We start from the raw sequence: 124,307 nt of genomic DNA on the forward strand, positions 1-124,307 counted from the left end.
CGCTTGCTGCTGTACTAAAGCAGTAGCTTTTGTTAGAAGGTTGGTGTTGGTCAGGGTGCCGGTGGCACCTGCGGCAGGTGGAGAGAGGGCCGGGCCGCCGCGGTACCGGTGTCCCAAGGTAGTGGCAGCAGCCAGTGCGCGGGAAGGGCAGGGCGGGGCTGCTTGCGCTGAAAGAGCGACGGGTGCGAACAGAGGGGGCAGAACCTCAGGCAGTCCCGTTCTGCCGGGAGCCTGCCCGGTGCCTGTTCGTCCCCCGGCTTCCCAGAGCCCTGCCTGCGCAGTGTGGGGCCTGGCGCATGGTGTGGGGCGCCGGCCGTTCCCTTAACTTGGTGTTCGGCCCTTTCTGCCTGTAGGCCGCTGGCTTCTCTCTTCCCAAGGCCTTTGCCCCAAGTGTTTAGCGGCTGGGTGCAGGCTAACCCTTTTCAAAGGCTTACGAGTTTGGCCCAAATTTGGTAGATTTGCCTAAGAACCACAGCAAGAACATCCCTCTTTCACCTTCTCCTCCCCTAAGCTGTGTTAGTCCCCAAAGTATACCTCACTGCTTTGAACACAAGGGATGCAGATTTTACTTCACCAAAGGAAAAAACCTGTTTCTCGTTAGCCTTGTTCTTGGAAATGTCTGGATTACTTCAGCTAAAATTTAGATGGAAAGACATCTGGCAGGAATAGTTTCAGTTTATGTCTTTAAAGTTACACAGGGCTATAAACAACCAAACCCGGGGTCTTAAATAGGAAATAGTGGGCAACCTTACTAAAAGGGTGTGGTACCCAGCCTGTCAGTAATTATACAGATGTGTTCGATACGTGCTCTCTAGGTGTGTCATTTAACTGCTGTTCTTGTATGTGCCTTGTGATGGGAGTTACAAGTGGATGTGAAGTCTAATCCAAGCCCTACAGATGCCAAACAGGAGTCTTTGTTTGACTTTGTAGACTCGGAAACATGCCCAGAAGAATGATTGAAGCCTTATTGCCTAGACATGTAGGATAAAGTCAATAAAATGCTGGAAAATAGGTATTGTTGTCGTTGCTCAGATCTGTCATGTGAATCATAACTAAATGTTGTCAGTGGTAATTTGAATATTTTTCCTTACATTCTATATATTACATCAAAGACAAAATGGAAATGTTTGTAAATTCTTAGAGGCCAGTCATTGAGCAAAGTATTTTAATAAAGAGTCTGAAGGAAAGCGAGAAGTTTCGTCAAAGAAAGAAAAAGTAGGCTGTGATGTGGTAGCATTCTGAAGGCACAGGAAATTTTGTCTTCCCTGCGGTTTTTAGCATGTCTTCAGGAATAAGGCAATTGGGGGAGGGAAGTAGTGAAACATCAGTCTCGAGAGGAAGTATTTAATATCTCATATGAGAAAGGCAAAAAATGTCATAAACAACATTTTGAGAAGCTATTAGGAGGCCAAGGAAGCAGTTTTATCAGATAACAGGAAATTATTCAGGGCATGTTTTGAAGGCTGCCTGAACATAAAAAAAGCAGCTAAGAAAACTGTACATAGAATCTCTTGGGTCAGATTATAAAACTTTTTTAGGTAATTTGTAAAAGATAATGATGCAACAAGCATTTGTCATCTATAAGTCTCAAAAACTATAGTCAACTAAGAAGGGCTATAAGGGCAACAAAAGACTTGATTTGTTGTAAAGGAGGATGGTTCAGGGTATTTCAATGCAGAATACTGACATACCGTTTCAAAGAATTTTTTATTAAGTTAATGTTTAATAATTAATACTAAATATATTTTATTTTAAATCTATTTTTAAAGGTTTTGATAATAAAACCAAATTATTAGTAATTATTAAGAAATGTTAATACAATTACTTTATTTTTGTCTTTCCTTTTTTTTTTATACGTAGGACTGGAGTTTGGCCCTAAAGGACCTTGGGGACCTCAACATAAGGTGTGGAAATGCTCTTACATAGTTTTCTGATAGTTCATTGTGTTATTTCATACACAATCTAATTTTGTTGCTAAATGGTACACATTTAGGGGCAAGAAAGAATACATTCTGGTAATGCCAGGAATTTACTGCACATCTGGCACAGGGCACAGAGCTGTGTTGGCGCAGTCAGCTGTTCAGCCAGGGTCTCTGTCTATTTCCCATAATCTTTTTTTCCTTTCACTGAGGACCTACCCATTCATTCTCCCTGCTGTGGGAATTTGTGGCAAGTTACTCAAGTAGCCAAAGTGGTGGCTTCCACAGTGTCTGAGAAGGACTGGCAAACTAACTCCTCCAACAGCCAAGAGACTGAAACTGATCAAGCAATCTCAAAAATATCGTGATTGGTAAACAACTCTGTGCTGAATCAGGGAAAAATCAAAACAAAGACTCCCCTTGGTAGCAATTGCCCAACACTTCTTTTTTTTTTTTTCATTAGCTGTTGTCAGAGGCAGGTCCTTGATGCTTTCTGTCTTGGCGGTTGCTGGAAGGGATTATAGCAGGCGTTGTGTGTTCTAATTTCTAGTCTTTTTGGAGGGGAGGCAGGAATCTGTAGACAGTTGCTTAGTATGACAGGGATCTCATAAACATTGTCTTACGTCTCTGTATGTTGACGAAGAGAGGACAGAGTTTTCCTGCTCCACTTCAGTGCAACTGCCTGGACAAGAGCCTCTCTGGTGTAGATCAAACAGTACAGCAAGTAAAGAGTATCTCATATTCATGGAATGATTGAGGTTGAGAAAGAGAATAGGGAGTTAAGGAGAATTTACTCTGGCCAGACCATGAACCTGTAGTCTTAAATTCCGTTCTGCAATATTAGTCAGTTTTCCCTGTAATACACAGTGTCATTTTTATAATACTATGCAAAATTAGTATTTTTAGCAAAACCAAACTTTTGCTGTCTAAGAAAAAACAACATTTGTTATTCTTACTAATTATGAAAGAAGAACATTAAGGATTTGGGAGATTTAAGATCGAGCATGAATGGAATTAACAAGAGAACAAAGGAGTCAGCATTTCCTTGCAGATATTAAGCTGTTACTGCAGTGTTCAGTTTGTATACTTTAAAATGTTAACTGGTTTTCCAGGTGAAGTCACAAATTACTTCTATTAAATTGTGTTTTTTAAAGTGGAAGCAGGCCAGATTGAATTACCTTTTTCTTTTAAGTACATACTAGTTATTTGATGATTATTACTTCTAAAATCTCTTTATTTCAAGCCTGCATTAATCCTGTATAATGTTATAAATAACATTACAAATAACAAATAAAACAACTACTGAAAAGTAAAAGCAGATGAATATTCTACTAAAACAGAGGATCGAGCCAATAATTTACATTAATAGCAAATAATTACTAATGGGCATGTAAATCATAGAATCATAGAATAGTTTAGCTTGGAAGGGACCTTTAAAGGTCATCTAGTCCAACCCCCAGTGAATATATATAAATGGATAAATGAATATGCCATGCAATAAATAACATAACAATTTATATTAATGTCTTTATAGACAATTACATATTAGTAAGTTCAATATTTCATAAAAAAAATAAATGTCTCATAAAATAGTGATGATTTGGAATACTTTTTCAGTTTTTAAGTTGTAAGAGACTTTTAGGTAAGATGGTGATTTTTACATGTCCCTTAGGTGTTAACTTACTAGGATAGAATTTATTATTTAAATGAAAGAGAAGAGCTGTTAAAATAGCTGGTAACATTATCATTTAGCATTCAGCTCAAAACTGCAACACAGAAAAATGAAGTATTGAACAGTTGAACATGCCTACCCTAACCCATGTTTGTTTGTTTGTCTTTCCTCTTAAGCAAATTAGCCAATCTCAGATATTTAAAACACAGAGACATCTGAATTGGAGCATGCTCTTTCTGGCAGGCCTGGGTTCTTGGTAAGTTTTTTGAAGCCTTTATGGTTAGGTTGTCAATTTTGCTTTGACAAAATAAAAGTGGCTTTGCTTATCTTTTTCGTTATTGGATTTTGACTTCTAATGCTTCTGTGTAGTGATGTGTTTTTATATGGTTTGTCCCATTGTCAGACCTTTTTTTGCTTAACAGAGGAAGGGATGATAAGTATTTTCATGTTGTTCACAGAAGATCAGAAATGAGTTTTTGAACATCATGTTTGAATAGTAGATGAAATAGGTACACAGTAATAAGTCTGGGACCCAAGCCACACAGTCACCGAGGACTTGCAGTGGAAGTAAGGTACAGTTATGAGAGCATTTTTCTATTTTGAGTGAAATTTCTGAAAAATGGGTTAGTTTCTCAGTGAAATATGTCCTGGTATCACGGAATGTCTGAGGTTGGAAGGCACGTCTGGAGGTTATCTAGTCCAACTTCTCTGCACAAGACAGGGTCAGCTAGAGCAGGTTGCTCAAGGTTTTGCCCAGCGGGTTTTTTATTATCTCCAAGAATGGAGACTCCACATCGTCTCTGGGCAACCTGTTCTGGTGTTTGATCACACAGTAATAAAGTTCTCCCCTTATTTATAAATTACCTGAAAAAATAAAAGTTATTTCCTTGGTCCTGTGTGATTAGGATTTCAGAACTTGCTTTTCTGCAAGCCATGGAGATGTGCATCTTTACCTTTTCTCCTGTATTTGTTATTAACTCTCTTTAAAAATGTCTGAAATAGAAATTATAAGCTGAGGTACTAAGTGGACGATTTCAGGTTCTCTGAATGAGTTCCCTTTTCAGATGGGAAACTTCAAAGGCTGATGGTTGGGCTGGAAATATTTAAATGTCACATTTTTAATGGTTTGTTTGTTATTGTAGAGTCAGGATCTTAGTTCCTTATTTTAGCTGCCTTGTATTTCATTCTTTTCTTAGAAAACAAAGTCTTTGGCTTCCTTATTAAATATTTTCCTACTTCCTCTTTTGAATTACATGAAATAATTCTGAATGGTCTTTCCAATGTTTTTATAGCTTTGCATAACTTTTTAAAGAAAACATGTGATAAACCATTGTTCTTCCATCCTTCTAATAATCTCCCTGTATTCAATGCCTTTAGTTTAAAAACATGTGGATGGACTGGCTTTTTCCATCACTTGTGTTAGTGTTTGTTGGCTGTTTTTTCGTGTCTCTAAACATACTGGAGAATTTGTATTGTCCAAGAAACTATATTCCATGTGTTACTTATTCACAGGGTTCATTAAGCCACAAATGTGGTCTAACGGTACAACAATTAGTTGGCTTAGATTTTTCTAATATTCCTTCCATTTCAAAAGCATTTATCCTTATAAAACCAGCAGGTTTTTTTCCTTAATAATAATAAACTTTAGAAACTCAGCAGTTGTTTTGATATATTCAAATATATCAATACAAAAAAATACAGTAGACCAGCATGTGTGGGAAAATGATGAGTAATTCGAATAGTCTATCATATATCAAAGGTGAAATTGATAGCTGATATTTTCATGCTTATCTGTTTCATTTTTCATCATTCTACTTCCTCTGCTCCTGTTAAGTGGGACATGGTGACTTTCTCACATCTGTTTCCAATAATCACCTACTGGTTCTTTTTGTGGCAAAGTGAACTTCAGTTTGTGTGTTCCCAACATTTTTCCATAGGAAAGTATGGGACGTGACTTTAGTTTAATGCTTGCAATAATCACATCATCTAACTTTGATTTTAAGAGGAAGTTCGTTAGGTATTAAGGAATCAGCAGCTTAAATATTTGACATCTTACTCATTTATTGAGTCCTAGTGATTGTCCAAATACATTACCCACATACACACAAACTACAGAAAAGGCATTTTCTGTGTCTCTGGCACAAGAGAGATTCAGAGAAATTTAAAAATGAAAAATTGTAAATTTTGACCCAGTAAATGTTACTCTAACAACAGGTACCATGCAAGTTTAATGGAAACACAAGAGCTGTTCGGTGTTTAAGAATGCCAAAGAATTTCACCTTCTCAGAGACCACTGTGTCACGGTTACTAGATGACGTGAATTGTTGGGACATACATGGTTTATAGCTGATCATTCTACCCTACTCAGACATTTCCTATGTTAATCTCAAAATAAATGCTGGAACAGTATTTGGTTAGTGACTCTGAATTTCTCAAAAGTTTCTGAGCCTTTTAAACTGTCAAGATCTTTGCTTCTGTTTTCCACACTGATTTCCCACTTTTAGTTTTCCTGTAGCTATCTCTACATTTGCACCTTTGTCCATTAGCAGCATCTTTATTTATAAGTAATGCAGAATATTTTTTTGTTTTGAGAGTGTACCTAGATGATTAATAATCTCTTCATCACCACTGCATGATATCTGCTTTTTATATTTCCCTGTCTCTTGTAATTGATATGGCTAAATAAACTTACACATTAAAAAATGAAATCATTAAGAATCTAATTCAGCTTGACTTTTGGCAAGTCTCATTTTAATCATACATTTTCTGACACCTCAGACATTGCTTACACTTCTGATCAGTCTCTTTTATATTCCTTGTAAGATCTGCTAAATTCTAATACCATATGTGAGAATTGCTTTAATGCAGTTGTATCTCAAACTATTTTCAGCAATTTCTCCTCATGGATGAGGTATAAATTTACATTTTTTGTAACTCTGACTGCAGAGGATTCCACATTTGCTCTATGTACAAGTCTAAAATCTATTTTAATTACATAGGAATTTTGTACAGTGGAAGATCCATTTTGAGCTCCTTTTCTTCTTCAAAGATTTCTTAAAATTCATAAGAGATCCAGGTATACTGAGGTTTGTTAGTGGGTTTTGAGATATTAATTGGAAACAGTTTTTTCCCCTGTGACTTTAACGCTTTTCCATATATAATGCCTGGGAGGCTGGCTTTTCTTTCAGTTTATGTCCATCTCCAAGATTTATTGTGTTTATGTCATGCTACTAGCCAAAGTAGCCAAATCCTTTCAGGAATATGGAAGCAGAACACCTAAATAGTACCGGAGTTTTGCAGTGGTTTTGACTTTTTAAAGACATGGCAACTTCTAATTTAGTTATGTAAGACTACTGCTTCTCTTCCCTTTATAGAAAAGGAAAAAAATATGTATTGTGACAGTGCTGTCATTCACATTACTTCTGTTTTAGATTATGATTACTTAAACTTGCAAAAGTTGTTGCTTGATGGAGCCTAAGCAGACTGTTTTAGATGTGCTGTTGTAGTCCTGCATGCCATGATGCATACCCGATAGTACTGGTTTACCTGATTTTTGGTAAGAGAAAGTGTTAGTTACATACAGAGTTTGAAGCTGGAGTTCAAACTTCTCTCAGTCTGTAAAATGTATGTACTTCTAAAAATATGCCAAATTACATGGATTCAGCAGTGTGATTGCAAAAGTTGTAGGTACAGGTCACAAGACTATTATTTCCCCTAGGTTTTAGTATTTCTACTGAAAATTCTTTTGTTTGTACATATCATACTTTTGTTCTTTGTATATATTGTAATTATCACTTAATTTTGTACAATTTCATAACAAAATCCTAATGCAAGCTAATGTATTCAAATGCCATGTATTTTCAGGTTGAAGAAGGTTCTGAGGGTCCAGTAGGTCTTGTTGGTCCACTGGGTCTTTCACCGTGGACATTCATTAACTGAGGCATTCAAATTAATAAGCCCTATGAGTAAAGAAGGTGACTGTTTTTAGACAGCAGAGCATCCCATGCCACTGCATAGGGTTGGGTAGGAGTGAAAGAACCTCTCAATTTCAGTTATTCCATTCGTATCAGTTGTTGCTGTCATTGTTATTCACTGACATGCATAGAAATGTGTGAGGAATTGAGATAAAGACAGAAAGACTTTCACAGACACATTTATTTCCTTTTGAAGGTAATTACTTCATTTTGTTAATTGAAAAACTTATTATGAAAGTTTTAAAATTCATATCTTACCTTATCTTTTTAGGGTATCTGGGGTCCTGAAGGAATACCTGGACCAAGAGAATCCCAAGGTTTGGGTGCTAAAGGTCCACAGGTAACCTGTGAACAAAAAGCATGATTTTTAAAGGATGGAGCAAGAGATAGATGTGACTGAGGACAAGCCTTTTTACACGTTCAGAGCTCCTGTTCTTCTGTTCTTCTAGGGCAACTCGTGAAAGAGAAGGTAACTCTTAAGTTTGGATCACTGTCAGTAGCTGACTGTTAGAACTCCTCTTGAACTGTACCTTATGTTATGATAAACAACCCTGGTCACCGTGCTTAAAAAAATAAATTGAAGTGTGGAGGCTTTACAAAGAGTTATTTGAAGATGAAATACGCTGTGTTCTAACCAGGTTCCTCCTGAGCCTGACCAAAGCACTTTTTCGAAAGCTTTGGCCATCTTTGCTTTAAGCTGGCGGTGAAGTCAAACATTTTACAAAAACTATTCTAAATTCAGGTTCAAGCTGAGTCTAGTCCAAAAGAGCATTGTGGAATTTCAGGAGCCAAACTACCAGGAAGTAAAGTAAGTACTGTTTTAATCCTTGCTCTGTTTTCTTACAATTGTAAGTAATAATTTACCTTAAGACTAATGCGGAACACTTATAAGGCCAGTATTACATGTGTTCCTAAGTGGCACGGCAAGACTGTCATTTGAATTCTCTGACAACCCATAACTGTACTTATTTCAGTAGATCATAATATCTTGCTGATACATTTTGTGAACACTCCCAGCTTTCATTGACTTTGTAGTGCTTGGAAGATCCATGTGTCAGTATTGGCACTCCCAATCTGGGTATCTAAAAGAGACGTATGTGTGAAATGAGTGTTTAGTTTCTCAGGATCAGATAGGAACTAAGGAGTAAAACCAGTTCTTCCAGCACATGTCCTCCTTCCTTGAAGCATTGTATCTGTCTTTTAGTATCTTAGTCTTTAGCTTCCACCTTTTATTACAAGGGGACAAATGTTTTGCCCTGACAGTAGCCTCATTTCTAGCTGTGTCCTGATCAAACGCTGAGTGAGTCACCCCATATGAAATACTATCGTTATGCATTATCATGTAGATACACCAGAGGGCAGGATTTAGATAGGATAGATGTCTTTATAGCTTCCGTAAATTCAATTTCAGCAACTAAGTGATCCTTCTGATACATTTATTGCAATCTGATTTTAAAAAGGCATATAATCATGGTTTTACTTACATAGCGTATAAATAACAATGGCACTGAGTTAAGATATATCTAGTATTAGGAACAGGGGTTTTTAAAAACTGGTTAAAATATTTAAGTAACATCCATTAGCTATGTTTCCTAACCAGAAAAAAGTCTACCATTCTTTCATGGCAACTATTGTTGTTCTTATTGAGTGAAGAGCATACAAGGAGAGGGGGGATGGGGGGGAAGTAAATTTAGGGCAGCTGACTTTGGTTAATATCGTCAACCAAACTGATCACAGTGTAAGTCCTTTGACATACTACATTCATGTACTATAGAATATTCACCTTCTTTCATACTTCTAGAGGTCTGTATCACATTTGCATTTGGTTGTGGCTTTCCAAGGTACAGAACTATAATTTACTTTGTCTGTCTTCATACAGAAGCTATCTCTTATCTTCATCCACTCTGTTTCTTTTTATTTCTTCTTTACATTTTTGAGTTGCAGTAATGAGAATAGCAGGAATTATTCAAGGAGAATAGGTATTGTACCAGGAAAGAAAGCTGATAATATAATTTTTTTCCAGTAGAAGTGACTTAGCATGAATGCAGGCACTAAAGGCTTTTTAACGTGAAATTCAATAGCAACATGAGTTTTACAGATAAAACTTCATACTGCAGACCAGAGCTTTGGTAAGGTCATGTAATGAGTGCATTTAGATAGATTCAATAGTCCTGAGATATAGATGTACTGAGCATCTGGTTCAGAGCACGTGGTTCAGATTAGCCATTGAAACACTGTTGTACTAAACAGCTTAGCAAGAAGTATTAGTAGTGTTAAAAACAATGCCATAAATCTGGAGGTGTTATTTCCATCATATTTGATTTCTAAGTGAATATAAAACTATGAAACTATATACTGGCAAGACTAATGAAAAAATAAAGCTCTGAATTTTAAATCTGCAATCTTACAAGAGAACTGTCAAGATCCTTATTGTACTTCCAAAACACGGTAGGTGGTGAAGAAGAGCTTAGGCTGTTTCCAGAAAACAATTACACACAACACTTAACAGATCTACAGATTTTCTAGCCAGAGAAATACAACCAAACTTGACCCCATTGCTATCTGAATACTGGATGTTTGTGAGAACTACCAGATTATATGTATATTTGACCAGTCAAATTGTTATGTCTAAAAATCATAAATGTTAACATTTTCTGATCTCTGCCAGGTTAGAGTCATGTTTGCAGGTCCAAAAAAAAGTGAGAAATCTTTGAGCACAGCTGGAAATCCATTCACTCAATTCTGGTTTGGCACATAGTGCAGATAAACCTTGATGACTGCTGGAAAAAGCATTCTTCTATAGCTGATGATCTGTTTCTGGATGGATAGGCTGTTTACAAGTCTTAACCTAAGCATGCATAAGGATAAGAATAGGTATGTAAACAGTATGAGGGATCCATGTGACTGGTGTGTTACTAATGAAATGCTTAATCATCACCGTTGTGTCTGATCCAACAGATGCTGGATGCTGCCAGTAATTATCATTTATATATAGCATTAACAGATATTTCTTGTAAAAGATTGTACTCCATTGAAACTCTTTAGTCTGTTTGTCTAACAAAGACATTTATTTAATGAAGACAATTAACCTCAAAGGAGGTGTCACATGTTCATGTGTCCTCTGACAGGAGATGGTGTAGAGGTTTCTAGGAAGGGGGCCTTTTGGGAGCAGGCTGCAGCTGCTGGGACAGTTAGTCCTTCCTTGGTTGCACTGGGGAAAGAGGGTGAGCAGTGGTAGCATGTATGATTTCTTTTTTTTTTTTCTGGTAGCAGCATGTTCCTCCGGTACCTTTCATGTTAACTGAGTGTGCACAGACTGATGATTCTGTGTAGGAATGGTACTATGTACGGTCATACAGCAGATGTACAGCTCTTCCATACAACCTGTCATGGTTTGACCCCAGCTAGCAACTAAGCACCACAGAGCTACTTACTCACTCCCCCTGCCAGCAGGATGGGGGAAAGTGAATTAGAAGGGTAAAAGTGAGAAAACTTGTGGGTTGAGATAAGAACAGCTTAATAAAGGAAATATAATAATAATAGTGATGAAAAGGAAAATAACAGAGAGAAATAAAACCCAAGAAAGGCAGGTGATGCAAATGAAAACAGTTGCTCACCATCACCACCAACCAAGCAATACCAAGCACCCCGAAGCAGCAGCCCCCTGGCCAACCTTGCCCCCAGCTTTATATGCTGAGCATGACATCATATGGTATAGGATATCCCTTTGGTCAGCTGGGGGCTGTCCCCCCTCTAAACCCTTGTGCACCCCTAGTGTGCTTGTTGGTGGGGTGGGGTGAGGAGCAGAGAAGCCCCTGGCTCTGTGTGAGCGCTGCTCAGTGATAACTAAAACATCCCTGAATTATCAACACTATCTTCAGCACAAATCAAAGCCAGCCTCATGCTAGCCACAATAAAGAACATTAACCCAGCCAAAACCAGCACACAATCACATTCACATTATTGCCATCTTTGATAAGAGCTAAGACCTCACTGAGTTCCTTAGTATGTGTTGTCTCACCCTTTAAATAAGTTAAATTTACATACGCTGTCATGCTAGCAGGGCACAGCACACATGAATAGATTATGAGTGTTTGCAAAGGTGTGATTTCTAGCAGAGTATATTTTTAAAATGGGATCTACCCTTGGAGAAGCAGGAAGTGGGTACTTCAGGTAAGCGTTTGGTCTAGCAACAGAGGAGACCTTGCTCCCAGGCTAGGTGAAGGGTGCTTCTAAACTGAATGAAGGCAGAGGGTTTTTTATGCCCACTGGTCAGAGATGCACTATTCTTTTTCCCCCTGTTCTTTCCCTGTCACTAACATTTTAATGAAGTGAGCAGGAAATGTACTGTGCTTACTTAAAAGCTCTTAGCATATTCCATTGCTGTTACTTAAACACCAAATGAAAAGCAAAGCAGGTGCAGTTTCTGTACAGTTTTCTACAAGGATACTGAAAAAAGACAGGAAAGTGTGATTATCTACACAGTTTTGTAATGGTAATGGTTTGTGAAACACCACTTGCTTCAGTGTGTGTGGCCACGGAGATCAAACACTGCAGTAACTGTCTGATTTAGGGGAAACCCTATCCTATAAGATATTCAACTAACGTCACTTAGGGTCTGTAACTGTACCAAAAATAAAAAATGAGGAATTGATTAGTGAAGTTTGAATATCTAATACTTTTTCCTTGTATTTTTTTATACTACAGAATTCAAAGGAAATCTGAATTTTACGGTGTTACTTTCCTCAGTGGATTGCTTCTTTCCCTCCCTGCTCATAAATGTTTTGACTTCCTTCAAGAAGAATATAACATTTGTATCCAGATTTATGAAATGTGCCTTCCAGTACAGCAAGTAATTTGATAAGCAATGAAACTAATTCATGTTTTCTTTGGGTCCTACATCCCCTACATTCCCAGCCATACTACAGTAGCCTCAGATTTCTTAATATTTCTGCTTATTGTAATGCATCCACGTGCATTACAGTCCTCTTTTGCAGTATTTTTGCTCGCTTCCCATATTACTTGTTCCTCGTTTTCATTCCCCTTCCCTGTCCTCGCTGCTCCCACCACCCCCTACCAACCACCCATGTCTTTTCATCTGTTCTGGTTAGGGTGTCAGGTTTGCAGCCTTGGGCTCTGATTGCCAAGTTCATGAGTTCATCTGGATGGAGCAGCCGGTGTGTGTAAGGTAACTCAGGTAAGGGCTGAGCTGCTCTGCCTTGTGTGTGTCAGGGGGTGGGGGTGGTTGTAGGGTTAAATGCAGGAGAATGGCAAGGAGATGGGCGATAGAGGTCAGTACAGCTGTAACCCAGATTCCTTATAATGAAGCCCTCTGTGCTTTGTTAAGGCAGTAGCGGTCGTTATTCTGTATTTTAATGTATAGTTACTTATGTTGTCCTTGATTAAGTCTTCCCAAACATGTTAATGTATCAGGCACTCTCCCATAGCTAGCCATGCTCTTTTCCTGTGATCACTTGCAAGGATGCTTAGGTAATTATAACACTTAATGCTTAAGTGCAAACTCACATAAAGCTTCTAAAACTCCCACCCACTGTTCTACACCATGGAACATCGCATGGTGGTGCCAGGAATCTCCCCACTTACTGCTTACTTTGCTTGGGAAACTACTGGGGAACCTCTGCTGGGACATCAAGGTAATAAATGCCTTCTGACCATCTTTGTGTGTATTGCGCTTGTGTATCTGACCCTGCCCGAGTCCGGATCGGCATCACTGCTGACAGAGGCCAGTCTGGTTCCACCACCTGGACCAAACAGTGGTAAATGCCACCAAATGCTGCATTCACTACACAGCTCCTGTTTCTTGTTAAAAGTGCACAAACTTAGCATCTCTTGTATAAATCCAGGATAAAATAGACAAAGAACTCAAAGGCTGACTGCAGGAAATTCGCTTAGGTTAGAACAGAAGCCCTCAGGATTCTACAGGAGGGAAAAAAAAGTTCTTCCCCCCCCTTGTGTCTGCCATAGGGAAAATATCCCCCATTAATTTTAACAGATTCGTTTTTATATGGACGTAGTAGATAGGCTGCTGCAGGTGTAGTTCAGTGGATTTATAATCACAGAAGGCTGGTGTTTGCTACTTGTGTACTTACGGAAGCCCTTCTTGTTGCCTTAGGCTTATGGAATCACTAAATGGTTTTAGTATTTTACATTTTGCATTTTTAATTTATCATATGAAACAACATTGATGTTAATCTTTAGATTTATAATTATTATTTATTCTTTCTGTTTCTCTGTTTTCCCCATAATACAGTCTGGATCATAGCAAATCATCAGCCTTGGCAATGAAGTTTCTTGGTCAGGAGACTGGGAACTCTCCGAGAGCAAGTATTTGCAGTCTACCATGTTGTGCTCTAACAGCTCTTTCACAGCATGCCCTTTGGAAAGCTATGCTTGATGCAGAATAAACAGATGTGCTTTAGCATTCATCTTTCTTCAAGAAAGACATATCAATGGCAATTGATAAGCACAGTATTCACTCTTATTTCTACTAAACAACTTGATTAAATCTGCAATATCAAAATTAAAGTTTAGAAAATCTGTGTTCTTTCTTTGCCTTTTTCTTTTCATCTTTCAGATGCACTCTTCCTACAAAATTAAAAAAGCAGAAATTACTTACAGAGGATGCAAAGCTTCAACTTTTGTGGTTTTTTGTTAAGACAATTTCTAAGATTTGCCCGCTACTTGCCATGCTGGAAGTGTCTTCTGGGTAGTAAGAGGTATTCATTTCACAGGGAAGCTTCCACCAGGTGCTGGAACAAAAAAAAGGCACACACAGTCTTTGGGTTTATCAACATTAAAAAGCAATGAATAGGTAACATTACTGTCCTGTAAAATTAGATACTGAATCTATTTTTGGTGTATATATTTAGGAGTAGTGTCCCAGATATAAGCTACCAGGGTCACTTCAAGTCTAGAAAATCTGTCTTGAAGAAAAACTAAAGGGTATGACTTGCATGACATTTAGGTAGATTTTTTGTAAAGCCTAATCGGTACAGTTGGGTCATTGATAGGCAAATGTTTATGCATTTTCGATCCTGCATTTTTGACAAAAGCTTGAACCTCTGCCAAAAAAATCTGCTTTGGTCAAAACCATCTTTTTACAATGTGTTTTGAAATGCCCAAATTACTCATAATTTTTTTTTATGTATAACTGAAACATTTCAGTGCTTAATCACATGACAGTCCAGGGACCCGATTCATCCCAGTGATGAAGCGTAAATCCTCCCTTCTGCAGCACCAAGTGAAGGAGGAGCTCTCCATTCTGTCCCACCACCAAGGGACTGAGAGGTGCCTGCCTGTTAGGCAATGCCTGCCCAGAGGCTGGGCACTGACCTTTTGCTGGCCATCTGCACAAAACTCCCTTGAGGCATGCCATGATTCCTTGAGACTTACAATCCCAATACTTCCTCTCACCTGGATTTTTTACTTGACACTGCAACAATACAATTTTACTCTGAAGCCTGCCGTTAGATAGAGCAAATACAATTTGCACGCAGCACAGTGAGAGCTACCTAACCAGCCCCCTTTTAGATACCCTCTCTGTGTCTGACCCCTCAGAGGATATAAAGAGCAGAAAGAATTTCTGAGGAAAACACTCAGGAAGAATTGTTAGAGTTTTTTTTAAAGTTGTCTTTTATTATTGTAGTTGCTAATGCAGTTACTACCTTTGAGACAGGCTCAAGGTCCTGGCGGACACAAACCATTGGGTCAGAATTCGGTTCTAGCCTACAAGTGGTAATGTACTAATTTCACATCTCTCATCTAACCAGTGCTGCAATGTTAACATGGACAAGCTGAAGAGGTGTGGCTGGCAAAGTGATGGCTGGAGAGGCAGGTTGTCTAGAAGTGAGTTTTGTAATGTAAAAGGTCAGTTATTTAAAATGGGAAAGCGCTGCTCCCAGACTGACACTGTCCCTTTAATAAAATGGCTCGGTCTCCCACTCAGCCCTGGCTAAGTGCCTGACTGTCTTCATTTAAACTTTGGCCAACTGAACAGCCCAATAATGGACCATAAAGGATCTAGATGCAAGGTAGAGCCATTCACAAGTGGATAGACTATTTATTTACAGATTGATTTATTCTTGTAAACAAAATGTATTTTCCTCTGTGACCTACTGGACATGTTTTCTATGCTGACAGCTTATCCAATCCACAGTTTGCTTTTTGAGTGCCTTTGAAGGTAAGACATAGTTAGTTCCTTTTGATTTTTAGAGGACTGCACTTATGGTTTCTGTATATGTAACTGATGGACTTGAAAAGAGGGTTTAGGAAAGATATTTAAATTTAATATATTGACTTTTTTATTAATGGTATTTAAAATTTAATTATGGCAAATTACAGGCATTTTTTGTAAATCAGATTTAATGGAGTTCAGTTTTCTTTAGAAATATGTTGAATCACTGAATTAAATGTTGTAATGTTAATTTTATTAGTGTATATTGTCATTGTAATAGAATATTGTCTTTATGGAATATTTTCTTTATAGAAGATACTACATACACTCTGTTACAGCCATGCAACATGAATATTACATTCGTGTATTTAATTTCTTTACTAAGCCATTGTTTCTTAGAAGAATAAGTTGTTCATATTGATGCTGTAGACCTAGGTAATGTATCTGCATCTGAAAAAAACCAGATCTTTGTTCATTCCTAACAATTAGGAATTTCTAGAAACAAACTGTATTCAATTTATATAATATTTCTGCTAATTTAATGTAGTTAGTTTAATAGCAAAGTATGTTAATAGCAACATGCATTAGTAACAATTTCTTTTTATCCTTCTTTGTTAGATATTCAAATGAAAGCTAAAGGTAGCACTAGCTATTTTCAAGAAAGGATCGGGAGCACTGTGTTTGTTCTGCCCATATTTCTTCTCTGATAAAACAGGCTCTAATATGCATGTGAGCTACAGCTGGGATTGTACTGGCTGCTATGCTTAAATCACTTACCCAGTGACTTTTTACAATTGTTTTTTACATGTTATCTCTAGAACTGTGCTGCGCACAAATGTGTATTCTGTATGTAAAGTATCTGTATTTATTTCCTTGTTCTATTAATGAAGTATTCACAGGTGGTTTTTTACTTTTAACAGGAAGGAAAAGTCATCTAATTTGGGATCAAAGTCACTATGTGGAAAAAACATTTTTTCGTTTGTTTTTTACTTCTGGCTGTGACAACAAACCAGACATATGAGCAAAACAGAAAGAAAGGAAAGAATTCTTATTCTTTTGTGCAAAAAGATGAAGGTAAAATAATTTTCTTAAAATTTCTGATTGACCATGTATGTGTCTGCATATTTTGGGATAAGTAGCTAGTGATTGACCACTTATGTATGCATTTAAAATGTGATTTATTTTGATTATTAGGCCTGGAAAATACTGTGCTAACATTTACTTAGTCACGTACTCCAATTTGATCTATGATTTTCATTGTCACTCATATATCTTTTAAGATAAATGCTAAGCCTAATTTTTAGTTTGAAATTGCATGTGAAAATGCCAGAACAGTCCCATCAAGATGCTAATTTGGAAGTTTTTGTTTGTAGACTGTATTTAATAATACTGGTATGAATTGAAGTAACTTAGATTCAATTGCCTCAGTATAATTTCTTGGCATTTACAGTGAAATTTATCCTTAAACTGTTATTGGAAAGAGGAATCCTTGGGGAAATGATTTGAGGATTGGGATTATTGCAGAGAATTATCTGAAAACTCTTGTGCAGGTGTGCCCATCATTCATAAATGTAACTTTCTTGTTCCATTACAGGTGATACGTGTCTTGTCGATATAGTCTTTATCTTGGACAGTTCAGAAAGTGCCAAAAATCAGCTGTTTGATTTACAGAAGGATTTTGTTCAAAATTTAACTGACAGCATTTTCCAGATGAAGCCCGTTAAGTCTCAGAAGTATAATGTCAAACTAGCAAGTATGCAGTTCAGCAGCACAGTCAGCATTGATAATCCCTTTACAGCCTGGAAAAATGTGCAGCATTTTAAAGAGAAAATCAAGTCTCTCGGCTTTATTGGCCACGGCACCTACTCCTATTATGCAATTTCCAATGCCACTCAGCTCTTTAAAACTGAAGGTCGTAAGCGAAGTACAAAAGTAGCTTTTTTGATGACTGATGGTGTGGATCATCCAAACAGCCCTGATGTCCAGGCTATAGCCACAGCAGCTAGGAGTCTTGGAATACATTTTTTTACCATTGGCCTTTCTAAGAAAAAAGTCCAAGAAGACAAATTGCGTATGATATCTGGTGATTCATCCTCTAAACGTGTTTTATGCCTGGATGATGAGAACCTGAGAGTTGATGTAGCATTGGAACTGGTAAGTAATGCTGATATTAATCTTGCCACAGCATCTCTCCATGGCAGATTTCATTTGACTTTGACAGGTAAGTTCTTAAGACAGTACGAAGGTTTTGGTGATGCATGTCTCTGCTACATCAGGAGTCAGGACAGAGGGCGAGCTTCCTCCTCCCAGCTGCTCTGCAAGGAGTTGTGCACCTATACAATAACAGCTCAGCTGCACTGATCACTGGTGGAGGGACAGGGTATTCCTCCACACACAGAGTGTGTCTCTGAGCATATGATAATACTTTAGAAGGTAACTTGTTCTCGTGCATAAGGCTGATAAACTCACTGAGTCCTTCCCCTATATGTTATGTTAGTAGGGCCTTTCATTAGGAAGTTTTTTCATATTCCCCATGTTAGCATTGTTCCTTAATATTACCTGTTTAGCTGTCCCATTAAATCTCATTTGTTTTCTGATCATTATGGGTCACATGAAGTAATCCCCTGTTCCTACTGGGGAACCCTTTCTCATGCGTGTAGTTCCACAGACTGGTTCTTACCGCTGTGAGGAAGGGATGAAGGCTGAAGGTATTCACAGTCTTTACCATTCACCTTTGAAATTCTGTAAACCAGAGAGGAAAAATGGTTAAATTAGTACTCTGTTAAATTAAATCTGTAAGTAATATTTTTCTTTTCTTTTCAGGAAGCCTTGCTTCAGAAGCAGGTAGGTTTTTTGACTTTTGTGTGTTTTGGTTACTCTTACTCATAATAGATCACCTGATGTCTGCTGCTTCTTTAATGCAATGATACTCCAGGATTAATCAACCTTCCTTCCCAGAGTAAAGTTTCTGACCATGGTCACTTTTATTTTAACCTTCATCCATTTCTTTGATTCCTTCTCCTGAGAAATCTACAACTTCTGATCATTAGTGACTAGTATCAACAGTCAGACATGAAGAACTCTTCTTACCAGAGTGGAATAGGACTAGTGCAACACATGCAAGTTCATTTGTAGTCTCATTAGAAAATAGCAATGTCAAAATGGTTGAAAAATTATGTAGGGTTTCACAGTACTATATACTGTGTATGTGCTACCTTAAACATTTGTAGTTAGAATAGTAACAGATTTCTTTGTTTTTGTTAGAAAGAAATCAAGCAACTGATTTTGATTGGGCTATACAGAAGTGTGATGTTGATTATATAAGAAATTATATATATATATTAGAAGATTATTTATTTCCTGTTACTGCACTTTTATGTTCGCTAGTCGGTGGCTGGGCAAAACCAGAGTTTTTGCTTTAAAAATTTGGAATAATGCATTTGGAAAATGTTCTCCCTAATGTTTCTGTTAACCTTGTAGTGTGTGCGGAAGAACTGTGGATGTGAAAAGGGAGTAAAAGGAGACAAAGGTGATTCTGTAAGTATGCATTCATTTGAAAAGCCTCCAGAATTTGAATTTTAATCATAGAGATCAATGTTTCACAGTATTTTCATTGATTACTCTGTCTGTAAAAAGCAAGACATTAGCTGTGTATGTACTGCAAAAAGAAGTGATGTATCATAGCATTTCACTGTGAAAGGCCACTGTTATAAGAGCTCAGGAAAAAAAAAAAACTGTCCATAATCACATACTATCTTGGAAATATATTTATAGTATTGGGTAATAAAGCACTGTGTATAAATAGGTATGTGATTTTGAAGCCCAAATCAAAATATTATTCTTGAATCCTACAACAGGAAGGGAAAAGTCCATTAGACAAAGGATTACTTCCACCAGCAGCTTCTATTTGTGTAAGGGATAAAGGTTCAGAAGATTGAGGGTGATGGCATGTATGAGGAAAGGTCCAAAACTCTGCTTCCAACACTCTCTCGTGGCACTTCAACACATAACTTTCTTGGCTCTGGTAAAGAAGAGACTAAGTGGGAGTTTAGATAGTGTGTATCTCTCTGATCCCTTTTGTATCTTTAATAGCTCCCCCAGAGACAACCAAGGTACGTACAGAGGTTTTTGCCTGTCTCCCTAGATGGTAAGCAACTGGTCAACCATATGTGTAGCTGGTTATGACAGCAGGACCTGTCATCCAATCCCTTGTCTGTAGATAATGTGCACCTGGAACTAAAACCCCTGTTTCCAATTTAAAACTGCAGATCTGAAAATTTGAAGCTATTTTATCCAAAATTATTAGATGCAACCGATTATATATATATTTTTTTATATGTACACCAAGCTTTAGTCCCCACCTTCATGATCCTTCAAACAGAAATAATGGTGTAATAGTTGTTTATTTTGGGACTGCTGAATATTGGCACTAAGCTGTTCTGTGAACAGGGTTTTTTTAAGCAGATAAGATCAGATTTCCCTCGGAAAAATGGGGAGGAGGAATTGTGTATGTTTTCTGTGACACCTTCCTGGTTAGATTTTCAAACACACTCTAGAAAATGTATTTATCACTGAATATTGATTTTAAAAAATCACAGATACCTTATAATACCAGAATTTTTTTTAGCTAAGTGAAAGTAGTGTCACACATACCATATCTGAATCACCGTGGGTTTCTACCTAAGCTTGTTCCAGAATGACTTTGTCCTGCCCCCAAGATACAGTCTTAAAGAAAGTGGAGAATTTTATCCTCACAATGGTAATAACATTTTCCTGCTTTTTTCAGGGCAGTGCTGGTAACAGAGGAGAAAAAGGTGAGCCAGGACCAAAAGGAAACAAGGTAAAGTGAATTTAAAAATATAAAGCAAATTTATGTCTAGTTTTATTCAAACCATATAAGTTAATATAGCAAAGGAAAAGTATGTTAAAGACATGATTTAAAAGATTGACCTTTGCTATGAGAAGTTTATAGTTAGCTGCTTTAGAAGTGAGAGAGAAAAATTTGAAACTAAACTGCTACCAAGTCAACACTGCTTATCATTCCAGTTTTTCTCTGACAGCAGAGGTGTCTGAAGCTAGCTGAAGGCTCTCTAAGCTCCACAGAGCATTCTAACAGTACACAAATCTCTTGAGCAGAGTGGCTTGTTCTGGTGACTAAGATTTCAGTCATCTAATAAACAGTAGTTTTCTATGTTAAAGTTCAGGAATCTTGTGTCCTTAATTCTGGGAGGAAGTGTGGATGTTGATAAATAGGAAAAGCAACCTCTGCTCCTTGAACAGTGTTCTTGGTTTTAGTGTAGTAGTGGTAATTAGAAGAGCAATACATATTTCAGTTGTATTCCTTTGCTTCCAATAGGGTGATGCTCAAAAAGGAGATCGTGGAGAAAAAGGTGGAGAGGTATGTCACTACTACAGTGCTCACTCATACCTGGTCTTTTCAGATTATCTTCAAGATCCTGATTCACGATTTATTCACAGTTTAGTTCCACTGAACTGAAAATGTATTTTCCATTTTTCACACATCTGTTTTATTCGGTTATTTACAGCAACTAAACTAACTTCTGGTTTAGAGAAGCATTTATACTGAAAGAAACAGTCTAACCATATACTTAAGTATAGAGACAGGCTGCTACTGACAAAAGGAACTTCTGAAATTATGTGATTTTGTATTGACTTGCATTAGACTCATCCCAAAGATAGAATTGGAAATGTCATCACTAAAAACATCTAGATAGCTCTCCGGTGGCTTCTGACATTTGATGTTTCTTAGCTTGGATTCTTGCTGATTCACAGTAGAAAGATTAACAGTACTCCACGCATAAGATTAATTCACCTTAAAAGTCCCATTTAAATGGTAGCATATATCTGCTAAGAGGCTGGTAAACTGAGTGACATATTTACAGCTAATGTTATGAGCAAAAAATACACATCTAAATTTGCAGGAATGTTAAATGATTCCAGAGAGATATTTTACTGTTGTGAATAGTTAAACTTCTGAAAGATAATTCTTTACTGTGGGTTTTTTTTCCTACTTAAGTAGCAGTATGCTATACCTTTGCTTTCTTTTTTATGATTTCCACACACACACCCCCCTTTTTTTTTTTTAATTTTCCACTAGGGACCTCCTGGGTACAAGGGAGACAAGGTAAGATTTTTATAGAATAGAAGTAGTCTGAAAATGGATAGTCACTTGCTGATGGTATATGTGAAAGAATAGAAAGAACAGCCAGTCTTGTCTTCTTGTCATGAGAGCTCCTAATGCAGTTCGTAGAAGTAAATTCATCAGTTATGTAAATGCTTGCAGAGTGGCTTGTTGAAATAAAAAACCACAAACAAACAAACAAACAAAAACTCCAGAAAATGTAATCTAATTATAAAAAGAAAAATGTCAAGACCACACATAAAGCTTCTTTAGAAAGTTGAGGGTTGAATAAGAGGTTAAGTGAAATTGTTTACTACAAATACAAATAGATGTGGCAATTAGCTTTTAAAAAACCTACCAAAGGGAAGTTTACTTTTAAACTAATTATAACTTGCAAGGGATAATGCTTGATTAAAAAAAAAATCTCAAGACAGGCTCTCCAAGAAGCTAAAACAATTATAGTCTTCAATGACTTACAGGAATCTAGAGCTGAAATTTACATTGCAAACTGGACTGTCATAAGCAGAACAGAAACAGAGATAAACCCATTTTGAGTTTGATTAGTTTGGACCTCCCCATTGTTAATAAAAACAATGCCACTCTGAATCTTGTATTAATTAGAAAAATGCTTCAGTCAATTTGTTGGAAACATTATATGGAAATGGGAAATGTAGACTCATATGTCTGTTGATATGTTAAATCATTGGTGGAACACATTCGTAATTCTCTTTCTTCATTCCATTTGTACAATCTCACAACTGTTATTCAGGAGAATTTCAGACATCACAGTAATGAAACCAGAATGTAGAGAGGATCTCTGGAGGCCGTGCAGTGAGGTAGAAAAATACAGCAAAACTTATTAGATATTATATTATCGTCTTACTATGTAGGTTGGAAATTTTGTAGACATTCCCAGAGAGAAGTATCTGTCTTGAGTAGACCATATCTTCTACAGATCGTATCTAATGATACCACTCTCAGGTCATCAGAATCTACTAAACCCTTTGTGCTACTAAACTGCTTGCATAGTCTTTAATGCATGTGGTGTAATCAAAACATCTTGTTTAGCTCTTAACCTTTTCATTTCTTATGAAGGGTGAACGAGGAGAATGTGGATCCCCAGGCATAAAAGGTGAAAGAGTAAGTGTAATTCTTATTTGAACTGTTTCATGTTGATGAAGATACTAGTAAATCATGTGACACATTCATAAACATAACTTGTAAAGAATATTGTAAATTTGGATCATCTTATAATTCCCTGGTAGTAGAGATACATTCATAATAGAAATACGATTAGTAGAAAATGAACCCACAGTTCACCATATTATTTTTTTTCCATTTTGCAGAAGAAATGTGGTCACTTACCTAAAACAAAAGCTGTCCTGACCAATGCCAAGCCCTGCTTACAAAGGACTGTGAGCGTGTTACAGAGTTCACCAGATTTTTTTTTCCTTAAAATGTTTATCTTAATTCAAGTATATAAAGTTATATTACAATAGAAGCGGGTTCTTACACAACCTGAACATCTTTCAGGTCACCAGCCCATCTGTGCTGATACACATTCACACTTCTGCCTGGTCCTCCTTTCCTTTTAACCTGAAGTGCAGAAGTAATACAAATGAATGTAGATTTTTTTCCTGGTTTTTCTACTACAGACTTATGAAGTTAGTAGGTACTACCAACTAGATTGTAATTTATCATTCTATTAAAGCATGTTTCTTCAGTTTTAACATCCATATTATGCTTACCTTTGTAAAAGACCAACTTGAAAAGTTTGTGGTTCCTAGAAACTGTTATTTGATGATGGGTTTCAGGTAGGAATTAGGAAATATTCAAAGCAGCAGTATTTTTCATAAAGAAAAAAGGGCATTATACTATAATAAGAATCTAAAGGCTGAGAATATCCTGTGAGATGTGGGGGTTCAAAATGAGACTCACTGAGCAAGTGAGTCAGAAAAGGCTGGAATATCTATGAAAAGGAGAAAGAGCTGCATCTCTCAGAGAAATAGAGAAAGATCATAACATTTGTATCCAGGCAATAAGTGAGAAATAGCATGAGGTTATGTGAAATGTCTACTAAGATAAAAGGAAGCTGTTGAGGAGCTGGCAAAGAACATAATCAAAGCAGCCAAGAAATCTGGATGTAGAAAACACATGCCAGGGCTGCTGGAAATTTTCTTGTTTCATTTCTCTTGAGGACAGTGATGAAAAAAAAAGTTTGGCATCTGCAGAGAATCCAAGTTATAATGGATTCTGGAATTCAAGAATTTAGCAAAAAAATGAAAATTACAGTCACTTCTGCAATTCTCAGCTTCACATTTATAAATGCAGAAGATAGAACAAAATGATATTTTTTTTTAAAGTAGTCCATGCTGAACAAAATCATCAGAAACAGAATGTAATGGCCAGATATATGAGAAGTAAATTCAGTATTCCAAGGTGGATCTTTAACTGCAGTGATGGATATTAGTGTCGTCTGATTTGGAAATGTTGCATTTTCCTCCTGCCACTTTACAGTCTCACTAATAAGACTGAGTCCAGCAGAGGTTTTGATGCTCTGAATCTGAGTTTTTTTCAAAAGCTGTTCAGGCTTGAAATTCAGACAGTTTATGCTCAGCTTTGAAATCAAAACTGATTCCAGTCACATGTGTGTATTCTACCAAAAGTAGCTATTATTGCATCTGCATATTGTTGTTTGTGCCATCCATTGCTTATTTAGTTTTTTAAGTGGGCTAGAACTGAGTGGGGTTATCGGGATTGCTGGTGGTTGATGTGAGAAGTGGGGGTTCAAAATGAGACTCACTGAGCAAGTGAGTCAGGAAAGGCTGAAATATCTATGAAAAGGAGAAAGAGCTTCATCTCTCAGAGGAATAGAGAAACCTGCCTTGGAGCAAATGCCAGGGAGTAGAGAACTGTTTAAAAATCCCAATCTGATTCTGTAGGGGAAGACAGTTGCTGGGATGTGGCTCTGTCGGTATCGCTGCTGTCTCTATTGATCAAGGCTGTTAGAAGTTCAAAATGTGACATGCCTTGAAAAATGCAACGGTCTGCTGGTGCCTCTGTGTGTGGAGGTGTTGCTAATTAAAAGAGAAGAGAAAGAAAAGACCAGTAAATTATTTGCTGAAAGCGCTTCTGCTTTAGAAATAAATTATAACTTGAGTATTGAGTCAACTGGAAGTGAAATCCCATAGAATATGCATTCTGGTGACTGAAGAAAAAATAGTGCAGCAGAAAGATTTGTGAGCAATCTGCAGTGGCAGTAATTGGGAAGAACCCATTCAATGGATAAATGACAGCTAATGGAGTAGAGGAATACGGCATTTTACTTTTATTTGGATGCATTTTTTTAATGGGTTTTGCAAACTATTAATGTGATTCTGCCATGCTACTGATCAGCAGTTTGAGTTAGTGAGACAAAGTTACCTGAAGTTTCTCTGGTATAAGCACTGCAGCATTTTTTTAAGAATTCTGTATCTAATGTACTTCTAGAAATTTATTTTAAAGACCTGTAGCAAAGAGCAACTAGATGTTAAGTAGCCATTCACAATGCTTGTTTTCAACCAGATACTGAGGATGGAATGTAACAGGCAATTACTGAATACAGAATGAGAACAGCAGTACTCTGGAGAGAGAATAAACTCCCTAGAAAATGCTTGAACAGAGATATGAGTCATGATATGTACACTGCAGTTTTTAATACTTTAAAGCAGATAATAGCTGTTAATCTGATAACTGAATCTTATTTTTCCTCAGGGTTTGGAAGGCCCTTTTGGCCCTAGGGGACCTCGGGGACCTCAGGTAAGGGAACTAAAAGCTACCAAATAAAAAGAAAACACATTATATTCTCTAAGTTTCTTCTACATACAACCTGTCAGCTCTGGGGAGAGCAACATATTTGGTGCACGAGGCACCAAGACAGCAGAGTCTGGCATATCTTTGTCTTCTGTAATTAATTTTCAAAGAAAAAATCTTGGCTGCTGCTGGTGCTTAAAGCTATTCAGAGGTGTGTGGCCCACTTGGGCTCTCCAATGGCAGAGTTCTCCTCTTACCCTGAAGAGTATAATCATGACCTGTTATACCCCTACATGCTAAATTCCTCTTATATTACATGGCAGCATCCACCTTATCTTGGAAGTCTGTACACAGTCCTCCTGAAATATAAGGCAGCCAGAGAGACTGAAATTTATTGGAGAGACTAAAATCTGCAGTAATTATTTAAAAACCTGAGAAATGAGTCAGAGAAAGCCTCAATGTTATTAGGAGCAGAGATTGTTACCACTCTCAGATCAGTGGTCATTTATTTGTTATCTGTGCAAAAGTCCAGCTTGTCCTCTTCTCTCTTTGCAGTTGCAGAAAAGGGTTATTGCTGTCTTTGTGTTTCTTAAAACCTTTGCAATTTCCATTAAAAAATTGGTACCAGACATATAAAAATCGCTGCTGTGTGGAGTAGAGATCTCAAGAAGTTTTACCAATCTCCTAGTAGATCCATAGGCGATGTGGAATGATGACAGCCAGTGCTTGCCCACTCCACTATTGAGCCTGTTTCTGGGTTATATGAAAGAAAACATAATGGGGGCATGATAGGGTAACAGAAATTTGTTGCGTGGTATTAAGGTGTGAACATTTAGTCCTAAATGCCATTTTCAATGTTTTTAAATTATATTTTTCTGCTTTCCTTTTGCTTGGCAATGGACATGCAATAATGCTACAAATGTATTAATCTATTGTTTTATGCTTTAGTAGTTCTGTCTTGTAAGCAATTGGTAAAGATTTGATCTATGCCCCAAAAGATGATGTTTATTCTTGTTTATTAAAAAATGGAAACATATGGAGTCTTAGAGATTTTTGGCCAATTTTTACAGGAATTAACGAGGCAAATCAGATCACCAGCATTTCCCTACATAAATTCAACTCACCATGCAATATATGTTCAGTTTTGCACACTCTGCAAAACAGCAACTGCTGTTGCAAGGCAAGCCATCTCTGAATTGTCGTGCAATGACATAACCTGGTTCTTTTAAGGCAAAATTAACTTCTTTTTTTTTCATATAAAGCATCACTGCAATTACTCCTACATTGTTCCAGTTTTGAGCTTAATGTAACATATTGTTATATATTACAATGGTCTACATTCAGTTTACGTTTGAAAGATTGATTACAAAAAAAAAAACAACCCTAACTGCTGGAAAACAGAAACAGATGAATGTACCACTATACCAGAGAACTAATCAATGGTTACAAGGATTTACTGTAGTTCTGAGCTATGAGAACAAAGTAATTACCATGGGAACCACAACCCACTTAATGACTAAAAGGAAGATAGTATGCAATGAGCTTGAGAATGATTTATCTTATGTATTTATATTAACAGAATATATTATGTATTTCTATTAGCACACCCTGCTTCAACCACATTACCATTTTACTGCTGGGACATTTGTCCATCTCACATCAAAATTATAATTTTTTCCTCAGGAAAAATAGCTTATAAAGTTATAATAAACTGTAATTTTGTGGTATTATTTTTTTGATAGCTCATGATTATTTTTTTCTCCAGTCTTTTAAAAAACTTTATGAAACTTCCACTTCATTTTGATTATCAGCTCTGTTAGTGGCTGTTGCAACATTGATCAGTCTGACGCAACTGGGGAGCCCAGCAGATGCCAGTGGGATGTTCACTAACTCACAAGGCAGTGAACTGGAGGGTTCCAGTAAGAGCTAACATTTTAATGCCAGACTTGGGTGTAATCTATTAATCCTGTGATCTTACTGCTCTTCATAACTAATCAGACCTACCTTTTTCTGGTTTCTGTACCAGCCACTGTATTGGGGAAGGAATCTCCTCAAACTTTATAACTCCAGACAGAGTACCTTACCTACTCTGTCTCTTCCAAAGAGCCATTAATTATTTCCTTGTGTGAAGGGACACAATGGTTGTAGTAATGCCAGGGGAATTAAAATTAACCTCAGCTCATCATCAGAGAGAGACACAGGGGAAGTGATTTTTTCCAAATGGAGGTAAATAGGACAGGACAGCTTGGATTTTTTCACTTGGGAAGAAGAAAGAATATGAAAATGTGGCAAAGTGAGGAATAGGAGGAGAAAGAAACAGAAAGTTTCAGGTAAAACAGTTAAAATTCACATGGAGTAGTAAGATATCCTGTCTGCCAGCACTGGTTATTGGATATTAACAATATTTAATGTGTTGGGCACTTTCACAAGATATGATGCAGAAAATTCTTGTCCTTTAGAGCTTATCATTGTGCTATGTTTTACTGTAGCCCGTTCAGGCCAAATTTAAAAGAAACTTTACATGCATCTTCAAAGGCAACTCATTCTATACTTTGACTTTTGTGTAGGGTATCAGTGGACCTCCAGGTGATCCAGGCCCAAAAGGTATTCAAGGAAGCAAGGTAAGATGTAGTTGTATATGTGTAGATGCTATTTATATAGGGAGAGAGGATGTAGAAACTCTGTGTAGAATCTTTATACTCTACTATACTTTTTCCTCAGTAGATTTTTGTTGGTGGCGTCCTCTGCATGATGATAATGTACACCACTTGCTTGGTACACTATAGTGTCATCATACTACAAAGGCTTGGTATCATTGGCACATATAGCCGATTCTCCCATCTGAGCATCCAAGAGCATTTTGTAGGGCCACAATCGGGTGCTGCCAAGGACCTGTCTGGAGCCACAGCACTTAGGTGGGAATTTAAATCACCTTGAATATGTGTTTTGGCTTCTGCCATCACTTGGGAAGTTTTTTTCTAGAATATTTTTGACTAAAATGTCTTGTCTTTAAAGATTTTAAGTAATTCTACATGGTGGTTAAAATCCTTAGATTGAGTATTTAAAGTAGTTTTTAATTGCTTGTGTACTGTAAAAACTCAAGACAATTTGAAATCAGTAGAGGTGTAAGATTTGGTAAGGTATTTACCAATATAATACCAATTTATAAATAAAGGTATTTATATTTAAAATAGATCATTTAGAGTTAATGAACTACAATTGGTCAAGCAAAATCAGCTGGATAAAGTATCTGATTAATTTAGGCAGTCATCTGGTTTGCAAAACTTTGGGAAATTGTTTCATGTGAATACAGTTGTCTTGCCCATGGGACAGTTATTAACATCATTGTTAGGTACAAAGAGCTCTTTCATGTATCAGTTTGAAAATGTAGGGTCTAATGACAAAGACTTTGTACCACAGGATTACTGATAGCCTGGTTAATACACTGCCATATCTAAGTTATACAGGGCAACTAAATTCACACAGAGCAGTTTGCCAAAGATGCAATATTTAAACACTTATGTTTGGTTTCTTAGGCAACAATTTCATTTGAAGATTCACAGAAATAGATTTAGATAATAGGAAATGTTTATGGTAAAAAGTTTGGAATACTGGCGCCCATCATGATTTTCCTTTTCCTGGCAAAGGCTTTTTCATACTTTTTATTTCTTCAGCTTCTCAACAAAATGCCTGATGGGGAAAGCTGCTACAGAATATTTCAGAAGTGGGGGAAGAAAGAGGGTGGTGGGTCTGAAAGAAGCTATTCATACATGTGGTGGAAAAGTCATGCCTCTCTTTAATTTCCGCACAGCTCATGACAGTAATTTTTTTATCTCTCATTTCACACTGATGAGTCTAAGATAGTAGTACCAGATATTTTTATTATACACTAAACCATATTTGTTGCGTGTTGTTTGTCCTCCTGTCAGTCTCTTCACACACTTTCATGTCTGTAAAATACATGCAGCTCTCTCTAGAATTCATCTATGTTTATATAATATTTATGGTGTCTTGTTATACTTCAGCTGCAGATTTTCAGTATCAGTGAGAAAGTTAGTTCCCTCTTTTGTCAAGCTTCCAACTCTGCAACCTGCTGTTTAAAGTCTATACTCAAGGTTTTCCCAGGCTCAGGCATCTCTCGTAATAAGAATATTGCCAGACATATTTAACTAAATACACTTACATAACTACACTTGTAGAATATAGCAGAAACATATGTCTGTTTAGAGGTTATCTCTTGTCCATACCTAACGCCATGGCTAACCTTTGGCATTTTGGAGCTTATTTGAGATAAGTGCAAAATTTTGTAATGATCAGTACAGATAATCAATGGTTGTTTACAGCTTAATAAACACCCGTTCAGCTAGTAAAGGTCAAGGCCTTTTTTGGTTCAGACACATAGCAGTCTTTCCAATATCTTTTGTCCTTACAGAAGAATTATTCAATTGCTCTTTTAAAATTAGTTTTCATGGCACATAATACAATATCTCTGAAAAGTGGCAGTTATTTATAACTGCCTTGGATAAAATAAATGTCTATTCTTAGTGCAGTTTCTTTGCTAATGTGGCCTTTCCATGCTAATACTTTCTGCTTTTTGACCTAACTAGTGACTTCACCCTGGTATAGCAGAGCTAAAGGCAGTTACATGGCATTAGTATAAATGTGACATAACACAGAACACCACCACTGAATCCTTTTATTCATTGTTTTTGGGCCATGTTGAGGTTTGAAAGAGGAGATTCAGTTTCTCAAAATGTAAACTCCAGATCAAGCTCAGCCTACAGCTGTTTTGGGTCTCATTTGTGAAGTCTACAGTTCACCCATATATCTGGCCAGCTCAGTCCATCTCACACCTCTGTAAGGCAGTGCCATACCCATTCTCTGTCTTTGCAGTCGTAGGCAGCAGACACAGCTCGGGACAGTGTCATCTGTGTGCTGTCTGGCTGCACTGGCTCTGGCAGCCACCAGCAGGAGAGGGTTGGTGGCATTGCAGCTTCAATTAATTTAGTTTGACTTGTCTGAAGCAAGGTAGCATGGAGTCCAGGAACATTGCCCAAAAAATTACTCAAATTTTCATACCTTCTCTCTTAAGCTGCTGGCTGGTCTGTCAGTGTGAAGTCTTACTGGCTGCACAGTACTCTGCTTCCATCCTTTTTCATAATACTGCCTTATCATATTGCCAATAATGAGCTGAATCTCTCGGTCCCACTGTCTGCACTACCAGTCTTTCCACTGACTACAACAGGAACTCAGCCACCCTGTTCCCATGTAGACACCTAAGTTTAGGAGTGATCATACGGAGCTGAATCACATCCTTAAGTTCTTAAAGCCTTTCTGATGCACGTCACAGTCAGTCCTTTAATAACTAACTTAATAACCTCTTTAATATAAAAGCAAACTTTGTCCCTTTGCTTTCACCTTCTTTTCAAATCACATATGAGTATGTCGAACAGCCTGTATCCTGCACAGAATGCAGTTCAGTGTGGCATTAACTAAAACTAGCTTTTGCTACTAAGCAAACTTTAGAAAAAGTTTTCTCTATTTGCATTTCTGCAAAGTTATAACATCTCAAACATATCTAAATAATTTGATTGCCTTACATACAAATCTTCTCCGTAAAGAGGCTGAGGCATTTAAAATGGCAAATTTGAACTCCACTTCTATATAAAAAGAGTACATTAACTCATCTTATATTATTACTAATTTACCTGATTAAGTATATTTCCATTTAACCAAATGCTGAACTTGCATGTTAACAGTAAACCTACAACACAGTATAAAACACAGTAAGTTTAAGAGAAAAACAGTAGAGTTTAACAGGACATTTCACTCAGACACAGTTAGGAGTTGGGAACTGGCTATTTCACTGTGTATCTCCTGTCTTCTGAAGCAGTCATCTTGGTCCTGTTCCCCAAGCATGTCACGAGCAAAGGACCGGGATTATTCTGTTGGTTTTCTGTCCTACTGACTTTCTATTGCCTATTGGCAGTGTTTCAATAGAAAGATGATAATTTTAAAAAAGAAAAATTATGTTTTTAAAGCCAAATTCTACATTATTTTCTCTGCCTCACTAACTTAAAATACCAGGAAAAAATATCATTCATAGCTGTGCTTTATTTCTTAGACATTTGCTTCACTTTAAGTCATTCTTCAGCTTCATCAGCCATGACATATTATTTGCATTGTAACATAAAGCAAAAACTTGAATCAAAGTGTACCATAAACCTCATTCAGCTTTAAAACATGTAAAGAAAATTACAAAAATGCCATAGGAAAAATTTTGTAATTCTTTTATCACACAGAATTAATTAACTGAACTTGCAGAACAGCAATTTATAACCCTGGGTCTAAGGTACAGACGCTCAACTTTTGTCAAACTGCAGCTTATAGGAGCAAGGAACTCAGATGTGTTCCTTATCTCACTAAGAATGCAAGGGTGGCCCACAGTACAATTTTTCTGGCTGATACAACCATTTCCAAAAACGCAGAGGACACTATCTCACTAAGAGAAGGACTAGAAGTGCCAGAAACAGAAAGTTGGCAAAGAGAGGAACCATGACACTCTTGGTTCTGCTCTAGTAATATCCTTTATTCCTGCCTAGGTGGCCAGGGACTGGCTAGATGGCTTGTTAATAGGTGATTTGGGGATTAAATCAGTTTTGGTTGCTTTTGCTTGGTTTGCTTCTCAAAGACCGTGCTGAAGTTACTACAGGAAGCCACGGGCTTTCAAAAGGGGATACAGGATGTAAAGCTAGTATGCTTTATTAATAGAAAGAAAATATTTACTTGCTCTGTAAATGTGATACATTCTGTTGTAAGTAGTAGTGTCCAGAAACATTATCCTGTGAGAATTCCATCTCTTTTCCAGCATTCCTAGTAACCCGTTTCCTGCCATTTTCATACTTATGTTCTTCATATCTCTTGACTGCATTGGTTAATACAGTAAAATAACATCCAAACTGGCTACTGCATATACTTTTGTTGGGTTTATTTATTATTACATATATTATGTGGTTATATTCTCTTCAGAAGACAGCTTTGCCCTTCAACAGTAATAAAAAACAGGAAAAATGCAAATATTCTAACACAAAAGGACTTCATGCATCTTGGTTTCCTCTCTAAAAATGAAACAGAATCGCCATGATTTCTCTGGAAAACAGAGTTCTAAGAGGGAATATAATGCCCTTTATTTTGATCAAGCATATTTCTCAGCCCTAACGTTCTGCTCCTTGCATTTTTGCAAAGTTGAAGTACTTTATTGGGTTGAACAATGTAAAATGTGCACATCCACTTTCCCCTAGTATTCTTGGTGTTAGATAAAAAAATGAATTTTCAATATGCATGTATATTGATTTATTCAAAATAGTAGGCTTTATTTTGTGTCTGTCTCCATTAATTTATTAAAAACTCTTTAACTAAAATTTATTTTTAAAAAAACGAACAATATATTCTATACAATAGCACCAGTGAGTTTCCATAAGAGTGTTTATATTCAAGAGAATTTTGAAAATGTGTTTGTTAGTGAGGGGAATAATAGTGACTATTTGCAAATTTCAGTGGACAATTTACAAAGAGGATGATACAGTTACAGATTATAAACCGGGCAATAAAATCAGGAAATAGGCATGGCCTGTGCTCCACTCATAAAGAAGTGATGAACAGGGAGCGTACTTATGGTTATAATTTCAGAAGTGTCATTGGGTTTGTTTGTTTAAACTCTTAGACCAGCTACTAGAAATGAAGTACACGTTTCTAGAAACAATGCTGTATTCCTGAAAAGACTGAAAACAACACATTCTTAAAAGCTACTGCTATAGTAAGAGCCTCTCTGGAAAAATTCATATGCATATTAAGATTCTGAATTCGAGTTTAAAGTTGTATGAACAGATGTGTATTCAGACTTTTAAGGAAATAGTTAAGTTTGAATGTGTGTATTCAAAACAGTTATTCCCATAAAGATATCTTGGGATAATTCTGTGAAAAATCCATCACTGCATATTTTCCTGAAAATGTGTCCCAGAATGAACTGCTAAGGGGTGCTCCTTCTTCTCTGATGACTTATAAATTCTTTCCTTACTTATGTGGCAAGTTACATCTTTCCCAGGAGACTGAAAAATCCAATTTCCCTGTAAAGAAGTGTAGTTCCTAGTATCTCAGCTAGCTTAGAAATACAAAATACCAATAATATCTATTAAAATATATCTACTTGCATTGTTGCTGCCAATGTTTACTTTAAAGATAAAATAATTATATTTGAAAGATTGTTTTTATTATAGCTTAATCATTATCACATTACAGACTGAAATACAGTGTCTTAGTGTTCCTCACAATATGTATGTGCTCTCTTAAAAGTAAAATTATTTATATTGGCACTAACTGATACTCACCATAACATGGCAAACTATTGTTGGGGTGGGTGGGGCGGGGTGAGCAGAGTGTTAAATGTGTTCCAAGCTTAAAATGGTACAGTTTTAATATATAAAAATATTAAGCTCAGATCAAGTGTAATTTTCCTTCCCATTGATCTAACTGATATTAGATGCCAACTGAAGGAAAATTCCAATAAGGAGAGAAAAAAAAGAATTTGAGCAGTGTGTTAGACAAAGAAGCTACATTGAAAAGCAGAGTTTTCCTCCTGTGTATCGAGATAATAATATTATTGCCAGCACTTTATGGTTTCAATAAATTCTGCATTATCTGTAACACCAAAACCATAAAAGATAAAAGCCAGGCTTACTAATAGCCATATGAAGTTTGAAATATACAATCTTTAAAATAGATTGAACAGTTTGAGTTTCCAAGTTTTGCATGTTGTGTGGTAGAAGGTGGGATTTTTTTCTCCATTAATATTCAAGCATCCTCTGCTATCATTGAGAAAGCATTCAACAGAACAAAATTTTCATACTACCCTACGTGTTTTTTAACATAGGGGCTGTTTGAGCTGCCTACACCAGTACTTACTACCGCAGCTGCTGCGAGGCTAATTACATGACACCAGTCACTGGGAAGAAAACTATGTAATGTTTTTATCATGGTTAAAAAAAGGAGCTTTCGGGAAAACATGAACTTCAGTAGAACTCCCATCTGTATTCAAAGCCGTGCATATGTTAGTACAGCTCTATCATGTGGGTGAACTTGCGAAGGATCGAATGATTTGCAATAGGAAGTGTCCCTCAGAGTTACTGTCCTTGGGAAGTTCTTTCAGGGGCTGTCAGAAATAGATATGAAACAGAATGTCCATTTGGATGACAGGACAACAAATTTGGAAGATGCTTTCCAAACACAACAAAGTGGTTTGGTTTATTGTTTCAGCTGAGAGATGATACTGTATTTATCAAAGATTGTTTTTCAGAATGAAACAAGTTCCTACACCATTTCAGAGGTTTAGTTTTGACAAATGGAGACAACATGCTTAGTGGTGTTTGCTGTGCCCAGAGTAGCCTACTTATACATACTGGTGCTGCACGCTGCTGAATTATTATTATTTTTTATCTGATTTTTTAAAAATATATTTTCCACTTTGCGTATCTTTTGCATTCCTACTGTGGGGCATGCTAATACCTTATGGCATAACAAGAGATCCCAGGCTGCCTTCTCCATAAAAGAAATGAGGACTGTGAATTTGAACAGCTAATATTTAGCATACTGCCTGGCCCCTTGGCAGCTTGTGCCTATTTCTTTCTCACTGAGGCACATCTTCCTCGAAGTGGGGAAGTCCATCTCTAACTAGACTGGTCTCCAGGCCCTGAAGCTGTATGGAGTTGTATCTGTTAACGTTGCTTGTGAAGTGGAGAGCTGTTGAAGTAAGAGTCAGTGGTGAGGTAAAAGGAGCCTGTAGGCTGAAAGGCAAAGCTTCCTGGCCACCAGGTTGGTGTGCTTGGCCTAACGTTCTTCCAAAACCCATGCTTTGTGCATCCTGACCAGCTTTGCAAGAAGCACAACTGTGGGTAAAAAGTGGCAGAAGGATCTGTCCTTGAGTGTCTATGCAGAGAAATTTGCTTGCAAAATTTTCTTCTGAAACCTTAATACCATTTTTTAACTTGTATAGCTGCCATGGGGATGATTTTGCCCTGGAAGCAGAGCACACCATGGGGCTGGGTGTGTGTAACTGCAGCACCGTGGCTTTGCTGATACCATTCTGCCAGTGTAATTCTACATACAGTTGTACAGTCAGAAGCCAAATTGATGCTTAGATGTTTGTGACCTGTTGGCATGAATGAAATTCAGTAGGCTGAATTACTACTGTTGGAAATGAAATGGAGGCTTCTAAGTTACTAAAACCCTTCCGAAAATGTTGCTTTTTGTATATATTATTTTCTAAAGAAATAGTATGAAACAATTCCTTACATATTTCTGCAACTTGTCTAAACAGAATCAGCCCCAAAAGCCCTGAAATTCAGCTAACTTAAAAACAGAGTTTGGAAGGAGAGTTAAAGAGGAGATAAGTGCAAGCTTCGACTGTATTATTCTTGGCCTTCCCTAAATTTCCTGCTGGTGGGAAACAATTAATAACGATAATTTTTGATCAGCTGATTTTAAAAGGACAGTTTGTTCAATGCCAAATTAATCCCATGAAGGAACTGGAAGTCTAGAAGATGGACCATTTGAGGAATTTTTGTTGTTGTTTGATCAGTTTCAAAACAAACACAGGAGGAAAACACCTAGGAACAAAAAGGGTCATTTCTAATTGGCTTTATTGTGACTCTGGTCCAAAGGCTTCATGAAAATATTATTAGGAAACCCAGGTCTGCCTAGGAATACAGTAAACTACTTTGCTATATTCTGTATTTTGGCAACAGCTACTCACACAAAGAATCCACATTAAAGCAATGTCAGTGCTGCTAGTACCCCATCAGTGTGCTATGTGGAGATACTTGTACTATTCTGCTAAGTTTTACCAGGTTTCTCTGATCCTTCTCTGCCTTTTAAGACTTATTTCCTATTGATGCTGTATTAATTTATTAGATTATGAAGGCGTGCTATAAAATCTTCTATTTTGAATAAGCATTGAATTTCATAGCTGCTCTTCAGATCATCATGTTGTCCTGTAATGGAATGAATTTAAGACTGGGCATCAAGTTCCACTTTATTCTAGGTTTAAAGATGCAGTAGCAGCACTCCAAGTGTGTAGTTATCAGAAATTAAGCTTCAAGGATAATCTGTTCATTTACTTTCACTCTATATTCCCATTCTTGAAATTCATGCTTTGGCATATTACAAACAGGAAGATTTCTGGAGAAATACCTGTCTTGGAAGTAATTTTTTACACTTCCATTGACCTCTCAAGTGCATAAATCTTCATTGAAAAGTTTCAGAACTCAGCATTATAGGATTTCTTGGTATATACAAAATGTCAACCCCCAAAATACAAATACCTCCCCAGAAAATAAACACATTTTTGTAAAAAGCCTGTTTAATAATTGTGTGACTGTGTTGACTTTGTTAGAAACATAAATATTGGATGTTTGGATCTAGCTTTGAGCAACCTGGTCTAGTGGCAGGTGTCTTTCCTGATGCATATAAAGAAATTGCTTTAGAATGTTATTATCTGTCCCAGCAACTTGTATGGCCAGGATATTAACTCTGCTCCTAATGTAAACATTTATCTTTAAAACAGGTTTTGGGGTTTTTTTAATTTGTTTGTTTGGTTTTACTTTAGAAACATATTTCTATAGCCCTAAATGATGCTGTGGAAAGACAGTGACAGAATTTGTTTAAGATTCTATTTGCATTAATAGTTTCTTTCCATTTTTTTTTTCCTTTAGGGAGAGCAAGGCCCTTTAGGTCCCTATGGTCCTCCAGGACTCCCTGGTGTTGGAGAGCCAGGACCCAAGGTACTCTCAGTAATATGTCTGTTAAAGTGCCAGCTATGGGCAGTCATGTTTTGAGTGAAACTTCTCACCTGCTGTTTTATAAAGTCAAACTCTTATCATCTAAATGTAAAACTGATACAGTATTGAGAGGGTTTTGTATTTGCATAGGATGGAGATAACAGACATGCCTTTCCAGCAACTCTTAATTTTTTGTTACGATCCCATTAATATAATAGAAGTCAGAAATAATGCCATTTAAATGGGGATTAAATATATGAGATCATTTTCAAGCACTAGCAAATACTTGCACTACTGAGTAAACCATACTTCAAGGCATAGAAATACATCTCAGTTACTATGATACACAATCAAGTGACAGATTTGCCTTGTTATTTCTAGGGAACAGATATTCTTATAGGTTATAAAATTCTCTCTCTCATGCAGCAATCTTACCTTTTATTGCAAAAGACTAGAAGGTGGAATCCTGTCTTACTAATTTGGGAAAGTCATGTTGGCCTATGCTGGCCAGCCAGATCTCCTTTTGGAAAACTGCAAAAGGTCCACATAGGAAATATAACTACTTGGTTTATAAGAATTTTGTCAGAGACCTACAGCTCAGACTCAAAGAAATCTGAACTGGGCAGAACTAGATCTCACTCTAGTTCTTCTGGCTGCTAAGTCTTTGGTGTTGCTTTATGCCATTTTTCCCCCTATTTTTTGGAGCTAAGTGCCAGTGTCTAAAATACCTGTGCTTTTTTGCTTTTACCACTCTAATTTGTATATTCCTTGAACTCCTGCATATTTTCTGTGCAGTGGGGCAGACCCTGGAACATAGAGAGGGATTATATAGCTCAGAAACTAGTAATTTGCCATGTAAAAGGAGCAACATTTGGGTCATTCCAAAAGGGAAAATAGTTTATGGGGAAGGAATGTCACTCCCAGTGTCTGTACTACTCTGAGGAGAGAGAAACATCTTCTGTGCTCTTATCCTTGAAGCACATAGTCCTCAGTAAAATGGAGGAATTGTGAGATTGTGATACCTTGTGAAAAAGAAGTTACAGAAACTATGAAGTTCCTGGAGTTCCCATGCAATCCCATATTCCAGTGAAGCAGGCTTCAATTCAAGGGCCTAAATAGAGGCTGTGGTGAGGTTTCTTTAAGCCTGAGCATTCCTGCTTCATGGTTGTGTTGTACTGCAACCAGTTTAGCCTGACTTCACTCCCTCATCCTCGTCATCTTCTCAGGTCCCGCACTTTTAAGCAGTTACCCCAAAACAAAGCGTTAACACCCCTTTGCTATTTGCATGAGGGTTGGAATGTAATCTAGTCCTCCAAGTATTAATCAAAAGATACTTTCAAATGTTTCTGAATTGTTATTTATGCTTTTTTTTTACATCAGGAGATATCATACATTTGATTTCAGCCCTTTCTGGTGAATTCATTGTCATCTATATGTAAATGTTACACTTTTCAAAAGCATTGAGTTGAATTAGGATTGAATTTTCTAATATTCTTTTTCACAAGGGTGCTCCAGGTCCAGAAGGCAGAATTGGATTGACAGGACCTCCTGGAATTGGTGAGCCAGGATTACCTGTAAGTCAGTGATATTGGAAGTCAGATGTATTGGAAGTAGAAATATAATAAAATAAGTCTTAATGAGTGTAATTGGTTGACAGCAGCTATATCGGCTACTGATTCCATAAACCACTTCGTACATGGTCTGGAGCAGCAGAACTGTGTTCAGCTATGCCAGCTCAATATTGTGACAGTAATTCCATGTGGCTTGCCCAAGTAGGATAGTAAAGCCATGCCTAAACAAGTTTGGGGGAAATAAAAAATTGCTTTGTCTATGTGAGCAGGACTGCAGTATCCAGTTTTCTGAAATACGTGGAATTGTATATAAATAGCTGTACCCCTAGTTGTCTGAGTTTAGGATAACCTTTTAAAATTGCCTAAAATCAGCTTTTAAGGAGATAAAAATTCAAGAGCTGAGACATTCCTCGTGGCCTTTGTGTAATTTGGATTGCGTGAAAACCAAAGACCCATATCATATGCTTTTAATTATATCTTTATTTTCTGAATTACAGAACTTCACCAGGCTTTTTGTAACAATGAGTTAGTGCTCACTGGCTGCTTTTTCTTCCTAAAATGTATGGTTTTCTTGTGTATTTCATTAAAAATCTCTTTGAGTTTTTGGGGGTTTTTGAGAAGCCAAAAACGTGGATGGGTAGTAGATTCATTCTGATAGTATTTTTGAAAGTCACTTTGTGGTTCTAAAAGACTATTTTTTCTCCAAAAAAAATGTAGAAACATTTTGCTTAATTAAGATCATCCCTAAAAACTCTTTATTAGTTTTAAATAATGAAAGCTGAATCAGAAGGTATTACAAAGATAATTATTTCTATACTTATTTAAAACAAAATTGGCATTCTCTTATTATGTGTGTTTAACTTGCCATTTTGTATGAAAAACCTATGTTCAAATTAATTATTTTCATTATGAAAATCATGAAATTCTAGGGGCTAAATTTCACAATGGTAAATATATTTATTCTAAATTAATCTACAGGTTCATTTGAGTTTTAAGGGTACACTCTTTAGACATTAAGTAATTCACACTATGTCAACATTAGCTTATTCTTATCTAAATCATCCAATTAAGGATTGCTACGCTTAATTTTAATTGCCCGGGATCAGCCAGATGGTAGTTAGGGAGCATTTTTACTTACCAGTGTCATAAGAGTTGCGAGAACCTATACTAGCAAGTTAGACAAAATGTCAATAAAAAATGGAATTGCTGATACAGTCTGAATATATTTTTCTTCATCAGAAGGGTGGTCAAGCATTGGAACAGGCTGCCCAGGGAATTGGTGAAGTCACCATCCCTGGAGGTATTTAAAAGACCACTTAGGGACATGGTTTAGTGGTGGACTTGGCAGTGCTAAGTTAACAGTTGGACTTGATCTTAAAGGTCTTTTCCATCCTGAACAGTTCTACAATTCTATGACTCTGATTCTTTTCTTACAGGGACCACGTGGCCCTGATGGTCTGCCAGGTGAGATAGGTCCTCCAGGACAAGGCATTCCAGGCCAGAAGGTAGTTTTATGGAAATTACTTTTTTTAATATTGTGGGCCAAATTTGCAGTAATGTCTAAGATATTTAAGATCACTGATCATTCCACTGGTATAAAATGTCAGCTGATGGATCTTGGTCTTCTGGATCACTGTGCTCTCTGAATATCCTTCTGAGTTCAGAAACTTTATCAAGATAGTTACAAAAAAGTTATGCAGTCCCTCTTACAGTAGTAAGTTAATGGTTCTTTTATTTATGTGTTTAATAAAATACCTTATTTTGATAGCATTAATGAGCTAATTTGTCTTCTGAGAAGCTACTTACCTACTTTTGTTCTGTATTGGAAGAAAACATTCAGGAACTGTCTTCATTCTGTCTTACCATTTTGGGAAACTAAAAGATGGGTTGTATGAGTCTCTGTGGACAGTTGGCTCATTAAGGGCGCTTGCTCCATTAATATATGTGAACATTCCTTTTTTAAAAATAAGTACAAGCAAGCAAAGATTTATGATTAAATCACAACTGGCCTTCCCGTCAAAATGTATCTCTCTTTTTTAGTGGCTTCAAGATTCTCTAGAGCCTTGAACTATTAAGTAAAGATTTTTCTTCCTTTTATGGAAAAGATGTTAGTTGCGTCCTTGCATCAGGTCCTGAACTGCTTTCTCTGACTAGTGAACACATTATCATAATTTCAAAATCTAGCTTCCTTCTTCATAGTATTTCACTTTTTCCTTTTGAAGTCCTGTGTCCAACAACACAGATGAAGCATGTTATGAATTGTAACTGAATTGATTTTTTCTAATACTGATAATTCCATTGACTGTTTTTCTTGTTCGTTTGTGAAGGAATGCTTTTCTCCTCATTATCCACATTGTGATGACCGGTTTGTCTAGGGTGGTGTTCTTTATAAATTCACAAATACAGTTATAAATCTGTTACATATTTCTAGGGTGAAAAAGGCCTCGATGGTGTAGTTGGTCCTCGTGGACCACCAGGTCCAGAAATTAAAGGTGACAAGGTAAGGCACGGAGTATTTTTCTAGTTATATCTATAGTTAATTATATTTATGGTTAAATTAATGATTAATTATTCACACAATATCTCAACAGTACAAAGGTATGTTTTACCTGGAATCCGAGGAACCATGCTACAGTGTTCTGTGCAGCTCCATAGGCTGCACTCATCTATGCAAGTAGCTGAGCCTGTTAATGTTAACTGGGAGCACTAAAGACTATTCTGCACAGCTGGGAGTATGAGGGAAGAAATTGACTTTTTTTATCCTGAATTTATTTCAGAAATACTGTATTTAAAATATTTAAAGTTTTATTTAAATATTTAAATATGTAAAAACCCCTTTGAGTCATGTAATCTGACGGACCTGGAACAGGCAAAAGAACTCTAGCTTTTGAAATTTATTAGCTTTTCGGTGCCCAGTTCCCCAAAGAGGGATTCAGAACAATTTGAATTCCCTTGGCCTGATGACGTTCCAACCTGTATCTTGTGCATCCCGAGTGTGGCTGATGCAACATGCCTGAATGTCCTGTAGAGCAGAGGCAGTGATTCTGGATCTTCCTTCTCATGATTTAGTGCCATAGCCCTCCTCCTGCTCCCCATTGTTTTCCTTCCCTCCTGTCCCCACAACTCCAGCTCTCCTCATTGCCCCACACAGCTTCAGTGAGAGGAGAGGACAGCACTCCATCCACAGACGTTGACAACTTAGTGAGCAGGGAGTGCTTTGCAGATGTGGGAAGTTTTAGCTTGAACTTACTCGTATCACTGTCCAGTCAAATGGCTCTCCAAAATCTTCAGAGCAACCTGGGTGGTGTGCTGTGATATGATTTGGCCTGTCTGTGAGGGAGATGCTTGCTTAGTAGCTGCCAGACCAGTTTGCTTGAGTCCTTAGTTAAAGGAAGATTGATTGTGCAGGAATGAGTCACCTTATTCCCATATCCGTATAGGAAAAATGCAGCGATGGCCAGGACAGTAAGTGTTTGCGACCATTTCAGTAAATAAGTGTTTCTGGCATAAGTGAAACTAATTATTTTTTGTTTTCTAGGGACTGGTGTCATACATCTTTGGCACTTTCATGTGTCTGTGCCCCTTTGAATACCCACATGACCTTCCCGTGTTCCTCTATTCCCATGATCCCCTCTGCCATAATTCCTCTATTCCCTCCCCAAGTGCTGTACATACTATTACAATACCAGGCGACAAAGTCTTTTCAGAAATACTCTCTAGCTGCTCTGTTTAGACTTGCAAGTTTTTCTTCTGAGTATTTTTGCAAGAAACTGTTTATTTTGAAGAAAATCTTCAAAATTAAACTCACTATGTAAAGATAAGCTATGGATCCTTCTAAAAATAGAGTTAATGCTGTGATCAGCTAATTTTATGAATGAGATATAGTTCATAGGTAGGAAGCAGTATTATTTTTATTAGATCATTTGCCATAGGCAGCCTTTCAGGTATTCCCAACACATTTAACTCAAATAGAAGCAGCAAACTTCAAGATAATACAGCTTGGGGACTGTTGCTCTGTGTTTAATTTAAATATGTTAATCAACTAGCATGGACTATTGCAATTTGGCTCTTGGGAATACTTTTTGTACAGGGTGAACGAGGCCAAGTAGGACCACAGGGCCCAGCAGGACCACCAGGAATAGGCAATCCAGGAAGCCAGGTATGTCTACATTTTGGATGTGTAATGAGCATTTGCATGTAGTTTTCATTTTATGTTTTGTCAGACCTCTAATTTTGATGTGAAGAAGTTAAAAATCTCACAGTGATTTTTCACTTTAAAAAGTATTAAATTAGTCTTCAGGCAAAGCTTGTAAATATAAGTGATTCCAACTGATTTGACTGGTTTTAGAACCAAGCAAACAGAAAATTGGTCTAATCTGAATAACAATTTGCATAGGAGATAAATCAGGTTCATTGCTTAGATGATGACGTATTATAGATATACCTTATAGATAAGGTAAGAATCTGCCAGTTCTGCATTTTAAGCCCTTTGAAGTTCGAACACAGCCTTAAACAGTTGAATACAGAAAAACTGAAACATCCCAAAAGATCTTTTAGTGTTTCGTTTTTTGGAGAGAAGAGCTCATGCTTCCACCATACTATCCCAACAAATCAGAGCTTAGATGCAGATACTGAGACACTTCCCATTTGTTTTCTCCCTAAACAATAATTGTCATTACACCTGGATACATCAGTGGAATCCACAGGATAGTAACAAAGGAAAAATAAAATAAAGATCTCAGAACTAAGCCTGAGGACAGGCAAGCAAATTGTTTTCTTTTAAAGATAAGATAAAATCATTATTAACTGAAAGATGGACGCATGGTGAATTTCAGATGTGAAAGAGTGTAATGCGCTAACTCTTTGCTTTGTTGGGGTTTTTTTGCTTTGTAGGGTATACAGGGTCCACAAGGAATCCCTGGGGCAAAAGGATCTAAAGGTTTTGGCCTGCCAGGTCCAAAGGTAATGATTCAGACATTATTTTTTAAAAATACCACCAACAAGAAACATGTCTTCGCCTGGTTTTTGAAGAGTGTGTTTGATGAGGTGAAAATGTAACTCTTCATTGGAGATAGCAATTCACTTTTGAATCTTTGAGGGAAACCCACCTATGTTCCTCAAATGGAACATACAGCTGGCTTCTGTTTAACGTCAGCCCTTAACCGTTGTGAATGTGGATTTTAGGTTCTAAATAAACAGAAATTCATAAACAAAGTATAAATCAAACATGTTTTTATCAAATGAGTTTGGTACTACATACACATTGTGTTCAAATAAAGTATTTTACCAAACAGATGTAAACCAACAATGGTTTTGAGACTTAAGACTAGTCCCACCACGCCTTCAGCCTTCATGGTTATCATGAGAAAGAACCAAAGCCAAAGTTAGAAACACTAGGAGAGAAAAAAGAGCTTAAGTGTACTTGGTAGTTGACTCTTCACCACAGAAGGGGGGAAAGTAGGAAGAGAACAGGATAGTGGGATAAACAATTACTGCTGTCAAAGCCCAAGCCTTGAGCAATACAGTGTCAGGTGAGCACTTACAGAGGAGAAAAGGGGAATAATACTAAGGAGAGCAAGTGGAATGAACTGATGAACTCTAAAGCAGAAATGTGCTTTGTAATCACCTTGGTTCACTAAAGGAAGACATTAGTCACTGTAGCAAAAGCAGGGAGAAATACAGTCATTTTCATCTGGACATTACTTTGACATGTAAATAGCAGTCACAACAGCAATCTTTAATATTAATGTAGGGAAAAATAGGTGGCTGTGAAACATGCTCTGTACGAGGACAATTCTCCTAATGTGAAAAAGTATTTTGAAAAGCAAAATTGAAAAATTTATTTCCTACTTATTTAACTGTTTTAGAACTACTGAAAGGAAGAATTGTGGGGGTAAAACTTTCTCTTAAACAGAAGTTCTGATTTTTCCTTATTTGGACTTACTTTTCATTCAGTGACCAAAGAGTTTTTCTTATGGCGGTATGAAGTAAAAAATAGAATGTGTTAAAACAAAAAGGAGAAAGTTGGAATGATTCACTTAGGCTTTCTCCCCATTGTGAGGTTAAATAAAATAGTAGCAGTCCTACAAGTTACTGGGATTTCTAAAGAACAGAATTTTCCAGTTAAAAACTGCTTAGCTGAAAACGTGACCAATTAGGATCATAGAATTATAGAATAACTTAAGTTGGAAGGGACCCATAAAAAGCATCAAGCCACTTCTATGTGTAAAGCAATTAGTGAAATAGTACAAGTGATGAGTGAAGCTAAATTGTGTTCCTCTGTTAAACGAAAGACTTTTTTGTTACTAGGGTCAACCAGGTGAACCTGGACAAAAAGGAGAACCAGGACTTCCAGGAATTGGCTTACAAGGACTTAAAGTGAGCCCATCTTCATTTTTAACTGCTCTTTACAAGGGTCTTCTAATTCTTTCACTAGTTGCTGATAAACTAAGTAGAAGATTTTTTTATATAAATTGACTATGAACAAAATAAGACAGAATTTCAGTGATAGATATTCACTTAACCTCACAGATTTAGCTTTTAAACTCAAAATGCTGTGCTAGAGCTCCCACCCTCTCTCCTAAAATGATTACCGCAGCTATAACTGGAACAGAGTTTTCCCCCATCTTTTCTAAGCTGGTGAGGTATTTCAAGGCCTGGTAAGAGCGTTAGTACCTCTGTTCCTCTGCAATGATTTAGAAAAAAAAAAAAGTGTGTGTGACAGTAGTAGTCATAATGCCTACATGTTAGAAGAGTTGTTAAACACCTAAAGCTTTCATTTCAGCTGCCATTTTGAAGACTGCATACCATGTCCATAATGGTTTAAGTAGGGCTTCCAGAATCTTGGGTAAGATGACACAGGCATGTTGTCTTTAGTGATTTTTCCCAAGATCATGGAAGAAGTGCTTGGCAGGACTGGCTCCTATGGATAGTTTCAACTCATTGTGTCAAGTCTTGTAAGTAATGCCTAGACCAGTTTGTATAACCAGCAATGTGGTAGTTTCCAGCGAACAACTCCATTTAGGCATTTTTGGCTGACTGTTCCTGAAGTCCCAGATATTTGACTTTACTTTGAAGTAAATTTCATTTGTATCATATTGTTGTGCACGGAATAACAAACAGCATTCAGTCATGTTTTTACTCACTGAATAAGTGTGAAATTATTTAACACAAAACCAGGGTATAAGAAATGGGTTGGGAGCTTGGAAAGAAATGTAAAATATTATTTTAGATTTTATGAGTAGAAAAGTTTACTGGCTCTATAGATAATTTAACTTACAGGGACTAACAATCTTTATTTGAGCAAAAATATTGTATATCATTAATTAATATTTTAACACACTGTTAGATCCATTTTACAGAATAAAGAATATATTGAAGTATACAGATACAATTATTTATTTATTCTCCTTTAAGGGAGATCCAGGTCTAACAGGACTCCCAGGAGAGAAAGGGGTGCAAGGAGAGCCTGGGAAGTCAGGGAAAAAGGTAAGGAGATATATTTTACCACATGTAAAATGTATAGATGAAAGAAGAACTGTTATTTGCAGGTATGTAATGGCAAGTCGTTCATCCAGGGGGAGGGCATGTGCCAATACTTCTGCCAGGAAAAAGGGACTGGGCTACTTGAGATGTTGCCAACAAACTACTAACAGTGGCCACCATCTGAATCTGCAACTGATTTAGCTGCCCTGCTTTTTGTGGGCTACTGACTACTGCTAAATTTTATCATCTTCTTAGAGAACAGATGGGTTGTGTCTTTAGCCTGTTCCTTACAGCCTATTCAGATTTTTCCTGATACCAAGAAGTCATGCTCAAAATGATGTGACTTTGGGCATCTAGTGGGGTGGTGAGCTGTGTCTGAAGCCTGTCAGTCTGGTACAGAAACAGTCACAAACAGCTGAAACCAGTGCTCCTTGATTCCAAGGGACATTCTGAGATTTTTAAAAGCAACTCTGCTACACTGGGAAAAAGAAGCATAAATTCAAAATGGTGAAAAGGAATTTAGAGGGGTGCAAAGCAGAGTGCCCAAAATAGTCCGTTTAGAGTAAGTTAAATGGAGGCTTTTAATTTTACTCTTTCCAAATAGAATGAGCTGCTGAGTGAGCAGAACTCAGTGCTTTGGCTATTTTTTGAATTGCTACTGAGAGTCCAGCTGCCTCCAAACTGCCACTGTGCAGCTCATGAGGCGTAGCAGCTGGCCAATGTGTAGAATAGATGAACTGAACGTGATTCAGACTAAGCAGATCAGCATATTTTGACTGTAGGTATTTAATCAGAAAATATCTGAATAGCTGTAATAAACATGTATTAAGAATGGAGCTTCACATATTTTTTGTCTACAAGGGTAGTGCAAATACCGGTTTGAAAAGCTACAGCCTGAGGCAGTAAGCCTTCCGCTGTGGAAAAAATATGTAGCATTTCTGTTGCTGCTTAAATTATTTTTCTGAATTTTGAAATCACCCACTGTATAAGTGCTCAAAAGTGAAGGTCGCAGTGTATCGGGAGTGAAGCATCACAATTAAGAGTAAATGTTGGGTAAAAGTTACAGATGGCTTTCATATTTGGGAATGATGGGGGTTTTTTCTCTTGAATATTGCCTTTATTCTTATGATCAGATCAGCTTGGTGCTGTCACCTTCACTGTCGTAATTAGTTATAAGTGAAAATATTAGTACTGAGCAGCTACGTTGGATATCCAGGACAGTGCAAAGAACAGCTTGATGCTTGCAGTGAGGAGCACAGTGATGTTATGGCAGTTACTTCCAGGCATTAGCTGTCTTACAGAAGTGGGATTCCGGCTGATGCCTATCAACAGCAGGCTCTGTAGTGCCACTTCCATCCACAACTGAAATCAGAAATGGATTTTTAAACTTCAATTTAATGTACTTTTCACTTTCTGAATTATCTACAGGCATTCTGGTACACTAATCTGACATACATTATGCATAAATAGTTTGTAGATGATGTTCCTTAATAGAAAGTTTTATGTGGAGTATTTGTGAATGATTTGAAGTAATGCTTCTGGCAAATATTTGCAGAGTTGCCTAAAATTACTGCTTCTTAAAAGTTGTTTTTCTTAGAATTGGTCAGCCAAGACCTTTTCTGAAAACTTTGCAAGCATTTCTCTGCCTCATACAAGTATATGCATGCAATTTTTCCTACAATAGATGGATGCATTTGAAAATGGTACTATTACAAATGTCTGAAAATAAGGACTATGAAAGCAGGAGGGTGGAAGGGGTTTAAGAAAGCAGAATATTTTTTGCAGGAAAAAAATAACCGGATATTTACTGACATTTTGGTGAAAAGCATTTACGCAGACATTGTTTCTCACAAAAGTATTAGTTCAATAAAATTACCTACCTGTAAATTAATTAACCATCTACTCTCTGTTAGGGGGAAAAGGGAGATCAAGGTCCAAGAGGCCCAGAAGGACCCCCGGGCAAAGGAGATGTAGGCCAAAAGGTATGGCTTGACATGCACACTGGAGAAATACTACGAACTATTTTTATGAGTTTAGATTCTGGCCTATTTTTTCATTCGTTATATCTTAAGTAGCAACTATAATTTAACTGATGATTTTAAAGGACGTAAGAAAGAGTGATGTGTTCCTTAGCCTGACCGAGTGCAGCAAAATCAGACTGTAAGTATAGACCCTAGAGTTAATTGGGTAGTAAATACTTCCGAAAAATTCAGTACAGTGTTTTCATTAAAGTTAGGAGGAGGCAAATTGTCTCAGTATGCTGATAGGGAGCTAAGAGAAATTAGGTAACTGTTTAGATATCTTAATATGAAAGTAAAAGCCTGGAAAGATGTATTAGTTGTCAAACGGCTTTTATGCCCCACCTAGTTAAATTTAGGACATTTGGAGTAGATTCTAGAACAGAGTGGGATTTCATTTGAAGTGGAGCATCTAAATACTTTTCTAATTATGGGCATCATTATAATCGTATTTTTGTTTATTTGTGTATCTCCCAGTTGTGAATGAATCTTTGCTGTGATTGAGAAAAAAAGGTTTGTTTTTGTCAGGGTGACCCTGGAGAAAAAGGATCACAAGGACTGACTGGTTATAAAGGAGTACAAGGCCCAGCTGGACCAAAAGTAAGCTTGTTCCTCCGGGATAACCCTTCACTTTCTATCTTATAAAAGAATCTATGGAAGTTATGTAAGGTACAAATTTCTCAAGCATCGGATGCTTGGAGACTCAACAGAACAGAGGAAATGCAGAAATATTTCCATTCTCTGTCCTGAATGACACAAAAGTCCCAAGGAGAAAAAGAATAGGTAAACATATAATTACAGACCTTACAGTTATGCATGAGCATCAAGAAACTGAATTAAAGTTGTCCAAGTGATTCTAACCATGGGTATTTCACAAGCTTTACTTTGAAACATTAACTTTCTATTCCCTTATTTTGTGAGTACGTCACTCTGAATGCTAAGGAATTGAAATATTACAAGTGCTCTGGGTATTCCATTGGTTTTGTGAGCCGGACACGAAAAATTAAAGTTAAGAAATTAAATACACACTTCAACCAATAGTTATTTAAAACCTGTAACTTGGACCAGCCTTCACGGGAACAGTAAGTTAGTTGATTTATGGTTTTTCCAAACTATTGTCTATTTGATAGGCGGATCTATATAGTATATATTTTTTAGAATATAAAGTGTGGACAAAACCTTTTGCTACTTGTGCAGAAGATGAAACTATCTGTTTAAATCTAGATGATACCATTTTGTAACAGGGTGAACCAGGAGAGAGAGGGCAACCTGGTGTTGCTGGACCATCTGTTCGGGGACCTGCTGGACCAAAGGTGATTATCTGATGTGTGTTTGCTGGAGACCAGAGATTGGAAAATTTCTAGTGCACATTTCTGTCAAAATTAAAAGCATATAAGTTAAAGAAGTTAAAAATCCTTGTAGTAACAAAGATGACTGAATTTTAGAAATAATGACTGAAAAGTACTGAAAATTGACAGAGTGTTTGGGGGCCTTTTAACAGGATTCTGAGCTTAGTACGTGTTACTGGCTCCTGAAGGTATTTGTTTAAAAAAATTAAAAATCCATATTCTATTTCTGTTGTGTTTTGGCCTATCCTGTGAAATTAATAACTTTGAAGTCTTTATGGTTTTTTTCTTCAAATTTACCGTGTATTTTGTTTCTTAGACTAAAGCTTTCCAGAACGTGGCAGTAAATCCCTGCAGGAATGTGTATATGTATATAGTTCTAGGGAGTTATATGCTGAAGTAGATGTTTTTTGGAGATGAATGTTTGTATGTCACTTCCAAGTGAAGAACTGGCCTGTAGATACTATTTTAAATGAAGTGTCATATATGAGAGAGCTGGAGCTACATCCACCTCATTTTCTCTATGGGGAAAATGTACCTGCAATGAGTGGGACTTGTCCTACTGAGTAAAATAAGCACATTCAGCAACAGTAAAGCTTAACTTTGCAGGTTTTAAAAACATTTGAAAATTTCCTATCACCCCGGTTTTATTTTAAGATACAGTAGTGGCTGGTTTTATAATAGGTCAGTTAACTTCAATTTTAATTGATGCTTTTCAGCTTCGGTGATATTTTTCAGGGTAGGGGAATCACTAATGTACATCCTATCACTCTGAAGTAATTTCATCCCTGTTTTTCTTCCTTAATAACTTGGGCCCCCCCACCCCCCAGAAAACACATGTAGGTATTATGCATACAATGTATTGTAATGTACGTACATCAGCCTGGCAACAGGGCATGCCAGAGGGCTAGGATGGGGTTCGGACCTGTTTGTGCATGGAGGTGGAAGGAAGAAAGGAACACAGGAAGCTTAGGGTACACCCGAAGTAAAAATGCAGCTACAGAGGAGAAAGGAAGGAGAGGATTGTGAGGTGCTCATATCTCTTATGTTGGTTTTAAACCGTAATAATGTGCCAAACTTGATGTCAGGAAAAAATAAGTGGCACACTGTAGGCACAACTTGTATGAAGACAGGTTGCACTGCACTGGTCTCACCCTTCTTCACATTTTCCTGGTTACTGTGACACCTTTGAATAGATCAGGAAGTGGTCAGTTGTTTATTGATAAAATTCATGCTATAAAGATAAAACCATTGTAGATTTTATTGCCTTTTTCACTCGTGATTTTATTCTGTTTGGTACAGTTCATATCACTTCCACAGAAGACTGGCCACAATCCAAAATCTACTGAAGTCTGTAGGAGTTTTTCCAAACTCTTTATTACATTTTAGATCAGGGCTTTTATGTGTGTGGGCTGATGTGAGAAAACAAGTATTTTGGGTAATTACAAAATGCAAGTTGATTTTTAGAAAATATACAAAACTTTGTCTCTTGAGCTCCGTAATAATTTCTTTGTTTAAACATATACCTGCTGTGTTTCTGGCAATTGCTCAATAACGTAACAGGCTACACAGGTCTGTTCTGTTTTCCCTCTCCCCTGTGGAAAGTATAATTATTAATAGTAATTGTGTTCTTGGAACATCCTGGTACCTGCAGTAGCGAAGCCAGACATTATAAATTTATAATGTAGGGAATCTGCATGTTTTTCAGAGCTGCAAGTTACCATGGTCTTAGGTCTTTTTAGTACATCTCTAAGTATCTGATGTAGTAGTGGGTGATTGCTAGAGGTCTTGACTCCTGGACAGCCATGGTTGTGTCCATTGGAAATGTATTTATTTTAAGCTACACCCACGTTTGGCAACTAGAGTTTTATTTCCCTTGACAACCATTATGCTGTTACTAATACGGAGACAGGAACATTAGATAGCTGTTTTTTCTCATATTCCTTTTTCATGGTTACAGCTGCTTGGTGTTTTCGGTAAAACATTTGATCTGCATTCCCTAGTGAATGTTTCCTGAAATACTGCCTGTCGTTCTCGCTAGTGTTAAAAATTGCAAAAGTTTTACTGAAAATTGAAATTTTCTTTTTAAGGTCCTTAATGTAAAGTTAAACATCTGTTGCCATAGATTAAACACTAGAAGGAGCCAAATTTTATTCTGTGAAAGGATAACATGAGGAATTGAATTCTAAGCCTGATTGCTTTCCAGGAAAGCCACTGACAGAGCTAAGATAACCAAGCCGTTGGTACTGGGTAATATTTGAGGAAAACCTCAAATTTCTTCTTGGGTCTTCAGACTGTGGAGCTTGCAGTTTTGAAGTGCTACACCATTGTATCTGTAGCCTTTCAAAACATACTCTGTGTCAGCATTTATCATTGAATTTCTTTGCTGTTCTCTCTGTGCTCTGGCAGAAACTAGGTTATGCAGCCTTGCTTGTGTGGGCAAAAGCAGTCAGAAGCCGCAGGTGAATCTGGCTGCTGACACTGAATTAAGATATTCAACCTTCAGTTGAAAACTAAAGCCATCAAATTATTCATCAAAATTAATGACAAATGAAAACTAAAGCCATCAAAGAACAAACCATTTGATGCAGTTGCAGAGAAGCACAAGAGAGGTCAGAATCAGGGTAGTATAACTTCCTGTAGAAATGCTGTGAAATACTGCTTTCATATTACCTGGCTCACTAATTGTCACTATCAGAAAGGATTGAATACTTGTGCTTTTCTGTAAAACTTTGGAAATTAAAACTGAAAATAACGACTATGGTTTTGGATTTTTTTCTTTTTGGATAGGGGGATCCAGGTCCCAAGGGGCCCCCGGGCGATGATGGACTTCCTGGAAATTCAATAATGGGACCAACGGTAGGAGTTTTTAGACAAAAAATAGAAAATAGCTGCTTGGAATTACCTTTCATTTAACTAATCAGAATAATATGGTGTCATTAGGGAACAGTGCCACTCACCTTTCTACGTTATTTAGGAACAAACTGGAAAGTGCAGTATCTAGAATAGAACCCATGTCCTCTACTGCAAAAACTGGATGTATTTCCTTTTACTTTGCAGCTTTCATTTCCTCCCCTCTGATACATTCTATATCGCATTGTACTTCTGTTAGTCATGATCTGGGTTGAAACTTTCTACAAGCCTTCTGCCACTCATGATAAAGAAATATTTAGGAAGACTTACTTCAGTGTTTGGGAAAGGTACCATTCTTGTGATCTACTTTCCAGACTGAAACCAGGAACCTTCCTAGTACTAGTAAACCTCTTTTCTTTTTTTTTTCTTTTCTTTTTCACATTTACCATGTCTGCACATAAAATGTTCCACTCAATTCCACTGTTTCACTTCTTGGGAATATAGTTAATAGACCCAAATTCAGAGACCAGTTAGTTTATGTGTACCTAACACAATATATTTCAAAATAAAGCAACTTAATGCAATAACTTTTGCGTGGTAACGTTGTAGGAACACCTATAATGCTTTACTCCTGGCTTGACAGACTTCTACTAGTACACCTGCCAGAGGATGCTGGATAGCACGTTGATCCACATGCATTCAGTAGCTTGTATTTTTGAATTTTCAAACCCTCTAAATTTATTTACTTTGTCTATAATCTAGAATACTACTTCACTCTGTTAATTTTATAAAAAGAAGTGATGAACATGACTTAATTGTCCAGTTATATACTTAATCATTTAGATTTTGATTATGGCAGTTGTTGGTTTTTTTCCTCAATAGTGACCATGGACACAAGATGTATGTTTATATTATGTTGTGGGTTTGTTTTTTTTTCTTTGAAAGAGTGTAGAAAGTGTAGAAGCAACTATCTTTATATTCCTGATTTAAAAAATGACTTCAAAACCTGCCCTGTAAGGGTTGGTGAAGTAGATGAATTAATTCAGCATGCCATCTGTGACAGCAATGGCACTTGCCTTGCTGCCAGTGCACTGACTTAGAGTGAGTCACTGTGTCTTCCAGAATCCACAAAACTGTGGGAAGCAGTAATCACAGAATTTCTCCTGGGCCACCTCTTGTGTATTTTAGATGCAGCTACTAAAAAAATTAAAACTAAATAATCTGGACTAGAGAACTGTTTCTTACAGCAGAGTAGGCTGTAGATTTGATTTAGTACATTTATAGCTATGTTACTGATGGCAAAACCAGCCACTTGACAAAATCCCAATTCTTCCAGGAGAGAATGTGTTAACATGTATTTGGTGTTTACAATGGTCTGCTAAGATTAAATGAAAACATCTGTTCGGCTGTTTTTTACTGTAGGGGAATTAGAAGTAAAAGTAGAGATAACCTCATGATCCACGATTTCCTTTCTTGTTAAGAAAAAATGTTATTAAACATTCCTAAAACATTTATTATTTTATCCACAGTTTAAGAACTATGGATATTAAGAATGATGAAAAGGTAACATTGGCTTTCCATTATAAAGCTTTTCATGATCTAGAAGCACACTCATTGGTTTACTTTTCACAGAACTGGATCAGAATTCCTCCATTTAAAAATTAGGAAACATGAAGAAACGTCTTCCAGGGCTGATGCAGTTTGAATCTGGTGGTCAGGTTGTTTTTAAAGCCTTCCAGTGAAACTATCCCTTTGGACTGGAGAATGGGAGACATTCATACAGGAGTGACCCACCATGTACAGTTTCCTTTAAGCATAAGGCATGCTGCATCCCAATCCCAGATTTCATCTTAAAGTGGTTTCAGGGTTTCGTCTTAACCAGAACCTTGAGTCTGCTTTGTCTTTCTTTGTTCACTTACCTCCTAAGCTAAACCTGTGATGTATATCTTTAGGAAAGCCAAAGTAGCTCTTTCATTTTTCCTTGACAGGGCTAAATTGCTTAAGATCCGATTGCTTGTGTCTACGGTAGAGACATCCATGGGACAGGGAATTTGGACTCAAAGTCTCGTTTAGTTGGATATCTAGCTAGAATATGAGATGGTTTGTTTTCCAGTCATAGGCACTGTATTCAGACAGACCAGCCGCTGAGATCTGAGATGCTATCAGAACTCCATTCGTGGTTTCTTGAAGCATTATATTCTTGCAGAAATTTCCAGGCACAATGCCTGGATGAAATAGCAGTTTTCAGTCATTTCTCGTCTTTTTCTTCTAGCTATTTATTTTTACTGGAATAGACAGGGAAATATTGCTAGTTATATTGTAATTATTCTTCAGGATATGTTATCTGTATGTGTATTAACAACTGACCCTCCAACAGTGTACAGGAGTCCATTGACATTTCTTGGTTCTGTGGGACTGAGTGAAGGGTGTACACTTCTCCCTGTATGGCCATATACGTACCAAGCTTAGGAGTGGGGTGGATGTGTGACCTGCAAGTATCAGTAAGGATTTCCAATTGGTGGTGCTGTCATGGGAGCATCTGGAGTAAAGACTGCCAGCATATCATGAGGGATACCTCAAAGTAATATGTTTTCTTTCTGTGGTTTGTGAAGAACAGTCTGTTGCAAGCTCAGTTAATTTTCTCATTAAATGTCAGGAAAACGATTGCTTGCTCCTCTTCTGGTTGTGAAAGGAAGCACTGAGATTGTGCAAGTGCACAAATCTTTAGTGGGACTCAGTGGAAGAGTCAACAGAAGGAGTGATTGTCTCCTGCTACAGAGCATTTTAGGCTAAACTAAGAGAAATTATATATTTCTTATACAAGTTGTATTTCTTTCTTTTGTTTCTCTCCCTCGTAGAATGCAGTTTTGCTTTACTGTAGGAGAGAACCAATGTGATTACCTGGAAGCACAAAAGGTGCAACATACAATAACTTAAGGCTGGCATATTTGATTTCAGTATTGTTAAATTTATTGTTCAAATGTCAGGACTTTTGACAAAATCATAAAGTTTTAACTTTTTTTTAAAAAAAAATAACTTTGTATTGGCTAAAGTCAATGTTCTGATGATTTCTCTCTGCAACTACAAATTGAGAAATAATTGTTTCCTAATGAGAACTCCTATTCTTCTGAAGTCTGAATTTAATCAACTGAAGCAACAGTAAAAAAGCACAAAAAAATCTGAGCTTTGTAAACAAATTGCAGGAACTGGTGGCTGCTATTCTATAGTTCCAAAAGGATATTAAATAGTTTGCTTACATATGTGTTAATATTTTTTACCTCATGATGATCTGCTTATTGGCACAATGCCTGATTTACTATTCTATGTTTAGGGTAACCGGGGACTACCTGGACTACCTGGACCCCGTGGAGAAAAAGGCGATGGCCACAAAGGTGAAGATGTAAGTACAATTTTAATTCTGTACTCTGTTTGTGTTCTTAAAAAAAAATAAATTACTTTGGGATAATTCAATAGTTACTTAACTAAGTGCAAATAATATTCTCTTTCATCCTTTGACTAATTTAAATATATATATATATTTATTTTTAAGCCCTTTCCTGTCCTAGATAAGAGTGCCAGTTCTACAGGCAGTTGGAACTGGATAGAAACTGTTCTAATTTCAGTATCATGAAAGGGATACCATGCAAATTCCATAAAAAACTTCATGGCTACTCATACATGTTTAATATAATCATTGCTTTGAATCCTTTTCCTCCCCTCCTTCCCTCCCTCCCTTTTCTTTACTGTTCTTTGTTCAAGATCTGCTTGGCCAAATATTGCAGCCTTCAGTTCTTTAGTTTTTCAGCTGCTTTTCGTGCCAGGGGGTTAAATCTCCTTTTTTCAAGATTTCTTCCCACCTTGATTTTCTGATAGTTAGCTCCAGAGGGCATTAATGCCTGGGTATTCCAGCTGGCACATTCCGTTACAAGGGCAATCATCCTAGATTTCAGTCACCCAAAGCCACACAGACATGTTTGACCAACTTCTCACTAGAAAGTGAAAATACTGTTGCCATCCTTTAACCACCACAAGTCAAATTTCCATTAGGACTATATTCTTTATGTCTGTAATCCAGTTTTATTTCAAACTACAACCACAAAGGCACTCCCAAATGCACAGAGGTGGGACCTGAATGCTGCCAGAGAAGTCATGGCTCAGCTCCAATTTCCTATCATTCAAACTGATCCTGGGAAGATCCTTTGGGATCAGAATTAGCTCAGAGGGCATTCACTGAGTTCCTGGTGTAATGCCATGTACCTGACACATTTCACAGCACACAGGGACACTAGACCAGCTCAAGACTCCTTGGAGGGTCAAGGAGTGCCACTAACAGACCCATACCCATTAAACAGAGGACATGAAAACAAATATAAAACCCTGCTGTCCTCCCAAATAAAAAAGAAAAGCAAATGTAAAGGCAGTCATGAAGGCAGTGATGCAAATAGATAACTGTCCTGGTTTCAGCTGGGATAGAATTAATTTTCTTCCTAGTAGCTGGCACAGTGCTGTGTTTTGGATTTAGTACGAGAATAGAGTCGATAACACACTGATGTTTTCGTTGTTGCTAAGTAGTGCTTGCCCTAAGTCAGGGGCTTTTCACTTTCCCGTGCTCTGCCAGTGAGCAGGTGCACAAGAAGCTGGGAGGGAGCAGGGCCAGGACAGCCGACCCGAACTGGCCAAAGGGATATTCCATACCATAGAGCGGCACGCTCAGTGTATAAACTGGGGGAGCTGGCCAGGGGCCACCGATCACTGCTGGGGCACTGGCTGGGCATCAGTCAGCGGGTGGTGAGCTGTTGTATTGTGCATCACTTGGGGTTTCGTTCTTGGGTTTTATTCCTCTCTCGCCCTTTTATTTTCATTACAATTATTACTGTTATTGTTGTTGTTATTATTATTTACTTTATTTCAATTATTAAACTGTTCTTATCTCAATCCACAGGTTTTACCTTTTTCCAATTCTCCTCCACATCCTACCCAGGGCAGTGGCAGGTGGGGTGGGGAGTGAGCAGCTGCATGGTACTTAGTTGCTGGCTGGGGTAAAACTGTTACTGACAAACTTTTAGTAGGCTGTAAAATGCCTCGTAGGAACTGAAATTTTAAGCTTTGCAAGATATCTGTTTGAACTATGTGAAAAAGAAATATTAGTAGACACGGAATCAAAGAGGTCAGTAAGAAGCTGAAAACTTTTCATTTCTAATTAACTAAAGAATTTAAGAGAAGCCTGGTTTGGTGACCACCAGTAAATAAAACTATACAAATATTGTAGTCTGCCCAGTCACAGGATGACAAACTTATGTGTATGTACTTTCTGCATTTCTGTTAGTGACTAGACAACAGCTTTGCTCTGCAGTAGTGTTCCTGGAATCATGCTTATTCTAGCATGATTCTAGCATCTGCAACTGCCATAGAGTTATGCTTCTCTGCAACTCCATCTCAGGCTACAGTAAAAGCTGGTTTTGTTTCTCTCTGCCACATGAGTACATATCCTTGAAATATTTGAAGGTTCTGTTGTGCTATAGCGTGCATCCTTCCCCCGCTTGGGCTGGCTTTCCATGCCCTATGATCTAGAAAGACCAACTTTGTAAACCACTGGCAGACACGGAAAGATTTATGTAGCTAAGTCTCTGTAGCATGATGGGGCAAAGACATGTGCCCTGAAAGGGAGGCTGGCAATGACTCCAGCTGAAGGAGCTGTGACGGATTGAGCAGGGAGTTCAGGAGAACAGACTATCAATCACAAATACAACAAAGTATGTGAGGGTTACCCAACCCCCAAATTTAGATGGGTTGGCTCTGGTATCGCAGATGTGTAATGTCTGCAGCATATGAAACATGGAGCAATGTCTGCTTTCTCACTGGTTTCTCTGAGCTGAGAACAGCTCCGATGTTCTTAAGTCAAGATCTGAACTTTTTTTCAACTACTATGGTAGTCTTTTCAGGTTTCCACCTGGGACTGAAGATGACTGTTGCTCAGTACACATTGGAAATGTGAAGAATTTGACAAAATACAGAAAAAACCCAAAGAGATTAGTAACTGTTGCTGAAATTCTCTTCTTTGTTGAAGAACACAAGCACTCTTCCTTTAGGACAACTGCTGACATGCTTTATTCCTTTTCTGTACCAGGGACCTCCAGGACCACCAGGCCCCCCAGGACCACCAGGCCCAAAAGGCGTGGGAGATGCTGGACCAAAGGTACTTGTACAATGGTAGTACATGCATCGGACTAGTAGACAAGGTAGACAGATATCTTTTGGAAAACACATTAGATTAGAATGGCATCTATGTGACAAAATGCAGCAGTCTCATCTCCCAGTTTCCATTTCAGTTAGAAAAAAAGCTTGCAATAGACTTTATTCCATGATATGTAGAAACCAGTTCTTGTTTTATCCACAGATTTGATGCAAATCTTAAGGTTTTCCATACAACCAAAGACCCAAGATGTTTCTAAATACTGGAGTTTCCATGTGGAAGTCAATCCAACACAGGCAGAGTATTGCCTAATAATTATATATTCCCTTGCTGCTACAGAAGTGAAAGGGATGAGGCCCCAGAGGAGTCAGGGCAATGTTGGTTAAATGGAACTAGTGAGGTATTTTTAAAGTTCCTAGAAATGTATTCCTAAGAGAAGACAGTAATTTTTCATCCAAAATTAATATTGGTTTAGAAGCAAAACTCAGCAGAAAAAACCCAAACCAAACCAAAACTGATAAAGGAATGAGAAATACAACACTGAAACACTTCCAATTTTTGATAAAACACAGAATAGCTAAATTTTTAGGAACTTCTAAGCAGTGTAATTCATCTAAGAAGTCACATTGTAAATACTATGTTATAAAAAGTTGGAAAAAAGAGACTCAAGACTAAAATCATACAAGAAATTGTTTTAAAATATCCCACAAAATGGTTTTATTAATTATTTCCTTGTTACATATGTGAAATTGGAAACAGGCAGCCTGTTGCAGAAGAAAGCAAAATAAATATCACCCAAACAAGTTTTTTCCCAAACAGAAAGAGCTTTCAACTTCAGTTCCCAGAACATGAGAATTCCATTTAAAATAAACAACAACAATAACCTCTTAAAAACACATCCACAATAAAGGTTAAACTGAAGGACATTCACTCTTAGAATTACCATAGAATGGCCTGACAATGGGATCTGGGAAACCTGGCTTTGTGCTCCCACTCCAAATTGCTGCTTATCAGTACAAGACATTTCTCATAAAGTAATGCATGGTCTGGCCCATGACACAAACTATGAAAGAACTGAAAGTAATTTCAATTATGTTATTCAATACAGGACATACATACGGCTAAACGAATTAGATTTTTTTTATATGAGATTATGTATTTTCCAAGTAGACGTATCAGACTTGATATAATACAGTCTTGTAAGACATTTTTCTTGGTACTACATAAGAACATTTCCTTAAAACCCTAGAATCTTGTATGAAATTATTAAGGCAGATATTGACAAAAATGTAACATGACTACAGAATGATCAGGGACATTGTAATGTCTGGAATTCCCCCTTGCTTCCTAAATGCATAATTCTGGAAAGTAGTTTTCCCAAAGAAAAAGAATTGGAAAGTCATGTCAGGTAATCAAGTAAGATGATCTTCCACTGTGATGCCAGGGTTGAAAGATTACAAACTCCAGAAATGTAACTCATCATTTCAGTGGGAATATAGGGGTTTAATATAAAGAAATTTGAGTTAAAGCCAAAATGGAAATAAAAGATTTCATTATTTTTTTAAATGGAAGGAAACTCTTAATAATTGCAGTGAAATTTCTCACAACTGCAGTTTTTAAAATCAGCATTTGTGGTTGTGTTACATATATATATACAAATATACAAAGTATACAGAAGTGCACTTAGGAAAATCATAGTGCCTGGCTTATTTGAGACATCAAGAAAGGAGCAAGATTTGTTCTTATAATCAGGAATTCATGTAATTACTGGGACAAGCAATTCTTTGGCTGTATAGTTATTAGAAAAGTTCCAGATCATGAATGATGGAAGTACAATATGTTACCATTAAAAGCATTAGAGGAGAGGAGGTAAAAGCTGTAAAGTAAAAGAAAATATATCAGGTTTTGCAGTGGAGAACATGGGATCTAGTCATTCTTAAACAGTTATTCTTAAACCACTGTGAGTTTTATAATATAATAACATATTTGAATAAATCGTAGATTAGCTGTTATATACTTAAAGTTTTCACTTTCAGCTCTAGAGCTATGTAAATCATTGACAGTTGAAGTGAGTTGTTCATATTCCTTTATAAAGACGTTAAATCCTTACTTGTCAGTCTCTTCTCCACCCATGGCCAGCACAAGAAGTATTACCATCCCTCTAGATCTGTGGGCTAAGTATGTTCATGGGACTGGTAAAGGAGGTTTATTGGTAGTAGCTTTCTGTGGAGGAATATGGCCTGTGTTGTGTTAGCTGGACATTACCAATTAATAATAGATTTGTCAATAGGCTCATTACTTCAACCTAAATTTGACTGAGCAAAAATGAAATAGCTCACCAAGAGGTGAGGCTATTATAATTTAAAAGTATTTGATTACAACAGGAAATAATATAATGGAATATCTAGTAATAGAAACTCTTATCCTAACTCATTATTTATAAAGAAGCCAGCAAAAGATTAGGCAAAGGCAAACTGATAAATTTTGTCTATTCTCATGTGTTTTCTGACAATTTCAGGTCAGATCAGGGTGATCATGTAAATTAAAAGTTTCTTCCTTGTTTCCCTCAAGTCATCTCCATTGTCACAAAAACTGTCAGAATTACCTGTCTTGATTCTAAGAACCAAACTGTTGAGAAACATGGATGTGAAGGGAGCAGTGCTTTCAGGTCAATGTAACCGGGCCTGCTGTGGTTGTGGGAGCTGGGTGTGATACAGCCCGAGGAGCAAGACCCCAGCATGTGCAGTCAGCCCAGGTCAGGCAGCCACACGCATGAGCTCAGTCTCCTCGGGTGATCTGCGTGGGTGTTGTGGGCTGGGTCAGAAATGTGCTGCTGAAGTGAATCTCCCAGTGGACTCATTTACTGTGCTTTCAGTTCCAGACTAAAAAGAGGTCTGAGTGGTCCCACAACCCAGGAAATCCATTTCCTTCAGATGAAGCTAAACTACACGATCTGATCTGGAAGGGCTCTTAACATACTTCTACCCCCAGTGCGTGATCGGTCCACAAGAGCAGACCAAGCAGGTCTCCTCACATTGCATATAGTGTAAACATCAGGCTACATATTCACTGCTGTTGGGCCTGTAGCACTATTTGTTGATGGATGTGTAGAGTTAGAAGCAGTCTGTCAAGCAGAGGTTTCTACTCACAATAATGAGTCATGGGGGAGATGCAGAATGCACCATCTCCATGGGGTATGGAGAAATGGCATCTTGTTCTAGAAGGAATTGTATTACAGAAAACTCTGTAGAGTAGCTGTCCTAGCAAGTAAGACAACACAACTGGGGCAAATCATGCCACATCAAATTTTTATGAAAAGTTTTGCGTGGATCTACAGGTTTGATTATGTTGCAGTGTGATATTGCCCATTGAATCTCACTGCTCAGAGTGCTACTTATCTAACAGTCTCTGTCAGAAAATCAAAAGAAATCAAGAGCTAAAAACATCTGATAAAAAAAATTTATTTCTATTTTTTACTTTAAAATAGGTCAGGGTTTTGTTTTTGTTTTTTTTTTTTTATGATGCACCTAGATTGGTGCATTAATCCTGGGGGGGAAATGTATATTGCTTCTATAAATGGTAAGCAGCTGTGTAGTTTTGCAGTGTGACTGCTGCACCAAAGCATGCATTAGCTGAATAGTCACATCTGTGGTTTAGTTCTATGTATCCACACTAGATGGTGTAGAGTACACTGGAGAAAAATAAATTAAATACGTAAACGTCTCTTCTCCCTCCCTGAATTTTTGCTCCTGTTTGCTTATACAAAGTTTTGAATCCTTGGTCTCTATATAACTTCTTGGTAGCAAAGGTGCCACAGGGAAAAACATTTGACTTGAATTGCAAGAATTCCCCCAGAACTTAGTTCATAAAATGGGTAATCTTCTGTTTATTCAAATAAAATGTTAAGTACACTGGCTACCCCTCATTCCTTCCACATAAAAAAAATGAATATAAGAAGAACAGCAACAATCTCTGCATATAAAAAAGAACATTTATTTGATAAAAGAGACTCATAAATTTACACACTAGTTAATTTGAAATTCCTTTGAGTATCATTATATAGGAATGTTCCACTCAGCTGAATCAGAGCTCTGTTCTCCTCACTTTCAGAAATGGCTCACATATGTGCACACTGCTAGATAGGAATTTTATGTATCAGAGGTCAAATTCACATGAAAACAAAATAGGAACATGTGGGATGCATTCAATCCTGGCAGCACCCTATTTTCCGTAGCATTAAAACAGAAGCACATAATGTCAGAATATAATAAAAAAAATTATTTAAAAGCACTGTTGCCAGCTAGGGGGTGGGTTACAGACATTCAAGAGCAAGAGCCCAGCACTAGAAATAAAGCAAGCTTCATTCTCAGTAACTGGAGAGAGGAAGGATTGTTAAAACCCTTAGCATAGTCCCTAGTGCATGAACATTTGGGCTGGATCCAGTTGCAATATAAACAACTTTTGCAGCTTGGGCCCTGTCTATTTTAACTAAAATGTGGAAAGTAAAGATGCAGTGCCCTTTTCAAAAATATATTCTTCTTATAAATACCATTATATCCATTAGTTGTCACTAAAGAGTTTTGCAGTGTCTGTTGTGTGTTTCAGTATCAAATGCACATGCTTCACAGTAAATGAGGTGTATATATTTGGAAGCCAAGATTTATTTTTCAGGTGACCATGAGGTCATTTAATGAATTTTCTTGAACAAATGGTACAGAGTAGACATTGGGATACCATACTTTACACTGTCTTGACTCAGCTTTTTATTTCTTGTTTCAGTGGTGTTTTTCTAGTTCACTGTTTTGCTGATGGTGACAACCTTGTCTACAAGCACAATACAGGAAATAAATTAGACCTCATCAAAGAACAGTACTAATCCTTCTTGAAATGAATTCCCTAGAGGACAGTTTAGTGTCGCACCTTAGAAAAAAGAACTGCTCCACTTTGCAACTCATAAAGCAAAATAAAAGTCTTTGTCTCTAAGCCAAGAAATACAGAAACTTTAAGGATTACTATAAAGCTCTACAAAAGAGCTTTTTGGTGAGACATCTGGTATTAACTAAGCATGTGAGGCTAAAATTCAATCCTTCACCTGCAACGACCCTGTGTAAGAATGTGTTACCCAGGGGAGGAAGAGGCAGATGACTTCAAGTCACCCTTACGCTCTTTTTGGTCAGGGCTGGTCCAAAAGCAGGTTGTAGGTATATTGGATACTGGACCATAAGGAATCATTTACTTATTTGGTAACCTCCCATTCAGCTTCCATCACAGCAGGTTACAGGCTGTTTCACAGGCCACAGCAGCCCAGGATCTCCTAAAAAAGCCTTATAACATAAAGTCTTATCTGTATATTTGACTCTTAGCTCTGTCACCTCTGGCGAGTTTCAGAGGAAGGCTGGGGCAGGGAAAGCTTTAGCTGCTCTGTGCAACTTCTGCTCATGAAGAGTTCTCCTACAAACAGGTTAAGGTTATGTTATGATTTGCAGGGACATTGAGGACCAATAATTTATTCCTTTGATAATAGAAGTTACTAAATAGGTAGAGGACTACATTTGCCCAAACTCCCAGTATTTCCTAGTAATATGACAATCTCAAGCTAATTGTAAGAAAATGAGTTGCAGCAGGAATTGAGAAACAAGGCATGCTTTAAAAGATCAGGAATATCTACTATTCATCCCACTGCAGAGAGGCATTTCCCAGCACCGTGTACCAGCCTTAAGTGCTGCAATCTTTAAGCACTTAAGATTGTAATCTTTAAGAGTTTATAGCTAGAATTTTGGAGGGGTGGAATGGCAGAAAATTCAACACCGTTGCCGATATCTTGGCTCTTTGCATTAGCAGGGAAGGTGTGATATAAAAGCCTTAGGTCATCTGAAGAAGAACAACACTACTAAAGAGAGTAGCTCGCTCTTTAGTTCCCTTCTCCAAACCAGACTAGACAAAACCAACTCCCTTCTCTTATCAAATCTGAGTGAGAAATTTCCTCCTGACTGAACATGGCAATCAGTTTAACCCAATCAGCTTGACACACTAATTTAAAGGTAAGAGCATCCGTGTACCATGCCTGTGTCCCGACTCAAATCGGCCAGCCTCCAGTGCTTTGGAAGAAAGAGGAACTGAAAATAAATTCAGAAGCTGCATGTTGCATCGAGAAGGAAAGCATTATAAGCTCAATCTAAGCCTTAGCCTTTGGATTCAGAGTTCCCACCTCTCCAAATCCGTCAAACCTGAGCATAGTTTGGGCCCTAATATATTTGCATAAATAGCACATATGTCAGGACTTTGCATGTGAGTATCATAGCCGAAAAAAAAAAAAAAAAGCACAAATTGGAGTGATCTCTTGCTAGAGATTGAACCTTGGGCATTTCGCCTAAAAGCAGTCACTACAATGACTGCATGCATTCCTCCAGGAAAGTAAGGGAAGTCAGTAAAGGATTGTGTACTTTTGTTTCTTTCCTTTTTAATCAGTTTGATATTTGTTTCTTTTCAGCTGCCACAACCTGAGTGTGACGTTGATTTGTGTGATTCAGCCTTGTGCCTCTCTCCTAGTTAGAATGCTCCCTCTGCAGGCACAGCTATTTCTAGAGCTTTTTCGAGTACAAAAACAAGTACAACAAAGAGTTTTTAGAATGAAGTTTTTTATTTTGTCAAGAAGTACAATTTCTTCTTGGCTCTGTTATTAATATTATTGGATGATATCAGAACATTTATTTCTTTTGCACCTGCGTGCACAGGCACAGGTTTAGGGACCTTTGCTAAACCTGATGCAGAATTTTCTGCACCTATACCTTATCAGTTCTAGGTTTCTTTTTTCTTTTCAAACTGATGGGAGTTTTCTAGTGATCATGGGCTGAATGTGTGCCTGTTCCTTCCTTTGTACAGTTATGGACTGAGGGAAACAAAACTGCCTCTTATGTTCTTATGTTCCTGTGCCTTCCCCTTACCAGTAACATCTCCGGACCCCCATCTCCTTCGCTGGGCTTACCTGCAGCACGAGGGGCAGCGCTGGGCTCAGCATTACTTGCATTCCCCCCGGGCAGCTGCTGCCCTCCATCTGCCCCCTGGTTAGGGGGTGAGCCCCCTCTGGGTTTTTTTTCCCCCCACTAAAAGCATAAATTGAATCTGTTTTCTTAACTCGGCCTCCAGTTATCACCAAAACTGTTGAAAATGAGTAAGCTTGAGGCCTCTACACTTCTGATGAATTTGGCTGAAATCAACTGATGAGTTCAAAATATATGTGGACAAAAAAGAGGGCTAACACAGACAGATGAAATCACAGGCAGAGTATCACTTAAGCCTCATTTCCTTAAGAAATCAAGATAAACATACATACATCAGGGCTTTTTAAGGAAACAAAGAAGGATCTATTCTTTTTGTTCTTCTATATCAATTCTATTAAAATTCATTTAGTTTTCATAAACACATTAGTTTGGCAGTTCTGGAAATTAAATATCTCTAGTTTCAGAACAAGCACAGTATCAGCAAAGAGCATGATCGCTGTTGTGTCCCACTAGTAAGCTCCCTGTCCATCCTGGTAAGCCTCTGCAGCATGTGATTGAAAAACGGTGTTGTTTGCTGTTCTTTTTCTTGTGTAGCTGAAACGTTTGCAAATTAGAGTCCTAACTTTGTTGGTGATTTTGATCACGTGGACCATTGCTTGGGGAATAATGATCTTCTCCTAGAGCTTAAATAATGTGGGTGCCTGCATTTTGGGCTTTTTTTTTTTTTTAATATATATATTTCTCTAAAAAGCAACTCTTTGTGTATGTAATATTTGTTTTGGTTTTTAAGCTCACTGGTAGACTGACTGCTTTATAAGTGGATGAAAGATATAACAGTTAATAGGTGATAAATTACTGACATTTCTGTGACTATTTACAGGGAGACCATGGAATGACAGGCTATCCTGGGCCCCCAGGGCCACGAGGAATCGGAACAGTTGGTCCAAAGGTTGGTACAATGCTGTGTTGAAGCTTTTGTGATGCTGGCTGCCAGAGTGATCTCTCAGACACCAAATTTCTTCATCAGTTGTTGATTTACATTGGTGCAAGTGCAGGAGAAATCAAGCATATAAACATGGGCACTGACCATCCACTTCTACCAACCGGATTAGGAAGGAGTACTAACTGGATGGAAATTGCATTTGCAGCTAAACTTTATGATTACAGCTGGAAATTGAACAGAACTATCAGGCTGATAAATTACTTAAATGATGCATTTCTTCTGCTTGTATCTATTCTGTTTCCAAGATTCTTTTGTGGTGGAAAATACATTAAATGTGAATTTTTGTTTGCAATTTTTGCCTAATTAAATTGTATCTGATTAATTTCATTAGTAAAATCATGAGGAAAGAAGCGTGAAAACAAACAGTTAATTCTATAAGCAGCCAGCAATCAAAATCTTGGCAATTTTTTCCTCCCTCCACTAAAGTGATTTATAATTCAAAAAAGACATACTAGTAAGAAAAGAAATTCAATGGTATGACTGGATGTCTTTATTATAGGTGTATCCATCAATTATTTGTACAAAGACAATGAGGAGAAACGTGTAAATTTCTCCACTTTAAGTTAAAAATAGATATATCTTTGTAACTTTTTCTGTGATTTTCTTAGCGAAGATTAACAGAGATCTCCACTACCATTTTGAATAAACTTGTATCTGAATGGAGAAACATTGCTATTACCAACCTGTTACAGAAATGCAATGAGCGACAGAGCATGAATGTTTTCTTAGGGTGTATGTCTGACTTGGCCTGCTTTCTGAAAGCTGCAGCAATTTCAGTACCTTGGCAAATCATGCAGACACAGTCTGTTTTAAAAAAGTAGGTTTAGACTGAGTCTCAAAATCCCACAAATTTGTGACAATATGTGCTGCTTCCACAAAGCCTTTGAGAATGGAAAATGCGTTCTCTGTGGGGAGACAGTATTTTGTTTTCAAAGGAAAGAACCTGCTTGTAGCATCTAGTTCTTGAGATAAGCTACTTAGCACACTGTTTTGTGTGAACCCCTGCTTATAAATATATAGATTAACAATATTTTTCACAAGAGATTCTTTAAAATTTGTAGCAAATTTTTTGCCTACACAGATGAGAATGATGACTTTTGAAATATCATTAACATCTAGAAGTCAAATATTTGGAGTATATATTTCTATTTAATGATGATCAATAGTTTTGATATACTTCTGCCTAAATATTCAACATACGCAAAATGTAGGTAATTATAAACCACTGAATGAATTCTACCTACTGTATTGGAGCATGGTGATTATTTATTATAAGACAGTAATCAAAAGTCCAACCTGAACTCTACAGAAACTTTTTATGAAGCTTGGTCAAATTTCAAAAGCTTTTTTCAACTAAAAATAAAAAAAAAAAGGAAAAGCAAGCATTTGATTCCGATGTCATCAAAGGGCTATACCTCCCTTTGTCACTTTGCAATGTTAGATTAGCGTGCCTCCGAAGCACAAAGGCTTTACCTCGCTTTGACTGTATCGGTACAAATCAGCAGGTGCTGCTTTGGCTTCTCTGTCTTCCTCCACCACTTAGGGTTTTCTGAATGACTGATGCTCCCAGAGACTGTGGTGCCACAGGGGCTCGGCATATATGCGTGGTGCACAAGAACTAGCTGACATGCCTGGCAGATTTACTCACGCTGGGTTTCATTGCTGCGGTCCTTTGTACCTCCCTTGTGGGGACTGATTGCACCAAGCTTTGTGTAAAGGTGATCTCTGTTGGTTTCTACGCGAGAAAAACTGGGGAAGATACCACACTGTGTTATGGGCAGATTTTATTCTTTAATTATTTTCAGCTTAATTGTTCCTTTGCTTTTGTGGGAATTTACCAAGGATAATTACCAAGGCCCACAGTGAGAAACTATAAACCAAAGAAGAATCAGAACTAGAATCTTTGACGTGGCTTTACTTTTTGCTTGCAGTGACTTTGAGATGACTTCCTTAGTGTTACCAGGAGTAGAGTTTACCTTTTAATTCTTTTTTTTTGCCCCACTGACTGTTACAGGGTGTTATGGGACAGAAGGGTTTGCCTGGTCCACGTGGCCCCCCTGGTGACAGCATACAAGGAGACAAGGTAATCCAGTTTAATATGATACCTGTCCAGTTTCTTCTCAAAACTGTCTCTTAAAGGAGGTTCATTGTTTTTCTCTTTGCCACTGAGTCAGTGAACTTCTGCAAATATTAATTGTATACTTAAGTTTCTTGTTCATAAGGTACATAATGTTTACTTTAACTGTTGAGTTTTCAGTATTGGTGGCACCTGATCACTGTCCTATTATTCTTGTCATTACAAATATATTTAACCTGGAAAAAAGCATCTTGTGTCTGCTGCATCTTACTGATTTACCTAGATTTAAAGTACACTCCAAAGAAAACGCCAGGGTTTTCTGTGGATGCCCTTGTAAAAGACAGTAACAGAGATCTAACATATCAAAGTAAGTCAAACAACACGTTCAGGAATTAGCCAGTCTCCCACATACTCATCAGGTTTTTTCTCACCCAGTCCCCGCCATAACCACAGCTTCTCTCCTTGTAAGGAGAAAGACAAACATGGTAATATATTCTGAACATTCGAAGTTAATAAATAGCCTTGTCATAAATGTGTAGAAGAAAATTATTAAAACTGGAGGTTTTAGTAGAGAACAACCTAAGTTTCTCCCATTTCTCTTAAACCAGTGTGCTTAAAGTCAGGCATATAATTGACTGTTTCCATGGATCAGGAGGATTGTGCTCAGCTCTCCTACTCTGGGTTATTAAACCACCAGTGATTCAGTAAGAGGGGCATTGTTTGGGCTGGGTTTGAAGGAGGTCTCTATAAGGTGGTTAGTTTAGACACTAAAACCACCAGGGAGTTCATTGACAAAATAGGTTTTCATGGGAAAATAGTGACATGCTGAAACAAAAAAATCATTGAAATGTACCTTGTTGGAAAAATGTTTCAGAGGAGAACTTGCTTTAGTTCAGCGTGGAATTGCTTCATACAAGCTTTAGCAGAAAAGCACCAATTCCTTCTCAATTTATTTTGCTCGGTACTTGCTCTGATTCCAGCTTCAATGTCTTCTATTTTTATATTCATGTTCGATAGTTTACCTTTCTATACTGCAGAGAGCTCTTCCTTTTTTCACTGTGAGGTGTTTCACACATAAAAACATACTTTACTGTGTTCTTTCTTTTCTCCTTATTGTATAACACACTAACAGAAATCTGATTTATCTCATCTCAGGACTTGCATAGACAGAGATCTCTACAGAGTTAGAGTCATGACTGTCTAGACCTTTGGTTCTGATCTGTTTGCAGTTTTCTTCTATATTCATTTTCATCAGTAACCACAAAGCTATTACATATTTTAATGTGAGGGCATAAGGAACTTGTTGCTTTCTTTTATCTTTGTCCTTTTTTTTGCTGCATCTATGAAGGCTCTTTTCTCTATTCTTGTGGAAAATAGAAGAACTTCTGCCATCTCTGTATGGCTTTATGGTGTCAGAAGACTGTTTCCTTCCTGGCTTTAACAGACATTTCTGATGTGTTTTCAGAATCTAATACTTGGGATATGTCTTTGTTAATTCTATGGGTATGTGGGGTTATTTATAAAAGCACAATTTTCATTCTAAACAGAAATGTTTCAGCAATCAAATGCATCTGATGATACATGAAAAAATATACAGATTACATACTATTTTTTCTGTTCCTTAAAAATGATAAAGGTTGTTGAAAGTATGCTCAGTGTGTACATGCATATAGATCTATCTATCTATCTCTATATAGATACTGAGTTTTGAATGGTATGTTGGCACTGCTATTCATATATATCAATATATATCAAAAGCATGTTTTAGAAGGGCAGAGAGCTCAGTTTCATCATGGAAGTTTTCCAGTGGAAGAACACGATCCACTAACACACACTGTCAAAGGCATGTTTGTAATGTAAGGATGTGGAATTTAGGGATGTAGGAAAGTAACGTGTGCTCTGGCTATGGAAGGTCTTTGGCTTTGAAACCGAAACCATAATGATGTGGTGGAACAAACTCAGCTGATGTTGTTTCTACAGCATTCCACAAGTTGTGTAGATGCAGTCTTCTCATTTAAATTTTCTTCCTTTAACAATCGCTTTTTAAAATTATGATTGGTTTTATATATTTATTAGGTTCAACTTCTTTCTGAACAACTTTGGCAGTTGTCTTGCTCCTGTAGTACCTGTTTCCTCCATATGCTAATGCTTGTTGAGTTTCTATCTATCTCTTCTGTCCTATCTCTTCAAAGCCACATCAAGCTTCATTCTTTTTGGCCACTCTTCATCAGGTTAAAGCTACTATACTCCTGCATTTATACTATCATTATCACTGCAAGTATTTTATTTATATATATATATATATACACACACACACACATAGAGCTCAGTCTGCGTATGGTAAGAATGGAATGTCAAAAATGAGATGGTTTTAGAGTAAATTTATGTTGATAGTTACAGTCACAGGTCTTCTTTTTTATGCTTGGTTTCCTTTCAAAACCACGGTCTAGACATTCTCAGATCTGCACTCAGTTCACAGAATGATATTTTTACATAGAATTCTCCTTATTGATCAGTAATCTAGGAGGATGTTAGGGGCAGGGATCCAAGGGTCTGCATTTTTACATGCATACCACTTTGTTTTTTATGATAGGACTGATAGTCAAGTTTGAATTTAATTATGTACATGGATTGAACTGGCAAAGCAGTAAATATTTTTAAATTAATACAGCATACTTCTTGGTTTTTACTAAATGTTCAGTTATGGTATCTGTGATAAATCCTTCTAATGTTGATTGATTGCATAAGTAGAGGAAGCAGAATTTTGATTCTGCAGTTCATGTTTTAAAGGATAAAACTCACATGTGTGTGCCTGTGAGAAATGTCAACTGTACGAGTTTTTTTAGAACAGTAGGTCTCATTCGGTTTTCATTGCCTGAACACCATCCTAACAGTGTCAAATGGGCTGTAACAAATGGCAGCAATAAATCTGTAGTTTTGTCAGAGCTGACATTTATTATTAGTGAAGGACCATTGGAATACACAGCATATTCAAATTCTGACTCATATATATGTGTTCTGCAGATCTGCAAAGGTGTTTTCAGGAAGCTGTATGACGACCCTAGTCAAGCAGAATAGTCAGTCCCAGTGCTGGACAGCAAGCATTTAAGCAAGCTGGTGCACTGTTTCACTATGTTTAAAAGCCATTTGCATTAATAACCTGTAGTGTTTCACTGTGTGTTCCTACAACAGTGCAAAATAAATTGCCTTGAACATCCCACTGCCTTAGGAATTTGCAGGAATTTTTTTTTTTCCCCCTACTGAATCAGCTATCTAATTTGGTGCATCACAGTTTCTTTTCCAGTCTCCAGCATCTACGTAACAGTATCTGAGTTCTTGCTGCTGTAAGAAATTGGGGAGAGGGAAAGGGGAGAAGTTCTGCGTACAGATGCAAGAGGCTGCCAGTTAGCAGGTCAGTGATAGGTAGCCCCCATGAAAAGCAGAGCATTCTAGCTCCTCAAGTTTGAGCTAGTGGACCAAGAGGGTCCCACAGGTCAGGGCTGTAAAGTGCTCCAGGGGAGATGTGAGCGGTGGAGTGTAGTAGGTGCCTTTGCCTAGCACGGGGCAAGACCACAATGCACCCATGTGCAAGGGAAGCTCCCATCTCAGCAGGAGCTCAGTCAAATGTGGAATTTGGACAGGAAAAACCATCCATGGACTATGACTCATAGTATATTGCCTCTTCTAGGAGCTGCATTTCAGTGGCTTAACTCCTGGTGAACTCCCAGCTCATGGGAGTCAGGAGCCTTGAGTACAAGAGAAGGCTGACTTGGCTGTGCACTCTGCAGCTGCTGCTCTGCCTGCAGAAATCCCTAAGCCCCTATCCAACACAGCAGGAATGGTCAGTGGTCAGTCCTTCTGCATTTGCGTGCCTTTGGTGAAGGTTGGAGTCTTGATAAATTTGGAAACATTTTTGTATTTCTCTGTCCATCATGAGCAATATAACCCCTTTAGGCCCATTTGTGGGCAGCTATACAAGTATTAGTAAAAGATGCTTTAGTGAGACAGTCTGAGAGCTCTGGACTGAAAAATAAAACTAACTAACCTTCTGCTTGCATCTCATAGGCTAGGGTTGGTACAGGTGATGACTACTCCTGATCTCATTGACATTCTCTGGTTTTGGTATCTGCACCAGGCACTGCTGTTATGTGAATTATGTCTGTAATGTGAATTATAGTGAAGCGTTTATGTACCCAGGTATATAATCACCTCTAGCTGTGTTTAAGATGTATATAGCAGTTGATCTGAAAAAAATATTTGTGTTACCCTACTAAATAAAGTAGGAAAGTTTCTGGAAGCCAGATGCTGTGAAGGATTTTCTGCACATATTTTATAACGGCCATATTTTATGACATGTTTTATGCCCACACTGCTAGCATGAACATGCTTTGCAACTCTGTGTGCATGCCACAGAGCATCTGTAACAATCATTGTAAACAAACTTAAACTTTGTAGCTGGACTGATACTTTTGAAGCCTCAGCAGAAAGATGTTCTGCTCTCTGCATCTTGAAAAGTAGAGATGTCTTTTTATTTACTTAAGATCAGAAAAACGAAGTCAGCCCTGCAGAGATTCTGGGTGTGTATTTCTAGAGAACTTTTATGTTGGACCTCATTTTACTGCTTGTAGACTGGATGGATAATTGAGCCTCAGTGAGATTGCTTTTGTCCTTCATCTGTTTCGGTGAAATGACAATATTTCATTTAATCAGGAGTAAATTCTTCATGATTTACTTTCAAATGGCTTCATGTGTGTTTTGAATCGTACCCATGTGCTTCTTTCTCCAGCTTCAGACCACTTCTGTAGTGAAAATTCTTTGCTTCATTGCATAATACAAATATCTGGCTTTCTCTATAATGCAGAATGTTACAAAGTTAATAGATACAGCACAGATTTTACTTTAATTTTCAGTTAAACTTACTTACCATGTTCTGTTCAGGGAGAAAAAGGAAATAGAGGTTTTCCTGGACTGAAGGGATCAATAGGAATTGGCCTTCCTGGACCAAAGGTAAATCCTGGCTTTGCGGTAAAGAAAAAAGGTAATTTTTTCTTCCTTAGTTATTTGTGACAGTTCTTTGAAGATAAATAGAAGGCAGAGGCTTTGCCTTGTATAGCTAGCAAGGTAAGTGCCTACTATGTGTTGTCAGCTTTGAAGCCTGTGAAAATCCTAATGGTCATTGGGGACCAGACTCTGAAGCAGGATCTAGAATGAGGTCATACCTGTTAGCAGGAGAATAGTATTAGTCAAATTATGTATTCATTTATCTTGTATTCAGTTATCTTAGACATTTTCAGGTATTACAAAACATTTCTTTTGCCAGGCTTTGGGAAAAAAAAAAAAAAAAAAAGAATTGGTTTTTGACTAATATCTTTTAAGGGGGTTGTTTTATTTAATTTGTGTGGGATGTTCTTACAACAATTGAAGCCCAAGCTTCAGTCTTTCTTTACTGAACAGCTTCCTTGTTGATATAAAAATTTTAAGAATTTCCTACAAGTACTTATTCCTATCTAACAAATTTTGCACAAAGAAAATTTAAATACTTTGGCTATTAGTGATTTTCAGATGTGCAGCTTCTGATGGGAGCAGCCTAACCAAAGGAAACCAAGGCTCATGGTCAGTGTGGGTGATGTGCAGACCAACTATATGCATACACAAGTGAGAAAGAAAGTGTGCCCAGGCAGAATGTGTGTTGATGTAAATGCGTGATGTGGTACACCACCTTTAATTCACAGCATACACCTGGGCCATCTGGGCAGCCCTCTGCAATAATGACAACACAGCTGAAATACTGAATTTATTGTGAAGGCTCTGTCTGGAAAGCCTGAGCAAAAAACCATAACAGTCTTCATGGGAGAGCAGAGGTGATCAGGCTCCCTAACTTTAAGCTACCCAAACAAAAGTTCAGCCCCCTCTGCAGTCACCTGAAGCAGGCAGTACCCATTCAGAACCCCAGGTATTTGTTGCCTGCACTAACCATGTTCATGGTGCTATGGTCTATGCTAGCTCACATTATTATATAGCACTTTCTCAGACTTCTGTATTATTCAAGCTACTGCAGCTTGGAGTTTTTCTACAGTAGCGAGTATCAAGCTCTTTCACACAGATTCAAATTTCTGCCTCCTAATTCTGTTTTCTCTCAGATGCCAAATGCTACATACTATAATAATAACAGCAGTATTTTCACTGTTCTTTATATTCATCTTGTATCTTGACTAATCTTTGTGACCCAGGGTAAATCTCTTCAAATACTCACAATGTTTCTGATTGCTATTAATATAGCAGACTTGTCACACATGAAAAGGAATGATTTAGTTCAGTAGGAATTTTATGTAAGTGCCAAATACCTAAGAGATCAGCTTTTAGTGTATTTGTGTGTAAGAGAGTAGCAGTACCACTGCAGTCAGTAGATCATATTTGCTCTCCCTTATGCCGACATTAATTCCAATGAGGTTAGATGCAATTTGTGGACAAGTAATGGAAAGTAATACCTTGCTGAATATTTTGATTTTGTGAAATGGTATAGAAACTTTCTTCCAAGAGCTCACTTAGTGGAGCCTGGTTTTCTTAACACTGTGGAGGATCTGTGTACCATTTTCAGCTTTATACCAGTTCGAATCAGGTCGGAATCAGACTGAGAGAGTCAAAAGGTTTCCTTAAAATTGACAGCAATCACCACGGCGAATGCTGTAGCACAGGCAGTATCTGTGTGATTCCATTGGCTGGGTTATGACGAACAATATTAAAATGGACAGTAATCTAGATAAATGTCTAAGCTTTAAAGTTTCAAGTGAAATGTAAGGTGGTCAGTAATTTCCAGAGAGAAGTAAAAAACTGTCCTGCACAATCTCCTTCTGGAAGAAGTATCTAATTTAGAACTGAATCTTTTGATAGTATGTTTCATACCTGCATTTTATGTGAAAATATCTCTTGAAATACCATAATGTTGAACCATTTATCTTTTTGGAAATCAAAAGGTCTAGTCACTTGAGGAAAAAAATGCAGAATTTCTTTTAAATGTGAAACTATGTGTTTTCCAAGCATGCCTTTTCCTTTGTTCTTTGCAAGCTCCCAGTTTTTCATATGAGTTCTATACAAAGCTGGTGTGACTTTCAGTACCTCGGCTGATCTGAGGCAGTTACGTCTCTCCATAGGTCTGAATTAACATCTACTATAAATACTGGTTCAGAGTCCAAGAAAATCAAAGAAGAGTAAAAAATCATATACTGTTGACATTTGCATAAAGATGTCTTTAGCCCTCACTCCTGAATTAAGGTCATTTTTCATAGAAATATCTTAAAGATCTTCTTACTGCCCATCTTACTTTCTCTGAGAGCCTGCTTTCAGATACATTCATAATACATTCAAAATAAACCATACACACACACACATACAAAAAAAAAAAAAACCCACAACCAAAAAAAACCCCAAAACACCAGCAGAAAATATATCTTAAAAACTCATTGAACCGTAACTCCAGCTCTGTCAACAAAACTGGAGTTACTGACTGTTTAATATGGTTGTTTTAAACTAGGGAGACTATGGAGATAAAGGTGATCCAGGGAGCAAAGGTGCCAAAGGAGAGATTGGAGACCCAGGACCCCCAGGACCAAAGGTAAAACACATTTTCTTATTACTTAATTTTGCACAATAGAAATTAGACAAATTTGGCTTTTGTTAATTATCATACTCTACATGTTTTCAGGGAATTTGGGGAAGAAAGGGTGAACCTGGTCTTTCGGTAAGTACATGAATGAGTTACTTTAAAACATAGGAGTTTATTTTGGGAAAATATTTAAAGGTTATGTGAGTGACGTTATACAAGGTAGTTTATGGGGCATTGCATTGCTTGCATTTTTAAAAATAAATAAATAAATAAATAATTTCAGCATTCTTAAAACTAGAACACACAGCAAATTAATTAATACTCCTTTTCAGAGAGAAGAAGTTATCAGACTTATCAACGAAATATGTGGTAAGCATTCCAGTATGGAAAAGAATTAGTTCTAATAAAACACACTGAATGTATATTGACTGAATGGATCTGTCCTCTGCCTGTTCATGTGTAAGGATATCATTAATGTGAAAACAATGCTCACTGTGTTGCCAGAGCTATACTGGAAGTAATTTGGTCCAGCTCTGTTTCTATGTATCAGTATCAGTAACTATAAATGAATTCATTAACTGAGCTTTAACTGACTTCAAATCTGATATATGAATTCAATTCATTTTTATGAAGGTGGCTTCTCACAAAATGTCTAAAATGGTTATTCTTCTAGGTTGTGGTATCAGATGTAGAGTAACACCTCTGGAACTAGTATTTGTCATTGACAGTTCAGAAAGTGTTGGACCAGAAAACTTCAATATTATCAAAACCTTTATGAAAACAGTCATTGACAAGGTACTGGCCAACAATGCTACGACCCGCATTGGCGTTATCAACTTCAGCCACAAAGTGGAGTTGGTGTCTTCTCTGAAGCAATACACAACCAAAGAGTACCTGAAATCAGCTGTTGATAAAATGCCCTACTTAGGAGAAGGCACGTACACAGCTTCTGCTATGCAAGAAGCCATTCAGTTATTTCAGGCAGCACGCCCGGCAGTAAGAAAAGTGGCCGTTGTAGTAACAGATGGACAAGCAGACACTCGTGATAAAGTACAACTGAATGCTGTAGTAAGAGAGGCCCACGCTACAAATATTGAGATATTTGTCATTGGGATTGTTCAAAGGACTGATCCTCATTATGATGATTTTCTGAAAGAAATGAAGCTCATTGCAACAGACCCTGATGAAGAGCATGTTTACCAGATAGATGACTTCATGACACTTTCAGGTAAAAGAAACTATTTTAGTAAGAGGAAACCTGAAATAAGCATGTAAAAGAGTTTGGCTTTTCCCATAGCAAGGCAAGGCAGCCTGCTGAATGGAAGCTTGCGTGTCCCTTTTGGATGTGGCTCGCTCTTCTGTTTCTCTTCCTCTCTGTTTCTTCTGTTTCTCTTCCTCTTTGGCCACATGAAACTTTTGCCAATTTTTTACCTCTTGCAGTAACAATAAACCACAATGAACATCAGTTTTCTGAGCTGAGGCCTTCTTCGGGGCTCGCCTCTCTTGTGAGAGCTTGCATCAGCCTTCCCTTGCAGTCCTTTTTGCTTGGCCATGGTTTCATCCCAGAGCGGCACAGATTTCCTTCCTCCTTGACACAACACCTCTGTCTGTCTCACTCTATTTCATGTGGCTCTTGTCAGTCTTGGAGTCGCTCCACCATCTCTGACAAGCACTTTTTCAGGATTTTTTTCTGAAAGCCGTAGGTAAACCTGTGCTTTCATCCTGATTCTAGTGGAAAAGTGGTGGAGCAACACACAAGGGAACGGGTTCTTATAGTACCTTGTATATTTCAAACTGTGGCTTGAAAAAATCCTGTGGCCACATCTGGAATCAGGAGAAAATCCAGAGGAAATCTATAATGAACCATTAGAAAAAAAGGACATTGATCTAGACTAACCACAGACTAGCCTTATAAAGTGTATTTCTGAGCCTAAACTTATTTTGCTGTACTGAGCCCACGGATGGATTTAGGTCTGGATTTAAGGCATTAACAATGAGAAAAGAGTCCAAGCTAAGGTTCTGGTCCCAGGCTGGATTCAACTTCGGGCTCTCACCCAGGTTCCAGCATTCAGTGTAAAATTGTTCCCAGTCACTGATTTTTTTTGTGCAGTAAGTAGAATGTGTCACCCAGTTTTTCTTGTTCCTTCTTATATGTAAATTCTTTCTTTCACTCTGTTTTTTTTCCTTCACTTTTGAGATATGACTTCTGCTTAAAAAGGGACTTGGTATTTTTATCCATTTCTTCTTAAAAGAACAAAAGGCCCTTAAAACCAAATAATTCAGAGAGTGCATTACTTTGTTACTTCTCATTTGCTTTTTGACGTCTTCTAAAGATTTAGCATTAATATTGCACTAAAACCTTGTGGTCTTTAGGTCATTAGGTCTTTTCTTGATTACCCTGAATAAATTTAATCATTTTCTGAATCTTTTCAGCTCTTGAAAATAAACTGATCACAAAAATCTGTGACAATATGTCTGAAGTCTACACCAGAAAAGATGATGTTTTATCTCCAAGTCCGGAATCTGAAATTGCTAGCGAAGATACTGATAGCCAGTTACCTAAAAAGACTGCTTCAGAGGTTTATATGCTCCCTACAGAAGGAATTGGTTACCCAGTAAGTAATTAAATAGTAGTTCTCAAATGTTTTTAAAAGATGTGTGTCTTTATTTGAAATCAAATAGTCTTTATTTCACCATTCACCAGTCTTTCATATGCAAATAACATGTCATTTGGCTGGACCAAAAGATTTGAACAAAACTTTTAACATTAGAGTGAACTTAAGTAATGAGAACAGAAACTTACAGAAGAGGTAATACTGTTTCTTAGTTGCAATAAATGTGAACAGTTGTCATATTTTTTGTAGTTCTTCATCTTAGAAGTGAGTTAGAAACCTTACAGATAGGTCTCTGTTGAGGCAGATGCATAGTGTATAAGGCATTTATTTATTTATATGCAAGCTGATTGTTAGTGCAAGGAGTTTTGTCATGATCACACACTTTCCAGGTGTTACTAAGACTTTGGTATTGTTTTACTTTCCACATTGGGCTGTACATCTGGGAGTCCTCATTCATGTTACTTTTCGTACTCCCAACTTTAAATTCCTTTTGCCCCACATCGGGGTTCTGCCCTCCAACATGGTGCTGCAGCACAGATGGAACAGGTGGAGTTTAAATGCAATATGTAAATATTTTCTGCAGGTCTGTATCACCTCAGTTCCCTATTAGGTCTTTGGTATTTTTCAGCTACTGTCTTAATATTGTAGTAGGATATTTGTCTCTCTTACGGTATATCAGCACTAACCCTCTAGCGTGTTTTTATTGCTTTGCCTAAAAATAGCTGCTGATAAAAACTGAGTGTTGCTTGCCCCATAACCTGTTGAATAAACTGCTGACACATTTGATGTATAAACCTCTGTAGCTGCATGGAATAGATACAGTGGACCACGGTACTGATATTTAAATATTCAGTGATTTGAATACAGATTGGAGCTAATTGAATATTGGTGACTTACTGTGGAGGAGTCAATGGAGTAGTCAATCCTTTGGTTTATGTAATATCATTCATAATTAAATAGTTCACTTCAAAAGTCAGTTTAATTTCTTTGACTAAGAGCTCCCTCAGTAGGTGTGATTGATTTAGGTTTGGGGCTTGTAATACCTCCAGACAGATGTGTGTCTGACAGTGAGGGTCAATTTTGACATTCTGTGGCAATAAGAAAAATAAATGTAAACTTGGACTTAGAGATGCTGGCTTTATAAAGTATGTGATAAGAATCACAGATAGGATTAGTTCTAAGGGATTAGGTGCTCATGCACTCGGTTCTGGCTGGCCATGGTTATAGCTAAATCTTCGAAACTGTTGATTTACTATCAGAAATAAATACAGCCTTTTTGTAGACCTGGAGAAGAAATGTAATATGCAAAGGATATGATGAATTGTCTGCAGATTTACATTTCACCTAGACTTCAATTTTCAACGTCCTGGTGACTGAAGAGTTTTCTTAAACTGACTGAGTGCGTCAGTAGTGGCCTGTAAATAGGAAGATACTGGATAATATCAAATTCCTTCCTGTTCTCAGTAGGTATCAACGTGTGGGATTATTGTGGTCATTTGTACTATACTATACTAAGATCCTTGTGAATCTTCTTGAATACACTAAAACACTGGAGAGGCAAATTTTTATATAATAGTCTTAATCTGAAGAGCAGGGTTAGCTTCTTAACACTTCAATCAAGGTAAACTCTAAAATTCTTACGATTAGCAATTAGATGTTAGAAACAGGAAAATGAGTGATTTGTCACTTTGCTTGATACAGGCAAGGACACATCTATAAGACAATATTATTAATAGCATGTAGTTCCCATAACACAAGTTTTGGGAATGCTTCCCCATCTAAAAGATCTTTAGAGAAGCATAACGTGTATGTGTTTTTCTATCAATAACAAGTACCCTGTTCCTCCTGCCTGCCATTTTCCATTTCTTGAGATTTAAGATGTCAGATCTTTCCCACTGAGTGTATTAGATGTGAAGAAGCACTGATTTACCACAGAGTTCCTTCCATTTTTTATTTTATTTATATTACAGACTAAGTGGTGACTGAAATTTTGGTTCAATTGAATGAATTCAGCTTCATGGCTAAATCAAAGGCATTACTTTGCCTTTTCATTCAGCTCTCAGTGTCAGAAAATTATGGTTACATACCGAGTAATCACTAGAAGGAGGTCCAAACCCACCTGCTGTTAATGGTATTTTTTCACACTGTATTTAGCACAAGTTTCCTACATAATTATCTCTTTTTTTTTCTTGTAGTATCTAAGCCCAGACATAATTTTAAGATTTTGACTCCTTTTGCAGCTTAGTCCACCACAGACCAGATACACTGAGCCACTGCCATCTGCTCAGGATCACACTGTGACAAGCCCTGCTCACAGAGAATCGAGATATCCCCCACTTTATGACATATCTGAAATCAGACCTCAGAGCCCACTTGCCAATCCTGTGTTCAATGTAACTGCTACTGAAGATCACCACCTAACTGTGTTGCAAACACAGGTAGCAACAACCCAAAAAGGTAAGTAATAAATACTGCCCTCAGATATTGGGTAGCAAGCCTGCACAAAAAAAAAAAAAAAAAAATGAGCAAACCCCACTCCCTCCCCCAGTATAGGTACTAGAGTTTATCACCTTGTGTTTTTCTGGGTGCTGTGTCTACAGGCATCACACACAGCAAGAACCAGATTTTCAAACCTAGATGACAAACAACCCTTGCATACCCATTATGTGCTTAGGTGTTTAAATAGCAGCTTGGTTCTTACATCAGGATTTAGGCAGTTATTTCAAACTGATCCTGTATTTGTTTAGGCCTGTTCAGGTAACTCATAAATTGAAATGGAATTTGGCTACAAACTTGAGAGGTATATGTGCTCCCAGGCGCTACAAGAAAGAGAAAAAAAAAGGGTGCTCTTCTTACTGAAGGAGGCACTTCTGGAATAATGTAACTTATCCCCAGAATCCAAGCTAACTTTTACTGATCTACTTTCAGATGCAAGGTGCTTGGAACCTATGAAACCAGGGGATTGTCGGGACTATGTGGTCAAATGGTATTATGACAGGAATGGCAATTCCTGTGGCCAGTTCTGGTATGGAGGTTGTAATGGTACCAACAATAGATTTGAAACAGAAAAAGAATGTCGAGAAACCTGCATTGATTGATAAAGTAAGTTCTCTCCATTGGGTCATCCTTCGATCACATCTTTTCCAGGCTAAAAAGATTTTGTCTATTTAAATGTCTCCTGTATTATATATACATATCATCTTTTATACTTTTGTTCAACCATGATATGTTTGTTTGAACCTTTTTGTGATGGTGGGACCAGAAGTGCACTGATAGTCATGGATTTCTGCAGTGACACTGAGGTTTTCTACTTTGTTCTCCATTCCTTATCTTACAGTTTGAACACTGTATTTGAGTTTTTGATCATTACTGAAATCAGAGGAGATATTTTCACAGATCATAATTCCAAGACTTCATCTATAGTATGAGCTAAGAATCCATCACATTATATGTGAATTTATGGCCATTTTCCCCCTTGCATATTACTTCACATTTACTGAAACTCAGTTTTCCTTTCCCACTCACAGCCTATGCAGTCAGTATCACAAGGTCATTCTGCAATTTCTTGCAGTCACCTTTTTTCTTTACTACTTCAGAGTAACACAGTATTGTCACCTCACTTTTTACTCCCTTCTCTAGATCACTTACAACTATATTGAGTAGGACAGACCATAGCAGACATCCTCCAGGGACTTCTGTTTGTTTTGTTCTTTTCACCACTTACAAATCAGAAGGCTGTCCTTCTCAAACCAGTATAACTTTCCTTTGGGGAGGGACCTTAAGTTTTGGAAATCCAAGCAGACTATACTAACTGCCATAGGTTCACACGCTTGGCGAGTGAGGCATGGACTTCTAAGGGGTTGCTTATCAGTACTGCATAGCTTCCTTCACAAAAAACATATTGCTCATCCCCAATAAATTGTATTAAATACTCTTTTTGATCTTTCAGTACAGGAAAATTCTATTGAACTGCAGCATGTGTTTTTCTAAACATTTCAGGAAAATTAAATGATTCCTTATTTCTTCTAGGAATGACTGATTTTGGAGTTTTTAAAGCTGGAAGTTCATGTGCATTGAGCAAGAACTGACTGAGAAGAATCCAAAATGATGAGTTAACATGAATATATTACTACCGCGTGCTACTGCTTTCCCAGCTATGGTATTCACATTAACTGGATCCCTGTATAGCGCATGTTATCTGCAACACCATAGCAATAACTTACAATCACACATACACACACACTGGCAGCGTAGCTTTTCCATCCAGATTTATATTAACTCGTTACTAGTACATGTGCAATGTTGAGATTCTATTTTTAGGATTAAAATAGCAAAAAAGTGTTTGCACTCAGCATTTAATGACAGAGGTCTCAGTCTCATGGAAGAATAAAATGTGCTCTAGTTTTAAATAAGAGTAAGTGGTTCCTGAAATTAACAGTATTATTACAGTATTTAGAGGCATAAATTAAGATCCCCATTAATTAGAGTACCTCTTCTGAATGTAAATACCACAGCTATAGGTAGTTAGAGGGGTTTTTTCCCCCATTAAAGCACATTTGGATTGACATCAATATAATCTTTTCCATTATAAAGGTAGAACTTTCATTCAGAATTACATTAAAAACAGGATTCTTCATGTCCTTTAGGTTAGTCAGTATATTTCAATTTCTCAGGGCCTCTGTGTTAAAAGACCTATTTCACTCTAATATATGCTCTTAAATTAAAAAAGGGAAAAGCACTGAAAGATGTATATAAATGTTTACTTCTATCCTTTCTACTTTTAGCCATAATCCTATATGAAGATATTGTTAAAACTGAAAATGATGAGCATGTGATTAAAATGGAAGGCAATACCTGATAAGAAGTCATGCATTGTTATTTCTTTGCGAACAAAAGACCAGGATCTACACAGGCAGCGTGGACAATTCTTGACATGTTTAAACAATCGCTTGCACAATTTCCCCCCTTCCACGTAACCAAATGATAGCATGTGCTATGCAAAGTGAACTTGTTTGCAGTGGATATGGTGCAAACCTAATTCTACAGAAAACTCTGCTTGTTTAAAAGTTTAATTTTTTTTTCCCAAAAAAAACCTGGTCTTGTTAGCAAATTTCACATTAGAAAAGAAGAAACTGATTGTAGCCCCCCCAAAAAACGTCCTGTTCTTATTATACTCTGAACTAATATGATGATCACTCAAAAAAAGCCAGAGGGCACAATTAATTTCTGTGTGACACGGCACAGTAAAACTCAGGGACACTACCTTGTACTATGTGGCCTGTGATACCCTGAAAATGAAGGGATGCAGTGGTGTAGAACAAAAGTCAAGCTGTTCTAATCAAGAATTAGTTTTCTATCACAGAAAAAATATCAGAAAGCAAAATTTGACACAACTTTTTTTAATAAGTCTGTTAGGTATTTTTGCATCAGAAAAATAAATTGCATCAAAGTATGCAACAAATTATATAGATGGACTCTCCTGATAAATAAAATCAGCTACATATAAAGCTGACATAAGCAGCAAATAAAATAAAATGTCAAATAAAAGGTATCAAGCAAACAAACTGCCTGCTAGTGACGCAAGAAGATCATGGAAAGAATCAAGCTACTGTTCAGTAGTAAAGCCAATGCCATCATACCAGGAATATCAGTGCACTTTAATAGTGAACAGATGTCCAAAGCAAGAGGAATAAACGCAAAGTTTCGGGAAAAAGAAGAGCAAAAGGGCTGGACATAATGATGCTTTCAAATTGGCTGGCAACAGTAGATTCAAAACTTAAAACACACTAAAGTACAATGTTAACATACTGTCGAACTTGAAAGATGTATTGAGACCCTTTTTCTAGGCTGTCTCAAATCCAGTATTAAGAATTCATTTCAGTTAGATGACAAAGGCAGTGTAAGAAATATTAAAACAAAGAGGCAGTTCAAATATTTTTAAGAAAAATATTAGCACAAAATGCGATCCTCAAACAAGAAAAATAATCACCTGAAGAAAAAAAAAAAATCACCAGCATCCCCCCATCGCGAAAGGACCCACTGCAGCCTGGGGTCAGTAACAGCACGTGTGACATCCTGCGTTTCAGCAGGAATGACTCCTGGTGCTGATACGGGCAAGCAAGTTATTGAAGTTGGAGACATAGATAAATATAGATCATGAGAGAGAGAGGAAGGGATAGATACAGGCATAGAGCTACGTATCCAAGGTGAAGATACAGAGGAAAGACCTTTTCATCCAGAAAAGATTAAAAATTTGCACAGTTAAATTCTACAGTAGATTAATTACCTTATGGATAGCTGTAAAATACCTCTGCGTGTAACAGATTCCAAGATCCACTTCATTTTACACCTGCCAGGAATATTTTAGGTTTAGCTTTCCCTGGAAACTCACAGCAGCAAAGCCCACTGGAATTGCAAGGAAGTAGAGAAATTTGCAGGCTCTTTCAAATCTGTTCTAATCTTCTGTGCCTGGGTGGTTGCTTCAGGGATGGGATTAGCTCTTGTGTTCAGCTCTGGATCTCCAGACAGGCAGACATGTCTTGTCTAAGAAATACTGGAGATAATGAATTTGGGAATAAATGTGAAGATGTAAGTTATGGGTTTGCAATAATATTTTCTATAACATTTAGTGCAAACCTTTCTGGTAAAGTTGACAAGTTTTAGTAAGTACAAATAGTGACACCATTAGCTACTTAACAATGCTAAAAAAAGCAGCAGTTACTCTTTAAGATGCATACAAGGAATCTTCTCAATGCAATTAAACCAGCGTGATCCAGAAGGTCACTGCTTTCTTTTCCACTTTCATGTGCAGCTGACTAAGCCTGTTGTAGCACAGACACAAAAGTGAAGGCTATAAAGGTTTTTTTAAATGTGTACGCTGTTCAAATCAGATTATCCTGAAAAAGCATCCTTTTCTATCCAGGGCTTTCTGTGAATCCCAGACTGCAAACTGAATGTATGCTCCGAGACGTAGTAAACTCACCCAGCTCAGCATCCTCATGTCATGGGTCAATAAACCAGGAGAGGGCAGCTCTTGCCAAATGTCCACTGCTTTATTCTCGACTTGTATAAAATCATAAAACATTATTACAAACAGAAAGCATTACAGTTTCCACTGGCAAACAAACAAACCCTTTATTTACATCACAGGCAAAAAAGAAAGAATTTTTTAATCATGAAATCTTTAAATCTTCTGCTAGACCAGGCCAAATGCTATGAACTCTAAAAGGCTGAAAATGATTGAGAATAACAGAGGCTTTTCTTTTCTATAGAACTGATCATTATAAGGTGAATTCTTTTTCTGACATCCTTGCTTCTAAAAATTTAGAAAAAGCCTTGGAAAATTAACAAGAAAATAGTACCCCATCTGTTCATTCTAGAACATCAGCAGCTTTTCACTTTGAGAAACTACCAGTCTCACGCTAGCAGCTATTAAATTGAATTCAGCTTTTACCTTACTCCCCAGTTCAGGCTGGGTCCCTGGGGCCCACTCAGACTGGTTGATAATGCTGCCTGTTCACGGACTGTCCTGCTGTCTGCACTTCTTAGTTTCTTCTACATCTTCAAATTTCCTGTTACCCTAAATTTACTGAAGATATGCAACACTTCCTGCACTGCAGTTTTGAACATCCTTGGAAAACTGATTACCACTCTCCCTCATTTGGAAGTTGCTGTCAAAGTGTCAAAGACATTCCAAGGGGAGAGGGGGGCACGGGGGTAGAAAAAAGAAAGGACTTCCACTTTTTTTAAAGGAAAAAATTATGGACAGTATGATTTATCACAGCATTCCTGCACTTTTCTTGCTTAGCTGCTTTCTTAGCTCCTCTGGTGCCATCAGTACACCCTTCTTGAAGCTTGCAAAGGCACCCAGCTCACAGCTCATAGTTTAAAGCAAGTTCTCATGGGTAACTTGATGAATTTTTAAAAAAGATCTTTTATTAAAAGCAAAATAAATAACTCCTATTCCTCCACCCCTCAGTGAAAGGGCCAAAGTCTTCACAGGCAGGTGTGGGGCCTGGGACACCCCAGCTCTACCTGCAAGTAGGGTGACTTGTCTAAAATCTCCTGATACATGAGATACTGTAGATCCAGCACTGAGATTTTTGACATCCCCATCACCTACTGTTACTACTCCTGCAGCTTCTTATCAATCACCCTTTATTTTAAGTCTCCTCAGACTTACTTTTTACTTTCCCAGTTGCAGAGTTCTTCCAGCTGGTGCCGAAGCTGAAGCTGCAGCAGATCAAGGTTTTGAAATCCCACAGGCAAACGTAAGCAGACATCTCAGCTATCACAGCTGGTAGCTAGACAAAGAAATATAAATTATATTCAGACACTAGACATTTTTCTTTCCTTTAGACAGCCTTAAATATAAGTATCTTTATTTCCAGGAGTATTATTGGATCTTTTAGTAAGGACAGAATCAGGTCTAAGCTTCAGGGGTAAGCAAAACCCAGATTTTGAGCCAAGTTATATTTAAGCTTGGCTTTTTTTTTTTTTTTTTTCTAACTAGGAATATGTAGAAATTCAGCCAAATGGGTAAGGCTCTAAAATGTGATCCATAAAGACTTTCTTTTTTGGCTTTCTAACAATACATAAGACCTATTTTAGAGCAATTTCTTAAGACAAAAGGAAGAACACGCGGGCTTTCCTCCTTGTCTCACAATCTCTGCTTTCAGCAGCTGTAACCACCCTACGTGTGGACAGGGAGGGAGAAGGGAGGTTTTTGCATTTTATTGGCCTGGCAAAAGGGATCTCTCCAACATCTGGCACAGTTGACCCTGGGATACAAAGAAAACCATTTCTTACTGTAAAAATAATGGTAGATAAGAGTTTTGACAAGAATAAATCTGGCAACCACAAGGCGCAACATGTGAGTAAACACCCCCCAAAGAGTTTTGGATTAGTTTTAAAATTGCTGCCAACTCGGCTAATCCCAGGTGCTGCTGAAGGTGTTTGGGCTGGTGCTCTTTCAGCAGCTTAAAGCTTTCAGGACACTCAAAAAAACCTACCACCAGAGCAATAAATAAATGAAAAACAATTTAAAAAAAAAATCAACCCCAGGAAGTGCCTGGGTATGTTCCCTTCAGCAGCCAGGCTGGAAAAGAGGGGCTGCAGGGGAGGGATGGTCAGCACATGGAAAGCATCGGTTCTGAGCAGGATTTCGGAGATGTTGTGGTCTGGTTGCTGCCTGCTGGCCCAGGCTGCTCTGGGCTGGCTGAGCACACAGGCACGGGTGTGGGGAGTGGGGCAGGGGACAGTCGGTAGCGATTTTTCCATGGAAAGCAAATAGCTAGTAATTCTTCTGACTTGCCATCATGGCATAATTGGCAATTTCATCTACTTCTTCATTCAGGGCAACTCCCTAGTGCATCATGTTTTCTCAAAGGATAGCTTCTATCAGTTTTAACTACATTGTAAAATAATAGGTAAAATATATTTCTGCTGACCAGAAAGGCTGCATTTTCCAATTAATTCAAGCATAATGAGATTCATGTATCAAATCCAGGCTTGAAAATTAATATTTTCATTGCAATGGCTCTCAGAGAACCACGACTGGGACTCCGTCAGGCTGCACGCCACATAACCCTGCAGATCATAAGTCACTTGAAGCTCAGGCTGCCAAACACACAAGTTGCGGTAACGAGCATGGAGTGCTCTGACAAGGGTCGTGCTGCAGGCAGAACTGCGCTCCGCCTGAAGTGAGAATCATGTTCGCAAATAGAAACCAATGTTTGTTTGGGATGAACTGTACAATATAGTCAACCAAAAGCTGCAGAATCACTGGATATTCTAGAGCATACAGGTGAACTTGTGTGAGTGAAAACCATTCTTTGAGCAGGATCCTTGAGAATTTAGTAGGCAGATACCCAGCTTTTTTCAGATTTTTTTTACACGCTCAGTGATGCATTGGATTTGTTTACAATTGATAAGCTGGTTGAAAATTTCCTTTTAAAAGGAGAAAATCACCCAATCACCCAAAAAAAGATCCTTTAAATAAGTTAAAGTCCACACCAGTAATATAGGTTAAGTAAGGATGTTGTACTGGTCCTCAAGTCAAGCATTACAGGACTTGTCACATCAGTGAGGAGAAATCCCAGCATCTTAAAGGATGCAGCTGCAGTACAGGGTCCCAACAACCTCAGCTTTATCCTACAGTGCCACCAGGAGGAAAACAACAAAATGCCTCTGTAGAACAAACAGCAAGAAATCATGTTTTTACAAATCATATTGAAGTAACAACTTCCAAAACTCAGCTCAGCAGCAGTAGCTGGTTGAGGACTTTTAAAATCACCTCTTAATCAGTCTCACAAAACTACGTTTTCTACTGGCCACCGTAGCTAATCCATGCTTATCAGCATCTGACAAATTTATAAGCTGTCTTATGACTGATGTTTAAACTGGACATTGTGTAAACAGGATGTTCAGCAAAGCAGATATTAGCATTGCAGGGACAAGGTTTATAAAGTTACACTGAAGCAGGAACACAGCTCTGGAAGGCGCCCCGACGCGCCGTACCGTAGTATGGAAGCCAAAGAGCAGCACAGCCCACAACCGCCTCACGAATCCCCGTGCAGCACCCCGCCTCATCTATAACCACTGCAATACTGCTGAAACTAGATTTGCATCTAGCGACAAATGCCCAGCCTAGGAGCGCCTTCTGGAAACCCAGGCTCCCAGGGAGGCCAGGGCTCAGTGTGATAGCGATGGCAGAAAGTTAACGCCCCTGGCCCCAAGCTGTATCTCCAGTACGAAGCCAGGCGCAGAACGTGTCGTGCCAGAAATGAAACTATTACGCAGAAGCAGCCTGTTCTGCTCTGAGCTAGGTTACTCACCCCAGCGGCCCGAGGCGAAGGGCTCCAACAGCCCGCGAGCTGGTGTGCAGGGAGGCGCAGAAGGTCTGAGACGGGGTAAAGATTTTGGTCTCTGTTTTTGGACTGTGCCTCAATGTGCCCAGCGTGAGCCCTCCTGGACACAACCTGGGATACGAGCTGAACTGCCTTCCCACCCCTCCAGTCAGCTCAAATTAGCCATGCCCAACACAGCCATTTGCTGAAAAGCTTTCTCACATTACAGCTCTAAGAACAAGGCTTCATTCTGGGAACATCATTTCACTAAATTCCTTTTTTTTTAAAAAAAATGGTGTACTTGGCAGAAGGAAATATTTTTACCTTTATGTATCTTACTCTGTTTTCTGTAGCATTCTGTTCTGTAATGAGAGCCCATTCCAGCTTTTGGAAGAGAATCTTAGAATTATTTAGGTTAAAAACGACCTTTAAGATCATCAAGTCCAACCGTTAACCTAGCACTGCCAAGTTCACTACAATATAAACCAACACATTAATTGCAAAAGGTATTAAAAAAACTAATCTGCAAATTAAGATCACATAAAACGAAGCTGCTATGCAACACTAGTATTTTAAAGATAACATATCTTATTTTGTATTATAAACATGTACAGAGAAGCCACATCCTAAATGCCACTGCCAAGTGCTATATATAAACTTGGATAAGTCAAAATCAAATACTGCAATCCATGGTTTAAGTTTCCTTCCAGAGCTGGGCAGCCTTTAGGATCCAGGCTGATTCCTTCTAGACTGGCTGACTTTTCTCCAGAAAGACTGTTTCCAGCCAGGGCACAGTCAGCAGCTCTGCACAGTCCTCAAGGGCAGAGAGAAATCTTCCCATTTAGACATCCTTCAGCAGATTTTGCAAGATTTGAACAGAGAAGAGAAATCAGATTAATATGCATTTTCATACTACTGGTCTGCAGTGCAGTTTTCAGCTGAAGAGCTAATAAATTGAATCACTAAATTAAGTACCTGATGAAAAATGATAAAAAAAGAAGAAATACTTCTATTTTGCTGTCTGGTTTACATTAATTCTCATCTGTAAAGGAAAAGGAAAATAGATAAGCAAGCAAACAACACTGACAGCTTACTACAGCAATGCAGTATTTTCATTTTCTTAATGTTCATTTGAATTAACTACCCTGTTTTATACAGCCTAAGTCTTTTAAATTCAGCATATTAGTGAATAGTAGTACCAATATTACATTAAAGGTTTCATAAAAATTGAGAAACTTTAATAGAAGCTTCAGGCTCACTTCTGTTGGGAAGAGTCATTGGATGGGGTGTTTCCTTGGTGCAGCATCTGTTAATCAACCAGCTGCAATGGGAGAGGGCAGCATTGACAGTAGATCTAGAAGTGACTTGTCATGTAAAACTCATTCTAACTATTGCACCGGGATCATTCTCTCTCAGGCGCATGCTGACCTTCCACACTCATAACATGCCAGTAGCACGCCATGCTGTCCACCACCTGTTCTCAGGTGCTCTACTGGCCAGCTGGTGATCATAGGGTGGGCAAGCGTTTGGACATTTCCTCCTGTGGGTCTTGGTGTAAAGTTTTTGGATACTGACTGTGTTTAACTGTGCTTTCTTTAACCAGCTTGCTTCCTCCTCTAACACAGAACAGATGTATTTGTGAAACAGCAGTGAAACGCTAAATATCAGCATAATGCTGAACTGAACATCAAGGGAAAGTGTTTCTGCTTTGTTGCATTTGTTTCCTGTTTTTTATGTATTTGCTCTTTAAGAATTACAAGTAATTCTTAAGTGCCAGGCTTAAGTTAGGCACAGGTGCTGCAGGCAGCACAGGCCCCCCCTTTATTACTTCCGTGCGGGAAAAACTGTTTTGGATCCTGTTCTCACATTGCCTATAATAATTTTTATGGTGTTTTTAATAGCAGCTAACTGCTCGCTATCAGAGATTAGAAGCTTTTGCAACAGCAAGAGGAACTGTGCCAATACCAGAGTTAACCTCCCAGCTCTGCATACCCGGGAAACGTGATCTCCGCGTTCACAAGCAATAAGCACAACTGTTGTGCCGGAACAGAGAGAGAAGGGGACCTTTACACCCATAAAACCCACGCTGCATTAACCAGGACACAATGTCAGAAGGAGAGCAAACTCAGCGTGTAGTTGGTCACTTACACGAGGCAGCAGAACAGTCCCTTCCCCACACGATGGAAATAGTACGCGTTGAGACAAAACAGAACAGTCTAGCTAGCCTTCTATAAAACGGGACGTGAGAGGCGTTTTGGGTGGTACTATTCAGAAGGATAAGCAGGACTTCCACAATACTGCCGTTCCCCTGGAAGGAAAGGGAGAAAGAGAAAATGCGAGAAGGACAAGATGGGGACAACACAGCCCTGCCAGCGGCCAGGCAGCGGCTCTCCGGGCTGCGGGAAGGAGCTGACGGCAAAGCAGCAGCAGCGACCAACAGCAGCTGGAGGAGCTGAAGGGAAAACACGCAGATGCCAAGCATCTCCCTGCAGAGCTGACAAAACGTTTTAGAATAATTCAGGTAGGAAAAGACCACGGAAGTCATCTAGTCCATCCAGGATTCCCCCCGAAAGGAGAGTCAGCTGCAAGGTCAGACTGGGTTACTCAAGCCTCTGCACCCCTGCATAAAGGCAAATATCCTGGGGAAATGAGCCTCGTCCCCAAACCCGACTATCTCGAACAGCCCGAAGCTCCTGAGGGCAGTCAGACGGAAGGGTTCGGGCAGGCATTAGAGAGCGTGCTGCTGGGCAGCAGGGAGCACGAAGCATTGCAGCTGTACACGGTAAACGCGTTGTGAAGGTGTTCCCTTGATGAGACGCTGTAGTTCAGCAAACCAGCGACCCAGGCAGTAGCATAACACAAAAGCGTAAAATCAAAAGTGTTTGTCCTCTCTCCAGTCACATTAGAATCTCTCTGCTACTACTGACTGATATATTAGCATGGGACATCCACATTCCTCATGGTAGCATTTTCTTTCCTTATGCGCATCTTAGAGATGCTACTTCTACAGCGCACAATTACGTGTTCAGAAGTCAAAATAGTAGGTGGTCCAGCTGGATGTATGTAATTAACTTTTGTTTAATTGCAAAAGCCGCAGGACCAGCTAACAATTTTGGTTCATCTATATGCTGCAATAGCTTTCTTACTCTCCCCTGGGCCCAGGCATCCACCCCACAAACATATTTAGCTAGTAGGACACAGTGAATACATTCTTTTCCCACCCATGCTTTCATTTTTTTCATGCTGTTGAACATCTGTAACAGTTTCCTCATTTTACAGTGATGTCAGGAGTAAAATTCCTAGATGCTACATGCAAAAGTAACTCATGCTCCCTCTGCTGCTTTGAGGCTCAATGAGGACTGAGCACTCAGGGTGGCAGCTTGCCACGAGTACACATGGATCTTTTAAAAAGCTTTGCTGAAAATATACATTAAACCCACAACTCTGACTCCCCAAAAAAACCCCATTCAGCAATCTGAAACTCTGCTGCAGGACTGTCAGCATGGCACAGAGCAGATCAAACCAGAGAGCCACCACGCACCCGTAAGTTACTGGTTTTCAGCTGGTATTGCTGAAAGCTCCTTGAACAAGAAGTGCTGGCCAAAGCACGGACTGGCCTAACTGCATTTACAGGGGGATTTTTCTGCAATTACAATAGGATTACATGAAATGATAAAGGGTCTGTGAACCTAACTCACTCTCCTGGAGGAAGTATTAGTAGTTCTACAGCGTCTAGTAATACCCAACCGTTACTGGTGTAAAGGTGGTTTTAAAGCAAGAAAAGACAGCTGATGCATGAGACTTCTCCCAGTGGGACTGGTGTGAGTTCGTGAACATTCAAATCTGTGTTTGATAAGACAACTTCTGCATTTAGAGATCACGAAGCTTACCTAAAATGAAAACATGGCCAATGCATTTTGAGACATTATTGCTTGAATGAGTCTGAACAAGATGTGCAAAATGCAGCTTCAGAAGCTGACAAAGATAAAGCTTGTAAAGCCCAGGTTAGCTGGCAGGGAAACACTTTAAAAGCAGGACACTGTTGATTAGACCAACAAATTACGTTCTGATCTGGGTAAACACCACCACCTAGTCTCTGCTAAAAACCAAGGTAACGCTGACAAGTAGCATGGTGGGTTGACCCTGGGGAGAGAAAATATAACAAAAAGCTCAACCCATGAAATAAGGACAGGGAGATCAATCACCACTTACTGTCACAGGCAAAACAGACTCAACTTGGGGAAATTAGCTTAATTTATTATCCTACGCTTGATTTGAATGGTAATAAATAAAATTAAATCTCAACAACACTTCCCCCCACCCCTCCCTTCTTCCCAGGCTTCACTTCACTCCCAATTTTCCCTACCTCCTTCCCACCAGAAGCACAGGGGGACGGGGAATGGGGGTTGCCGTCAGTTCATCACCTGTTGTCTCTGCTGCTCTGTCCTCCTCAGGGGGAGGCCCCTCGCACTCTGCCCCTGCTCCAGCGTGGGGTCCCTCCCACGGGATGCCATCCTTCAGGAACAGGCTGCTCCAGCGCGGGGTCCCCTGCAGGGTCACAAATCCTGCCAGCAAACCTGCTCCAGCCTGAGCTTCCCACGGGTCACAGCCTCCTTGGGGCACCCACCTGCTCCGGTGTGGGGTCCTCCCCGGGCTGCAGGTGGAGATCTGCTCCACCATGGACCTCCCTGGGCTGCAGGGGCACGGCCTGCCTCACTGCGAGGGGCTGCAGGGGCATCTCTGGCCCGGTGCCTTGGGCACCTCCTGCCCCTGCTTCTCCTCTGGCCTCGGTGTCTGCAGGGCTGTTGCTCTCATACAGTCTAACTCCTCTGTCTGGCTGCAATTTCTTGCACAGGGTTTTTTCTCCTTTTTAAAATATGCTGTCCCAGAGGTGCTACCACCATTGCTGATTAGCTCAGCCTTGAGCAGCGGTGGGTCCATCTTGGAGCCGGCTGGCATTGGCTCTGTCAGACATGGGGGAAGGTTCTGGCATCTTCTCACAGGAGCCACCCTTGTAGCCCTCCTGCTACCAAAACCTTGCCATGCAGACCCAATACAAATAGGAACAAAGTCTTCATTGTTCACATTGAAGCACTGCCAACTTCTGAACAGGAGAGTTTACTTTTCTGAATGGTGTTTGAAAATCGGTTTTAGACATGATTACCTTACCCGTCCTTGAAACACTGATCATATTTCAGCTAAGATTTCCACAGAATCTACAGTGGAATATGTGAAACCTGCTGTTTTAAATGGTAAATGTTCAAATTACTGGTGCTGGTGAAGCACTTTCCTGTGCTGGGGAGAATTTCAGACCCTCAGGCATGATTTTAATCTGATTTATGTTTAATCCCTGCAGAGCACTCACCTGGGCTACCAATCTAGGAAGGATATGGGCTCCACTTTATAGTCACATCCTCAACTTGAGATAGAATAGCCAGAGAACAGGCATTTAACAATGCTGTTGTACTCCCAAATATAGTAGAACTATGAGATTGAAGAAAACATTAATTTAAAAAAAAATAAATTAAGAGACATACTTCTTTGTTTTGATTTCTACCAAGCACTCAGGATTTGGCCTTAAGTGAACATTTATCTTCAACATTATGTTCTCCATCTTCAGTGGCAGGGAGCAGGAGCAGCACTTCACAGCATGACAGTCAGGTGATTCCTAGGTAAGAATTCAGGTGGGACAGCGAAAGGGAAAAATAAATCATAGTCCAAGTTTTTAAAGGTGCAGGTTACTAATGCACATTCATTTCTAAGTCTTTTTGATCAGCTCTTAGATGAAGGTCAAGACCTTGACTACCTGAGACCATGCAGAACCCACTGCTGCTGGGGAACACCACTGCCCAGGGTGGAACTGGGAAGCAGCAGCAGTAACAGGAGGCTGACCTGGTTCTTCAGGTGACTGAAGTTGCTGGCAAAACTCCTTTCCTTGCAACAGGTTAGGATTTTATCCTAGTAGGGGGAAGAAATAAGAAGGCGGCAAGGAGTTGCTGGAAGCCTGGTTAGAAATTCAAAGCAGCAAACCAGCCTTTTTGACTTTGAGACACCAACAAGATGGGTTCGCATGCACCAGTTTGGTTTTGTACAACTGGAGAACGCTACTGTGAACTTACGTGCTCAAGTAAAGTTTTAGAGTTTAAATGAAAGAAAATGAGCAAGCTGCTCACATTAACTTTTCATTTAACATCTCTGTGAAACGCCCATCTCTGTTCAGATCTAAATTTGAAACTATTGCCACTCAGCTTTGCAAAACTGTTCACCTCTTCGTGAAAAAAAAAAATAATTAGATACTGACTGTAGCAACACTTGCCAGACAGTTAGGAAAATCACGTTCCTTTTAGAAGAACATTGCTACAAAGAATTCCCTCTTCTCTAAGGAAAACATTTTTCACACTTCTTTAGCACAACTTGCTGCTGGAGTTTGGAGCTAGTCCACCTGTCCATGGTACCAAACTGAGAAGTGTTTTAAGCATCAAATGATAAAACATCGTTTCAACTCTTGCTTTGGTAGTGACTCATCTAGGCTGATTTTAAAATGTGTTGTAAGTTACTATCTTTCCTGAAGGCAGCATACCATTTTACGAACAGACCTTAAGAGAGCTGCAGCCACTTGGGAGCACAAAAATGACGGCGATCCATCTGGTATTACCTACCCCTCAAAAAGCACTTTGCAGAGCAGAAGGTGAAACTATTGACAGGAAAAGGAAAGGAAAAAAAAAAAAGAGGGGGTGGGGGGTGGGGAAGGTGGGAACCTGCTTAAAAGGCAAATCACACTTCCAAAGAGGGCAACACCTTGAACATGCAAAAGAACTGACACTTGCTCATCCCCAGAGACAACACATCAGAGAAGTCCCAAGTATAACTGGGACACGGGGGTATGAAGTTTTGGTCCATATCAGTACAGCCTCCAGCACCTGCGGCTTCAACCTCCCTAAATAAAGCAAGGCCTACAGAACAGCATTTTTGGAGGAGGAAGGAAAGAAGGGGGCATATTTCATGGCTTGTAGTGTTATACACAACGGAACAGGGGGCTGAGGGAGTCTGGAGAGAAGAGTTAAAAGGATAGTGTGTGGTCACAGCTCAAAACCACGTCAGATCCAAACTGCAGTGCTAACAAAAGCCTACTTAGAAGTAGACTCCCTCCCATGATTTTCTGACTAACCAGTGCCGAGAGCATCTCTACAATTTATTTTTATTGGCATTTCAAGCGGTATTGCAGGAATATATATATTAGAAAGCTGAAAAAACGGAGAGCTCAGGCTACATTTCTGAATTAAATAACCACTTTTCATTTATAAATGCCTAACCTAGAAGTAAGATCCCATGATCCAGCTGTTTTCCCAGGTCTGTGTTAAAGTACTTTACTCACAGAACAATGAAAACATTCACTGCAGGGCACACTGATTTTTTCACTTGTTCCTCATATAGTTGTCAGAATGAGTCACTCGCAACCAAATTTCTGGAACCCACAGAAGGGCCTCATTAATGTGAACCATTGTCAAAAAGGAGGAAAGACTGCGAAGTGTTCTGTAGCAAGAGCTGTAACAGCAATAGGCAGGCTTATCTTTCCCACAGTTCAGAACATATGTAGCAGTCCCTGGGTGTAAGATATTTACTTAAATTTATTTTTAGTTCAGGCTAGTGCACAGAGAAGAACTTCAGGAAAATTCCCTCGAGCCAGTGAAGCTTTCTGTAAGCCAGCAGGTTACAAAAGCTGATCTTCATTTAAAGATATTTCACTTGAGTCTACAACTTCTGGTAGTCAAATACGCATAGTCTGTTACACATATGGAGAGAAAAAAAAAAACCCCACACCAACAAGCAAAGCAAACCCATACTTAGAAAACGTTTTTTCTCCACAGTAGGAGCTGTAGTTCTTGTTCTGCTCCAGTACTCACACCGCCCTGCAACTGCCAGATCCAGTTTGACCCCGACAGTTGAAAGTTAGAGTAGCATCACATAAAAGCATAACCTAAGCCTGAAACTTCAGAGGAGCTTTTATTGTCTGTTCAATTGGCTGTTGTTCCTTGGCTGAAATACTCTAGCTTTTAGGCACAGTTAAATTGGTTGTCACATACTTCCTGCACTTTGAAATGAAATAATTAATCCAGGTTAATAGTACTAGCAGGGTCTATTACAGTACTTAAGGTAATGAAAGACAGCTGTACCCTGCTTGTGCCTACCATGTCCAACAAGCAGCGTTTCAGATGTAAAAACACCTCCCATCTGCGTACGTGGAATATTCTTTGCTGCTCAATATTATTCTGCATGAACAGCAGAAAGTTAGGTTAGAAAGCACAACATTTAAATCTTAGCAGGATTTTTTTTCCAGAAGAGGTTCACTGAAAGAATAAACCCTTTTTAAAAACAGTGGTTAATTTTGAGCAGCTCTGCTTTATCTCTGAGGCATCAGCTACAATCAGTTCACTCAGCACTCTGTAACAATGTGGAAACACTGAAACATCAGGACAATGCAGAAACAACAGCCTGCTTATGTGAATCTACTACTAGCATTTGTGATTAATTTTACACTTCAAAAAAATACCACCTTTGTTTTCAAGGTAGCTTGCCATTTGTTAATAGCATAAATATAGTAACAGAAAACATAGCAAATGTGAGAAGCTTTTTGACTTTTCCTGGACCCAGCCAAGAAAAAAAGTAAGAATGTTTTTATTAGACTAAACCGTGCTGCTATGCTACACTGCTAGCATACAGGAGGGGTAAATGAAGACAGACATGAACTGTGTATGAGATAACTTATTTTATTTATTCAATTCTCAACTTAATTTTGATGCTAAAAATTGGTCAAAGGCACTTCAAAGAACGTATTTAAGAAACAAATCCTTATGGTGATCATTCCAGACAAGTCACCAACTTATATCTGCAATTAGGGACATGACTACTTACAATTGCAAAGTGAAACATTCACAGGTTTTAAGTGGCATGTACTGTCCAGCAGCAATATTCCATTCTTTTAGAGCATTAATAACATTTGTGGATTGTTTTAAATACAATATGGTAAAACAAAGCAAATTACACTTTTGGAGTTCCACAGAAGCTTTTCTTGACAGAAAAGGGACAAAACCGCCTTTCCGAGTGGTCCTGTACTGACAGATCTATTTTCATCTGTACAAGCACTATAACATCAGCAGCAGGCACATCAGAGAAACAACCCGCACTTTTCTGTCGCACGAAGATAACACGCCCTGCTTGGATAGCAAACTGTTTATAAGAGGTCTATCAGCTACACACTAAAATTTTTATTTCTGGAAGTGTAACAGAACAAACAGCAACATGTGAAGAAGAAGTGATTTTTAATGTATACCCCCCGAAGCAAAACAAAGAAAGTGTCCTTAAAGGCAAAAGATACCGGGAAAGGAACTTCCACAAAATGAGAAATGGTGCCAACATCACCAGCATTTAACCTCCTAAGTAAAGCCAATACAGACTGCACAAAGGAATTGGGAGTAAAAGAAGATTAAAATTGGTTTGGGGTTTTTTTTCTCCTTTCAGAGAAAGAGTAATACTATCCTCTAGTTAAGAATGGTGATCAGAAGGTAACTCTTTGCCATTTTCATTCTTTCTGAACTTAAAAAAAATAAAAATCCACTTACCACAAGGTTAAAATGTTACTCAGTTACACTAAGTGACATTCCCACATCCAAGTGCAAACAACTGATGCCTAGTAATTTCAAGAAAACTAGTTCAAAATTTTTAGATGGGTCACTTAAATCACTACAGTGCCAATGGAAGCTTTTAGGTTTTATATAATTAAGAAGCCTCTTTTAGAAACAAAACAACACAAAGCAGTAAATCTGTACAGCCTAAGAGAGCCTCTGTTGCTGTGCTTCGGAACGGTCTATCCACCTGAAATACGGTAGCCTCCCTGGGCTGCAGAAATACTCAAACTCAATAAATACTTTCTCATAGCACAAAGACCTGAGAGTGAAATAACAAACTACTAGTAGTGTAATATTGTACGTGAAAATTATACTGTTCACATTCCAGCGTTGTCTACTGAAACTTTTGAAGGTTGTAAGATACAAACCAATTATTTCAGAGGTATCAGCTCATTGTTACGGCAATACAATTCAACAGAGAACAACAGTCCTCTGTTATAATCACAGAATGTAAAAACCAATCTTTTTCTAGCTTGTCTGGAAGGAGGGAAAAAAATAAAGAAAATCTTTGCCATGCTGTTAGAAAGGCAGAAGAAATAGATTCAGAGGCCTAAGTGCAAGGACACTTTAAAACAAAGGATGGACGTTTGAAGAAAAGGCTACACTTATTTCTCCAGATAGGCCACCTATTTATGACAATGTAGTATGTTCTTAGCTTTACTCCCTCAAGAAATGGAACACATTAATTTATTTCTCCATTCCCTCTGAGGTCCTGCATGTTTTGTGGAAAGGGACATTCCTGCCTCGCTCTGCTAAATTTCAAGCCCCAGGCAGGCAGCAGATGAGACTTAGAACTTCTGCTAAGAAAAGGGTTCACCATGAGCTCAGCAGCAGCTGGTTTAACTTGCCACCTCAGCCACCAACCTGTGTGGAGCTCAAACATCTCGCTGCCTGCTTCCTTTTGTCCACTCGAGATTTATGCATGACAAAACTGAAGACCCAAAGACAGGATAGCAAGGAACATGAAGAGGAAATGACGCTTCACAGGGCAGCACAGGGCAAACACTGGACACAAATCTGCAGAAAATATGCAAGATTAGTTCTGCCTGTTGTGGCAGAAAATCTTTAAATCCCCACGGATGAACTGAGGAAGAAAGTAGTGATAAAGGAACAGCATAGTTGCGCATGGGCTGAATTTACAAAGAGATTAAGTTGGGATCTTGATTTCATTTTATAACTTCCTTAAGCATTCCAGAAAATTTTAATCACATGTTGGAACAATGCCACTGCAGTTCTCAATACCATATAGATTTCACAATTTTATGGGATAAACACTTAGCTCACGTAATGATGCACCTCTCAACACGGTACCATCCGCTCTCCCTCTGGACAAGCGTGCCTGACTACAGCAAACTGCAGACTTCTTCCTTTTTAAACAAATGCAGTTACAATTTTTTACTTAAGTCAACATACAATAAAGCTCGTGTCCCTTTCAATGTTTCAGAGGCAGTCTTGCTCATAAAAGACTAACAGATTTAACCATGCAGGAGCTATTTGTTTAACTAATACTTACGTATGAACCCCGCCTATATTCAAGGCAGGGAAGATGTATGTAATATTTGAACTCCATGAGGTATTTCAGTAATTGTCATCATGCTGCAGAGCAATGGTCAGAAAGGAAGTCATAACTCGCTACTGCTGGACAAGAGATAGAACCCCAATCTGTACAAGAACTATCTTTGGGAAAAAAAAATCCAGTACTTTATGGTAACATCCTCTTCCAGGAACATCCTGAAGGACAGCAGTAGTAAGTAAGGCTGTCTGCTACCAGTATGTGCCCTTTCCAAAACAATGACTGGAGGTAATTAGGTTATGTCCAAATTCATCAATATGATGAAGGTGAAAAGTGATAAAAAGATGAAAAAACTTTTGTTAAGTGTGGAATAAAGACACACGACATGTCAAACTTAATCCCATCTCCCATGCTGCTATTCACTCCATTTTAAAAAGAGAAAATCACAACGTTTTATGTTAACTATATAAAACATAGGCTTGGCCTCTAAAAATTTTTCAGTAATTAACACACCTATTTTGTCCCACACCAAGAAAGTGTTTTCAGTTAAGAGGCAGAGATACTCATAAAGTAGTGGAGAAAGTAATGCACTTCGAAAGATTCCTGCATTCAGGCTGGCTTACCTGAATAACTACATACTTCAGCTTCAAAAAGAGTGAAATAAGGATCATTTAACACTTTGTTCTGAAAAGGTAACAAGGAGCAGACACAGAAGAAATTCTCTACAGGGCGGCGGGGGACAGGGAACGGAACGTTCATGAAAGCGAAATTAAGTACTTCAGCCACATAAACTAGAAGCGTAGGGAAACAGTCAAATTGGCTTCGCTGCAGCTTTAAAATAGGACTGGTTTGTATCTGTAAAATTTTAATGAATAAGGTAACGCCACAATTAAAGCAATGTTAAAATTAAATGGCAACAAGCTATAATACTGGCTGAAACCAAGTTATTGTAATGTAACTTTGGTAAGATATTATACTTTCTGTTTTACCTGGAAGGTGTGATGGAAGAGAGACTTGTATTTTGAAAAGCATCTACCTTATTTTATGCTGAAAAATTCTGAGATTTTTATATCCATTCAACCAATAGGATAAGTTAATACAAAAAACCAACACCACAAAAAAAAAAAGCCACAGGTAAATGTCTTGCATCACCTCAGCAATTTAAACAACAGTAACTATTTCTGGATTTCTCCCCTAAAACAGTAGTGATCCAACTTCATATTGTTTTGTACAAGAGAGACTTAATTTTTTTTTAAATAATTCATAGCAATGAATTCCATTTCTGAAACAATTCAGATTAATCTTTTGGGTGGATCCCTGCCTATTCACAATAACCAGTCTGTCATTAAGATTAAGGCAAAGTAGACTTGACCGTTTTCATGCCTCTCTGAGAATGCTAGAGAAAGCCATCATGAAGTATTTGATTGTGCAGCACCTGATTTCTAACATTAGAACTGACCTAACAGAACAATTGGAAGGAAATAAGAGGAGAACAGAAAAAGGAACAGAAATACTGTATGATTACCTTTGAACCTGTCCACTACGTTTTTTATACAAATTCTTCCAGATATTAGTGTACCAGAACCACCTCCTATTTCATAGCTTTAGGGCCTCAGATCTTCATGAGCAGGGCTGCAAGGTCACACTATCCCAGTCAGAGCCAGCACCAGACTATTTTACACAGACAGTGACAGGAAGTACTGCCAACATGATTTTTCAAATAACTGCTATGAGTCATTTTAGTCCACAAGCTTCATGCAGGAGTTTGAGAAGACTCTTATTCATTGTACTGGCTTCTTCTTGTTTTCTTCAAAATTCAATTAATTCTCAGAGATTTTTTGCTTTAGCTTTTGTTTGTCTTCCAGTGCTTCATTTTTGCTCTGCTCTTCCAGACTCTTTGTCAAATCAGGATTGTACCGATACAAATACCCATATGGACGGAGATGATAAATCAAATATTCCAAATGATACATAGTCATGGAGTCAACGTAGTGGAATGAAACTGCTAGATCAGAGCAGCATCCAGGACCCTAAAATACAAAACAATTCAAAATAATCAGCAAGAAATGCAAAGCATGCCGTGGATTAAAGATCCAGGAAGAATTCAAACACATACCTGACTTCATGGTAAGAAATTTGCTATCAGCCATACATATACTTCAAAACTTATGTTTTGCTTGCCTAGTAATATCAGACATATGTGCCAAAGCATCTTTCCAAAATAAAGTTGGACAAAGCCTATTGCTTCTGTAATCAACCCAGCGAAAAAGCTAGCTGCCCTCAATGTCAGAGGGATTTTGCTTTTTTTTATGTCAGTTTTGAAAGAAAACCAAGCAGCAGCAAGAAGGTCTAAACGCATTGTGTTTATATATGTAACAATACATGCTTGTTACTCATGACAGCATCCACCCATAGTATATAAACCAAATGTGTGTGCACATGCACCTGTGTGTGTTCACACATTACAGTTCAGTAAAATTATCAGTATCTAACTTCCTACATACACAAAGTTGTAAAAAATAAATTTTGGAACTTTTTTTAAAAGCTTATTACTTTCATGGATGTTACCAAGCATTTTTAAGAGCTAAAAGATCATTAACATTTGTTACAACTTGTATTTTCTATCTCAAATTCAGCTTTGAGAACACTTTTCTGGAATATAGTTTTGAGGGAGGGGTTTTCACCAGATTTGGTTACAGAGCCGCTAATATTCCAACTCTAATTGGAACTAAGATTAAGTATTTAAAGACACTGACGACAACAACTATTATATAATTGTTACTCGTTCAATCATTACTAAGCTTGATCAATATAGCTTGTTTTTGATACCAGACAATGTAGTCTCTATCCAAACAAAGCGTGATAGGACAAGATCAAATAAGTGATTTCCATTATGGATCCCCACCACCACTACATCAGCTACAGATGGAACTGCCCACAGCTCCTAAAAAAGCAGCCACATCACAGATTATACAATTGACGAAGTTTACAATGCGTAATGCTTTCAGATCACTTAAATTTCAAGTAGCACCCTGCTCCCCCATTCCATCCCTTCTCTTTTCTTTCTTCCTTTTTTTTTTTTTCTTTTTTTTTTTAAACCAGAGATTTCAGATGTGGAACACAAAGAACAATCTGAAGTTCTTGCAGTAAGAATGTTTCAGCTTGTAAAAGCAATTTTTGTTGCTACTAAAAAGAATTAAAAAGAAAAAAAAAAGTTTTGCCAGCTCTCATGCTTCCCTCCACTTCTGCAGAAGGGATATAAGAGTCCAGTAATAGTACACAAGGAAATCTAATCGTGTTTCCTTGTTTGAGTCATGCTTTTATTTCATTTCTAGGCAGCATTCATTCTTCTGTAATATTTTCAATGGAATTCATTTCATGTACACTTTAACAACCTTCAACAAAAAAGTGAGTGCAAGGCAGCTACCAGTGTTCAAGCCAGGTAACACTGCATACAGTTATCAGTGATAAGAGAAGTGTATTGCAGCACATCTACCTCCATTTGAAGTGAAAATGTCCAGCAGGCAGTACGGTCTCATCTACCGTTACCCAGCAGCCCCTCCAGTAACTTGGGAATCTCTTAGACAATGGTAACCAACTATCATGAGCAAGTCTCAAAATCTGTTCTATTTCTATAGGTTTTATGCAAAGTTTGCTGTTGGGTAGAAGATAAAAGTGTGTCAGTGCCACTTTTCCTTTCAGTAGGCTTTAATGTAACTAAGCTATACTGTTTGACCTGGCTCAGTACAGTGGGCACACAAACCTTGGAATGAATCACGCTGATCTCTGTTCTCACTGCACACTAGTAGTTGGATGGCTGCAGCACCGTGTGAGAGAGAGGAGGGAACAAAACAAAACAACTTTGCAAGGAAGGTAGTAGTGGTGACACTAGACAAGCTTGTCAGCAAGGTTTCATCATTTTTTGCTGGCCACAGAACACAGCAAAACAGCAATAATTAAGACTAATTAGCTCTTCTGGAACATTAAGTTATTAGCATCAATTTTTAGTTGATCAGTGTATTTAACATCTACACAGGTGTTATCACGGGATATCACAATAAAACCATCTTTTCTAAACCGTACTGAGCTGCTATTAAACTGCTAATTCACACATCATACACACGGTAAGATGTACTTCATCAAATGGGTTCCTAAGGACTCACCTCTACAGCTGGGTAATAATTGTAATTCCAGTACCAGAATGTTTTTGGTAGGTATCCTCTGATTAAGTGATGTTCTGGAACGAAGGGATGAAAGGTTTCTCTGCCACTTGTATCCCTAGAATCTCCTGCTTCCACATTAATGATCTCCATGCATTTTCCTAATGCTAGGTCTTCGATAGAGGAACTGTGAGAGCATTTGTTTGTTTTAAATGCAGCAACAAATCTCTTCAGAGCTTCTTTGCTCAGAACATATCCTGCTCCTCCACTCATGTAGCCCTGTTTCACATATGGCTTAAACCTTCTTCCAAAGTATATTGGTTGTTCAGGACTGTATTTTGAAAGAAGCCACCTCAAATTGTCCAATATAACATATGTATCATCATCTGCTTTCATAAACCAATCAGCATCATCAAAATAATGGTCATATACGTACTGAAAAGCTTTAATAGTCTTCCAGTACAGTTGGTCCCTGCCTTCTTTGGTTTCTAGCCCCACAGTTGGGAAGTCTTTATTTTCCTCAGAGCTCATAAAAAGTATTTTATTACAACGTTGGGCCCAAGTGGCCTTAACATGCTTGGCTTTCTTTTCTAGATTTTGAGGACCAGTCATGACCCAACACAGTATTTTCACCTTCTGATACAGTCCCTCTGCAATATTTTTATTCTCATCTAAAAAAAAAAAAAAGAAAAAAAAAGGAAAGTTCCAAACAAGTATTAGACTTGATTGTAAAACAAGCTAAGAGCAACCTCCCCCCAGACATGTTTCTAGATCAGAAAAGACATACAGAGAGAAAAAGAGGCATTTGCTTATCAATGTACCAGTTAATGAAATTAATGTTAGATTTGGGAAGAAAACAAACAAGACCCCTAAAACCAAGAACCTAAAATTTTTAAAGCTACTTCCATTTAACAGGATAAAGGACAGCATATGAGCCACATCAAAATGAGTATTTGTTCAGGGAACTGTGGCTTTAGAAAACCTTGATTAGTACATAAAAACTGTTTGGAGGTAACCTCTTTATGGTTGTTGAAGGACTAATAAAAATCAAAAAGCTGAATATTTTTGCCATTCACAATGAGCACAACGATTACAACACAAAAAGGTCAAAAAGTAATAGGCTTTGTTACATATATTCATATGAATCAACAAAACCTAACAAATGTTTCTAAAACGGCCATATATTTTTGAAGGAAAAAGCAGATGGCAAGCCAGAAAGAAAGAATTTATCATCAAATCAAGTTAAATCTTATTTGTAAAAAAATCAGATTAAATAAATTAGGATGCTATGAAACTAGTATTATTGTTGTGCCAAAATGTTTTTATTTGCAGACAATACAACAGAATAGACACAGTCATCTCAGCTGCATAACAGTGTTTTCCACGCTGCCAAAGCATTCATTTCCCTCAAAGAAACATTTTCATTTGATACATTAACTCATGTAAAAGAATATTCAGTGGAGAATGAGGTCTGTATAACTGGTCCTAAAATAATACTGCTTATAATTCATGCAACAACAGATCAGATTTCTTTGTAACAATGTTCTACAATTACATGTGAAACACTCATAAACTTGTCTTACAAAGTTTGCAGATTAAATACTTTGAAATAGCAAATTACTTATTATCGTAGTCTTCAGCAAATGCATTATACTGCATTTTTTCTCATCCAGACTGTCCCAACACAGGCACTATCTGTATTTAGAATGAACTCACTTAATGAGATGCCTCAAATGTAAATGTATGCCTGAAACATTGGAAGGGTCTACCTTCTCTGCAAAAAACAAACAAAACAAAGTGCAACAGAATTTGCCTGTTTTGTGACTGCAAACAGCAAACAGCAACCTGTGTTTGGACTGCTGCATAAACCAGCTTGGCAAACAATGCCCATAGTGACCCCCTCTGCCCCCTCGGCTCACCCCAATTCCAAGTTTTACTAATAATTTCAAAAAGTTAATTTCTTTTTTTATTTTTTTTAGCTGTATCTAAGAGGCTAGATCAAAAGTTAGAAGTTGTCCAAAATTAGTTTCTTAAAGCTAAAAAACAGTTCAGTCACGTCTAAAATGCTAGCAAGTATATCTGCTTAGCAAAACCCTCGTTTAATGTCAATAGTTTATGTGTGAAGATCCTGCTCCACAAAAGTCTGGATACACACGTTTGTTCAACAGCTGGGCTCTAAGGAAAAAAATCACTACTGTAAATAATGTAAACAAAGAAAACCACCATTCAGTAGACCTCAGGAGAACACTTATTCAGATGTAACCTGAACATGGGGAAAGTGAAAAAAAAAAGGATTCATACAAATTCTTGCCAGTGAAGAAAGCAACATTTTGCAACGCATGAAAAGGAAGCATATTATATAATTAGTCAGGCATAACAAAATACCTTTATGCTGTCCAGAGTCTGCATTGAAATTCATTTGTCCTTGCAGCTGATTGTTATCAATATCTGCTGAGTGTTGACCATGTGGATCATTGTGAAGGACATGAGGCTGGATCTTAACCTGTTCTTCTAGTATAATGCTAAACAGAAGATAGCACACAAAAAATCCTATTGCTGATCCAAAAGTGAAGGTTAGAAGGTTCATCAAAGACTTAGAAGAGGCCATCTCCTGAAGGTAATACACTGTCAAAAACAAATGAAAAATACATTAAGCTTAAAGCCACTTAATGCAGAAATCAAATCTAAAACTATAGCAAGAAATCAAGGACTAAATATCTGGAACTAGAGATCTCAGTTCTATCTGAGTTTCAGCTCCCCTGGGTTTGCATGGAAGTTTAAGTACAAGAGCAATGCAAAAAGTCATATAAAATTCTACAACCACTGATAAATTTAGAACAAAGAGCCTATCGTATATCCTTTAGCTTAAAATTATAAAAGACAGTCAAAAATCACAATAGTGATTGTATATATAAAAAACATTCATTATATTAATACAATATTTATACAAGAACGTATACAAAGTGCAATACCTTAAACATATAATTGTAATGTATGTTCACTTCTTTATTCTTTTCATTCCAAGAAATCTGTGCTTTAAAAGGTAATACCCAAGTATTTTATGAAGCTAAAAGATGGTGATCAAAGGCAATCTACAGGTCAAGATAGAATACAGGCCTGAGATGTACTTAAACTCCAGGAGTAAGCATATTATAGGAATTCTTTAACAGATGTCAAACGTAAGCAGATTCTGAAGTGGTATAAAAGCAAATCTACTCTCAAAATAGGGCATTTTCCTTCCAATTTTAGGAAATACTGAAGACAGACTTTCAGAAGGAAGCGTAAGACGACATTCTGCATTTTCATACAGAACCACCCATTTTTAAAAGGCATTTGGAGGAAGAAGACAAAACACATCAGACTCAAGGCCTCTTCTACGTATCAAAACCCTTGTATTCCAGTAATAAATAAAAAAATACACCACCTCACTTCAGCCACACCCTTGCTCCTCAAAAACTAAAGGACTTGGCTGACCATTTTTACAAAATTAAAATGAAATCAGCATCCACGCCTGCATAAAGTGAGCTTTATAAATCCAAAACAAGTGTGAATTTGTATATATTAAACACTTGCAAACCAATTTCAGGCTGTTGAGGCCTGAGGCTTTTTCGTCTTTGCAAAGGACTGAGATATTTTCTAACAGTTCACGACTAAACTACAAAAACGTTGACTGGTTAATATATACTGGATTTAAGCCAGAGCCTTACAAACAAGTTGATGATGTTCCCTCCATCGGGATCATTTTTAATGCCCATGGGCAGAACTCTAGTTAGTTAGGGAGCCAAAAAAAGAAAATTATGGAATGTACAGAGCATCAATGAAAACCATCGATCGGAAAAGAGCTACAGCCCCTAAAACAACTCATTTAGCCTGCAACCACTTATGTCATTGGCTGTGCAGAGTCCATTGGAAAAAGACTGTCCCCAAGCAAGCTGCATGAATCACTTTGCAGAAACACACCCTCCAAATACCAGCTTTCTGTCTGTCTGAGTGCTCTCCTGAACGGAAAGCAGAGAGGACAGGATGCAGGCATGCACGTTGTTAGGTTGGCAATTTCAGAAATCATCACATTTACTGCACCCATGCAAATCTAGATAATTTGGGAGCAAAGCAGCTCTTAAGATGTTTTTCTTTCCACACTGCTAGAAAAGGGAAAGAAAACTGGAAGCACAACTCGAAGCACAAAATAAAAATCAAGAAACTTAAAAGGTTGCAACAAATTCACATAATTATAACTGTGGTTGGTAAGGAGTTGTAGTTCTTTAAAACGAAAAAGAACACTATACACCTTTTTTTATTCATATGCTGTCTTCCCTCAGTTCAGTACCACATCTTGGTGCAGACTAATGACTGCCTTTTGACATGACATCCTAAAGTATAAAATTGACTATATCACCATTTGTGATGCAGGCCTTGAAAAACACATTTGGTTCCCTGCTTTATTTTTATTGTCTTATATGCCAGTAACTTGGGAAGAAAACATGAGGACCTAGATCAGGTGCCTTAAAAAAAAAAAAAAAAAAAAAAAAAAAAAAAAAAAAGGCACAACCCCAGAGCATTTAAGGATTTAAGGACAAGGCTACCCGTAGAAGCAGCACTAAAATTATTATTTTTGTATTCACCTTCCCCATCTATCACCACAATGTCCCCTCAAAATGTGCAAAGGGAGAGGGCCAGAATAAAACAATGCTTTCTGTCAGTATATTAAAAGGTGAAAAAAATAATAATCCATGCATGCACATGACATAGCTATAGCACCTTCTAGAAAAAGTCTCCATTGCTCTATTTCTCAATATTAAGTGTCTCTCTGCCATACAATTTCAGTTATCTGCTCTAACAGCTGTTAAAATTACTCTTGCTTGGAGAGAAAAAAGGAAAATTACTTGAAAATATCTGCTACTTATTAAACTATGGAATTATACTAAATTACATAACTAAAAAACCAAAGTGTATTGGAAATATTAAAAGATAAAAAAGTACATTCATCACATTTGGAAATCAGAAGTTGATTTGAAGTATTCCATGAGCATAGAGGATTTCTGGGAGCAGGCAGAGACAAATGCTGAAGCTGTACTTCATATTTGATATGAAATGCCTTTAGTTAGTTTCCATTCTAAAATAATCTGCTCACCATTCTTTCAATTTTTTTATCAACAGACTGGACCACTACTACATACGTGTGCATTCATATGTTTATAAACTCCAACAGTAAACAGGACGGAAAACTTCACTTTTTCTATTATCTTTATATTTGACTATATAAATAGAGTCTTAACTTGCCAGCAAAAAATAACTGAATGCTGTAGCATTAGACTAGAACCAGAAAATGTCTAAAAGGGAAGTCAGTTATTATGATAAGTATCTACACTGAGACTCTTTATTGACATTCTTTTCTATACGGGGATTTATTCAGGGGCAAGACATGCAAAACATTTAAGTGTTCAAGGCCAGTTTGGATGAGGCTTTGAGCAACCTGATCTACTGAAAGACACCCCTGCTCATGGCAGGGAGTTGGACTAGAAGATCTTTAGAAGGTTCCTTCCAACCCAAACCACTCTGTCACACTATGATTCTATGACATACAAGAGGGAAAAGGTAAGTAAAAAACCTATCAGGTCACTACAAGATCCCCATTTTTATTTTGATCTCTATTTTTACTATTCTTGAGTTAAAAACCAGACACTATTAAAATAAATATCTACAACAAAAGCCTATGTTTAAACTTAATATATGCTCCACTGCCCTATTATGGCAGCTTAAACAAATATACCTAAATAGATACTCACATAGGTAGCCCTATTCATATCAACCACACCAAGAAATGTTTTGAAATTCTATCACAACAGCCATTGTAGATTTGGCTCCAAATTTAAGTTTTGTGAGTCAACAACTTCTGCATCTTCAAGCTTACAGAAAAAGTGATTTTTCTGTATTAAGGGCTGCTGAACCTGGCAACAGAACAGAGACAAGGCTGCTGCAACTCCATGTCCCCAGGTTCTGCCAGTGACAAGGCTGAGGATGTATTCCCATAATTGCACATGCAAACATGCATATACATGTGGCTGACCATACAGATCGATGCAGCTAAAAACTGTTCGTGCAAATACAAACACAGTCTGGCTGTATGCTGCTCCTCTCCCTTGCAGACCAGGACAAAAGTCTGTTAGTGAGGAATATACACACACACACACAATGTGGATCCCTCCAGTAACTGGCCTCAGACACTCAATCTATCCAGGAACCAATCCTGAATCCTCAGCTTCCCAGAGTCCCACTCCAGTTGCTGGTACAGACCTCCTCACCAGAGACACACACATGCAGATCCCCACAGGCATACCATGATCCCCCACTCAATGGCCTTAAGACATTCAGTCCACTCAGTAACCGACCCTTGGACCCCCAGCAGTTGCCTTGCTCAGACACAGATGCAAATGAGCCTCCAAACCAAATCCCAGATCTTGCAGTCCCTCCAGTAGCCGGCTTGGACATCCTGGACTCTCGTAATGCGAAACTGAAGATCCTCTGATCTCATTAGTACCTGCCCCACCCTTAGAGCTGCCTCAAAAGCCCTGCCTAAAACCCAAGCCTCTTACCCTACTTACTGGCTAACCCTGCATGATACTCACTAGCAACTGCAGACTGGCATACTTGCCAAGACTACAAACGCACTCCAGTCTCCCCAGTTCCCGGCACTCCAGACACAAGCCTCTGTGACTTACAGGCCCCACTCTGGTTGCTGGCATTTGGACTCCCACTCACTCCAGTCCCTCCAGTTGCTGGCACGACAGACGGAGAGAGGTCCCTCTAACCTATGGTACCACTCCAGCTGCTGGCACTTAAGACATCAGTATGCACACATTAACATAGCAGTCATCTCATCCAGGAAAACAGAAATGCAGTTTAATGAGAAAAAGAGGGCAGGCTGTGGTAACCTGGCACAGGGCATGGCCAAACATACTGACCAGCCACTTGTTTACAATTGACCAAGCCCCTTATCCCCTTACCCTTCTGTCTTCCCCTACTTGTTCCTCCTCAAACCACCTTGTTCCCTTTAGTCTCTTCCCTAAGCATCCCATAATAAGTTTTGTATAGTCAGAAGATGCTCTTCTCCCGCATTTTGTAGGCAGTTACCCCCCTCAATCCTCCAGAGCCTTCCTGTTGACTTATCTTGATGTGAGTCACACCCGGGCAACGGTGCCAATGACCCTCCAGTGACAGAGCTGGCGGCTGCTTCCTCTGATGAGATTCATGCCCCCCGCCCCCCCTGCCCCCATTGTGTGGTCCTGGTGATGATGAGCCTCTTAACATCTTAATCTAAAATACATTTCCCACTTTGCTAGCTGTTCCAACGAGATTAAAATCACCTTCCTAAACCAAAGTAATCTCAGTGAATCCCCATGCAATAGGAATATACGATACTGAAGCTTGCCCCATGCCCACTCCTAAAAAAACCAACCAACCAAACAAAAAAAGCTTTAAATTTAATACTTCTAAGCAAACTCAGACTGTGTAAGTTTTTGAACTTGTTTCAAGAGGAAACACGTTCAACAAAAAAACCCACAAACAAATCTGGGATTTTGAAACTTACAGAACGTGGGACATAACTCCTAGATATTTTTATACAAGTTTTTCTCAGTATCATTCCATAATCACTTTAAGATTTGATAAATTAACTATGAGAAATATGGCTAGCCTACACATACAGCTGGTTCTTCCTTGTATCCCTTACTGAAGAAGTGAGGGGGAAGCTCTGAGGCGTCAGCATGAAACCGAACATAAACGTTCCTTGAGAGCTGCATAATTAGCAATGAAATTGATCTCTACTACCACGTCCTTAACAGTCAAGCAACACGTCAGAATAATTCAAGTCAAAACACAGAAAACTTAAATCAGCTGTGCAATGCCCAAGAAAGGTCTTCTGCTCAAAGTCCCATTATTTCTACAAGCTTTATACATACACATTCATATGCTTCTAAAATGAAGCATGTGCACAAGCTGCACATTGACTAATATTGCCTGCATCAACAATTACTAGGAAACCGTGGCAGTTCACATCAACTAAGCACAGATTATATTTTTCACCTTCGAAAACATTTTGTGTTTTTTTAAAAAAAACTAATCTGATGTTCTAAGCATTTCTTTGGAGAGGAGCTTTTCCCATCAACAACTCTTGGTTGGTCTGTCAAAAACCACAGACGACAAAAGCAGGGTATTTGGGTGCAGGCGGCCAGTAACAGCACTGAAAGAAGATGTGCAACAACCCCGCAGCACAGGTGAGACGGCAGAGAGAGCTCCTTCCTCATTCCCACAGCGGACACCCTCCCACAGCAACAGGTCACCCTGCCCAGCGCCCGGCCCCCCAGCCCGCTGCTCACCCAGCCCGCGCTGCACGGAACTGCGCCGTCGGCCCAGGAAGTCCCCGTTACACGGAGCAGGCGGCGGACGGCTGGGAGCAGCCGGCCGCTCCCGCCCCGCAAGGCACCTCGCTCCCTCCCCCGGGGCTCCGAGGGACTCGCTGGCTTCCAAGGAGACCCCTCCCTCGGAGCCCCCCCCGCCCCGGGCTGCCAGGCACCTGCCGTCCCCGCAACCGCGGCTCCTGCGCGCACCCCCCCGCCGCCACCGCCGGGGTGAAACGCACCGCCCCGGCCACCACCTCCCGCCCCGTCACGGCGGGCAGGCACCTTCCGCACCTTCCCTCACGCCGCCTCCCCGGCCAGGGCGCTGCCTTCAGAGGCCTGCCCGCCGGCCTGCCCACGGCGACGGCGCGGCCCGGGACCCGCCGCCGCCCCCCCAGCGCCGCTCGCCCGCGCGGCCGGGCCGGGTCGCCCCCTCCCCTCACCTCGCCGCCCGGCGGGGGCCCGGCGCGCGCTCAGCCGCGCGGCCCGCAGGCAGCCGTTGGCCGCGCGCAGGGGAGGCCGCCGCCAGACCCGCCGCCCCGCGCCGCCGCCGCCGCCGGCACCATCCCGCTGCCCCGCGCTGCGCACCCCCGAGCGGGGGGCGGCCGGCCCGGCCCCGCCGCCCGCTCATTGGGCGGCCGGTGCCGGGGGGCGTGGCCGGCCCCGGCGCACGCAGTTAACCCCTGCCCGCCGCGCGGGCCCGCCGCGTGGCAGCTCGCTCGTTCCCCCTCGTGCTCTCTCGCGCGCGCGGCGTCGGCACCGGGCGCGGCCGGTAGAGGGAGCGCGCTCCCCCCCAGCAGCTCTGTCCCCCGCGCGGGGATCGCGCGTGGGGACGGGAGCCCGGCCCGCCTTCCCCCTCCGCCCCGCCGCCGGCAGCGCCGCCACGTCGCCGGGCCGGGCGGCGGGCAGAGCCTGCGCCTGCCCTGCGGGGAGGGTGAGGGCGGGCGCCCCTGGCCGGGGCCGCTGCCGCTGCCGCAGCCGCAGAGTGAGGGCGGGGGGCCGCCTTGCCTGCCGTGCTCGGCGGCGCGGTCAGGGCTCTGGGGCGTGAGGGCGGAAAAACAGCACCGGGCGGGAAGCGAGGAGCATGCGGGGGCACGGGAGAGGCGGGAGAGCGTCACCTCCGTTTGACTACCCAAAGGTTTGCAGCGGCGGGGTGTCCTGGTGTCCTCAGGCAGCCCTGGGCAGGGAGCGCCGCGGGCAGCCTGTACCCGCCCTCCCGCCGCGTTACCTGGCCCCGGGCCGTGCCGGGGAGCAGCGGTGCCGTGTGCTCAGGCCGGGCTGCGGAGCTCCGCTGGCTTGCGGCCCCTCATTCCCTTCCCTGCAGCCGGTCTGGAGCCGCTGCACTTCCAAAATGCCATTAGGCAACTGCAAGGGACGTTGCTAGGTAACCGAGCCCTCTGAAATCGTTTCTTATCTCCCTGGCTAAAGCTGCCTACCTTTTTCACATCTCTGACGTTTCTCTCTTGATATCTTTCCTCAGGAAAAATCTATTAAATATGAAGAGCGATTGTAGATTTAAAAGGTGTAACGGAAAGATAGCATTTTGCAAACAGCGGGGAGTTAATGGAGCTCCACAGTTAATAGGTACAAGGTTTTTGGGTTGTTTTTTTTTTAATAGGACTGGGGTGCAGGTGTGTGCAAACGGGCACCGGCCCATGCTGAGGGCCACTAGTGTGCCTGTAAATGAAGGTCACTGGATACGCACTGCTCTTGACATCGACTATATCACCTCCCTCCCTGTGGTTCTCAGCCCTTCCTCCAGCCTGTCCAGGGTTCAGTCCAAACCACAGCTTTTCTTCTTCATAGCTATAGAATTGCGCGTTTGCTTTCTGCCTCCTCTCTCTCCTAAACCATTACTCACTCGGGGGTGTCTCATTTCTCCTCTACTTTCAGGCTTTTTTCTCCAGCCCATCGGGTCATTTAGGAGATGCTGGCTTTTGTATTGGCTTAAGAAACTGTCATATCCCACGTGGCTCCAGGTCGTATTTTCTCATTCCTGCCTAATCCCACAGTTTGCTGCCCCCTTAAAATAAAAATTACAAACAACTTGGTGAGTGGTATCTCCTTGAGCTAGTTTCATCATAGAAGAAGGTGCAGAAGTGAACATACTGGTTGAAGGGGGGAAGTTTGAGTGTTTGGCATTAAGAAATTAAACTATAACCAGTAACAAAGACAATAGAAATTGCAAAGGCTGTTGAAAAAAAAAAAAAAAAGTTTTCTGTCTTATCGTTAACACCCCCCCCCCCCCCCCCCCCAAAAAAAAAAAAATTTCATAGGAGTTCTGTCCACCCATGTCCAGGGCATGCCTTAAAATTCTGAAATAGATTAAGTGAAGTTTTCAAAATGTCTCATATTGCAGATAATGCAGCATAGTTAAGTTGAACGTAAGATTTAATTTTGCTTGGTGAACTCTTAAGATTAGTCGTGCGTCATGGGAGTTCTACTATCAAGGACTGTGGCCCATGTATAGTACATATGTATATGTGTATATGCATGAAGTGCTACACTTTTTCATACTGATGTGTTCATTGAGCCGTTTTACTTTTTGTTAGGCTAGTTTGAAATGAAAATTTCAAAGAGAAAGAAGGAGGAATGTATGGTAATTTAACAAACATCAATCACGGCTTGCCTATTAATACTTGTGTAAAGTTTGCTTTAACAAATGTGACTGGATTGGCCACGTTGTAATAGCTGTTTAACATTTTATGGAGACATTTACATACCACCGTACAAGCAAGTGTTTTTTATACTCACGCATAGATGAGCAATCTGTGGCAGTTCAAAGTAAGGAAACAAGCCCCTCTGAGGTCTTGCATGTGTGGTGGTAGCCGGCACACTTCCACACCTTCTGCTGTGCAGTGAACTGTCTCTGGATGCCTATGCAGAGGCAAAGGTCATTTTCTTGCCTGGGTTGGAAAGTGGGAGCAGGCCTGGTGTCCTCTCTTACTTGCAGGGCGTGTAGATCTGCTTGACCACAGTCCCTTTCTATATAGATGTGCTAGTTCTACATGAGACTCTCCTCTGCTACTGACAAAGCCCAGCAGTGATGGGGGGACACTGGTGTCATGGTAATATGGCAATGAGATTCACACCACTTACCTTCTGGTGTGTGTGGCTAGGAACAAATGAAAGGTGAATTAAATTTTTAGGAGTTTAATTTAAAAGAAAATAAATCCCTTTGGTCTTCATGTCAGTATATACAAAAGAATGTGATCTTTCCCTGCTTAGGAGGGCTAGCTGTATTCAACATCAAGACTGTTTCCTGCATACTTCCAAAAGGTGCAGGGCAAAAGCAGGGTAGCAGGCCCTGAATCCCTTTACTCATCACTAGGTAGGTCGTCATGAGCTACTTGGGTGGGCATCTTCACCCCTACGCCCTCTGAAGAGCCCTCCAGAGTACATACCTACCATAAAAGCCCACTTACAGATCAGCTGCTGATCTCAGCTCTCTTCGTTTCCGAGCGCAGGAGTCTGAGGATACAAGTTTCTAAATCAGCTGACACAAAGTTAAGGTGGAAAACGCAACAGCTGTTGTAGGCTATGCAATTTGGCAAGGCACTGCCTACGCACATAGGATTTAAATATTTAATTGCATATCTAATAAATATCTGTGGTGAAACTGTGTTTTCCTTCTGTAAGCAGCTTTCTACACGCTAATGGCTGACAAGGAACCAGCTTTACCAGATCAGATTCTACATACTTCCATTGAAAACTATTTTGTTTTAACATTTTGTTCAATTATAAATGGTCATATCTTGACTTCGTTTATGCCATTGCTTTTATGGATCATCAGCAAGACCATGAAAATATATATTAATTCTGTATATTTTGACTGAATATAATAAAATAATTCTGTATATTTTGACTGAAAGCTACTTCTGTATTCTCTGTTCACTATTTAGTCAAACAGACAACCAGATTAAATGTAATGCCTTGTTAGCGTAATATTATAAAAAATCCCACTAACCTGACTGTTCCGATTCAGTGAGGCCATTCCTCTCTAAAGAACCCGTTCCCCATTCTGTGTCAACTGATGAACCCACAAATTGTAGCTGCAGGCACACTGGACCACATCAAGTACTAGAATTATCCATGCCTACTCTAATTCCTAGAGCAGAACAAAGGCCTTTTGGAAAGTGGAGTTTCAATTTACCACCAAATGATCTTAAAGGTCTTTTCCAACCTAAGCGATTCTGTGATTCCACCATACCTTTGTCCGCTTGACATGAGACGGGACACACTGATTTGCTGCTGCGGTGTCCTGGAACAGTCAGAACCATATATGGAACTGTAAAACTAGTTTAACTTATTTACTGTAATCTGATTACTGTGTGAGATGAAGCAGATTATAATAAAGAAGTAAGAGGGTTCTCCATGCTGAGGTACATGACCCCACCTTCCTTTTACCCATAAGGTCACCAGCTGGCTGAAAGTTTGTTATATCCTGTTATGATACGGAACTTTACTCACTGTATTTCTTGCACAAACAATAGTGGAATTGCCATGTAATAATACACATTACTGATCTGTGAAGCTAGAAGTACTGTCTGCATTTAAACAAAGTACAATCTACACTGCTATTCATGTTAACCAGATCTGCTTGCAACAAATAATTGACTTAAAAGAAACCATTGTGAACTTACAGATTAGTATTCAGAGTGTGCCAAAAACTTGAGTGATACATTTTGAGTGGCTGAATAAGGAATTAATCACTGGATCTTGCTAAAAATGAGGAATTTTAAAGAACACTTTTAAAATGATTGAAGTAAAGGGGCTTTGTTCGTTATCAGAATCAAAGAATATTAAATGTCTTTGTATTTTGATTGCAAATATCAGGCAAAATGTAATAAGCTATCATTCTGGAAATTCTGCAAGAAAAACACCTCTCAGTGTTTCCATCGTGCTTACAGACCTTCCTCAAAGCCTACTTCAGAATGCTCTGGACTACATCCATATTTCTATGGATGAAACAGTGCCAGGTACCATTCTTTGACGTAATAGTTTTAAGATTTTTCAGTTCAAAGTAAATCGAGGGCTGTGTTGTAGCCCACCAGAATGAGATTTTCCTATCACAAAACTGAGAGAATGACACTAATTTTCAGTGCTGTGGAACACGGTGGGAAGCACACAGGAGCACTGATGGGTTAGGAAGTCTGCTGGGATTCCCTTGGAGGGCTGCACTGTGGATGGACTGAAACTTCAGTCTTGTCCGTACTGCTCTTTAGAAATAGCTCCTGGCAAGCGTTACCCCGTAAACCTCGCCCAGAGATTTTCTCAAGGAGTGCTGTTCGGCATGGATATAAATCCCACTGACGAGTGTGCTGATAATCAGTCAGCCTCCCGTACTTGAATTTATTTACTTTCTGGACCTGATTTATTTATAGAAATGGCCTCACAAAACGTGCTTTAAGCACTTAAGAAAAATGTCTCTGCATGTATTCTTGTTACTGATGCATTTCTCTACAGATAAGTATATTTCCGTCTATTTTGCAGATGCAGGCAACTTAAAAGTTAGCCAGGGCAAGTGCAAATATTTTCTCTGTCAAATCCTACAATAATAATAATAAAATAATGAATTCTGTAATAATAAAATCTCTAATTAAAAGAGATGCATTTCACAACAGCTTGAGATGTAGCCAACACTTGCGAGTACATTCTTTTGCTTGCCTATCTTGTAGCTGTTCCTGGCAAAAGCAAAGGGGTTCAGGAGATTGTCCTATGCTAAAAGGAGATTCAAAGTAATGCTGCTATGAAGTATCATTCTTGTATAATTGTATTTCTATGAGAGCTGATAGAAGATTTTAGTTGGCTCATCTTTCTTTTCTTTTTTAAGAAAACCACAAAAAAACCACTTAATAAAAATGTTGGAATTCATATTGGAAATTATCCTGTTAAATTACTAGAAATACCCACGTTATTATCTGGCATCTGTGATAAGAGATGAGATACTGTTTGATAAGAGTTCGAATGCAACTAACTCTTCTTCCACTTTGCTGTCATTGTTTTAATTCTTTTAATCCTTTTGAATTGATACTGCATTTTGAGTTCCTTTAGCATTGGTTTCCTTCTCTTTTTGGTTTTCTTTTTCTAATGAGGAAGAATTCCTTCTCTTTGTATATAAAGAGACAAAGCTATTTTTAAAAAGTCTGTTGTTAGAATTTCTAGCTAGGGAAGAATAGGGAGGAAAGACATTCCTTTTTATTGTTTATATGACAGCAGTAACAACAACAGAGGTTTACCTCTGTACAGAATTCAGAATTAATTCCTAGGGAAAAAAGCAGAATAGGTAGCTATAATGAAGAAACAAGGTGATCATTTGAAGGGTTCAGTACTGCTTGATTTAACAGAATCAGTAAGACACCAATACGTACTGTGAAGGGAGCTCTATTTTAGTGTGTACTTCTGTGAGAAAATGGGAAAAATTACTTTCACTATTATTTTTTTTTCTTTTATAGAACGGCGTAGTGGATGTGGTAGTGCAGTTGTTTATTTTCCACCCTGCAAAGGGTTACAATTGCTAGTCTAGATATTTCATTGCAGACCTTTGTTTATTTATTCTACACCTCTGTTTCTGGTAACAATACTAGCAGGGTGAGTTTCTCATTTTGAGGTAATAGCTCGACCTAGTGATGGGAACAAGCAGCTGCAGTCAGAGGTTTTAGAATAGTTTCTCAGTCTTTTATAAACCAAAGACCTTTCTTAAAAAAACCAATGAACCTCATGCAGTGTTCAATATTTTTTATTCTTCTTCCTTTATTGTTCTTAAGTGTATTTAGGAGAGCATATATGTGCATGTAAGCACGTTTCACTGGACACTTTTTACGTCTTCTGGACACAAATCAAAATTAAATACAGTGCTTTAAAAAATTTGACAGCTGAAGTGTGTCAAAATAACTTGATTAGAATTATGTCCAGTTGTTCCAGCTGAAAAATACACTCCAATTTATTTTACGTCTCTGTTATGTATGTTCAAACATGAATTTAGCTGTTACATCTTTATACCAGCTAACCATGTCTTGCAGCAGAATTTAGCTGTATTCTAGATGAAAAAGGATCTTGTTGGTATTAAACAAAACATCTGTTGAACTGGGCAAAATCTCACAATGAGCGAGTTACAATGAAAAAGTGAACTGAAGATTGTAATTTGCAGTTAATCCTGCTATATTGACTACAAGTTAGTTTAAATGCTAATTCAGCCGACACCTAATCTTTCTTACTGCATGAAAAAGAACCAGAATTTAAAGTAGTTCTACCATTACCCCTCTAAAAACTCCATAGAGAATTATTCCGCTTTACATTATAGAATCAATATGAGACTACTAATTTTTCTTTCTTATTCTGCAAGTGGTTAAAAAAGCATATGTAATAGTTCTTTGGTTTTGTGGTTTGTTTCCCTCTCCCACTCCCCAGGAAGAGAATAAATTACGCTGGATTCCTTCTCATTAGCCAAGACTACTATTCAGTTAAAGTCAGCAATGTTTCATTCTTCTGTGGTCTTGGGCTTGCTGACAATAGAGCCATTGGTATGCCATATGCCATGCCTGCAATGCGCACTGTATGGCCAACAGCTCTTTCAACAATCCTTTCTCGTCTGTGCTGAGAAACACAGGGGATAATGGAAAGGCTGGGATGTTAAAAAAAGGATGCATCAGCAGTGCAAAACACTTCGTCTTTCGTGCAGACAATAACAAATAACCTTACTTTGTGTCCTCTCTCACTGCTGCACTAGATATGCCTTCCTAGTACTTTACTGAAGTTCTGAATGCCCGGGCTCTAGAAAAGATTTTCTTTTACCACTTCAGTGCTGTGACCTCTAACTCTGAGGTCAAAGCAAGTCTTATTCGTTTTGAAGCTTAACATTATTAAGCAGAAGGAAAAGAAAAAGGATTAAATAAGAGAGGCTATAGCAATAGGAACTCCCAGTGGGGGAGACAACTACTTTCTATACTAGGAAAGAGTGGATTTTGTCTGGAGGAGAGACAGGTAGTCTGCATATCCTTTAAATGTCTTCCAAAGGAAAAGAAAATAACAGAGGGGAAAAAAAAGAAAAATAAATATATTCAGAATTACAGGGATTACAGTATGGTTCTGCCTGAGATCTTGAGTGCAAAAACTCCGACTTTAAGAGCACATTGTGTTACAATTTTCCTGGGGAAGGGAAAGCAAAATAGGAAAAGGTGATTGCTCTCTGCATATGAATGTCCCTGACATACAACCATATGTTTCAGATGTGGGGTGTGTTACCAGAACACCTGGCACTACAACTGTTGCCTGGTGAATGTACATGCATCCAACACACCTTTATATTTGCAAAGATAACCAGGGTATGAAATATATTATTTATGTGACTCCGTCAGTAGAAACAGCCTTCTGCTTTCAGGCTCAGTCCTTGTCCTAGAAAATACACCAGGCTGCTTCCAGAAAGAGCATTTGCCACTTCATTTTCTGTTATTGCTACAATGCTGGATCATGGAGCAATGTCTGTCTAAAGTCACTCTTCCCTGGCGGAAAAGAAGCCATACACTAACTCCCTGCCCCAAGAATGGCGTTAGAGTCTTATTAGCGCACATTCAGGAACAGAGGATGTAAATGCATAAAGTACACAGACTTCAACACTGAAGTAATTTGTGGATGCTGGCAAAGCCAAATAAATCAATAGTAGCATGTCCGATTCAGTTGGGCCTGTGATGATGTGTGGCAAAGTGTTGTGGAGCAAATACATCAAGGAAAAATTTCAAGCTGGAAAACACAGGATTCTTGGTGATCTATGCCCAACTTACATCATAAATACTCAGTCACTGAGAGCTGAGAAAAGGATAGCTTGGGGCATCTGGAAACTTGAAATTGACTATTCCCATGACTCCATTACTACACAAGTTAGAATTGGAGAAGGAAAAGTATTGCAGTTGCAATTCAGGATGTGTTCAAAGCCAGATGGAGAATAGTTGGCCCAAGCTAAAAATGGATACTGGATGCCAAGGGAGTCATGAGAGCATAGATAAGAGACATCCCTCTCATTCCCACAGCCAAAATCTCCCATTTTTCAAAAGTAGAAAGTGTTTCAGCATTTTCCTTATTTTCCTTCAATTTTTTGGTGATGAATCTTTAACGGTCCATGACTATGCAGATGGTCTGGTGGGGTGCCGAATGCCTGTGTTGCACTGCTACTCACTAGCAATTGCCATGCAAAGGGCTGGTGTAAGGCTGAGCTGAGGCACATCGATAGAATTTCTGATGTCTTACAGTCCTGCCTGTCGTAATGATATGGTGCATGAATCCATTCATCAACAAAGGGCATTCAATTTGTGTCTGAGAAACTGCAGAGGTCATGCATTTGGTGCTGACAGAAAAAGGAAAGTCTTTCTCTAATATTAAGTCCAGTCATTGTTTTCTACTTCAGATCTTGTTTTCTTGCACAGCTCCAGCAAGAGCAAAGGATGGGAACAGAGAGCTGGGAAAGCCACCATCCCAAAATCAGGCGGAACATGTTCTCTCACGCAAAAAGCCAGAAAGCATGAGGGATACCTTCAGGAGGCTGCTCCCTGTAAAACCCCCACGTACTACATGTTAATTCATTAGTCATTGCTGTGAAAGCAAAAGACCTTCACCATACGTCTCTTAATCACAGTCTGTCCTCTCCACTTTCCCCTCAGTTCTGCCTCCTCTGCAAACAGATTTCATGGATCTCACAGAACTCACATATTTCTAGTCTTCCAGGTATCGGTGGCACTCCATCCAACGGATGCAGCAAAGGTATTCATCTTTAGTGAGGGGAAAAAAAAAAAAAAAAAAAAAAAAAAAAAAAAAGAGGAGCACAGACTTCAGTTATGAGCAATGCTCAGCTGAGAGTTGAGCTAACAGTGACCATCTCAGTGTTAACAGTCATGCAGCTGCAACAGTTTGTTCTACATTTTATTCATGTCCCTGTTTGCTTTGACCTTTCATTTACTCATTTACCTGTTGCCTTCAGAGAAACCTCTTAGCCTTTAATTTCAGCTGATTAGAAACAAAACTAATCCAAGTTCTTCTTAATTAATCAGGGACTTTCTTACATTGTTTTTCAGCCATTCTTAAATGGTTTTAGCCTGTGGCCAGATGGTTACTCACAGGTACTGAACTGATGAGACAAAGTAGAACGTGTCTCAGCTACTCATAGCAATATTTTTGTTCAAACCTGTCTCTCCATCCAGCTAGCATCAACTTAAATTCCTCTCAACAAAAATGGAGGGGAAGATCAACTTTAAAGGAGAATACTGGAGAAGAAAATGCTTTGGAAAAACCATTACACATGGTAATGTCTGCAGGAAGGAGAAAACGCAGAGGGAAGGTGCGACTGCGAAAAGCAGAGCTGTGAGACTAGGGGTGTAATTACATCTAGCACCGTCTGCAGATATGCTGAAAAAGACTCTGTCTTAA

The 124,307-nt window shown here is 38.7% G+C and overlaps 2 protein-coding genes and 1 long non-coding RNA gene across 6 annotated transcripts; 1 reads left to right on the forward strand and 2 right to left on the reverse strand.

Moving 5' to 3' along the window:
* The first annotated feature begins 923 nt into the window (after positions 1-923).
* On the forward strand, positions 924-84,291 carry COL28A1 (collagen type XXVIII alpha 1 chain). The gene is made up of 44 exons (XM_056338014.1): positions 924-1,012; positions 1,861-1,904; positions 3,776-3,847; positions 7,837-8,034; positions 8,308-8,373; positions 12,273-12,417; positions 12,677-12,762; positions 13,837-14,054; positions 14,161-15,765; positions 16,680-16,833; positions 17,354-17,913; positions 18,583-18,603; positions 19,240-19,296; positions 20,546-20,599; positions 21,116-21,157; positions 21,878-21,904; positions 22,997-23,041; positions 25,655-25,699; positions 28,261-28,314; positions 37,459-37,527; positions 39,030-39,098; positions 40,532-40,600; positions 41,527-41,595; positions 43,186-43,254; positions 43,989-44,057; positions 45,405-45,473; positions 46,512-46,583; positions 48,494-48,562; positions 49,127-49,198; positions 49,843-49,911; positions 52,735-52,803; positions 56,129-56,197; positions 58,925-58,993; positions 66,872-66,940; positions 69,009-69,077; positions 74,010-74,078; positions 76,603-76,683; positions 76,774-76,809; positions 77,007-77,043; positions 77,348-77,902; positions 79,108-79,289; positions 81,530-81,746; positions 82,218-82,391; positions 83,319-84,291. The coding sequence occupies exons 10-43, from the start codon at positions 16,716-16,718 to the stop codon at positions 82,385-82,387; spliced, it is 3,480 nt and encodes a 1,159-aa protein (XP_056193989.1). The 5' UTR covers positions 924-1,012; positions 1,861-1,904; positions 3,776-3,847; positions 7,837-8,034; positions 8,308-8,373; positions 12,273-12,417; positions 12,677-12,762; positions 13,837-14,054; positions 14,161-15,765; positions 16,680-16,715; the 3' UTR covers positions 82,388-82,391; positions 83,319-84,291.
* Positions 84,292-84,588: 297 nt separating this feature from the next.
* On the reverse strand, positions 84,589-92,189 carry LOC130149079 (uncharacterized). Its single transcript, XR_008821771.1, has 4 exons — positions 90,125-92,189; positions 87,472-87,592; positions 86,272-86,351; positions 84,589-85,842 (listed from the first exon to the last, which is right to left on the reverse strand). It is a non-coding gene; the product is annotated as an uncharacterized LOC130149079 (long non-coding RNA).
* A 6,699-nt stretch (positions 92,190-98,888) lies between these two features.
* C1GALT1 (core 1 synthase, glycoprotein-N-acetylgalactosamine 3-beta-galactosyltransferase 1) lies at positions 98,889-115,219 on the reverse strand. Of its 4 annotated transcripts, none has more exons than XM_056334443.1 (4): positions 115,120-115,219; positions 107,881-108,120; positions 105,499-106,166; positions 98,889-103,365 (listed from the first exon to the last, which is right to left on the reverse strand). In XM_056334443.1, exons 2-4 carry the CDS (start codon positions 108,101-108,103, stop codon positions 103,156-103,158), a joined length of 1,101 nt encoding a protein of 366 aa, XP_056190418.1. In that variant the 5' UTR covers positions 108,104-108,120; positions 115,120-115,219; the 3' UTR covers positions 98,889-103,155. The 4 variants fall into 4 exon arrangements, with proteins under 4 accessions (XP_056190418.1, XP_056190417.1, XP_056190419.1 ...); XM_056334442.1 differs by lacking the exon at positions 115,120-115,219 and adding an exon at positions 114,335-114,583; XM_056334444.1 differs by lacking the exon at positions 115,120-115,219 and adding an exon at positions 113,871-113,963.
* Positions 115,220-124,307: the final 9,088 nt, after the last annotated feature.

Source organism: Falco biarmicus, chromosome 4 (genome assembly GCF_023638135.1).
Source record: "Falco biarmicus isolate bFalBia1 chromosome 4, bFalBia1.pri, whole genome shotgun sequence".
NCBI classification, from domain to species: domain Eukaryota; kingdom Metazoa; phylum Chordata; class Aves; order Falconiformes; family Falconidae; genus Falco; species Falco biarmicus.

Coding starts and splice junctions, on each gene's coding strand:
- COL28A1 (XM_056338014.1), top strand. CDS start 16,716: ATGTGGAAAAAACATTTTTTCGTTTGTTTTTTACTTCTGGCTGTGACA. Junction 16,834..17,353: donor TTTTGTGCAAAAAGATGAAG/GTAAAATAATTT, acceptor GTTCCATTACAG/GTGATACGTGTCTTGTCGAT. Junction 44,058..45,404: donor TTGGCCTGCCAGGTCCAAAG/GTAATGATTCAG, acceptor TTTTGTTACTAG/GGTCAACCAGGTGAACCTGG.
- C1GALT1 (XM_056334446.1), bottom strand. CDS start 113,798: ATGAGGAAGGAGCTCTCTCTGCCGTCTCACCTGTGCTGCGGGGTTGTT. Junction 108,121..113,692: donor CCAAATACCCTGCTTTTGTC/GTCTGTGGTTTT, acceptor TGTTTTTGACAG/TGTATTACCTTCAGGAGATG. Junction 106,167..107,880: donor AGACTCTGGACAGCATAAAG/GTATTTTGTTAT, acceptor TTTTTTTTTTAG/ATGAGAATAAAAATATTGCA.